The 144,179-nt window shown below is 34.6% G+C and overlaps 12 protein-coding genes across 18 annotated transcripts in view; 8 read left to right on the top strand and 4 right to left on the bottom strand.

Annotated features, from left to right (window-relative positions):
• Positions 1–35,227, top strand: part of LOC115444146 (acetylcholine receptor subunit beta-like 2) — a 39,675-nt gene extending 4,448 nt beyond the window's left edge. The window contains exons 6-11 of one of the 2 annotated variants that reach the window (XM_030169804.2): positions 1–89; positions 1,713–1,888; positions 10,329–10,481; positions 16,429–16,556; positions 17,213–17,325; positions 34,881–35,227. The exon at positions 1–89 is cut by the window's left edge and continues 39 nt beyond it. In XM_030169804.2, the coding sequence (XP_030025664.1) occupies positions 1–89; positions 1,713–1,888; positions 10,329–10,481; positions 16,429–16,556; positions 17,213–17,325; positions 34,881–35,099 (878 nt within the window). In that variant the 3' untranslated portion in view covers positions 35,100–35,227. The remainder of the gene's footprint in view (positions 90–1,712; positions 1,889–10,328; positions 10,482–16,428; positions 16,557–17,212; positions 17,326–34,880) is intronic. The other variant, XM_030169806.2, reaches the window with a different exon arrangement.
• A 976-nt stretch (positions 35,228–36,203) lies between these two features.
• On the bottom strand, positions 36,204–43,955 carry LOC115444147. 2 transcript variants are annotated; one of them, XM_037436501.1, is made up of 6 exons: positions 43,658–43,955; positions 39,687–39,762; positions 38,827–38,958; positions 37,729–37,802; positions 37,268–37,375; positions 36,204–36,382 (listed from the first exon to the last, which is right to left on the bottom strand). In XM_037436501.1, the coding sequence occupies exons 2-6, from the start codon at positions 39,729–39,731 to the stop codon at positions 36,235–36,237; spliced, it is 507 nt and encodes a 168-aa protein (XP_037292398.1). In that variant the 5' UTR covers positions 39,732–39,762; positions 43,658–43,955; the 3' UTR covers positions 36,204–36,234. The 2 variants fall into 2 exon arrangements, with proteins under 2 accessions (XP_037292398.1, XP_030025668.1); XM_030169808.2 differs by lacking the exon at positions 43,658–43,955 and adding an exon at positions 40,924–42,471.
• Positions 43,956–45,174: 1,219 nt separating this feature from the next.
• On the bottom strand, positions 45,175–50,079 carry LOC115444154. Its single transcript, XM_030169823.2, has 6 exons — positions 49,999–50,079; positions 48,785–48,878; positions 48,365–48,490; positions 47,527–47,633; positions 46,827–46,928; positions 45,175–46,419 (listed from the first exon to the last, which is right to left on the bottom strand). The coding sequence occupies exons 1-6, from the start codon at positions 50,073–50,075 to the stop codon at positions 46,269–46,271; spliced, it is 657 nt and encodes a 218-aa protein (XP_030025683.2). The 5' UTR covers positions 50,076–50,079; the 3' UTR covers positions 45,175–46,268.
• A 5,078-nt stretch (positions 50,080–55,157) lies between these two features.
• Positions 55,158–59,582, top strand: LOC115444156. The gene is made up of 4 exons (XM_030169825.1): positions 55,158–55,302; positions 56,878–57,362; positions 58,669–58,779; positions 59,086–59,582. Exons 1-4 carry the CDS (start codon positions 55,204–55,206, stop codon positions 59,264–59,266), a joined length of 876 nt encoding a protein of 291 aa, XP_030025685.1. The 5' UTR covers positions 55,158–55,203; the 3' UTR covers positions 59,267–59,582.
• A 3,038-nt stretch (positions 59,583–62,620) lies between these two features.
• Positions 62,621–71,019, bottom strand: LOC115444152. Its single transcript, XM_030169820.2, has 4 exons — positions 70,870–71,019; positions 68,300–68,544; positions 64,908–65,024; positions 62,621–63,188 (listed from the first exon to the last, which is right to left on the bottom strand). The coding sequence occupies exons 1-4, from the start codon at positions 71,011–71,013 to the stop codon at positions 63,026–63,028; spliced, it is 669 nt and encodes a 222-aa protein (XP_030025680.1). The 5' UTR covers positions 71,014–71,019; the 3' UTR covers positions 62,621–63,025.
• A 3,064-nt stretch (positions 71,020–74,083) lies between these two features.
• LOC115444153 lies at positions 74,084–79,692 on the top strand. The gene is made up of 5 exons (XM_030169821.2): positions 74,084–74,246; positions 75,771–75,927; positions 76,687–76,907; positions 77,654–77,761; positions 79,265–79,692. Exons 1-5 carry the CDS (start codon positions 74,242–74,244, stop codon positions 79,440–79,442), a joined length of 669 nt encoding a protein of 222 aa, XP_030025681.1. The 5' UTR covers positions 74,084–74,241; the 3' UTR covers positions 79,443–79,692.
• A 6,606-nt stretch (positions 79,693–86,298) lies between these two features.
• LOC115444150 lies at positions 86,299–90,743 on the bottom strand. Of its 5 annotated transcripts, none has more exons than XM_030169813.1 (5): positions 90,666–90,743; positions 88,886–89,052; positions 87,727–87,887; positions 86,706–86,807; positions 86,299–86,440 (listed from the first exon to the last, which is right to left on the bottom strand). In XM_030169813.1, the coding sequence occupies exons 2-5, from the start codon at positions 89,021–89,023 to the stop codon at positions 86,323–86,325; spliced, it is 519 nt and encodes a 172-aa protein (XP_030025673.1). In that variant the 5' UTR covers positions 89,024–89,052; positions 90,666–90,743; the 3' UTR covers positions 86,299–86,322. The 5 variants fall into 5 exon arrangements, with proteins under 5 accessions (XP_030025673.1, XP_030025674.1, XP_030025675.1 ...); XM_030169814.1 differs by having other exon boundaries at positions 88,886–89,133; positions 90,666–90,728; XM_030169815.1 differs by having other exon boundaries at positions 90,657–90,725.
• A 1,711-nt stretch (positions 90,744–92,454) lies between these two features.
• LOC115444168 lies at positions 92,455–100,148 on the top strand. Its single transcript, XM_030169839.2, has 5 exons — positions 92,455–92,656; positions 93,587–93,791; positions 94,002–94,217; positions 94,781–94,891; positions 97,708–100,148. The coding sequence occupies exons 1-5, from the start codon at positions 92,485–92,487 to the stop codon at positions 97,841–97,843; spliced, it is 840 nt and encodes a 279-aa protein (XP_030025699.2). The 5' UTR covers positions 92,455–92,484; the 3' UTR covers positions 97,844–100,148.
• A 250-nt stretch (positions 100,149–100,398) lies between these two features.
• On the top strand, positions 100,399–106,042 carry LOC119188620. The gene is made up of 3 exons (XM_037436353.1): positions 100,399–100,643; positions 104,513–104,720; positions 105,073–106,042. The coding sequence occupies exons 1-3, from the start codon at positions 100,487–100,489 to the stop codon at positions 105,290–105,292; spliced, it is 585 nt and encodes a 194-aa protein (XP_037292250.1). The 5' UTR covers positions 100,399–100,486; the 3' UTR covers positions 105,293–106,042.
• Positions 106,043–109,312: 3,270 nt separating this feature from the next.
• LOC115444163 lies at positions 109,313–115,748 on the top strand. The gene is made up of 5 exons (XM_030169833.2): positions 109,313–109,547; positions 110,131–110,347; positions 111,776–111,976; positions 113,450–113,557; positions 115,597–115,748. The coding sequence occupies exons 1-5, from the start codon at positions 109,367–109,369 to the stop codon at positions 115,730–115,732; spliced, it is 843 nt and encodes a 280-aa protein (XP_030025693.1). The 5' UTR covers positions 109,313–109,366; the 3' UTR covers positions 115,733–115,748.
• A 3,447-nt stretch (positions 115,749–119,195) lies between these two features.
• LOC115444167 lies at positions 119,196–122,820 on the top strand. The gene is made up of 4 exons (XM_030169838.2): positions 119,196–119,360; positions 120,388–120,569; positions 121,676–121,786; positions 122,676–122,820. The coding sequence occupies exons 1-4, from the start codon at positions 119,202–119,204 to the stop codon at positions 122,818–122,820; spliced, it is 597 nt and encodes a 198-aa protein (XP_030025698.2). The 5' UTR covers positions 119,196–119,201.
• An 8,216-nt stretch (positions 122,821–131,036) lies between these two features.
• Positions 131,037–139,956, top strand: LOC115444162. Its single transcript, XM_030169831.1, has 4 exons — positions 131,037–131,329; positions 132,418–132,602; positions 133,579–133,689; positions 139,733–139,956. Exons 1-4 carry the CDS (start codon positions 131,171–131,173, stop codon positions 139,875–139,877), a joined length of 600 nt encoding a protein of 199 aa, XP_030025691.1. The 5' UTR covers positions 131,037–131,170; the 3' UTR covers positions 139,878–139,956.
• Positions 139,957–144,179: the final 4,223 nt, after the last annotated feature.

Below are 144,179 nucleotides of genomic sequence, written 5' to 3'. Positions count from 1 at the left end.
TCTACACGGTAAATCTGATCATACCGTGTGTGGGATTAACCTTTCTGACAGTTTTAGTGTTCTATCTACCCTCCGACTCCGGCGAGAAGGTAAGTCTGAACATATTCGGATCATGAGTGAGGAGTGTCTAGCATATCAACATTCTGTCGTTACGGCTCATTTGGATCAACAAAATGAAGTCCTTACATTGAATCTTTATTTTTAATTAGAGGGTTATTATCACGAAGACATTTACTTATAGGGAATATTAATATTGAAAATATTATGTTCATAAATTAATTTGGACATTTGCATATCGCGTGCGGTTTACTAAAACAATTATAATTTTAAGTTGAAAACTCAAAAATGTCTCATACAAAATGCCAAGGTATAATGTGAGATAATTTCTGCACGTTCGACATTTTATTCTGAGATAATGTATTTCATATAAATCGCCTCCGTGATAATTATCCCTGGTGATGTTTTAAATCTCGATTCAGTTTAAACTCTTAATTTTATTGGTGGAAGTGGCTTTAGAGTGTTTAATTTCTAAAGTTATCCTTTCTTTCTTATTCATTGAGTTAAATCCAACTTATCTTGTATCTCTGAGGAACTTTAGATTTGTGTCCGATTTAAGAGAAATTTTAGTTGATGATTTTACAGAAAACGTATTTTTATTAATATTCAATGATAATAACATTATCGGTTAAATTAATCACAATAACATATAATATGTAGCATATTAAGGATTTAAATTCATAGCTAAAACTGTAAAGAGATTATTAAATTTTAAATTAAACTATTAATAAGTTAACATTAATTACGTATTAATGAATCAAAAACGATTTTAGAAGAGTAAGTTGTTGTAAGTGTGAAAAAAGACACAAAATGACACAATGTTGATACCGATATCGAATCGCTTTCGATGTTTTTCCATGAATGGGATGTCTAGGGCATGTTTTCATTAGCAGTCACCAGGCCTTACTTCCACAATCCATACCTTCGCTCATCCATTATACTATTAGTCTTTTTTGACTCATTAGCTAGCCGTGTGAGTGTGATAGTGGCATCAAAATTTATATACTTTCATATCTATTTGTCTTTCCACTGAAATGTGAAAATAAATCTGTTTCGCTACAGGTTTGTTAGTGAATGGGAAATTCCCATTAACTACGAATTCCTATTATGGGAATGGTATATAAACAGATTTATTTAGTTTTCTGGAGGTAAGTATCGTCACATTTTTATCAACATTGGAATGAAAATTTAACCAAACTACCCCAAAATTGCATTCAAAATTTACATCTCATTACTGTGTATATTTACATCTGTAAATAGTTTGCATGACGCATTCCTTCGAATTGGCTCTAACCCCATTATTTTAAATAATTGGATTTTAAAATTTATAATATAAATTAATTTATTATATGATTTGAAAATTATCAGTGGAAAGACAATTTTAATGAATTTATAATTAGCCAGATTTTCAGTGCACTAAATGCTCTTGACCTAGACAATTTTGGTTTGTAGGAAGTCAAACTGGAATCACACCCAAGCAAAAACTGGAGCGTAACTTTTATACCTACACGAATATTTTTATTTACATAAGTTTTGTATTATGTGTATGTATCTAACATTTGGTTTGGTGTCCCCTTTACAGCAACAGGTTTAGTGCACATGAAAACAGGCAATCGATAAAAGTATGAAACTCAAAAGAGACTTCTCTTCCCTAGATATCGCTCTGCATCTCCATCCTGGTGTCCCTCACTGTGTTCTTCCTCGGTCTGGCCGAGATCATCCCGCCAACATCCCTGGCGATCCCATTGCTTGGGAAATATCTTCTATTCACCATGATACTAGTGTCCCTCAGCGTTTGGGTCACTGTTTGCATACTTAACGTGCATTTCAGGTAAATATGTGTGTTCTCTCGTAGATATCATTAAGCATCTCGATCCTGGTGTCCCTGACGGTATTTTTCCTGCTACTCGCCGAGATAATACCTCCCACGTCGCTGGCGATACCACTTTTAGGGAAGTACTTGCTGTTCACCATGATTTTGGTGTCTTTGAGTGTTTGGATGACGGTGTGCGTTCTCAACGTACATTTTAGGTAAGTTGTGTGCGTGAGGCTGGTCTTCTGCTGTGGTTTCTTGGTGCCGGGTTAGATGGTGAACTTTGATGTTTTTAGGATAGGGTTTTAAATCAGAGAATTTATATAACATATTCCACAAATAAAGTTGATTTTAGTACTTCGTATAAATAAACAAAAACAGTTTTTTTTAATAGAACAAAAAAAGACTCACTGACTTACCACTATACGCAGTTAAAGCCGATGGTTCTGTAAACATACAATTTTGCTTTACTTTACGTGATGTAAAACACGTGGCTACGCAAAAATACTCAAATATATAAGTAATAAATATAAAATAACTTTTGGGTTTTTCTGATCAGTATCAGCCCGAAGTCTGGAATTTGTGCCAGATATGGCGAGAGGCTCACCCCCTATCACATCATGGGACGTAACACACTCGGCGATAAGTGGGTGCCCTGGTTGCGCTTCTGCATACCCCTCCGGGGATAAATTCGTGATCTTGTGTGGGTGTGTGTAAATATAAAGCTAAAACAATAGAACATCATTACGATTAATATAAATCAAATACAAAAAACATACATAAACTTCCCTTTAAACACGAACTAACAATTTAAATCCAAAACCCAACAGGATGCGTGAATACCCATTGTTGCAACTAGCTTTCATGAATCATCCACACAATGAAGAAGATTGCGTTACAAACCCAATTTGCCTCGCAAATTGTTATGGTAATTACAATGATTTTAATTTTGATATGCGTGTTGCATTCGTTCCCATTGATCACGCTTGGATTGTTCTGAATTGACCTATTATGAGAAATGTGCTGTAAGGTTGCGTATTGCTGTTTTGTGTTGGCTTGTGTTGTTTTTTTCATCATTATTATATTTACATTGAAGGACTTTTTCACATCGGAAGCCCTTGACATTATATTGTGTATATCGAAAGTAGAAAAGGATAGAAATATTAATTGTATACGATACGAAAGGGACGGCTTGACTAATATAGTTAATAATTGTACTATGTTGACGTTGGTATAGTTGTATTGCGTGTGCGGTATGACTATCGCGTCGAGGTCTCGGGTTCCTTCAGACAAAGTGAAATTGGATTATTCTGATTTTTTATGTTTACAAGAATGTTAGACATTACATAAAACTATTTTACGGATATAATCGCGGTTTTTATATCATAATTTACTCCTGTCGTTTCGAAGACTTTGCAGCCTTCGTGGTCACGGGGTGGACTCTTTTTGGACGAAGGATTTTTTGCTCAATATCTCCCCGGACTTTGGAAGTGTGCCGCGTATCGGCATTAGGTCGGCCTGCATTATTGGGACCTAACATAACTGCCGAAATGTGGCCGAAATATTACACCTTTGTCTTGGCGACAAAAATGAAAAAACGCGTGATCTACTTGTATATTTATGACCTTCGGTATGCATGTTCAAATGCTTCATTATCTATTGTTGTGAAGAAGTAGCACCGAAGACAAAAAAATCTCAGCTCTACTCGCAAGCTGTGACTATACGGCTCAAGTACGGGAAGACGAGCACACAAACACTACCTTACCAGGGTCAAGTGTAAATATAATAAACAAGCCGGTATATCACGCACGAACACGCCAACATAACTTCACCCACAAAAATGATTTAAACTGCACAAATATTTAAAGCGCTGCAGCGGATCCATAACTCGCGTCCATTGTAACGTTGTCACCCCGATAAGGATACAATGTGGGAAATATGGCGCACCGGTCTAAACTGCGGAATGCTCTCAGCCAATGAACGTTGGGGTTATGCAAAAAATGCGCTACCATCATACGCTTTTAACGACTTTTTATTTCTTTTGACTGCCTCGGTGGCATAGTTGTACAGCTTGCGCGGTATGGCAGCCCTCTGAGGTCCTGGGTTTTTCTGCTCAGTAGTAACCCGAAGTCTGGAATATGTGCTCGATATGGCGATAGGCCTCCTATCACATTATGGGATGAAACTCACTTGGCGAAAAGAATACTCCTTCGGCGATAAATGCGTGATGTGTGTGCATTTCTTTTGTCTGAATGAGATTGCCTCGTTGGCGTAATTGTATTGCGCAGTACAACATCTCTGCGGTTCCGGGTTCGGATCCCAAGTCGAGAAGTGATGGGTTTTTCTGTTCAGTATCAGCCCAGAGTCTGGGAATTGTGTCCAATATGACTATAACCTAGTGTTGCCCAAATGCAAGAACAAGACGAGACTTAGCCAGTCTTGGTCTTGGTCTTGCGCCAATACACCTGATCTTGGTCTTGGTCTTGGTCTTGCGCTCCCAGTCTTGGTCTTGGTCTTGGTCTTGCAGCAAGAGTCTTGCAAGTCTTGCAATTACCTATTAGTCTATTACTATTTATTAAAGTTTACTTTAAATCTTAGAAAAACGTATTAGAATTGGAACATTGTGAGCTTGAATTAACATAGCCATAGTAAAGATCAAGCAGATTAATAAATAACTGAAGATTTGATAAGAAATTCGAAAAATCAACTGACCTATATGTCGTTTTCCATGGAAGTAACTGTTTCTTAATAAACATTTATGATTTATAAGCTTACATTTGCTAAAACATGTAAAAAAAACAAATTAATTACAATAACTTGACTGTATTTTAAAGAACAATACTTATCTGTCTAGAAAGAGATTGAACCTTCAACTTATAAGAAATTTAATAAAAGAGTTTTACGATTTATCATTGTATCCCAAAGTAAAAATGAAAAATTATTATTAATATTTCCCAATTGGGACCCGAGTGGGGCCAAAGTGGGAAAATCCCAAAGTAAAAATGAAAAATTATTGTTAACATTTCCTAATTGGGGCTTGAGTGGGATTTAAGTGGGAAATCCCAACGTTGAAATAGTAAATTATTGCTAATAGTTCCGCTTGAATAAATCTAACTAAGATAAACGAAAAAACAGAAACAAATATTAAACATTTAACCGCAATATTAGTAATATCATCTAGTTGATTCGATGTACTACATCAAATAAAGCGACGAATGTAATATTCCCGCTTGGACCAGTGGTAACGTGAACGACTGATGATCAAGAGGACCCGAGTTCGAGCCCAACTGACGACAAGGATGCATTCAACCAATAGTTCACTTTCTAATCGAAATATAAAGTTATAGTACCATCAGAGTCCGTAATTCAAAATTATTTTTGATTTTTTGAAATTTTAGATTTTTTATAAATTTAGATTGGGATCTGATGGGGATTTCCCAATTGGGCCCCATTTGGGATTTCCCAATGGGGGCCCATTTGGGATTCCCCAATGGGGGCCCATTTGGGATTTCCCAATGGGGGCCCAAGAGGGCTTTGCGTGACATCCCAAAGTGGGCCCCAAGAGGGAAGCCCAAGAGGGGCCCCATTGGTCGCACTTTTAAATTTCTAGTCGGGCTATCCTTACCATTTTATCTCAATCATAATACTACTTGCGTGATCAGTATAATGTATTCATTTTCATTCTAAGCACTCTGAAACTTATTTATTCTTTGGAACACCTGTAGGTACTCTTAAAATTCGAAATTATTTTGCATGAGTATACCTAGGCCCTATGGCGGCAATCAAATAGTGTCAAATGTTATGATTTCGGCGTGGCGGCAACGATTGTTTTAGATTTCAAAAGAAGCCGCCGGCGCGTGTATCATAACCATGTACTTCCGAAAAGCGGCAAATTTCTTTGAGAAGTAAGTACAAAACCTTTGATGCCGCATTATCAAAAGTGCCGATGGTTAAAACATAGCTATGCATGCACTCAGTTTGATTTTAATAGATATTTTTTATTCGCTATGTTTATGGTATTAGTCGTAATGCGCATAGGTCCAGTTTTTCATATTCTTTGATACAGATTTTTGCGTCTCATAGAATTCCTAAGCGTACCTACCTATACACCGAACTGTTACACCTAACTACTCAGTGAAATAGCGCTAAGTCCTAGCTGCAAGACGCAAGAGTCTTGCAGGCTATGTCTTGTTCTTGCTCAAGTCTTGCACGGTCAGTCTTGGTCTTGGTCTTGCTAAAAATACGCGGTCTTGTTCTTGGTCTTGGTCTTGCAAAAACGCAAGAACAAGACCAAGACTGCAAGACCAAGACTGAATTTGGGCAACACTACTATAACCTCGACTCATATGATAGGATGAAAATCATTTGGCGATAACTAGGTTTCCTGGTTATCGCCAAATGATTGAACCTTTGCCACTCCTGGGATATAGGACTATGTTCTTCTTCTTAATGAGACGATCAAGTCTCTCGCTTGATAACGACTGCCCATGAATAGTATAGTATGGTAGTAATATAACTTTGAATTATAAGCACAGGGATTCAACTGCTCTTCTCATTCTGAGATGATATGTTAAGTCTCACAATGGCCAGTAACAATAGTTTTATCGACGTTTATATAGCACAGTAAAGACAACAACGTATACTGTGCTGGTATTCCTTTTACCACACATCATGCTACAAATCCGTTGTATGCCTTATATTGTTAACTGTGTGTGTATGTTTTTTTCTTTTTACACTTTTCTTGTTTTTATGTGTGTGTAGAAAAATAAATCGTTTAAATGGTTTTAAATAGGTGATGATTGATAGCTGTCAAGTAATTTTCACTCTATCTAAACTTACCTACCTATTTATCTTTCGTGCTGGAAGGCAAGAGGCCGCCTCGGACGAAACTGTCTTTTTTTTTTCATAATATTTCTCTGTTATGTTTTGGTGATTCGCGCGTGTTGCGTAAATTGTGTTTCGTAAATAGATGAGGGTGGGGGGACGAAACTGTTGAAATCGGGAACTTTTTGTCTGGGTCTCGCGTTTGTGGTCAGTGGTTACCTGCATAGTAAACTTTTAGAGATTAGGAAAGGAAGGGTGTTTAGACTCTGGAATGTCCTCTGGACCTCTGGAAATAGAAAATATATATATTTGGCGTTTCCTCTAAAGTATAGCAATACTTGTATAAAGGAACACTGCCCTTTCAGGTTTATTGTGAATTATTAATTAAAACTTAGGCAGTACTGAAATAAATCAATATAGACATTTGAGTAAACGTATATGTCGGAGTGAAACTGTTTACTTGGTTATTTTTTTACATGACCGGTAAAGTTTCACCGGTCTATATTTATTTTCCAGACAGTTATTCAATTATTGAAACACTTATTTACTTCAATAACAATTGACTGCATAGTAACACTAGCGGAATACACAATGTGCTCGGTTCGAGCGTCCAAACAAGACTACTGAAGACTACTACTAGAGTCGTACAAGACTCCAACCAGACTCAACCAACACTCGTACGAGACTGCTACAAGGCTGGTACAAGACTGAGCTCTCGTCGTTCGGCCGGTCCTTATATTGACAACAGTCGACCTCCCTCCTTTTCTAATACTTCCTCGATGTAATAATAGATGGCGCCACTATCGCTCCGGAAATTCACCAGTGCTGCGGCGACATATATATAATTACATATTGTACTATATATATACACGTAAATAATTACTCATACATAGTATAAAATGGATACCTGCAAAGAGAATACAGGACAGGGAGAGAGAGTGAAGGAGACCATGCTCGTGGACATAGAAAATAGCTACACTACAGACCTCCAGAAAAAAGGTTGGCTGCACATTCGCTTCGTCTAATTAAAAAAAACGCTGTCAGATTTCGCATGCCGATAAAATTTATCTATCATACGATTGTAACGCACGTCAAAAGTCACAACAGCATCCATTTTAATTACCCACAGACAATACTGCACAGATAAAAACCTATTAGCGAGTGAATAAACGCAACAGCCTGTATAAAGCGCTGTAATTAACTCGTAACTGGAATTGTAAAGGAAGTTATTGCGTGAAAATGAATAATTTTCGAATGGTTACATTATGTTTTATTAGTTCCATTATTGCTGTTATAATTATGCGGGCTTTGTGTGTGTTGTACTTTGTGAAATTAAGTGCACGTTGGTTGTGTCAAAAAAATAACCTTTTGGGAACCCTATATAGCTTCTCAAGTATTATTTGAGAAGATAAGGGAACGAAGCTATCCTTTTTAGTTTTTTATTGTAATTAAAATATACTAATCTAATCTAATAATATATAAAGCTGAAGCGTTTGTTTAAACGTGATAATCTCAGAAACTACTGAACCGATTTTTTTTCACATTTCATTATTGTTGAGTGTTATCTAGACTACTTGTTGTCCTGGGAAAATATTTATTCTGGACAAACTCTATCACGCACGGAGGGCAAAATCAAATCTAAAGATAGAGAAGAATTGAAAAGATTTCGTAACATGATGTTATAATGATTTTTATCGTTCGTTCTATTCGTTCACGCGAATGTTAGACATTGAAATAAATCAAATTTTGGGATTTTGTCGCGGTTTTTATATTTTCTCCCGATGTTTGGAAATCTTTGGAACCTTCATGGTGACGGGAAGGACTGAGGTGTTGGTCGTCTGAAAAGTGTGATAGTTAAGTGTACGACACATGGAGCTGTGGGACATACACACATACATAGTACAGTGCGAAGGAGTGGTAAATTTTATAGATGATATTGTTGTCTATGGGTTCGATGAAAAAGAGCATAATGCTAGGCTCCAACACGTCCTTAAAGTTCTCAAAGACAACGACCTCTTATTGAACATAAAAAGTGCGTTTTCAATACAAAGTCTATCCAGTTTTTGGGCCATAATCTTTTGTCAGCAGCTGTTAAATCACTTGATAAATATATCAAATACACCTCGTACAAACATGGAGTCTTATGAAACATATTCTAATCTGAGCAAAAATTTGACCTTCATACATTTCGTTATATATCTCTAAAATATTATTAGACATTCACCATTTCCCTGGCACATAGACCACGGCAGAAGGCAGCCGCGAATTACTATTGATTGCTTAGCTTCTTACAATTTTACAAAGCGTGGAGAACCAAGCTATATTAAAATCGATAGATTTGTCATTAAACTGTGGCGAAGGGTCCATATAAGCGGATTCCTATCGGCTTCCCATTTTTTAAATATTAAAAGAAACTATTAAAATGACTGATATCATTTATAACAATAATAATAATATCAGCCCTGTATTATATACTTGCCCACTGCTGAGCACGGGCCTCCTCTACTACTGAGAGGGATTAGGCCTTAGTCCACCACGCTGGCCTAGTTCGGATTGGTAGACTTCACACACCTTCGAAATTCCCATAGAGAACTTCTCAGATGTGCAGGTTTCCTCACGATGTTTTCCTTCACCGTTAAAGCGACCGATAAATTCACAAAGAATACACACATGATTTTAGAAAAGTCAGAGGTGTGTGCCGTTGGGATTTGAACCTGCGGTCATTCGTCTTGGCAGTCCGTTCCGCACCCAACTAGGCTATCGCTGCTTTTAATGATGTCATTTGCTAATAAATAATTAATATTTACAGCATAGTGTTCTATAATTTAATCATATTATTAGTATGGACTGCCTCGGTGGCGTAGTTGTATTGCATGTCCGGTACAATAGCGCTCTCAGGTCCTGGGTTCGAATCCCGGGTCGGGCAAAGTGATATTTGGGTTTTTCTGCTCAGTATCAGCCCGGAGTCTGGAATTTGTGCCCGATATGGCGATAGGCTCGCCCCCTATCACATCATGGGACGGAACATACTTGGCGAAAAGTGGGTGCCCTAGTTGCGCCTCTGCATACCCCTTCGGGGATAAAATGCGTGATGTTATGTATGTATGTATGTAATTATTAGTATTAGTACCTACATTTTTTTCGGAAAATTTTACCCTTCGCCACTGCAAACTACACTCTACTTTAAAAAATCAAACCAATTTTCTCCACTCAGGGGTTTGAGTTATTATAGCTTAAGTGTATTGCGTTTATGAAGCTTAATAAATATTTAATGAAGTTTTATTTGCTCTCATGTTAACGCACTTATCGGAAAATTTATTAGGCGAACGAGAACGGGATTTAGAATTTACAGGGGGTAATATTCAATGATTTATACTTTAAATATAATATTATCTCCTTTGATACGCAATATGTTGATATAATTGCAATTTACTCATTTCCAATTACTAACATAATATATAAAATGGTACATGTACCAACAATAGTTTGATTTTAAATTATTCAAAATTTAAAAGATATTCATCTATTATATTGTAATTGTTATTAAGAGTGAAATTTTTATCTTCGGGCCCTCTTTTTATCAAATAATATTAATTCCTAAAAAGCCGGAGGTCAATTGACAGTTTTATCCTAGGTCTCCGTCGACCCACACCATGTCCCCCTGGATGAAGAAGCTGTTCCTCCAACTGATGCCGAAACTCCTCATGATGAGAAGAACCAAGTACTCTCTGCCGGACTACGATGATACCTTCGTCTCTAATGGATACACCAACGAATTGGAAATGAGGTTGGTATATTATCTATTCTGTCTCTTTCTTCTATGCCTTTCCGCTTCTCTCTTACCCTAACCTGAAAAAGTTTTATATTGAACTGTAAGTTAGTTGGAATGTTATGATTATTTTTGGCTGAACAATAAACCTAGGATAATAACTTTTGGATTTTAATAGCGATATTTAAATTTTTTAATTATTTTATTAAATATTTCTCTGGGGTATAAAAATTTCAAGTATATCGTAGTGGAAAATGATTAAAGCCAAAACTAAACTCGAGTTAGTGGCATCCCGCCAATTTCTGCATAACGGCAACCGCGCGACGGCGTATGTATAATGAATGGTTGTTATTGGTTAAACAAGACAATTGCGCTGGCTTGCGTGCATGTGTTACTCCTATAACCACGACTTCTAATTGTGGTAAATTACAATATTCTCGCGAACTTCATCGCATTAAAATGCCAAATGGAATTAAAGATGAACTGACTTAGCAGCCAGTGTAACTACTGGACATAATGATACTTAACATTGCCGGATTGCGAGCGCAGTGGAATACCAAACAATACTTTCTAATTCAAGGTGTTGGATGGTGTTTCTACTGTTTATGGGCGGTCGTATCGCTTAACATCAGGCGAACAGCAAGCTCGTCTCGTCATTCATAGCAATAAAAAAATTATGCACATGTTACACCCACCTGTTGTTTTGGTATTGTAACTTCCTTTGTAGATTGAATTGATTGATTAAACAAGCAAGAATACGTCACTAATTAACCTGTCGAATCAATGCGGCAATATGATCTGAACTTCTTTCACTGATTCAAATTTTGTTATAAAGTCAACAACTCAAAATCAAGGCAATATTAACTTATTTAACAAAATTCAAAATTTGTGGTATCAAATATTCTATTTGTTCTCAATGGAATATCCTTTAGTCCTTTATAGATAAATAAAATATATTTTACACAACTAAATCAATTATTGAAACATTCAATGAATATCAGAGCAGTAGTTGTCCTGAATAGTTCAAATACTTAGCATTAGATATTCAAATACGACTCAATGAAACCGAATTAGGGTTACGAAAATCTTTCTTAGTATTATAGTTATAGTGTTCATTTTTATTGTTATAGCTCTGGGAAAATAAAAAGATATAGAAAGTGATTCAGATATCAATCAATAAATTGGATTGGCAGATTTTAAAAAAGGAAATTATGGCGCAATTCTAAAATTTCTTTTACTAACAGAAATTGTTATTTTATTTTAATAATTTAGTATATATTTTATATTAATTTAATTACTTTTATTCTACAAAGCTTGTCACATATATATTTAATTACTCTTTTTCTATAAAAAGCTTGCTGTAACATGCGAACAAAATCTATATCCTGCAGTAATTGTCTCCCATTTTTTTATCGTAATCCGGCCCTGTATCCAATTAACATAAACAGGCATACAAGTGTAGGAGAGCGACAAGTTTTTAAGAACTACCCTCTTCACATACAAAGTTGCTTTAATACGTATTTTCATAATTAAAGATGTCATCATTATATGTAAGTAAGGGGGAAGTAGTGAAGAGATACAAGTTCGAATCAAGGGGCATACATATGTAGGTAGATGTTTTTTTCTTCTGCCTTGAAGACTCTTTGCGTTAGAGTGGCAGTTATCATAAGAAAAGTATAAATTACTAGTGATATTTAAGGTTTATGAAAACGTTTTGATATTGATAAAGAAATATATGATAGAATTAATATTGTTAGGATGAAAATATTTTTGTGAGGGTATTTGTAACATCTTTTACAATAAATATACAGGGCCCTTATTCTGTATGGTAGGGTAAACGCGTAACGCGGCCGTGTCATGTTATCTTCGAGAAATGTGCGTGGAATGGTATTCTGTAAGCCAAATTTCTATAGTCCTAAACATGGTGCGTTGTGTTACGTGCTTGTTACGCACGGTTAAAATGACGTGCGGGATAGAGAATAAGGTCCCTGAGCGTTTGATAGACCGAGGTGGTCATTGACAAGTCGAATGAGTCGGTTGCTTGGTGAAATATTAATGAAAGTATTTCTGTAGTCAGTGATAGTTCTTTATTTTTTAATATTCAGTTCCTGATTATATATTTTTTTATTCCGTCCAAGATAGGGAACAACGGCTCTAACGCATTCAAAAGCAATTGTCAACCTTTGTCAGAAACGTGAATATTCAGCATTTCCAACCACATCGGCTCACAAATTACCAAACAAAAGCAAGTACGTGCCTTACACAATTCCGGGTAATCCGGTTAAATCCCGATAATACCGGCAAGGCTATTAATTCCACCGCATCATATCGATATCGGGAAATACCGGAGAGCGCGCCTCCGAGATCTTGTTTCGAAATTTAAAATTTACCAATAAATCTCGATTACCGGCACCCAATTAAAACGGGTGACGGTAAAGGTAATTTTATAAGCATTTAAACGTGTTGGTTTTTGGTTTGTCCATTTATTATGGTAAATTAATTTTATCGATAATAGTTGGGGTCATCTCTTGATACCGGCAAATTTGTATTGTTGTTACTTAATTGGTGTTAAGACCACAAATCATGGTTTTAGGAGAATCATTAATGATTTTAGGTTATCACGTAGGTACAGTAAGCCACAAAGGAGCTGAACAAATTCAAAATTTCAAATTGTCTTTAAACTTTTGTGTCCATATCAAAAATCGTTGCTTCTTTACTAATTTAAACTACTAAGGGTTTACTTTATTTTATATAAAGAAAAAGAATATTGCGATTGATAGCTTCAATGATTAGAAGAAGAAGAAGAATTTCAAGTTTGGAACTTTTGTGGCTGACTGTACTATACTATTTAAATCCTGGGTTCCTAACCTGGGGGTAATTACCCCCGCGGGGGTAAATCAACAATTTCACGGGGATAACAAAGGGAGCCTACTTATAAAGATGTTCGTTTTTAATAACATTTTGACGTCGGGGTAAAATTTATTTTCCACATCACAGGGGTAACAAACAATATTGAAAAGTTTAGGAACCATTAGTTTAAATGAATAGGTTGCATAATTTCAGGTATTACTTTCATTTAGTTAGAGTAAAGATCGTCAACAATATAATTTATCAATTCTTTAATTTTTTCTTACTTTTAATTTTGGTATCGATTTTCAGATATTATTTAATTATTTTAAGCAGTAATATTTGAAGTATAATTTTCGGATTACCTAGTTTCTAACTGATGGTATTTAATAAATAAACTAGAAAAGCAGTTTTAAGTAGTTGATTATATAGCAGTATTTGCTTATGGCTCTCCGTTTATATTCAAATAACATTTCATCCATACGTCAAATTTCTTTCAAATAAAGCGCTTTATGATTTTCTAATAAATATCTTCACAAACTTTTGCATTTATTATTAATACTTTTAAAATTATTATTATATCCATACTTTATTGCTTATTTATATTTTATTTCTTATAAATGCAAAAATAGCTTTATTACGTTTTCTCGGCTAAACTACTGCACCGATTCCGATGAAATTTGTTATGGAGATAGTTTGAGACCTTGGGCTTGACATAATCTACTTTTGACCCCGGAAAGTACACGTTAATAGTTTTGTCTTGGACAAATTAAGTATTATACGGGTGCGGAGTCATAAGCGAAATAAACTTTAAAAATATTAAACTGAGCCGAGAGAAGTTGACGGCGCTAACTATCTAGCCATAAAACCGGGACCCGCAATATTTGATTCATATGGGGAGATTACGTTGAAAGGTAACTTTATTGACTTCTAAACTAAATAATGGTAAGATTCTACGATTAGAGGCATTTTTACAGGATAATTAAAACCGATCTTAACTCAACTGAATAAAAGCTTCTTTAGTTAATTATTAGTAACTGCAACAAGAATAGTAATTTAGTATTAAATTATGTTTACGTATAGTAATAAATACAATTTTAATATTTCTGAACGAATTATAATTTATTGTGTACCAAAAATGTAACTTTTATTTACTCAAACATAAAACTCAACTTCAAATTGAAACATGTTATCATAAATAAATTAAATCTCATAATACCATCTGTCAGTGGTTCTCTCTTCAATGTAAAAATTGACCTTTACATGACGGCAAACGAATAACACACATAAAATGTAGATAGAATAACTAGCAGCTATTTCATGAACCTATCCTGACTTAAAATATCATTCAAAGTCAAAAGCCAACAGTATGTCGTACTAAGCCGCTCGTGTAATTACTGAAACTTCTGATTGTTGCTGAACGTGATTATTACACTGGGGGTGATTTAATATGCAATTTTATATAATGAGGGATGGAAGTTCACTGCAACCGGTTGTTAATGTATTAAATTGTGCCGTGCCCGCTCTCCAGTGGATGCGATGTTGCTGTACTTTCATGATTAGTTTTCATTAAATTAACATTGTGTAACTTTGATTAAAATCGTGTTTAGTAAGGTTGGAATTCGTCGCGTATTTTTTGATTTTCGATCGTTATTTTATGCCGATTTGTCATCTATATGTCACAGCAATGACGCGGCGTGTACACTTACCTATTTTTTTATGTTTATTTTAAACTATTCGAAGTATTAGTACGTCGTATATATTGGAAGCTATGACAAATAAGTATGTTTTCTCTTTTCTTTCTTTCTATTTTAGGTTAGGGTCGTTCAGTCTCGGCCTTTTAAAAAAATATCATGCGTAGACCAGACGCTATCATGTATTGCACTAGACATGATGATGATGATATCTAATGGTGGGTAAATTTAACCATTACAATAAGCACCTGTAATTTTTGACATGGATTATTGACATCTCGATGCTTTGCATCGAATATAAATTATTGGTATCTTGATGTTATTTCATGTCGTATGTGCGCTGTATATTAACAGCGTCCGCAGTATAACCGCCGGCGCATATATTGCGGAGCGCAGAGCAGTTGTGTTAATAGATTTTGAACATTATTTCGATGTAGATAATGTCAATAATATTTTAACAGTAAAAAATTATCTACGCTGCGTTTCGCCATATTTGCGCCGGCCCTAAGACATACTTTCTGTAGTCTATATTTATACCTTTAATAGTCACGTAATCCCAATATCTCACATAACGCGGTACATGCACAGCTTTACGCCTGTATATCGCTCTACCGTAATCTGTAATCAAAACTGAAACACGTGGCGCCGCGGTTTCCGCTGTTGACTGCGTTCAACTGCGTTGGTATAATATCCCATTATCCGTGCCAACATTTGGGCCAATTACCGTGGAGGTTGGTTCACACAGGCCGTGAAATGGAGAGATATATTTGCATTTTTGGTTTTTCAGTAGAATCGCTTTTGGTCAATTGACATGTACACTGAGAGGTTTTGGGTTGGGTAAGGTTAGGCAAGAGTTTGCGTCGCCCCCCACAAAGGTTGGGTGGTAGTCATAAGGCACTTTCTCCGAGAAAACAAAATAAAAGGAATTTGCGTGGGTTAAGTAACATGATTTGTTAAGGATTAGATTCTTTGGGTTGACTTCAGATAGTGAGCAATAAAATTTACTTTCCGTATAACGCCTCGATACTACATTGCGCTATGATAAGGGTAGGTGCAAGAATAATACAATAGAGTACATGAAGATAATGAGTCATGTGTATGTACATAGATTGTATTTTTTTTATTGCTTTGAATTACGAGACGAGCTTACCGTTCGCTGATGGTAAGCGATACGACCGCCCATAAACAGCAGAAACACCATTCAACACCTTGAATCACAAAGTATTGTTTGGTATTCCACTGCGCTCGCCATTCTGAAATGTAAGATGTTAAGTCTCGTTATGTCTAGTAGTTACACTGGTATCTGTGTCGTGGGACAGAGACATGGCTTCACTTTATACTTGCCAGAATACCCTGGAATATTACTCTTAATTTAATACAAGACTCTACGTGTTTTTTGTGATATTTTTACTCATTAATCGCAGTTTTATGTGCAGCCGTGACAGCCTGACGGACGCGTTCGGGGACCCCAAGAGCGACAACGGGGACTATCGCAAGTCTCCGGCGCCAGAAGACGATCTACTCGGAGCTGGAGCCCACCAGAGACCCTCAGGTAATGTTTAAAAATAATGTATCGTATTCATCAACATTTATCATTTTTGTATGTCTAAATTATCGATTTTTGTTCTTCTACTTATATATAAAGATAAAGAAGCTATAATAGCGAATAGTACATAATAAAACAATATATTGTTTTTAGTATAACATACATACATAATATCACTCCTCTATCGGCGTAGGCAGAGACTATGGATTGCCAGTATTGACAGTAAGAAGACAAGTAACATAATTAGTGTAATATTTTTTCAACGTCAATACATGTTGGCATTATTATTCTATTTCGTTTGAATTAATGTAACAAAACCTGTGACAATAAATCGCGTTAGGTCCTGTACCGACGTCAGAAATATTTTGTTTGCATGCACGACAAAGTGACCCTAACGCACCTGATGGTAAGTTGAGTGGTCCATAGAATGTCGACTGACGACATATGATTACCCCTTGATAATCGACACAACTATGCCGATCCTATTGATAACGAATATACACAGGTTAATCCCAGAACGATACACGTACGTGGGCCACTATGGCGGGTTTTAACACCTTGTGTACGGTGGTGGCTATCAGGGCGGATATAAAATATATCCTACCACCAGCATCATCCTGTATATTAGACCTCAGCGTCCAGTATATGAATATTTGTTGCAGTGACGGAGTCAGAGAACATGTTGCCGCGTCACCTGTCGCCTGAAGTCGCGGCCGCGCTGAAGAGCGTGCGGTTCATAGCGCAACACATCAAGGACGCTGACAAAGACAATGAGGTCAGTCGTGTATCTTGGTTTAAGAAAACTTAATTATAATAATAATAATAAAATCCTTTATTTGGCACAACAGTAAACGATAACATAAATTCACATGCTAAAATTGTTTGTGCTTATACAGAATTTTTAAACACATTAATTAACAGGGGCCCCAAACTAGGCGATGCCTGTATCTTGGAGACCAGAACAAAATTATTGGGGCGGCAAATCCATAAACTCGATTTTGATACTCGCTCTCTCCGCGTTTACATTGCGCTCCTAAGATTTTTTTTTTATACCTGAACTGCATAATATCTCATTATATCTGATAGTAAGCGATGTGGGGTCCATATAGTGTCGACTGATGGCAGAAGGATAAACTTCGCCAGTCGAAACATTTATGCCGGCTTACTTAATGCCGTAATTCGACTAGCGGATAGCTAAGTTAACACTAACAGATGAATCCAAAAGCTAAAACATTCCAAACATTAGGTAAATTTAAAGAACGTAAATTGTAAATGCCTGTTTTAAGTTATCGCAAATGGCTTAAATCTTAAATGCTATAGTCTTAATTGTGTTAATGGCTTAGTGAGTGTTAGACAATCGACGAGCGAAATATTTAACGGCTTCTCTGCTAAACCCATTGAATATTTAAATTGGCTGTATCGCTGTAAGGCAATTTCGGAAATTACATTTATAACGTTTGTTGATCGTTACTTTGTATTGGAAATATTTGGATAGCTATGAAAAGCCTTGCTGTAGACATAATTGTGTACAGAATAAATAAATTCAACCGGAATAGTTTTACTGGTGGAAAGATATAATATCTGCCTGGATAGCGATCACCGTAAACAAGGTGTTAAAACCCACCATAGTCACATAAGTGTGTCGAGTTTTGGGACCAGCTTATGTATATCCTGTTCTAAAAAGTCGGCATATTTGTATCTACTCATCTCTCGTCAGTCCACATTCTGTTGGACTCCATTCCACTTACCATCTGATACAGTGGGGTCATTTGCTGTTATCATATAAAAAAAACTATGCCATAGAAAACCAAGCGACAGTTTACTGTTGAATTTGTATCTAGATACTCAAATAAGTGGTACAAAAAGACCGCCTTATTGCGTATTTTTTAAAATCTTTACCCATATTACATAGTTTTCTATTACATTCTAACCAATTCAAGTTACAAATATCCAGTCAACATTTTCGAGTACACCGATTTATCCCGGCGTCTGGGCTGCAGATTCGAATCTACGGCCATCCATTCGGAACGCGCTCGGCAGCTCATTTCACGGCGCATTTCCCGGAATTTGTTAGTTTTCCGTAGTTTTACACGTGGCTGTTTGTTCGTGTATATTTACCGCGTGAGGTAATAATGTACAGGGTACGTGGTGTATGCTTCTTAACCATGTAATTGTGTTAGAGTGGACGCGGCTTGTATTTTTGTGTCTTGGACCGAGAATTATGATAGGAATTGTAGTATGTGTGTACAAGGCTTCAATAGTTATAATTGAATAGTTTATTTCTACATAAATACATCCCGCACCTGTCCCGCGCGTAACATGGCATATCACCTTACTTTTTACTTTCAAACATCCGCCATTATTATAACAAAACGTAAACTCAGTGAGTCGACGTGGAAATTCGCCGGTCACCTCCCTATTATTCCCTCAGACATTATCTGGGACACCGGGACATGAATATTTAAAAGACAAGTCGTTAATACAAATGTTTTTTTTTGTACTTTAATGATAAGGGAGTCGAGGCTGAGATGTTATGTTGTTCTTTTTTTAAATTAAAGTACTTTTTCTATACTAGTATTACAAAGAAGTAAAGGTTGTAAATTCGTAGCGGCTAATATCTGAAACTACTGAACTGATTTTGAAAATTTTTTCACCAATAGGAAGCTACATTATTCCTGAATGCTATAGGTTGTTATATTTTTATTTATAAATGGATAGAAGTTGCAAAAGAGAGTGAAATTGTGGCAATTGCTTGGGACCTTTACCCGAAATAAGGCTCCGTGACTTTATTTAAAAAAAAAACTAGCTGTTGCAAAAACATAATACTAAAATGTCAAAAACAATTGCATTGCATTCAACAAGTCTACAAAATATTACTATACAAAAACTTGAAATAATAGACAAATGTATCAGAAGTGACAAGTCAGTTGCGAATGATCTCTAGAGACGGAGAGGAATGTGATAAATGGTTTGATTTCGGATGATAATTGATATATTTATCACTTTCAATTATCAAGTAAGATGAATTATTAATAATGTTAAAGTTTGTGACAGTGGAAAGTTTGCTACAAGTAAAAGTCGCTGAACGGATGTCGATTAAATTACCGATCAAATAGATTATAATCTGAATAAATTATAAGCTACTTTTTGACCGACTTAAATAAATCTATAGAAAAAATATCAATTTTTATTTAACCCAAGGCAAAAATATTGCCTTCTGAAATCCTTACAATTGTTTCATTTTCTCCGTAACATTATTTCAGATCATAAATAACGAAAGAACCGCAGAACAAAATAACATTATTCCACGAGTTCGAACAAATTCATAATATTTAAATTAGGACAAAAATGCGGTGTTTTTTAAAAATGTTAATAAGACATCAACAGGGGAGTCGACCCACGATGTTACAATCCCACTTAATTAGTTTTTAAGACAATTTTGTTGTAAATTGTACTTAATGGTGACGTCGGTTATCAATATTTCTTCTCGAAGGGTGGATAATGACTGATAATTGAATGTAAAGTATGGACGTTACTCGTTTCAATAAAGGTACTAGCTGACGCGACAGACGTTGTCCCGTCTTAACTGTAAATTTGCAGCGCGCATTCTGTCAATCGCTGACAGTTATATAAAATTTGTATTTTCGTAAACTTTTCTTAAATTTTCTAATTTTCCGCAAATTTTTTTGGATTTTTTATTTTATAAGAACCTTCTCCGGACGATAACAAAGACAACCAAAAAAAAATAATTGTGAAATCAATCCAGCCGTTCACGCGTGATGCGATGACCAAGGGAAATAGAGATTCATTTATATATATATATCGCCAGGAGTAATGGAGTAACCCACTCTTAAAAATTTTCAAGGAAGGAATTTGTACCGAGAATTTCTTTAATTCCAACTCAAGTATTATATAACAAATTCGTTTTTTTTAAAGCGCTATCAAAGAGAAATATTGTACTATATAATATTATATTAATTATACTAAGAATGTTAAATAATGTAAGATCTCTGTCCACGTCAGAGACTTTATAATATGTATAATAAAAAAAAACATACGTTCTCTAAGGTATTTCTATTTCTGAATTGTTTACGGACAAACAGTTGTAATTGCATTAAACTTTACAAACTTCTAAATATATTTGGCATTACCGTTAGTTGCCACGGCATCCATTGAAATTTTGGAAAAACAGTTATTAAAATGAGTGATAATATTAACAATTTTAAAACTATAATATAAAAATTACGTTATGTAAATTAGAAAATAATTATTTTACTATGCGTTTATGTTGAACAGGAGTAGAATAAATAGGCTTTAGCTTCATCAACTCTTCCCATCAATTAAGAATATATTCATACACCTTGCCTATTCGATAACACTACCCGAAACAAAATTGATCAAAAAAATACACGTTAATCTTTCCCGTTGCGTGAATCGTACCTAATTCGGTGATCATTAAATAGATTAATACCAGTAATGGAGTCGGGGCGTGTGTCGCCGAAAGAATCGTCCCGCGGGGAATCAGATGAGCGAGTGTGGATTACCAAATGATTTCGGAGGTGCCGATCTGATAATGGCAAATGTTGAGTTGGTGAAGAAATAATTTCTTTTTGTCCGTATTTCGGTGCTTTCTTTCTTAGTTTATTAGAAGGTAATATGATTGTGATCTTTAATAAACTTGAATGCGTTTTGATAATTAGCATTATTTAAGCTTTAGATTATTGACGGTTTTGATTTTTCCTGATTGTTTCTTACAATGTTGAGAACCATTAATAAGATTAGGTACACAATATTACACGCCACACTTTTTATCTTCCTATCGTTGTTTGAAGAAAAGAATGAGTATCCAAAATACGTACATTGATTAGTATTCTTTTTCATGCCTTTGAAAGCAGACGAACCAGAGCCCACTAATAAGTATTTACCCAAGCTGTTGTCCACCGCGAAATACATAACCAGGAAACACTAAGTTTTTCCATTTTAAAAATTATTCAGTTACAGCTCGGAGTCAGGGAGTTGGTGGTGTGATACCCCCGTGCGTCGAAAACAATGTAAATGCGTTGATCTCTCTTCGGTCACATTGGATTGTGGTCGAACTATGAGAGTGAAGGAACAGAGAGTGCACCTGTGTATTGCGCAATCACTCATGTACTTGTTGAGATTTGCCTTCGTGTGTAAAATTTGGTTAGGAAGGAAAAATCACAATCAATACGGAAACAACGTTATACAAATCTTTCAAGATTTGAACATCTGCTAGTCTGATGTCTTCCCAATCACGTACCGCATTAACAATTTAAATCGTAATCGATTATCGTAATGGCTCTGATCCGTTGGAACTTGTTTCTGTAAATGTCGTTTTGCACGGATTATCCGCTGCGGCGGGGATAAATCTAATTACGTTTCATTACGCGTTACGATCGAAGAAATCAGCACATTTAAATTGTTATCGATTTTAGTCCTAAGGGTATTGTCTTCGGATTGAGTTTCTTTTGTTTTGTTTACTTTTAGTCATATATTGTTTATTTTTCTCATATTCCCGATTTTTATGTGTACTGTCTAAAATGTTATTAAAAGTTATTTTTTTAAAGCCATGTTATGAAAGGTATGGAAGCACTTACTGCTACTTTCTTCTTTGTATATGTTTTGGTTTTAGTGAAATATCAGTTTATAAATAAATTTATTCAAGTGTATAAACTTGAATATTATTTTACGTTTTCTCGAATTTTATGAAAGGATCTAGAGTAAATAGATTTGGGATCCAAACCTTACATTTGCTCGTTGATGCTTAAATAGGACACATTTTTTACATTTATTTATCTTAAGGTAGAAACTAAGTTAGAATTTTTGTTTTAACTTTGCAGTTTGCACTAAGATTTGTTGATCAAGTTTATTGGTAAAGTAGCAAACCCAGATTCATTTTCCTCTTGTTTCCAAATATTGACTACTCACGTACTACCACAAAAGCTGAACTATATCTCTAATACAATACCGTACTTACTGTACTATCTCCCTTTGCCATTCCATCTTAACTACCTTTTCCATTCGTCTAGTTGCCGTGGTGCCTGTCTCTGAGGAGTTACCGCAATCTCCAATACGTCCCTCGGGATGAACTCTAAACGAAGTAGCTTCTGTGCCCGCAATGAATTCCAAACGATTTAACAAACTTAGATACTGCATTTGGACTGCATTTTACTATCCCAGTGGTGTCTTATCCGAGCTATCGTAGTTACGTATACCTTTATGATTTACCTTCGATGCTTGCTGATTAGATTTGTATGTACTAGCTTTCGCTCGCAGTAGCACTTGCGTGAAAAAGGTTTTCCGGGAAAATTCTATTTTACCGGGATTTGATGGAGTTTATATTTCAAGATTAACCCCTCGATAGATAAATTCATATTCGTTAAAATTTAATTCAACTCCATGAAGTAGTTTTAGCGTGATGCGTCTACAAACATACAAATAGACAAGAATAATAAAAAAAATATGTTTTGGCTTCTGTTGCTCTAAGAAAGACTCTGATATTAGTTTTTCTCTATTACCACGTTTTAATTCTTCATCAAATGTTTTCTATCGCTATCAGTTAGTGGTAGCAGTTGGAAGGTCGAGGTTTTAATTTGGGTTGGATTTGTAAATACAAAAAAATTTAAGAATTGCATGGCGTTCTATCGTCCAGTGGAATGTTTAGTTAGGCAGACGGTCGAATGTATAGACGAAGCTAACTCATATTTATAGCAAGCATGAAAAAGAGTTGCGCTGAAACTAATTTGTAGTGGGATCAAAACAGTTGTAAACACAAAACAAATCCTAAAAACAACCATTTTTCTAAAAGATGAAAGCGAGCACATATCAAAATAAACCCGTAAAGAATCAAACTCGGACAGAATCCGACGTCTTGTTAGCAGCCGAGGCGTGTATTCTAAAACATTCGTACCCCCACTGACAACGGCCAATTGTTATTCCAAACACGTTTCTACGTCTCCAAGATAACCGAACTTCATTTTTGTAACGACCATATAAATAGCGCCCCTAGGCCGAATAAATTTTACAACCATCTCGGCGGATTGCGGCCTCCGATCCATTTTTGTTCTAAGATTAATCTTATTTCTGCGATAGGTATTGTTAATGTTTCTCATGTGGGATAGTTGGCAACTTTTACCTTCAATGAAGTTTGAATCTTTTCGAAGGAGGGGTAATTGTTACGAGTAAGAATCTTTAATGAAGTATGAATCTTTTCGAATGATGAGTTAAGATAGATATAACATACGAGTTAAGATAGTTAAGTTGTAGTAATTAAACAAGTAGCTTCACAAGAAACATAGGTGCAAGTTAATTCAAGCAAACTATTGGTATTTTAATATAGAATTGTCTTAATACTGCTGTTTCCTAACGTGAGTTATTGGCCTTTCGTTCCCTATTCTGGTCAGCTGGCGTCGATCGCCGGTGACGGCGATTTCTTATTCCTACTATTTACTCCATAAAGGAGTGTTCTCCATATGGAGGGTGTCTCTTCTTTCTTTCGCCGTTAAACAATCGATGGTAGTAGTAGTAAAATAATTTAAACGTGGCTTCGGATACTCATAGATGCCTTGCTACAACAGCCGAGACCTTAGTTTCGGTAGTTTGTTCCATTCCCGCAAGTCCATCGTTGTTGCTGTTTCTAGAAATTATTATAATTCTATCCAGATATTATTTAAATTTTAATAACAAAATACTCAACATTTTATCGTTAATTAGCTTAAAACGTTAGTAATTTCACAAAATCTACGCAAATTACACCCAAGTATCTTTAAGCTAAATTTTCTAAGATAAAACCAAACTTAATTGGTAAATTTGCTTCATATTCTTACTAAAATATTAAATGGATAAACAGCTACACGTAAATAATTACCTAAGGTTGAATTTATCTAATTATCATGCTCCTTATTTCTAGAACTTGATAAATGGACGCCCCTAATTTATTTGGGAGAATTGTTGTTTAGCTTTCGCTTAATGTTATTTGAACTATTTGCTCATAATGTCATTATGAGGTTATTATAATTGATTGTTGATTGGTTGAGTTAGTTAATCAGACAGTAATTCTGTCTGGATTCTCCGGGATTTTGAAACAAGATTTTCTCATAAGTGGTTTTGATGTGAATTCGAATGAGATATTTTGGTTATGACATGGAGTTGGTTATGCGTTAAAAAAATAAGATTTCCTGGATAACAGCCATCTTAAGATTGATCTCAGATGACAAATAATACAATTTTACCATTTTTTATATGAATCTATTAGCACACACAATCTGTAAATCAACAATTATTATATTTGGGACGATTAAATTTACTAAATGTAAATGAAAAAAACTGCCTGTCTTCTTTGTTCTTTCTGGTTTAAACACGTCATCTCTTTCACATGACATGTCAGTGTCACGTCACATATGTATGTGTACGTCCAGAACACTTTCTCAGCCTTTATTCGTTAGATATGTCAGACTATGTCAAATCTACACTCTTGAATATCATTGGCAAATTGTCTGTTTATTATTCACTGGCGTTGCTAGCGTAAAATGTTTCTTCACTGCGTTTGGCGTGCCATCTGGACGCTCGCATTTACCGCCTGCCTCTGCCACGTGCATACCAACTGAATGTTAAGTGAAACGGCTTTTTTATTTAAGGTATGTTAACGTCCATTAATAAAGTTTAGTATTACTACTTTTTAGTTCTCAAGTTTAATGAGGTATTTATGGTTTAATGAGGGGTTTTCAATTTATTAATTTATGTTTAAATAACTGTAATGTTAGGATACAATATTCCAAAATAATTAGAATTAGTTGAATAATTCGATTACTTTTGAAAACACGGCATCCTTCTGACTTTTATAGGATATTGATATTGTATTTATTATTATAATTTGCAAACTGATTGTGCCTTCTTTGTCTGATGATTCTATAATGTTTAATCTTCGTTTTCATTTATTTACCTCAATTTTCCTGGACTTAGAATCTGTTTTAGATATTAATGTGTGGCGGTACAATCGATGCATACACCGCCATCTTGTCAACATCGCCGGAACTGCAAGAGGATCGATGCAGTGACGCAACTACAGTGATATCACACAGCAATCACGATAGATGGCGACGTCGATCCTGAATCACGCTTGCACAATTTGAGCGACGCGTTGCATATATACCATCTCCGAATAGGAACCGTCGGAGGGGCCGCGGCCGGTCAGGCGCAACATCTGCCTGACTGGAAATCTTTCCCTTCCATAGAGGAACGCAACCATCTGTTCCTCTACAGCGGTGTCTACCTTTACGCCGCTACAAATGCATTACTTTAATGTAATAGAAATTATCAACAACGCCACACTCACGCTTACTTCGCGAATATTCATTTAAAATTCTAAATAAACATTTTGAGAAGTACTTTCGTCACTCGAGTCCTGTGCCTATTTGTTTGATTTCACGTTTGACGTGTGAATAAATAACATATATACTTCAATTTGAAGCCGTTTGAGGCATTATCCGTCATTCCATTCAGAGCACGTCGCCCTTAACCCTCGCTATAGAAATCAAACGGACGTAAAAACCCGTTTAACTTCAGCAAACTGACTTTTAAAAGACATTCCCGGCTTTTAACATACGCTGAGTACTTCGCAAACACCTTGAATTGAATAAGATGAATGTGTCATTAAACGACACTTTATAAAGTTAAAATTGTATTAATTCGATATAAACGTGTAGAGGTTGTTAGGTCGTGTTCCTTATTCAGTTGGGCACTTCGTGATGTTTTTATTAGAATATGATACGAGGGAGTTTGATGTATTGATGTTCTGAAATATTAAGTTATGTGGATAGATTTTACTTATGCTGTGTCTAGGGACCTTACGTATTTTTATTGATGTTTTAAAGAATATAATTGCTATGTTCTTAGTACTTAAACACCGTACATAAAAACTTACTATTATAGGAAATAAGAAGAGTCGATATCAGCGCGTGAGGTTACTCAATAGCTGGTAATAATAACGTGATGTGTTTTGAAATCTTTTTAATAATCTGTTTTATATTGCAACACATACATGTTTATTTGCGGACAATGATAAACGATAGTCATGTCGTCAAACATACTTTGCAACGTAGACCGTTGTACTGGTTATTGCATTTTATCGTTAAATTTACAGTCAATATTTCAAAGCATTGTGGGAGCATATCCCGTGAGGTTGAATGTAAACAGGTTTCCTATCCTTGAACCCCTGGGTACACAACGTTAGGTTTGTGGGCGGTCTTTTGTTGACCATGTCCATGGTAATTTGTAGGTACGAGAAATTGACGTATGAAATTGGCTTATTAAAACCTGTTAAGCTGAGGCTTAATGGTTTCTTATGTTTACGCGAACGTTCGAAATTTAAATAAAACTATTTTATGGATGCAACTGTTAGATAAAACTATTTACGGATATTATCGCGGTTATTTATATTATTGTTTTCTTCTGATGTTTCGTAGACTGTAGCCCACTTAAAGCATCTGAATGTTTGCCGGCAAACATGACAGCTACATTGACATTACGCGTGTCACAGAAAAATAACCTTATTGTGTAGTATATAAGGTTATATTCCCGTGACACACGTAAATGTCAATGTATCTGTCATGTTTGCCGGCAAACATTGAGATGCTTCAAGGGTGTAGCCTTTATGGTCACGGGGGGGACCGATGTGTTGGTCGTTCGAAAAGTCAAAGTTTTCTACCTACATTTTACAATTATATAATCCGTAATACAGTTTTATTTTAATGAGTCTTTTTAGGAAGGGAATGGTCTCTGTTTCATTTCACTAGGACGACTTAATCGCATATGCCACAAAGGCCATTAAACCAGAATAAAAAAGGAAGGTAATTTTAGCGACAGCAGAGATGACACATCTTTCGTTGGCGTTTGATTTGCTATGTACAACTAGGTATATGTTTTTTTTGCATTTGTATCAACATTTACTTACAGTATATTCTTTTATTTAACTAAACATGGTACTATAACAGACATTGCAATTGTACAGAATAAATCAATTCAAGTTTTTTGATATACTTATTTGTTTCATACATTTAATATAGTCTACTTTAAAGATTATACTATTCCTTGTACGTATCACATTTGGAATTTATCGTGTTATAATAAAAATGCACAGTAATTTACCAGACAATATCTCACCTATTTTTTATTATTCAACGTTATATCAACCCAAAAATAATATCAGATCAATGACACAAATTTCAAAAACAACGTATGAAAATTCCAAGAACGAAATTCTGTAAACAAATTTTTCTACCGCGCCTTACGAACATTCTCAAGACTACGAAATTGTTTGAACAATGGAAACGTGCAGTTCCATACACATTGCGAGTTTATGTTGTCACGTGAGGCATGGCCGACGAGATAAGTAAGCAAGCTATGTAACATCGGTAAAAATGTCGCGTCGTGCGAGTGGAATTTGAAATTGTTCGTCTGGGTACACGGGCGTGGGTTGTTACGTAGATTTGTTTGTCTTGCCTGTTTTTAAATGTTTTCTGTATTTTTGTTTCATTGAAGATTTCCCATTACAAATAATTATAATTCGACAATCACTGATGGTGGTTGTTATAATAATGCATTAGAACTCTATGGTAATTTATATAACATATTTTCTTAGACGTCTGTCAATAAAGACAATTAATAAAAACCGTGATCCAAAATAGCTGTATTAATTAATTACATGCAAGATATAACATTTGGCGACGAGGGCGAAACGAACTGCAATAAAAGAATAAAGAGAGTTATTATTATAATAATAATATTTAAATAAAAATAGTTGCCATTACTATAGTGATCCATGTGCCATTACATGAATGGATTGTATTCACGATTTAATTAAAAAAGGAAAAAATGATGGATACAAGAGAAAACTAAAGAAGAACTTATAATAATTGCTAACAATTTAACAAAGAAACCTTTATTTTCGGACAAGCATTCCATCCAAGACATTAGAAAATACTTACGTGAATATATTGACAAAATTTATTCAGAAAGCTGTTCGTCAAGTATAAACATGAATTTTATCACAAGTTTAGAGATATTTACTGGTGAAAATTGGAATGCATATCAACAACAATTTGAATGTTTCCTTCTATTAAACGATATAACGAAAGAAAAAAGAGTGCCATTACTTATAACAAAATTAAGCACGAAAGTTTATGATTTGTTAATAACGTTGTGCACGCCGACATCACCAGTAAATGAAACATATGAAAATATATGTGAAAAACTGAAAACATATTATCATCCTGTAAAAAACTATGCCCTGCATCAAGCAGAATTTCGAAAACGATGTCAAAAACCTAATGAAACAATTGAACAATATATAACAGAACTAAAAAGTTGTCGAAAAACTGTAATTTTAAGATTTTAGATGATGAAATAAAAAGAAAAGACTTACTAAATGGTGCATATTATGATTCAGTAAAATTTGAATTATTGAAGCAAGCCGACCAATCCTTGGTCAGCCTGACTACCATTGGAAAAACAGCAGAGACAGCTTATAAACTAGCCTTCAACCAGGATAAAGAAAAGGAAGAAACACAAATGTTTCAATTGCAAGGAAAAAACTTCAATAGGAACAGGAACACTACCTATCGTTCAAGTATAACACCAATGAATAAACAAAGTTTGTCATGTTTCTGCTGTGGGAAAAATGGACACATAAAAGCACAATGTTCACTCCGGGAAAAATTTTGTAGTGAATGCGGTATTAGAGGACATATTTTCAAAGTATGTAATAAAAATAAGAAATTTAAAGTAAAGAATGTTAATGTAGTAGAAAGAACAAGTTCAGAGGACGACATTAATGAAAAGGTAGAATCAGAACCAGAAATATTTGATATTTTTTATTTTAGTGATAAAGAAAAAATTCCACCTGCCTTATTGCAAATTAGTGTAAATGGGAAAATCATTGAGTTTGAGGTTGACACAGGAGCAGACGTAAGCACTATTACTTTAGCTGATAAACATAAATATTTTCCGGATTTCGAAATCAAACATCGTAATGTAATATTCACTAATTTTGATCAGTCTGCTTCAACTCCATTGGGGGTGCTTGAAAACTTAAACTTAAAGTATAAATCTGTCAAAGTGAATAATCAAAGATTGTTTGTGGTAAAGGATGGCTTGCCCAAAATAATAGGCAAAGATTGGCTTTCCTTATTACAATTATGGCCACCAAGATTTGAGCAAAAAGTTTTTAATGAGATTTCTAAAAGTGAGTTAATTAAGGATTTAAAAAGTGAGTATTCTACTTTATCTGAACAAGGTTTGGGTAATTTTAAGGGGGACCCAATACACTTATCTATAGCACCGAATGTAAAACCAATATTTGTGCCTGTCAGAACTGTTCCATTTACATTAAAAGGTAAAGTCAAGGATGAAATCAATAGATTGGTTGTGAATAAACGTATTGAACCAGTGGAGTACGCGGAATGGGGTACTCCAGTTGTACCAGTTCTAAAACCAGATGGTACAGTTCGCTTGTGTGGTGATTTTAGAATAACAATAAATAAGTATTTGCAGCAGATTGATCACTATCCATTACCAACAATTAATAATATATTAATGAAAATGCAAGGTAACAAATACTTTTGTGAATTAGATCTCCAAGAGGCTTATTTACAAGCTCCATTGGATAAAAAATCTCAAAAGCTTGTCACAATAGTTACAGAAGAGGGTGTATACAAATACTTATTCTTACCTTTTGGTGTAAGTACCGGTCCTGGCTCCTTCCAAAGATTAACAACACAAAAGTTCAATGGTTTAGACATCATAGTGTATATAGATAAAACAAAAAATGGTAATGTTTATCTACAAAATCATAGAAACCCAGAAAAAACAAAGTTAACAGTTTGGACCCAGCCACCAGGAGTATGGCATAGGTTACATGCTGATTTTTTGGGCCCTTTGTATTCAAAAATATCTTTGGTAGTAACTGATGCCTATTCTAAGAGGCCAGAGGCCGTTCTTATGAGTAATATTACTGCACAAAAAACTATTGAAGTATTTAAAAACATTTTTGTTCATTATGGGTACCCTTTACATCTGGTCACAGACAATGGTCCTACGTGGACTAGTGAAGAATTTCGATCTTTTTGTAAAATAGTGGGAGTCAAACTGATTTTCACCTCAATGTGTACTACCCGGCCACAAATGGATTGGCAGAACGATTTGTAGAATCCTTTAAGTCACATGTTATAAAAATTGTAGAAAGTGAGAAAAAACTAGAATTTGTTTGTAATTTGTTTCTTTTTGATTATAGAAGTACAGTTTACAAAACCACAGGCCAAAGCCCAGCAAAATTAATGTTAGGAAGAGAGTTGAGATGTCGCTTTTCACTGCTAAGACCTAATCCAGTAAATGACAAAATTTACTGCGAACAAATTATATCAATAATAAATAGTAAAGATAATTTTAAAGTTTTTCAGTTGGAAAGAAAGTAATGGTAAAATATTTTAGAAAAAAATAAAAAGAAATGGTCGTTAGGTAAAATTTGTCAGATTTTAGTACCAGGTGTAACTTAAATTGTAGAAGTGGATGGGTTGCAATGGAAACGACATGCCAACCAACTTCTTGAATGAGGTCAAGATTTAGAATAAGAATATCTACTGATTTATTATATAATATTTTAGTTTATTTATTTCAAGTTTTTGTTTTTTTTAAAAGCAGGAGAGAGTTAAATAATTTGTTAATTTTGTTGATTAGTTAGAAGATGTTTCTTTTATGTATTTGTTTTCATTTAAAGTGTGGGAGAGTGTTATAATAATGCATTAGAACTCTATGGTAATTTATATAACATATTTTCTTAGACGGCTGTCAATAAAGACAATTAATAAAAACCGTGATCCAAAATAGCTGTATTAATTAATTACATGCAAGATATAACAGTGGTTATGGTATATATTTTGACTAGCAATATTTATAGCGTGCTGTTATAATCGCGGGACATTTTTACTTACCCCAAGATAACGGGTATGTCGCCTACCTAAGGATTTTAATTACCTATAAACTTCTAGAAACATCGAGTGTAACAGTATCTTAAAAAACTTTTATTTGAAATATGAATCTCCGTAATTCCAAATTCAAATTCTTACCGTTTCTTTTCATGCAAAATCTTGATTCGCGTCACTTTAATTTTATCTTTACGAGTTTCATCCGCGCATTCACATACGATTGGCCTAATGAAAAAACCGAGTTTGGAATTGAGGAAAACAGTATAAAAAAGTGTCAGTATTAGGTCGACGGGTGCGGAGGACCGATCCTCTCCGAAGCGATAACACTCCTTCTCCATTCACGCCAGGATTATCTATCAATCCCAAAAAATGAGTAACATAAACACGATTCCGTACCAAATTGAAGTGAATACTGGGACGAAATCTTTTAGGGTACCGTGTGTGATGCATTTGAGTTTTAAATGATTGTAATATTTAAAATTAGGGTTAGTGGGAATGGAAGGGATGAGGGGAATAAAACTGTTGCACTTGTGTTATAATTTATTCACGAGCATTTATATCAAATTATCGCTTATTTTAACGGTGAAGGAAAATATTATGATGAAATGCCCACGTAGTTCAGAAAATTAGGAGATATGCGAAGACTACCAATGCGTATTTGGTCTTATTAACTATTTTATTAATTAGCTTAACCATATATATCGTATTGCTTTTACTCTTCCTTCTTAAGAGTACTGATGTATCATCTTTATAGTAATATTGCCACGCAATTTTTTTATTACCTAAGTATTATCAAAAAAAAAAATTAATACTAATAGCTATACTATATAAGGAATTAAAATTCAATCCTCAAATATTCAATAACTTCTATATTCGTACAGTTGACGTACTCAATATCAAATCGAACGCGGTGTAAAATTCGCCACTTGGATACCCCTGACGGATTACATATCACCAAAGCATTCTTACAGAACCGTTCTGCGCAGGCCTTACTAGTTTTTTTCTACCAAATCCGCAGTAACTGCACTTCTAGCCATTTGAACTGCACTCGTGGAGGCATGGTTGGTTTTAAATTGAATTTCGATGCACGTTGCGGCCCGAATAGGGTGAAAAATATACCGACGTGTGGAATATTCAGCGGGTCTGTTCGTGCGAAAGATTAAGTTGTTGATGAGAGCGAGCGTGCTGTGAGTTAAGTGCTGGATTATTGTTAATATATTCAATATATTTAAGTTCTTATTGTATGTAAATTTAGTATTATGTAGTTTGTAGAGTGATATGTTCAGAAACATAGTTAAGGAACACGTGTTGCTGCTAGTTATAGAATTTTAAAACTCATTGGATATGTTGAGTTTTTTTTTATTGTCTTAGTAGGCAAATGAGCAAGCGGTCTGCCAGATAGTAAGCAGCATCCGTTGACCATGGACTTTGCAATGCAAAAGGCACAGCCAAGCCTTTGCCTACCTACGAGTTACGATCTAAATTTCATTTCTAGATTTTGGAGTAACATATACCAAAAAAAAAATCAATAGGCCAGTAACATAAAGTTATTAAATATAACAGGGGTCCCTTATTCTTTATGCAACACGTTATTTTGGCGGCACATCGATCACAATTCTAATCGTAGGTACGTTTTGTTTTTTAAACAAAATTGGCTGAACAGGATCTGAAACACTGACAAGCAGCATCGAATAGCCTTTTCAATAAAAATCGCAATCTCAACCTTCAATCCGTTTCCGAGACCAATCAAAATAACTTATTTCTAAGCATGTCAAGATTGTTCTGATGGGTCCATTTTTGAGATAGTACGAAATAAACGTTTGAGATTTTTAGGCCGCTAATTGCTGACACTATTGCTCCTGCTGTCGTGATGGGCTACTGCAAATCCGTCCGTTAAATTAAAAACCTATTAACACTCTTATTGGATATATATTTCCTTTCCATTGCTCTTTCTAATATAAACCTTATTTATTTAACATTAGACCTCGTTTTTGTAAATGGAGAATTAAATATGCCATTATAAATTCTTCAGACACCCACCTCAGAAACATTGTTCTATTTTCAGCCGGAAATTCCACAGCTGTATGTAATGAATGATTTAAAGCCTTATACTTGACATATTACGGAGCGTTTAATCTCAAAAGGGAAATTGTCCCTTGATACACTTTGCGCATTATTCCTTCTACAGACCTCTTAGACGTGGAAAGTAATAGAATAAAAAGACAACGCTGTGTTTTGTGATGGTTAGGTCCTGAATATGATACTATAAGAATTAATTTAGAATATAATATACTATTATACTATATAAAACAAAGTCAAAAAGATAAAATAAAAAAATACAGAATGGATGTCGATGAGATTTGGTATGGAGATAGTTTTGAGACCTTAAGCGGGACATGGGCTACTTTTTGTACCAGAAAAGCGAAACTCTTATCCGAGAAAAACTATCACGCGAAACCGCGAGTAAATTCAATCATATTATAAAAAGATATTGCTTTAATATTATGATAGACATTAAATTATTTATTTGTATTGTACGTTTCATTTTCTCTTTGATGTATTAGATCCTTCAGAATATATTGAGATCAGGCACATAATCGTTTTAAAAACAGCTACTACATTTGCCATTTCTTTTACGATTTATGCTAACCTTAGAAGTGAAGAACCGACTGACATTTTTTATTAAAATATACTACACATAGAAAATCAAACTCCGCACACCGAACCATAAAAATGCGCTCGCAAACTTTTATGGCACTCACAAGGGGTTCAATTAAACTGAGCCTCTTTTGAAAATAAGCCAACGACATTTGTTGTTATAAAATTGCCTCTTTAGTATAACTTGACGCGATTTACTTTGTGAAACTTTTAAATTATAATTGGAAGACGAGATTCGAGGGGGAGTGCCTAATTGGAAATGAGTTCGCTTCGTATTACTTATTTGTTTTCAATGGATATGGCTGTTTAACTTTCAAGTAAGGTTACATTGAGAAGACGTGATGGATTAGCCAAAGATAACTATTTGGAAATTGGAAATAGACTTTGATGTGTATACGTTTATTCTTCTGTAACAGGGGGAAAGTCACACATAACGACCCGAACTACTACGGCCTAAGTGCGAAAAAGGACTCCTTCAGCAGGGGGAAAGTAGAGTTTTGGTTATGGATATTTTATGCAATTTATGGGGTATCTAAATATTATACAAAACCGAAGTTTGTTTGTTTCAATGCACTAATCTCAGGAACTGCTAAACTTTGTAGGTAGTATGCACACACTATGTATGTGCTTATTTATTATTTTCTATATTTAAACCATTGTTCTTTGTCCCCAGGTCGTTGAAGACTGGAAGTTCATGTCTATGGTACTGGACCGTTTCTTCCTCTGGTTGTTTACTATCGCCTGCTTCGTGGGAACATTTGGGATCATCTTCCAGTCTCCGTCCCTCTACGACACCAGGGTGCCTGTAGATCAGCAGATATCATCCATTCCAATGAAGAAGAACAACTTCTTCTACCCGAAAGACATTGAAACTATTGGTATTATTAGTTAAATATTTATGATGATCATTTCGATTGAAGATTTATACAGATTTTGTTAAATGGGCTTCCTAATTTAAATTTAATGTTTGAATGTATGAGTTTAAAATTATATGAAATTGTTTTATTTGTTCATTTTGTTGTAGATAAATAATGTATAATTAAGAATATAAAGTAGAACTTTTAAACATATTTGTAACGAATTTTATGGCATGGCTACAATTAATTTAGAAATAATCTAATTATAATAAATATAATCAAACGCAGTTACAAAATATTGCACAAATTGTAGATTTAATGAACTTATAATTAGTGCCAAGAATTATTTGAACGCTGTATTTTAAAATAAGTCTTAGTAGAAATTTCATGTTACGGCTGTGAAGTTTAAGTTTTAAACGGATTTTATAATATTGTATTAATGTAGGTTGAAATTTTCAAATAAAATATTGCAATTTATCGTTTTGTTTCAATGAAAACTTAAAAAAATTGAGTAACAAAATAAATAATCTGTAAGTTATAATCTAGTTATAATTATAATAACAAAAATTATCACAATTTCATTTGTTTTGATACATTTGTTTTAGCTATTTCGGTTTAAAAACCAAACTATGAGAGCAATCTGGAAGAATATTTTTTAAAATAACAAAAAATCTTTCAAATCGGCTAATAATTGACTTAGTTCTGAGGTAACAAATATAAAAAATACGTCCCAACGTGGGGCACACGCCCCACAGTGGGGCAATTCGATAGTTAAAGGGGGCAATTTAAACAAAATATTTGGTTTTGAAATTTTACTTACGATGTTTTGATAGCAATTTCATAGTGATTTCTTCCTAAAATTTATCATTTATATTTTTTAAGGGAACAGAAAGTTTTTAAAGGTTAAAAATTATGTATGAGGTCATAAAAAATTTAGAAATGTTAAGATGGGGCATGGCTTAAAAAAGGTTGGGAAACACTGGCCTAAACCCTCTCAGTAACAGATCAGATCCTGGCCCAACTGGGCTAGTATATACAGGCCTGGCATTATAATATTACGAGTATCTGTGTTAACCAAAATATGAAAATAATGGGAATAGGCCAGGCGGAAGTGCTTCCTGGATCAATAAAAAGTCTTATGTCATTAAAGTCGTATATTTGCAATCGTCATTAATGCCGTATCTCGACAAGTCTAGTGATGATGTCGAACAGGCTGAAGGGGCAGTCGTCTAGGTATTTGTCGCAGTCTCCCTTCTGCCCGTCAGCTTCGGCCTCGTAGTAGTCGTCGTCCAGGCCCTCCTCGCGGGATGCTGAGGGACTGAAAGGAAGACCACACGGTATACCCTTGCCTCTTTATTCATAGACGTTATTTATCTAAGGACGGAGCATTGCTGTGATAACAAGTCTGTTTCTCAGTGCTGACGGCATGGCAGCCTTTGTAGTGCGTAGACATAGAGCCGTTGTGATTGGCTAATATTGAAATACAACTTTAATCTAGTTGGCTGTCAGATAAACGAACCTGAAAAACAGACTTGTTATCACAGCAATGTGTCCGTCCTTAGATTACACACGTCTATGAATAAGGGGGTAGGTCTAAATAACTTAGATAAATAACGACTATTAATAAGGGGGTTAGACTATGTAAAAACATGTATACTATCTATTTATACTAGGTGTAAAACCCGCCTCAGTGATACACGTTAGTGTGTTGCGTTCTGGGATCACCCTGTGCATATCCGCATATATATAATTCTGCCAACTTGCGAGGGCCAATTATCTCTCATCAATCGATACTTTATCGGATGCCATTTGATTTACAGTGGTTTTTTTTTATTGAAACGCCATGTCAAAATTACCCTGTATGTTGTTAAAAGTACACTGATTTGTAATTTAAAGTTTTGGATGATGTTGCTACTTGCTACTGATTAATAGCGATTGTGGCACTTTTTATTTTTGCCATCGTTATAAGTAATATTTTTTTTAGTTTTTCCACTTCAAGTTTACCAAATTTTCTATATATCTACATGACCTAATCAGGATGACTGGTAAAGAATCCCTATAGCATTAAGTCCGCTTGCAAACCAAATGTAAAGTGTAGAAATAACATTTATTTTTTCACAATACTGAGCTGAAAATTGGCCAGGATTCTAGAAGCTTCTTTAAATTCCTTATCCAAGCCCTTAGTGTCATAAGTCATACATACGTGAACACGACATGCATTATGTGTCCCAGGAGGCCGTTGTGGTGTAGAGGGGTCTCGGCTGCCTCGCAAATGTTTCGTAGCATGCACTCCCGTCCGTTCATACCATGCCTGAAATATTCAATGAAGTTTGGGTGAGTTATGTATTAGAGAAGATATATGTATTTATTTATTCTTCTTTATTATTTACAATTTGGTTTTTCCATAAACATCTCACACTAAGCTAAGCCTGTATCGTAGCCAGTATTGTTTAAACTATATTTTGAAGTTGAAAAAAACTAAATTTAAATGATTATAGAAAGTTTCAATAGCTAAAAATGATGGTTCGATGAACAAAAACAATTTTTGTGTTAAACAATACGTATTAAAAATTACGAATTAACTTTGAATATTTGAAGTATTTGCGCGATTGCATTGTGTTTATTTGTGATAGTAATTCTTAAAAGTAATTTTAAATCACTTACTCTTTAAATCTCGTTTCAAGAACGGTGTAGGCAAGTTCTCTTGTGATACTCCGAGTTTGGCGGGAACTAATCATCTGAAAATTCAATAAAGCTTTTATTTAAATTCGCTTAAAATAACATCCAAAAATGTAACATATCCATAATATCACAATCATACCACACAATTAACAAGGTAATAATAGAATATAATTAAATGCCAACCAATTCAATATGTTTTTTCATAAATGTCATATTTGGGGATGTGGTTTAGCCCGTATGGACGCAGTCTGTCTGGCCACGGTTTTGGCTGCGGTCGAACAGAATTAACCGGTTGTCATATAGCCCGGTGAACCGCATAAGCCTGATGTTGATACTAACAGACTGGTTCGGGAGGGTTTTTCATGATATGCCGAGATAGGCAATTTGGACTTCTGGTAAACACCAATTAGAAAGTACATACTCACGCTTTTTATCCTCAAGAGAGGCAGAAGCGCAACTGGCGCATATATTTTGGGAGTGAATTCCGTCGCATGATGGGGGAATTACAATGTACGGATTTAATAAGTTGTTAAAAGTAAACATAAATCTGTTCTTTAATGTACTAAATATATAAATCGTTTTAAAGAGATCTGGTTTATTTTATATAAAAACCTTTGGAGAAGTAACATATATACATTATTTTCCTTAGTAATATCTATAGATCATTTAATATGTTGCGTTATGGTTTGCAGACAAATTTTTCTTAGTTTTATTTGCATATCACTTAGGCTACTGGCTAAATATAATAGAGAAAAAATAGAGTGTATTGTCAATAGAAACCTGGACTAATATTTATATATTAGTCTATACATAATATAAAACAAAGTCCCCTTTTCTGCCTGTCTTATATTATCGATTTTCTCAAAATCTAATGAACAGACTTTTATGAAATTTAGTATGGAGATAGTTTAAGACCTTGGGGAGGTTATAAGCTATTTTCTATCCTGGGAAAATACATAGCTGGACTTTTATCCCGGAAAACTCCATCACGTGGGTGAAGCAGCGAGAAAAAGCTAATAATACAATGAGATGCTTAAACAGACTGCTACAAATGATAAATCTAGTATATTTGGTACTCACCGGCAGATTGGGGAAGATGACCTCGTCGATCTCTGTAATGTTAGTAAGCACGCTGTAGTTCGACTCGAAGTTGTACGAGACGAACACGTTTTTGTCCGGGATATCAATAGGCACAGCTATCGCCAAGAATGTCTGGAAAATTTATTATTCATAGTTTCAAGAGTTCGCTATTGAATCTCAAGGATACACACGGTATTTATTACTGTGGAATCTGTATTGGGTTCGGCTGAAAATCTGCGAGTCAGTTCACGCTGTAGCATTAAGCTTAGCTGGATCTTGGTTTTGGTTTGTTTTTATTTTGTTATTTCTATTGTATTACTGAAGTTTTAATTTCATTCTTATTTAATTATTTGTTTTGTTTTTTTATATAATGTTATTAAAATAAAATTAAATATTTCTTTCTTTCTATATTTATTTATGCCAATTGGTGTTCAATCAAGAGTTCGCTATTGATTCGTCGGGTCACCACACATATACTTATTTGTGCGAATTAGGGACTGAGACTATTTGATCTTAAGTTTGGTGTTGTGTCTTAACCTTAATGCTTAAATTCGAGGTACATTGCATTTAAATCAATATACTAAGATTTCATTTTTGAAACAACAGTTCATACAATCTTTTTAACACAGTTTACATACAATTCAAGATGCTAGACGGAATACAGACACCATCCTTGTGTCGATTGAAGAGAGGTAACCATCTCACATCAGTCAAAACTATCAAGACCCTTATCACCAGGAGCAGAAGGGTCACTTTACCTTGCTCGTATTGTAAAAATTAACACCCATCAAAATTGCATGATGCCAAATGTCAAAGCCGTTGTTTGTAGCGGTCTCCTTAATTATTACGAGAGTACTTACGCCGTAAAGACTTGTCGGTGGGAATATTAGCGCTCGTTTCTGCATGGAACTTGCTGAGGAATGCGCGAACACGCTTCTGTAAGCAATTGGACGTAAATACAATTAAACGAATGAAAGAATTTATTGATTACATAACAGATAATAAAGTGTTTGTTCACGTCTCAAGTGCTGTGCAGATTTCGATATAGGTATTTTTTATGGCTTTAAATGGCAAGACGAACTTGTAGTTCGCCTGATGATAAGCGATACGACTGTCCTTAATAAAACATTATCCAACACCTTGAAGAACAAAGTATTCTTTGGTATGTTACTGCGCTCGGAGATATGAGATGTTAAGTCTTATTATGTCCAGTAGTTACACTGACTACAAACGTAACTAGTAACGGTACCTAAATAATATTGAGATACCAAATAAAAGTTATTACTCAGCGTTTTAACTAATTACTATTTTGTTAAGGTTGTGAATGAAACCGAATTAATTTTACAAAATAGCCTTTACAAGATAGCGGTAGTGTTAAAAAAGAATGGAAGCGAGACTTTGCAAACTAGATAGGTAACATACATACTTCAGTTAGTTAATCAACTTAACACAAGTGGCTAACTGATAATAACTCTATATTTCTTAAAGCGACGGTAAAGGGAAACAATAAGTCTTTGAGTACGTGTATCCTGTAAAGGCAAACAACACTTCTTTGAAAACGTGTATTCTTCTTTATTATAGTGGTCAAATAAAATGCATTATAATCAATGTTAAAAACTGAAATATTGTAAGTAAAATCCATTCTTTACTCATCATTTCTTTCTATTATTATTTGTCCCATTTTCACTTATTAAGACTCACGGTTTAATGCACTTAAGTACTGCTATAACTGTGATTATCTCATGCAATTAAGTTTATTTATAACCGACTTCAAAAAACAAAGGAGGATATCAATTCGACGTGAATGTTTTTTTTTATGTTTGTAACCTCAGAACTCACTCATTTATGAACCGATTTGGAAATTTCTTTATTTATTCGAAAGAATATACCTCCAGATTGGTCCCAAAGAATCCCGTATACTTGTTCATATATTTATCTAGTTTAACTACAAATTTTAATTAGGCACCGACTCCAAAATTGGTATCCAGTATATACCTGTTATGTGAAATAATTTTTTGGTTTTGAATGGTTTTTTAAGGCGGTTTTAATTTTTTACCTCCATGATTAGCTTAATATATAAGTGGTAATAGTACTTACAAGGCAAATATAATTAAACACTTCATTTTTTCACAGAACATAAAAGAACATTAGAACACTCGGACGCTATAGCACTGTCACAACTTTTTTGAATAGACTACGCACGGCGACAACTGCTCTCTATTTCGCGGCATTCCGAAATAAATTATCGTGCGTACGCTAAACAACTGCGCACCGCTTATTGGACATGGTAGAAAATGGTAGAAATTTGGATATGTACAAAAGTATTACGATTGTACATCATCAATTACATTTAGCGGAATTGTTCAGTTTGGTCCAGAGTTTAGTTAGTTTTGACTGGTGTTAAGTAATTGATTGCGAGTAATACTTTGACATTAATCAAAATGGGGGAATGGGGGTTTATGGGATATAGAAGTATACGGTTAGATTTTTTTTCAAAAGAAAAGTACCCAGTAACGTTTTTCACAAAATCCTGGTTATAAAAAATTGCGCTGTACCAAAACTAATTAAATCAAATTTGCCCTTTTTTGTGTGAAGATATGATTATTTTTTAACTTTTCGAAATTTTGGTTTCTTATAAAATTCTGCTGTTAGTACATTTATGTAAATTTATTACTTTGGACAAGATAAATACGCGTAGATATAGGATGTATACATAAGTAAAAAGAACACCCAGATCTAAGCCTTTTTATTGTTTATTTTAATACTTTTCATTGAGATAATTTTATTAATGTAGTTAAAAAATAATAATAAAGCATGTATGTAATTTATTTAAAATTTAAAAGACTTAACCACATGTTTGTTATAATCAACAGATGTACTGGAAAATAGGAAACTGTTAAATGATTCCGAACTTAGTAAAAATATTTCAAATTACCTAAAATTTTCTCATTCAACAATGGTATAAGTTCCTACTATTTTTTTTTTCTTCTAAAAGAGGGCCCATAAACAGTCGAACGAGCAACACTAGAAGTCCCGCTAAGTGTCAACAGATGAGCCAGCAGCGAAATGAACCACTTGAGGTGATAATTGTCCCAGAACACATTGAAAGTGACCTCGTATTTCGTCAGAATAACTTTTAGAAAATTTATTTAGCGACCATCAAAATAATGAAAGTCACGAGTATAGAACATTTATTAGCAAGTACCGATAATGGTTTAGTTTAAGATAATTATTACAGTTTGTGGTGAAAATGTAAGTGAATCGATGTTTGATGGTAGTTACCGACTTAATATTGTCAATGGGCTTGCGAAGTCAGAGCCAAAATTTAGAATGGAATATACTACATATAAACGAACAGTTCTGCCTTTGTCGTAGTGAAATATGGTAGAGATAAAATATGGGTAAACATTATTAAATTTTTCTTCCCTAAAATTGATTTCAATAGTATACTCATAGCGGCGATAGACTATTTGGTAGTGGAACGGATTGTCAAGACGAATGTCCGCAGGTTCAAATCCAAAGTTACGCACCTCTAATTTTTCTAAAGTTATGTATTCTTTGTGAATTAACGGTGAAGTAAAACGTCCTGAGTAAACCTGTAAGTATGTTAAAGGACTTATCTATAAGAATTTTTAGAGTATGTGAAGTCTGCCAATCCGCACTATCCCTCTCAGAAAGAAATAAAGCCCATGCCCAGTAATGGGCCAGTATATAATATAAGACTAATATTATTATTAATACTCTATATAAGCCAATCCGCGTATTAATCATTTCATGTGCTTTATATCGCGTTACTTGCATTAATTATGCCGAAATGTATGATCTTTAATGAATAAAAATGAACGGCAATTCCGTACGAAATCATTTTAAAACCCAATTACCACTTGAAAATCCTTTTCCAACGTCCACAACTAGAATGACACCAATACATCTATTTTTGAAAACTAATTCTGTTCTTGCATTCCGTGGTCCGGTCCAACAAAGCTGAAATTAAAATTTAACTGACGTAAAACTGAGCGCAACCGAATTAATTTAATTAAAAGTTTCCACGTCCATTTTCATTATTTATTTTTATATTAGGACAAGGGCCGTGCGATACGTAATTGTGAATGCTGTTGACCACGGTACTGCGTGTGTTAGAGCTCATTATTTTAAGTACTGCCTCTTTTGGAATTATAAGTGCATGGTTTTACTCATCTACACCGTAATTTTATTCACTGCACCTGATGGTAATTGGAGTGGAGTCCTATAGAATGTTGACTGACGAGAGATGATTACCCCTGGGTTGTATTATTGTGTCAACTGGCGACCCACCTGGATCTCACTTCATTTGATTTATTCACCTAAAAGACGTACTTTGGGCTCATTTTGCCGCGCTTATATAACAAAAAAGAAATTCATTGGTGGATGACAATTTAATATTCTTTTAGTACACTTATATCTTCTGTATGCGACAGTCTATCTGGTTTCGTAAATTCAATGAAGCACATGGCTAGAACACACTAGGTACGTAAATATCGAAAAATAACAAAAATGTTTTTGATATTTGCATATACATTATGCAACATTCTGAATGATCATTCCTGACTTGTTCTGAATTGTTTCACTTGTATTTATTGTTTATATACTTTATTTTTATTTGTGTAATACACCTATTTAGTGTCCGTACGTCACCCGGGGCGCCTCATTGAAAATCAGCGCTGCGGTATCAGACTGGTACTGCAGCAAGAAGTTGAATGAGAGTTCCCATTGTTGGCATAATAGGTATCATTTATTTTTCTAATTTTATGTTTTTGTTCTCTTTTTGTTACTACGTGCACGTTATACTTACTGTTTGTGTGCAATAATAAAGTCTTTCTTTCTTTCTTCTATTTACTGAACAATCCAACTGTGAAATAATTTGCCACAACACTAACCAAGACCAAGCACCTTCCCCGTGACGTAAGTATCACAGATTATACACATGTGCAGCATAATCTAGAAAATTCCAATTATGCAAAACGCCTAAAACATTTCCACTGGAGAAATTTATCTTGCGAAGCCTCACAAATTGGCTTTATGTCGCCTTGACAGATGTAATCGCCGAATTTACGTGACAAAAGCCTCTCCGACTTATTGAGGAGTATTTACATGTGTTGACGCACTAATGGAGATTATTTTGCCGTGTGTGTTATTACGTATATGTGTCTGATTATGTATGTGTGTGTTCAGGGGTAGAGAGGTGTGTGTGTGCTATTTGTTTTAGCATATGTTTTAATGCGGGGATTTGTTGGTTTAATATTGTCTTTATGTTGTTTTATTATGATTAATCATTCTGTATCTTATATAATGAATTGGTTTAAATTTGTGACATAGTAGGAATTTGTCGTTCACCCATGTGAAAAATCCTTATCGCTTCAAAAGTACCCAATCACTATAGCACCATTTATATGACGCTAGAGTTATTTACTTAAAAACATTGTAAATAAAAAGTAAGGCACTAATCCAGGACATGGTTTATCCATGCGCCAAATTTCACCTCAATCCGTTCAACTGTTTTTGCGTTTTTTTAAAAAAAATAACAAATGTTTTCGCAAACGCATTTATAATGTTATGAACTAAAACTTTTTTGTTTTTTTTCGTGGTTTTTTATATTATTATTTTCTCCCGACATTTTGAAGACTGCAGCCTTCACGGTAAACAGGGGACTGAGAACTTTATAATATAAGTAAGAAAAGAAGTATGATTTTCGTTGATCAGAAATAGATATAACTGATTATGTACAACATTTTTTAGAAACACGATCGTGAGTTTGTCCTAAACTGGAAATATCGAACTTTTTTATTTTTCTTTACATCATAAACATTGTAAACGGTCCACAGACCATCTCTAACATCGTAAATAAGCGAGCTACTTATCTATTCGTGACGTAACGTCAGAAGCACGCGGGACCGCGGCCGGCGTCGTGTGATTTTTGTAAACCATGCAATCATAAAATGAATTTTTGGATGTATTTCCCGCGGGAAGCGAGTGGCTTCGTATGGGTATTCGCCTTTTGGTGTAGATTAAAGGATGTTAAGCACTTTTCTCATAAAATATTGTGGTTATATTTTTATGATACGTTTTTAGAATGCATTTCAAAAAGAAATTGTTAGAAAATTGTATATGGTAGATACTTATCTTAAATGGCTACTTTTTACATTATGCTAAGAAAATTAAATTACAAATAGGAGACAAGTATCATTCGAAGGGGGAACGGAATAAGATTTATTTTTTTTCTATTAATTTAAAGGTTTTTATTTTCAAAATTGCAAAGTTACGCCCATAATTGCATATAAGATTAACAGTAAAAATTAACAAAATTTTTTAATAAACAACATAATCAAATAATATTTAAACGATAAAATAGTAAAATCAAGAAAACATTTGCCAAGGCAGAGACCTCGCAAATATTGAATGCTGATCGTACTATTGACGATTGGCGTTTAAAATACTGCATCGGATTGTTGACATTACAAATCTGCGGCCGAATATTTTACGGTTGTCAATTGGAACTGGGTCTGCGAAATTTCACTCGAGCTTTCGAATATCAGCCATATTTTGGTTTGTTCAAATTGTTTTGTTTACATTGTTCATGATGCTTTTTGGGAAAATAATAATCCGAGTTTTACCAAGCGCAGTGTATAAGTAATTATACTTAAGATAAAAAAAGCAAAATAAACAACTAAACATGTAATTAATAGTCTTACGCTTTGTATTCCGTGCAAAATTTCAGTGCTCCGTGTTTCTCACCTAAAATGGTATTAACTGAAAATGTACTTTAGTGTGTGCAACTTTGCCAAATATTAGCGGCACGTGATGTGCTTTTTTTATTTAAGATATAAAATAAATATAACTTTAGAATTGAAATTAATTTATTAGCCTTGTTGGTCGTGGAACGATCTGCCAAGTCGAATGTCTGCAGGTTTAAAGTCCAAGCGGACACACATCCGACTTTTCTAAAATCGTGTGTATATTCTTTGTAATTTACAATCGCTTGGTTTAAGGAGGAAGCAAAACATCATGAGAAAAACTGCATAACTTAGAAGTTCTCTGTATGAATTTTGAGAGTGTATGAAGTCTAGCAATACAATTAACATGATTTTTATTGTAGTGGTTACATTCTAGTATATGTTAATTTTCGCTTGCTTTAACGGTGAAAGAAATCATCGTGATGAAACCTGCATACCTTAGAAGTTCTTTATAAGAATTTTTAGAGTATGTGAAGTCCACCAATTCCCAATAGGCCAGCGTGGTGGTCTAAGGCCCAATCCTTTTCAGTAATAAAGTAGGCCCATGACGAGCAGTGAGACAGTACCTATATAATACAGGGCTGATATTATCATCATTGTCAACTGAAAAAGTAAAACCGTACCGAACTTATAGTACATTACAGTTTCCTTATACTTATTAACACATTCAGATCACACAAAGCCGTCAATGTACGTTGATATGGCGTCCAAAGGATTTGTTTTACAATATTCTGCATATTCTTCGCACTGGTTGTCCATTCCATATAACTCTGCTTCGTAGAATTCGTCCTCTATATTCTCTTCGGACATCGATGTGGAGGGGCTGTAAGAAACATTGTGAACTATAAAAATTTACTCTTTAGGTTCTAAAATTTTTGAAAATGAAAATGTCTCGAATGGAGATTAAAAACGATAAAAATTCTTAAAGATTTTCATTCCTTGACGATTGAAAGAAATAAAACTACAGTTTTGTGGAAAAAAACCAAGTAAACTTCTTTTGGAATGACTTTGATCAAAACAAGTCTGTCAATTATAACAAATACAATAGAAATATACAAAATGTTAGTTTATATCCGATTTCATTTAGCTTTTCTGTGTCTGAATATGTTATAAAAGAAATTATAATCGGTATATTTTCATGCAATTCTTCCAATTATTTCCACTCTGCTTACATTAGCAATCTAAATAATCACCCATCTCACTATGCCTATCATATATAAAATCACTCACGTCAGTATAAGATATAGCAGGTCGCCCAACAACCCATTATGCTCCACACTAGCATGCTCGCAAATCGCTCTGAGTAAGCACTCGCGTCCGGGTAACCCGTGTCTGGAACAAATCACCTCGTTTTAAAACTGGTATGTAGAAGGAGAATATTGAAGATTGGCTGATTCATACAGATTATAAGAAAAAAGAAATTGACTGCTTTGGTGGTGGATATAAAAGAGTATACGTAAATTTCAATTTATTGCACTCCACAATTATTTAGACAAAGTCGCATATTAATAGAATAGTCAAGTACATAATCGTTGAGCCTGTGCGCCGCTAAATAACGAGAGAAGTAGAAACTATATTTTATTATGATACGTATTTTTTGAATCACTAAGTACTAATAGTATATTTATTTTCGGTACTTATGTTAATACTACTATATCTACCGTGCATGACTAGAAAGCAGACCAATATAAGCATCATTGCAACGTTTCTTGTTGGTTCAGATTACTGACTAAACTGTCTACCACCAGGGGTGCTCTTCTTAATAGAACTTAACGTTCGTAAAACTCTAGCTATTCAATTATACCAAAAGTAATGGTCAACATTTAGACCCAATTTACAGTAATATTGCAACCGCAAGACTACGATCGTTAATTTATGTCGACTAAGTATATTCTTAGTTGAAAACAACAGAATAACTAAAAGTACAAACTTCTCTAAGAATCCCTCAATCAGAGTGTATAGCTTCTGCCGCGAGAAATCATTTGGATTGAAAGCATTTTTGTTTTGAACGTCTCGATCTTCACGGCCTCTTGATACCTGTAATTTTATTTAAAAAATTATGGACGAAAGAAATATATTTCCACCTCCATATATTTGAGGCAAAAGGCTGACTGGTTACTGTCCCAGTTGAGCTTGTAAAAACCAAACGTGTTACCCAATTTGGAAATCAGATCCAGGATTTATTGGAAAGCTTGGAGTGGGTTGGAGATATGTGTAGTGAATTAGTAGCGGAATTTCGAAATCAATGTTAATATCCGTTTAAACGTCAGAACTAGAGTCAATGTCGATAACCAAGTCGACGTCGGTGAGTCGGAGCTTAAAATAGTATCAGTGTTCATACTTAAGGCTAGCTCAATATCTGTCAGCCTCAGGATCAGTATCTTTACATCATCTGTATACTTTTACAATCTACATTTCTTCTGTATTTTCTCGGGTTGGACCGAAAATGATTGTGACTAGGTTTTCCATTTTAAAAAGGCACAGCTCAGAATCAGGAAGTTGGCGGTGAGATATCCCCGACCTTTGGAAAGCACGAAAAGCTGTTGGTCCTGTCCTTGATCACACTCCGGTCATATCGGATTGCCGTCTCACCGGACTGTGAGAGTGAAGGAACTGAGGGTGCACCTGCGTATTGCGCACACACTTGTGCACTATAATATCTGCTGCGTACTTAGTTGATCTTAATTCAGATTGGCCGCCATTGCGGAAATTCAGCTAGGGGAGATTCATGCATACTTCTACAGTGTTAGTGTGGGTGGGTTACCTACTTCAATGTCGCCGAGCAAAGGATCGAAGTACGTGGAATTATCTACGTTGTAGTAGTTAGCTTCGAAGAACCAAGCGACGCTCACGTACGTATCTGGGTGGAGTGGTATGGAGACAGTCACAAACACCTGAAATATTATAATCAATAAAAAAAAATAGTTTTGATGTACAAAATTCTTTTTTTATAGAATTAATATCATGGAGTGCTTTATTACATGATGTTGCTTCTATAGGGAAGACGTAACGTTTCACGGAACAATGCTCTGGGTGAGTCATCTACTATGAATCGTCTCATGATTTATCAATCAACTGTAAAAACTTATATACGAAAGTGTTTTTTTAATAAGATATTAATTCATTACTCTGCTATTGTATATACGTATTAGATTAGAACTGTTTCTGAACATAAAGAGTCCACTTACCCCCCATTGTGTGTCTTTTGTGAACAATAAGTATCTTCTCTGCCGTTTGTGAGTCGCCATTTCTGTATTCAGCAGTTTGAATGCTACGATCACTCTGAAATATTGATTATTATAGATAAGGGCGTGGATGATGTCAACAAACAGCGATATCAAACGATTATAATAAAAACATAGGTAAGATAATAAGTTGTTTATGAATGCTATTTTAATATAAAGCTCACGTTTGTAATTTCGTAGAGGTAAGCAGAGGTCTAACTAGTGCATCAATAAATCATGAGCCTTAATCGCTAATAGGTTTTATATGAAGGTTAGAAAGGTTTTAATTCTTTTTTATCATACAGGTACGGAAATTGGATCCCACTTCATCTGATGGTAAGTGGAGTGGGGTCCAATAGGATGTCGTCTGACGACAGATGATTACCCCTCAACAGTCGACACAATTATGCCGGCCTGTTCGGACCGGATATACACAGACTGATCCCGGAACGCGATACACTTACGTTTGCCAATATGTTGGGTTTTAACACCTTGTGTAGGTACGGTGTTTGCTATCCAAGCGGATATAAAATATATCCTACCAGTAGCAATTTATTGCCATAATTACATATCAAATATACAAAATAGGAAACAATTGTATAATATGAACAGCATTTAAAATATTAGATATTAATAGCTCTAATAAAACAGGATCTACAAACGATACGTTTTTCGAGAATTTTTATAATTAAATTAATGATGCCACCATATTAGTAACAGTAGCATGATTGAAAACTAAAACAAACATTCATTAAAAATAACGTAATTTTATGCTGAAGAGAATGTTAGATATCATAATTTTAATTAGGAGTAATTAGGTAGTAGGGTGAGGTTTCAAGATCTTAAGAATGATGCTAATGTATTTGAAATAGGGGATTTTAGCAGCCATGAAGGTCTGACATGTTAGAAGAGAAAAATGTATGATCTAGCTTAGAGTATGCCTTGAAAGTCTTGGGTTTTGTTATGCGCTGTTTTATTTCGAATGTAGAACTAAATTACAACTGACATGCGTTAAAAGTATAAATAAAGATTTACTAAACAGATAGCAAGTGCACATATAAATCCTCGCGTATTAGAAATCGACCAGATATGAAAGATTGCATAGGTGCAATAAAAGCATCTGTTGATTACGGATTTAACACAAATTTACTCTGACAAACCAAATAAAAACTACTTACAGAAGTGTGTTAAAATTAAATACCATATTGAACACGGAACTAATCCAAACGGCTTTAACTGAACATATGCCAGACATACGGTAAGTCCAGAACGTTATATTTATTCAAAATATTAGTTCAATCCGTTCGCACTCCGCTGAACAGCTTTTAAATACATGTGTTTGTGATTATCGAGGATTTGTACGGTTATTGCATAGTATGATGGATTTACTGCGAAAGTAGATTTAGATGTTTCTAAATTATTAGGATCTAAACTGGAGTATTATATTAGTATTTGGGATTACATAATACCTATGTATACGTGATGCTATCATCACGCTTTTTTCCCTTTTCAAAGGTAGGTAGAGGTGTAATACACCTACATTTTGCCAGTTATGTTAAGTTCCATGTAATAGGGGGCAGATCTATTGCCTTTTACGGGCACTAACTTAGAGTCGGACACAATTCCACACCCCGGGATAATATTAGAACATAGCCATATTCTAGGGTCGGCCGGGCAGCTCATCCAGCCAGATAAAACAATCTAGAGACTTTTAAGAAAGGAACCTGATGATTTTTCTGGGTTTGATTTGTGCGCAACGATGTCTGACCTACCTTAATTCGCCTTCAAAAACCAATAAAATCAGAAAATAATTTAATGTTACCTATATACTGATTAGCAATTTCGGAATCGATGCCTAATTAAAATTAAACATCCTTTTATATTTTTGTTCTAACTAAAAAAAGGGCGAATTGAACATCTTGTAAAAACGAGCTGATGCGAAGGGTGCTTCAACTTTTGAGTGCCAAGATTGCCATCTAGTTGAGTTTAAAATAAATATTGAACCTGCTCTTCCTAGCAATGAGCTATTGCATGTTTCAATTATTATTTACCCTATTAACTAAATGATACCATTATCGTAAGATGTTGAAACTTCGGTGTTTACCATTAAACCAATAATAATTTTATACGAGAGTCCGGTGTTTTATTTTTGCAAAACTTTGCTCTCACACAACTTTTGTCGAAGTGTTTTAAGAACATTTTTATAGCGAAAGCCGGTGAATGGCCAAGTGTTTCTTATAGTTGAGTGATTAACACACTGACTTGAGTAGTGGTGAATGTTCCTGACCCTGAAGTAAAGTATTGGGGGATATTTTGTTGAATGTTTTTTTCATAGTCAATCCCGGGGGAAACCGGCGAAGGGGAAATTGGAATCCCCGGGTTAGGGACTGCAGGGCCCTGGTGGAAAGTTGGGAGGGGATATCTGGGGAAGGAAGTGTGGAGGAAGGAGAAGGATTAGGATGGGAGTAGGGGAGATGGCTAGGAAATGTTCACGAGCCCTCATAGGCCTCACTGTGAATTGGAAACCATGAGGGATACACATTAACTGTATGCCAAGGCGGCACATGCCTCCCTGTGCATAGAAGTGCATTCGGTGTGGAAACCGAGCCCTTGATAACTGCCTCGGGGGGAAATGAGTAGTTGCACTAATACCGTAAAACGCAATACCAAAGCCGGTACTTGACATGAGTTCTTTGCATATATACATTTCACCAAGCATAAATAGGTCTCATAATGTGATATGACTGCCTCAGTGGCGTAGTTGTATTGGGAGCGCGATATAACCACCGCCTCGAAGTCGCGGTTCGAATTTCGGGTTATTGAGTCTTTCAGTTCGGAAACTGGAATTTGTGCCCGATATGGCCATATGCTCACCCCCTGTCAATATCATGGGACGGAACACACATTTCAAAAAGTGGCAGCGTTATTAGCACCCTTGACTGATACGTCGGGGATAAATTGAAAGTGTTAGCTTTTTTAATTTATTTTTGTTTACGATTTCATATAAGGCGAGTTTGTTGCCAATTACAAATTTTATTCTCGGCTAATTTAGATGAGGTTTTTCAAATTTAATCGGTCTAGGAATTGAACGAGAACCACATGATTCAAAACCCAGGCATGCCGCCACTAAACTAAGACTACGATACAATAAATAATAGAAATATACAATGAAACAAACTATTCATCTGAAAATTATGAAGAAGGCATCTAAGATAATTCTCAGACAAAGAACAAATATTAATAAAGAAAAGTGCCAAATAATTTTGTAGACTTGGCAAAATTCTCATTAAGTTATTAAAATACAATAGGTATCTTAATTAAAGTGGATTGTTTCGCAAATGGCGATCCACTTCTGAAATTTCTAATTGGCTTTGTGGTGTAACAAGAAAAATTACGAGAGGTTTTATTAATTACAGATGAAGCTCAATTAGAGTTCATTAATGAAATTGTTTGCCGGATTAAACGAAATAATCAATACAGGCAAAGTTATATTGAATTTGCATTTCAGTATTTGACGTATGAAACTAAGACCGGTAAATGATAAATAGGTTCCTATTATTATATGACTGGTGAAATGTCGCTCTGTCTACCCTTGAAAAGAGAAATAGGGCGTAATCATGTATGTACTTCATTATAAAGTTACATTTTATAACAAACTAATCATAGCAAAAAATAACACTTTTGCTGGTATTACTATATACTGGATACTGGATAGCCACAACCATACACAAGATGTTAAAACTCGCCGTAGTGGCTCACATAAGTATGTCGCATTCTGGGATCAATATGTGTATACTGCTGTGCTAAGCTCAAAAGCGGTATCTCAAAAAAATCAAAATCTTGATTTTTATGCCGTCAGATAGCTTAAAGAAATACCTATCCAATGAACTTATCTAAATAAAGGTATCATGTTTAGAATTTTTTAAAAAAACCCTTACAAGAGTGTCTTTATCTCAGTTTTACATAAAAACTATAAAACTGTATTTACAAAACTGCGATGATCTCAAAATAAGGTTTCCCTGACATACCGCTTTTGCGCTTATCACGGCAGTATATCCGGTTCCAACAGGCCGGCATAATTGTGTCGACTGCCGTCAAACTCTTGTTAGTCGACATTTCGACACTCCACTTAATCAGGTCCAGTGAGGTAACTTTGCGGTGCAAGTATAAAACACTTGTTTGAGGCACATTATAGCTTGAAAATAAACAAAGCAGGCTCCCAACGTCCAATGCATTTTCCTTTGCAAACATTTTCGCGTGTACACACCGCATCAAAGCGGACTGCGTTTATCCAGAAATATATTGGAATGAAGGGTTTAAATGGGATTTTGCGGTCACACGAGTGTTGTTAACAAGTGCTACTCTCTTATTTATGTATGAAATTATGTTTTTTTGTAGTGGGTTGAGATTATAGAATTGTTAAGTGTTATTATGGAAATTTTTCTAACAGATAGGTTTAGGTTTAAAGCAAGAATTTTTTATAGTCTTCGTGCAAAATTATAAAGCTATATCTAAATCTATATATACATACAACAAAGTCCTCAAAAACTGTCTGTTTGTATGTGATAATTTTTCTCAAAATCTATTAAATGGATTTTTATGAAATTTGGTATGGAGATAGTTCAAGACCTTGGGAAGTTTATAGGCTACTTTCTTTCCCGGGAAAATATATAGCGGGACTTTTATCCCGAAAAAAATTCAGGCGGTCGAAGCTGCGAGCCAAAGTCAGTTTAAAATAAAATTAAAATTGAAATAAATCTATTGTGCGCATTTTATTGCATATCATTCTGTGTAGATGTGACTGTCAACGGCAAAATTAAAAAAAACAAGTATAATTGTATAATGTAGGTAGATATTGTAGCTTTGATTTTCGGACGACCAACACCTAAGTCCACCTCGTGACTACGAAGGTTGACGTCTGAAACGTCTGGAGAAAATTTTAATATAAAAACCGCGATAAAATCCGAAAAATAGTTTCATTTCAATGTCTAATAATCGTGTAAACATAAAACATTATAATAATTACCAATCAATGTTCCATCTCTTTCACTTACAAATTATTTGACATAGGGATGAAAGTGACAAACGCTGATTAATAAATAACAGGGTTTGTTAAACTTAATTAACTAATCTATCATAATTAAATAATTTAGACTACCTTGAGTTTGTTAATTTTAAATAACTAAGTCGATATTAGTAACGGTATAAATAATTGAATTAAGGTTACTTTGTTATAGCGGGCGACCTAAATTAAGGCCAGTCTCTAAGCGGTAATACGGGGCTAGGGAGCCTATTCGGAAAAACGAAACTAAACCTGTTAGAAAGCGACGAGAATAGGATAAAGTTGGAAATAATAAAATACTTTATTTATCACGCAGGCGAACAAAGTTGCACTTATCGTCAAAACAATTTATAAGAATAATAATATTTTTTCCAAAATAATTAAAATTAAGCATTTAAAGAAATAAGATAATACAGTGTTGCTATGGACCGCGTAAAAACTCTATTTTACCGCCAGGAACATCTTTGGCCTTCTGGTCAATTTATGTATGTATAATATTCTACATAACAATAGTAAAACTTTATTTAATTTTATACTTTATTTATTCTTAAAAATTTCAATGCATGAAAATATAAAGGAAATGAATTATCCTCCGATGGCGAGACTCAAGACCCAAGCCACCGGTAGTAAGGGATTCAAAGTGAATGTAGTCACAATGCGTATTATTATTATATTTAAAATAATAGTATTACTATTGTAACTTTTATTATCGGCATGGCATTTGACGTCAGACAGATTACACATAGACATTAATGATAACCAAGCCAAATTCCTTTTACCCACTTAAAAAAAATTGGGCCGACGCCACATTCAAGTAGGATAGGAGAAAAGGAATGTTAGTTATTTCATACTTATTTACTTTAAATAATCCTTCGGTAGACGCACAGTTTCGCTTCTCAGCATAGATACCATGACCCAAAATATTTGCGATAATTTTTTTCCATTTTCGGCATTAGTAATACCTGGGGATTTTATTACTTAGTAACAGTTGGTATTACAATGAACATCAAACCCAACTAACATAATAGGATAGACATTTTAAAATCAATAAAAGTAGACCAAAACCTTCCTAATAGAAACTTATATTTAGCAAAACCAATTAAATCATTTTTAAATACATAGTCCAACCTATACATCTCACTACACAAAGAATTATTCAGTAAAACTACAATAAAATAAATTTTGTCACGAAAAAATACAAATTCGAACGAGGCCGCTCTCAAATCACTGGGAAAATATAACGGTTCATTAGCCAGCGAGCGTGGGCTCTACAAACACACATTTCTTACATGGTATTTGCGCGCCGGCCGTGACAGTCACCATGTTCCTGCCGGCAATTTTCCTGCTACTAGCGACCAGTGAAGCGAGTAGACACAGAAGGTACCTAGTGTACCCCGACGGAGGCCCCGCAAGAGCTCAGGTATTTTTATCGAGTAGGATTTCTCTAACGTTGATTTAACTTAAGCAAATGGTGTTGCCTTTGCACAACGGATAGGGCTTAACGAAGCAGTGTTTTTTGTTCTTGAATTTAAATGCAATTAGTTTCTGTCTTCCGAAGCGTGTTATGACTTGGGTTTTTTCTTTTTGTTTGATAATGTTATTTTGTTCATCTGATTTCTTTTTGGAATGTAGTTTAAAGTTTGTGGGCTTGGAATGAATACGATTTCTGTTATTTACTTTTGGAATTGTACATTAATTCTAGTATGGCAATTTTCGCTTGTTTTAACGGTTAGGGACATCGTGATGAAACCTGTATATCTGAGAAGTTCTCTATAGGAACTTTGATGGTGTGTTAAGTCCACCATTCCGCACTTTGCCAGCGTGGTGGACAAAGGACTAATCCCTCTCAGTAGTAGAAGAGGCCCGTGCCTAGCAATGGGACAGTATATAAAATAGGGCTGATAATATTATTATATTACTGTGTAAATTTTAATATAGTTGGGATGGTGGACAGTTTATCCGGACATTATTAAATTGTTTTACGATAAAGTAAAATCCATAGCTGCCTTATCTACAATGTATATTCTATAGGATAGACAGACATTTACATACCTACGGACGCTTCCATATAAGTATTATAATAAGGTCTTATATTAAATAAACAATATACGGCCGAAAAAATATCTCTCATTACTTTATTATTCTTAACATTTTCCTCTCCTTATTGAAACATAATACATTATACTTATACCTTTATAAATTTATTAAAAACAAAGTCGACATTCTTAATACCTCGAACGGTTTTTCACGGTACATATTTTCTGTATTAGGGTTGTGTGAAAAAGGAAAGTGAACACATGTTAGATGTAGGTCAACGTCATACATGAGTTACCTTTTAAAATAAACTACCTTTTAATAAACATTTACAATATTTATCTAATTAGTTTTGTATCTTTGACTCTTAATTTATTTGGAAATTAGGAACATTAAGGCAAACATTATTTGTTTAAGAGCTCGAATTTATGTGAAATATTTAAATAAAAAAAATAATATTGAAATATCCACATCTTGTTATCTCTTTAGTAACGGAGCTTTTTAGAATTTTTATAAGTATTAGATTGTTTCGGTGGCGTAGTTGTCTTACGTGTGCGAGTGCAGTGCTTAAGTCGTCGATTTTCGGGTCGGGCAAAGTGATAGTTGGTTTTTTTATTTAGTGTCAGCCCAGAGTCTGGAAATTTGTGCCTGATATAGCGATAGGCTCGCTTCCTATCACATCATGGGACCGATATACACGGCAAAATATGGGTGCACCAGTTATGCAGTTATGTTAGGCAAAGCCTTCCCTGTCGGGGATAAAAGGCGCCAGTGTGTCGGTGTGTGTGTGTATTATTAGTACTACCTAGTATATTATCTGTGCTAGTACCTATTTAGGAAGTTAGCTGATATTAGATGAGATTACCTTTGAATACTACAAAGTCAAGGTTATCTAATAGTGCATTATAATAGGTATGTAATATTTACAGATAAAAATAAACTTTATTTCTTCTGATTTCAGTTCATTATTGGTCTTGGTGTTCCCGTAGATCTAAAGGAGCAATCTGTAACAGTCGGAACAGTTATAAAATTCCAATATGATTTGCCAACGAACAGTACAGAATACACGAGCAGAATTTATGGCTTCGTCAACACAGTTTCTAGGGACATGGACGGGAACCTTCCAAACGAAGACGTAGAAACAAATGAGATAGCCGATGATTCTAGAAATTTTGACGAAGCAGGAGATATTGAACACAATGAGACGGAAAGAGACAACGATACTTTAGTCGATATCACTTTTGATGAGAACAGACGTAAAAGATCTCTAGTTTATACAGAAGGTGGAATTATTGATGGTGTTAATGTCGAAGGTAGAACGGAGCTGCCTTTAGAAGAAGCCATCAGACGTCAAGAATTGATAGATCAAAATAATTTGGAGGTAGAAGAACCGCAGAGAATGAATAGATGGGATTTCTATAAGATATTGGAACACATGGTAGAAAGGTAACAAATAATAATACAATTGCATGTAAATGTTTGAACTTTATGTATGCGCATTTTAATAACATTTTTGAGAAATGCTCTCTGGAAATCCTTGACGACGGACTTGAAGCAAACTTAATAATTTTGTAAAATAGAATTAACACTTTACTGCAAACAAAAATTAAAAACTTGAATTCAGAAATGCTTCTCGCTCATAACTTTGCATTTATACTACTAAATAAAGAACTAAGATATTTTTCACGAGCATTCCAAATAAAAACGCTTTCGAAGCAAGTAATTTGCATTCGTAATGTATGTAAGGTAACAATTGCGCGGATACTAACAAATAATTTTGCAGAAATGCATAAAAATGTGGTATTTTAGATTTTAATTAAAGCGAAATAGCGTAAGCTGTTCGTTTAGTATGAAGATTACATTCAGTTTTGCATTGAATGCTATCCACAATTTAACCGCAAAAGACTTTACAGTAACATTGTTTTTGTGGAAACTTCAGTGAAATTTTATCGTCTGCTTTGATTGTTCTTTAAAATACCAGTTTGGTTGAAGATGCAGAATAATTTTAGAGACTTAATAAAATTATAAAAACTCGTTCACAGACGCATAGCTTAAACCGGTTGCTTAAGAGGCGTGAAATTTTGCACACGTGTTCCTCATGTGATGTAACTGAGCAGCAGCAGTAAGAAAGGATTTTTGGAAATTAAATTCGTTACTGAAATTGAAGTTAATTAACTCAGTATTAGGTGCTGTTTCACGAAGTCTGAGTAAAGGCTACTCGTCACATAAATACATAAGATGACCAAATACTATTATACCAATTTTCTTTTAAATATATAACTGTTTTCCCTAATAAACAAAAAAGTCACACTTTAATCTATGCTCCCAAATAAATGGTATTAAAATAAGTATTATCGGTTTAATTCGGTAACTTTCAAATAAAATTGCAATAAAACTCAAGGAATTAAGTCGGACAAATTGATTCGACATGAAATCTCTGATTAATTCTTGACAATTACTTTACGAAATTTATACTGCAAACCATTTGCATGCTATTAATAATACACCCTTACAAAATCTTTTCATCATAAAATCCCTAATAGAAATTAAGTATAATACACCATTCTCTGCAATTAAAACGGACATTACAAAATCCGCATTCATGAAACAACACATTTGTATGCAAACTAATTGCATTAAAAAAATCAAAAAGGTTTTAAATTCCGCCGGCGCTCGCGAATTCCTGTAAAGAGCTCCCGACAAAATTCGCTTTTAGAATATTTTATTGAGATGTGCATTGAAAATTCCGCAGGTACGGTTACACAGGGCGGCCCTGCCTGCTTCGAACAATCTGCGAAGCGGCCGTGGTTCCTTTCACACACGAAAACGGTTTGCTTGGAGAAATTGGACATATACTATTCACGTAAGTATATCCACAATGGCATGAAAGGACTAAGAGCTTATTTCTTTTATATTTGGTAATTCTTTATGTTCTTTAGAACTGGCTTTTACTTCAACCTCTTTGGGTTGTTGCTGGTGTAGAATTTTAAGTAAGATGTTTAGTGGTTTTGCTAGTTTCAAAAGAAGTCTAAAAATGGATTGATTTAATGAAGGAATGAACTAAAGTTACTTTATTTGACCGACGTAATTCGCAACTAAATAATTCGTACTGCTTTTATCAGTCAAGTTTCAGAGGAACTAATGATGGTAAAATATATTTTATTTTCAGACCATCGTCAACTAAAGATACACTGTCCCATCATACGGATAATGAGTACCACGCAGCAGAAAGGCTTGGGAGGGAGGCTGGAGTGGACTGCGAGAGCCTCTTCCCAGAATGCGAAGGTTCTGTTCTCGAGACCTTTACTACGATAGGAGAGCAGACGTTGCAGAAATTTGGATACATCTAATTGATAGAATTATTGTTGATTTAACTCTTGCTTCTACCATTTTTATTTTCATTCGTAATACGTTTTATTATTTCTAATATCTTAATATTGTGTTTTTTATTTTTGAAATTGTTTGATGTGGAGCAAAGAGTGACAATATAATAAAGAGATTTATAAGCAAGAGGTTACTTTCGGATGTGTAATCAGTTTGGTAAAAATTAATAGTATTCCCAGAAGTATCGGTTTTAGAGGTGATAAAGTAATTCTGGATGTCGACCGTTTAAAATGCTTGACATGCAGAATACTAGCGTGTTTGATTTTTAATAATAAAATTAATTTATATTTGTAAGTGTATTTTATTTTTTAACCAATAATAAACAAGTATAAATAGATTTCATAAAATTGAAAATCTTTTTGAACTAGGTTTTCTTGTTTTATATATAACTATTGAGAATATTTTTATATCCAACAAACGTCATATTACTAAAGAAAACAGACTTTAATCCCGTTGATTTAAAAACCATATATTTCACTAAATTTCACTATAATATCGAATGTTCACTCAATAGACAGGAAAAAGTAAAAAAATCAAAATGTTGAAGGAAGCTATCAAAGCTTTGACGTTAACGCTAGTTGCGATCAAATAACTAATAAAAGTTAAACACACTATCGAAGCACTGAAATTGAATAAAGCAGAAAAGCTAAACACCATTGATAAAATTCCTTTTAAGGGTGGAAATCTACAAACGCCTGCGAGATTGAAATAGCAAACTGAGGTAACTGTGTACGGAGCACACATTGCTCTTTCTTTTTTATACGTTTCTTAAGGTAAATGAATCGGAAGAAATGTATTATGGCCCTTTAGAGTAAATAAAGCAATTTAGCACGTGTGATTTACGATTTCAGCCAGTTGGGAGTTAATGGTTATCGCTTTTTGATACTAGTAAATTACGTTTGATTTTAAACTCAATTATGTGTTTGCTAGGTTTGGCTTGCATGAAAGTTTGAATTCCGCAGGAAATAAGTAATAATTATTTCCATTGTAGGTAATTTTATAGGATCAAAGCTTATCACGGTACCAACCTCTTATCATTTCGGGGTTGAATAGCCTCCTTCGTAAAATAAGTTCTGTTAAAATAAAATATTGATTTAAGCAATATAAAAATATTTGAATAAGTATTCGAAAATTAAATAATTAAGGTCAGTCGGGGGAAGTGCGCCATAAAATTTTCATAGCTGGATTCAAGGTAAAATAATTTCTTTTTGTGCTGACTTAAGAATGTAATTTTATTAATTTAAGAATATTTGGTATTTTGTGATAACAACCTATAGCCATTCAAGGAAATCGGACCATAAATTAATAATATTTTGCTCAAAGTAAAAAAAAATGGTAGTAGGCGCACTTGCCTCTGGAAATGGGGTAAGTGCGCCTGTGTAAAAAAAACGCCAATATGGAACATTATAAAGAAAACACTCATTTTAGTCCATAGAGAAATAAGTTTTACTCACATTGCTCTTGGATAATTTTTAATCACTCAATATTATAACAAACTATGGCTGTCAAATCAAATTCGGGGTAAGTGCGCCATATGTTTGTAAATCAGGGCTTCAAAACATTTTAGATTTTTTTTTTGCTATATTTAGGTATTAATATTATAGTTTTGTGTGCGGATATGTTGGAATAAAAAAATGGTAGCCCTAATACAAAATCCATTTTATTTCTAAAAACTAAAAAAAAAAACATACAAAAATGTAGGAATTAACAATTTTGAATGCCTTATAACTCAATTACTTAGAATTTGGCCTTATGACATTTCATATCTTTTAGCTGCATTATACCCAGATAACGTGCCTGATCGAACAGTTGCAACCTCGTCACGTAAAATTGCTCTAGACCAAGGTATTTCATTTTTTCTTTTGTAAAAACGAATTAACTAATACGCCCTTTTATTTAAGTCGGCTCAAAACAATATACAATATAAAATTTTAATAATAATAATTCATATTAGTAAAACATATTTTCAAAAAAGGTTGGTAATAAATGGTTCAGGGGCAAGTGCGCCATACGACTAGTAACTGTGGCGCACTTGCCCTACTCGACAATTTTGAGGTACATTTTTTCGCATTGCTAAAAAATCCTTTATTTTAGTATATATAAATAAAATTCAGGCAGGAAGTTAAAATAAAAGGTTTAAACTATGTACTCACCTTGCTGGTTTACAGAAATATGTTAAATATCTTAAAATATTTGATGTTATCTTTCACGGGGTCATCTCTGTTTACAGGTCTAAATGACACTTAAAATAAAATGGCGAATAAATCGTATACTGTATTTCAGTTAGTAGCATAGATATAAGATTGCGGTAATTGTATAACATCAATAGTTTTCGATTTTTTTAGGGCAGGTGCACTTACCCCGTGGCACGAACGATTAAAAATAAAGACGAGGTAAATTACATGAGAAATAGGCAACAATCAGCTCGCACCAGTAGTCAGGGGACACGAAACAGAAAGTTGTTAAACCAGAAATTGAATTAGTAGTTAAAACGTGTTAAAATGAATTTTGAAATTTAGAATTCAGCGAACACCATAAAACCTGAACTTTAATTATTTTGTCTTTAACAAGCTTAAATATTTATTATATATTTATATATTTTCCCTGTGTTATAGTTTTTTACAGTCAAACATAAAAATCTATTGAGATTTTTACATAGAAAGCGCATTCAAAATATTTATATTCTTTTAAAAAAATAAGAATAAGAATTAATATATATATATATTAATGCCTTTAGTTATATTATTTTTTAAAACAGAATTTTTAAACAGATTTTTTATCGAAAAAGGTAAACAATATTATGTTTCATATTACTAGGTAAACGATATCTACAATAAAACAAAGGCTGTTATGGTACTACAAATTTAGTTACAGTGTTATCGCTTTAGTTAATTTCATTATCTCATTTCTATCAGTAAAAGTAAACTTGAAACCTGAGGTCAAGTTATTCTATTTTTAAGTTTAATATTTATAATAGGACAACATATTAGACCCATTAGACGAGAGCTTTTTGGTGAAGTTTACAATCATTTGAATCGTATGAGCGTATAATTAAGACTCGCATTAGAGTGATAATTTTAAGTTGTTACCGGGTAGGATAATTTTCTATCCGCCCGGATAGCGACCACCGTACACAGGGTGTTAAAACCCGCCATAGTGGCTTAGGTAAGTGTGTCGCGTTCCGGGATCAGCCTGTGTATACCCGGTTCCAACAGGCCGGCATAATTGTGTCGACTGCCGAGGGGTAATCATCTCTCGTCAGTCGACATTCTATTTGACTCCAATCCACTTACCATCAGGTGCGGTGGGGTCACAATCGTGCACGTATAAAAAAAATTAAATAAAGTATGTTGAGTTATACTCATAGAGATCATATTATTCTATACACATTGTTGTGGTGAACACTCTGATATTTAACAGCACGTTGTAATATTGAAATAAAAACATACACATATAAAAACCTATCATCTTAAAAGGGTCTGAACCTTACAAACAATAAATGCATTCAACCACCGCGCAGTTACAAGTGAAACGAGACACAACAAAATAGTTGCAACGGGACATTGATTTATATGATCAACTTAGTAATTTAGTTAAATCCATTTTTAATTCAATAACCGAATTAAATTGAAATAGATATTGATAGTGGCCGCTATATTGTCATGTTTCGTGGCCTTGATAACGTCTGCGCGGTGCCTTATTAAGGTTAATGATATATCAATAGATTATGAAACTTCATGCAGTTTAGTAAAAATATCGATAAGTGACATAGAGCATTTATGGTAGAGTTTGGAGCAGTTTTGTGCTTTCTGTCCTTTGGTATAAGCATCTATATACGAGCGGCTTTCTCTTCGATGCGATGGGTGGTCGATGACGTCATTCGTTGGGCTGAAAAATACAAATATTGGTAAAAGAAATATGTCTTGTAGTAGCAAAAGATAAAATTTTTAGAAAGGGAATCCGACCCAACGTAGGTATGTACCTGCTAATGTGCATAAAAGCTGTCTGCAAATCGTATTAATAATTATTTGATTTTAGATGTTACAAAAGAGAAGCCGGCAGGAATTGGGTTATATGGACTCTTGAACACTGGTATGTTGTGTGAGATTGTTACTCCATTAGTGGAATTATTAAAATCAATACTTAATACGAGATTTTACTAGTACACTTATATATAAAGCAGTAGACATATTAGTTTTAATTGTAAAAGGGTCGGTGGTAGATTATAGTAACAACAATAACAAGGATATTCGTTACATTAATAAAAAAAACCAATAGAGGATAGATAACATTTTAAAAGTTTTAAGATTCTATACTTTATCATATTTTGTATATTAGATACTGTTTTACTTGGCTCTGTGTAGAGAATCCTTAAATGTTTGTTCTCTAAGGAATGAACTCAAAACCTACACCATGGCCAAAATAAACTATCACTATACCAATCAGTAAACAACCGCAAGCATTTCATCATTAGCACCACAAAACAACCGGTTTCCGGTAACAAAATGATTTAGTGAAGTTTTGTAACACTTTTAACAAGTGCCATATTTTTTGTACGCCGCCTCGGCACTTACGCGAGGCAATAAAAAGTTGTGTGTACGCCTAGGTTTTATCAGATTGCCACTGAGGCGGAGTTAGTGATGCCCTTTTTTAGAATATCAGAGTATTACGGGATAATTCTACTTGGATTCTACCTTATCATGTCATGATGAAGAATTTGACTTAGGTTTTACCAGTCTATTAAAACTGACACAAAGTGTTGCCTAAACTGGAGCTTAGACACAGTATGTTTTGGACTCGAGCAGTTGCATATTGTCTCACTGACGGGTCTAGAATCAATTCGTATTATCGTAAGCGTATACTTTTCTGTAGTTCTATAAATTATTTTATATTATGACTACAAGATTCAAGTAGGTATATTTGTATTTATAATGCATGTATGCTCGCTGCCATTCATTAATAAATTATCTTTTAATCAAGTTTATTGAACTTGCCATTTAATTGTAGTCGTAATATACATACATATTACATTCCTCAACATAAAATTCCATGCTCCACACGAACGTTCCCCAATTTAAATTCAAGCATCATATTTTTTGTTCACACTCCCAAGTCCTTACCTCGCTTTTCTCGTATCTGGTTTTAGCATGAAAAAATATGTCAGGCGCTACACCGCCTTCAGCGTTGTCCCAGTTGCCCGGTGTCGGTGTAAGGGCGTTTTCAAACGTTATACTATCATTATAGACGTGGACAGACAGTTGGCGAGATGTGAAATCACACACTTGGATACTGTATGCATTTTTGGTCTAAACATCGCTTAGATGGACCCTTGAAAGGGATTGTGCGCTTACATTTAAAGAGTTAATTTGAATATTTACACAAAATATTTATTTTCTTCTAATGCATTCAGTATATGATGAAGCGAAATAGCTTTAAACGCGATGACCTAATTATCTTTTTTTAACAAAGATTAGGATATCGAAGAAATGCAACTCTACGAGTATGTGTATGTAAAAGCATTTCGTCTTTAATAAATCCGGCATTTGACACTGTTAAGTTTATAAAATGTTGTCGCTCAAGTATTGCAACTAGTGTGTGCATACTTACTTCAAAACAAAACTAGCTAGTTCATGCAGAAGATCTTCTTCATCGTTCGAGTGTAAAGGTTCAGCTGCCAATTGACAAAGAACTCGTCTCACACACGATTCTCCGTGGTACCCGAAACTGGAAAGATATGAGAAATTGATTTTAATAAAACTAATATGGGAAAGATTTAAAATTAAAGTTTGCTAAAATCTTATGACTTTTTATTAAATGTAGATAATCTCATTGAGCACACGGTAATAAACAATAAAACTTATATAGAAAAGATTAAAAATTTAAATTTGATGAAAATTATAACATTTTAGGGCACAAAACCTTACTAAGCATACGGTAACAAACGTTACTGGATATTGCTCTAGATGTTGTTATTGTTCATGGGCGGTCATGTCGCTTACCATCTTTTAAGTGGATAGCTCACCTTGTCAATTAATTAGATATTGATGGCTAAAAGGACAATTGAATAAAGCGCAATCTTTTTTCGAAAAATTTGAACTAATTTTAGAAGGAATAGACATGGATTCCAAATATTCGTATGTAACCTTAAAGTTGAAAAAAATCACTTAACTAAATTGATTTTTCAACTGACGATGTAAAAAATGTTACCACGTCAATTCAAGCAGTGGTAAACCCCAGTCGTCATGGAGACTAAGCCAGCGTTATTTCCACACAAAATTACATTCCGATCAAACGACAAGTTATTGTAACAGTTGATTTATTGACGACAAGCTGATACTTTTCGGAAGTGATACCCATGGAAATTGGAATCGTCAAATCCAATATCCCAAATGTCAAAGACTTATTTATATGTTTACAGAATGGGAATGCAGTAAACACCGCAAACGAATAAGCTGACATAACTTATCGATAACCTAAATTATTTCTTGAAAAAACTCAAGCTAGGTGAAAGTACATGAAAACTTAGACTAAATTTGGACTAAATGTTTATAGTTCAGAAGGTTAAAAATTAAACAACATTAACGCCAGTGGGGAAAGGTGAATTTTCCGTAAGGGATCCCGACACAACATATAGGTACTAATATGCATAAAAACGATGTAACTCGTTCTGATGATGATTAGATCCTACAGGAATTCTAAATAAAGGGAAGCCGACAGGAATCGGGTTAGTCTTCGCCACTGATTGACGCTATACTATAAGGTAAAGTAACATTTGTAGAAAGGCTTCATAGATAGGCAGGATTTAGATTGGGAAGTCAATTAGTCATGACATAAATTCTAGAACACACAGTTTTAATACCGCTAAATTATTCAACTAGTAAGTTGTCAGTTCCTGCGAATGAAGCTGTTGAAAGTTCCACAGATCTCAGGTCAACTAAATGCTAAAACCCATAGGTAATAATAATTCCTAATCGAACATAACACCTCTTTTTGAGATCTCATCCAGATCAACATAGCAACGCAGTTAGCAGATAATATGTGCCATGTAAACAGAAAATCGAGATGTGTTATCTACCGTTGGCGTTTTAGCAGAATTAGCCGCTGCGTTCAATGACCCGGGGCAGCGATCTAGCTTCGTGTTTTTCACGGCTTACGTTGGGCAGATTTAAACGGGAAATAGTAAGTCAAAATGTTTTATTGGTGATTTAATTCGCTTCTGTATTCCGGATCGTTTGGAATTGGAATTCTCTGTTAAGATAATATAATTCTAATGTAGTCGATTGGTATAACTAAACAAACATATCTATACTTATAATAAATCTGTAGAGACGTCAATTCTGTACATGAAATATATTTCCAAAATAACTATCAGGGGGTGATTAGGGATCGATACTGATGCCAAAAATGCAATTAGTAAAATTTTTGTCTGTCTGTCTGTCTGTCTGTATAACCGTTATAGAAAAAAAACTACTCGACGGATTTTAACGAAACTTGGTACAATTATTTGTCGTACTCCTGTGTTGGTTATAGTATACTTTTAATCACGCTACAATTAATAGGAGCAGAGCAGTGAAGGGAAATGTTGGGAAAACGGGAGAAGTTACTCCATTTTTTAAGCTTCCGTCGCGTGTGCAACCTTAATGGTTAAAGCTACACAGAAATCATGTATGACGGAAATGTTCTCCCTTAAAATTATGTAAAAAATATCCCACGACAGCATATGTCTATCTTTTATGGTTGACTCACAATAACACGTGTAACTCCCGATAGCTTAGCAGTTCGAAGCTTTCTCATTATATTTGTCTACTCTTACGTTTATAACACTCTCAGTCATCCCTAATTAAAAAAGTTAACATTATTAAATATTCCATAAAAAAGAATCATAGAAATCGGTATAGAAACACCAAAGTTATATATGAAATGCGCTTATAATAAGCCATCACACGTGAATACTGAATCATGCTATAAGGATTACTTTTGTATATATATAAGGTCGCGAACGCACAGGCAGGCGGCTTGCTTGGCACCTAGAGGCTAGCGAATCACCTAGCGAGTAACTTCGTAAAACGAACATTCTCGGCTCCATTTTTGAAGTCCGAAATCCACGCGGGCGAAGCTGCGAGCGGAAGCTAGTACTAAATAAAAATATAAATCATTTGCCTTTGAACGGGTCGACTAATTTGGGAGATTTTTTTGTGTTCGTATTTAGTTGGACAAGGTTTGTTAAAAAACATTGAAAAAGTTGAAAAACTATGAAGCTAATTTTGATAAGAACCTTTTTTCGTACACGCTGATCTACAAAAACGGTTAAACGATTTCATTGAAATTTTGTGATTTTTATGATTAGTTGCATTTTAAAAGATAAGATTATTTTGAACTTCCTATGTTGTCGAGAGTTAAAAAGATAATTTACATAAAATGAGGCCTACGTAGAAGGCTGCTCAGATGGGACAACGTCTATCGGCGCTTTAGTTTAAATAATTATAGTTTTAGTAAGTTGTCGTTTTCGAAAAAAAAAAGGATTATTCAATTTGTCTTATTTTTTTAAAGCAAGAATTCTTATTTTTATTTTTTTCAATGATTTTATTCTTCTTCGAACTGTCCTTATCTGATTAATTTGGTAGCAGTACAACAGTTTTGATTGCCTCGGTGGCATAGTTGTACTGCATACGCGGTACGGCAGCGCTCTGAGGTCCTAGGTTCTAATGCCAGGTCGGGCAAAGTGATATTTGGGCTTTTTTGCTCAGTGTCAGCCCGGAGTCTGGAATTTGTGCTCGATATGGTGCTAGGCGTCTCCTATCACATCGTGGGACGGAACACACTTGGCGAAAGTGGGTGCCGTGCATACCGCTTCGGGGATAAATGCGTGATGTGTATTTGTTTTGTTTTAGTACAACATTTTTTTACGCATGTTCCATAAACAATTTGGTTTAGGTCTTACGATCATATCAACCTTCTCTATGGTACCTACTGAATTCTATAGGATAATACCAACTTACCCATTCAAAACATCCTCCACGTACTTGTAGAAGTGATACAGCCTTGCATCGTTTTCATAGCCTCCTGTCTCTCTCCCTTCATTTGCTTCCCTTTTCTTTCTTGTTGTTCCATCGTATCCAGAATTAGCTACCAAAATATCAGTAGGGATTTGCGTTCGGTTCCATGGTAACTGGAAATTTGCTTGAAACGCGAAGTTAAAATTGATGTTTTTGGCTGGACTCGGTGCTGAGATACCTGCGTTGAACTAAACAATGAAGATGATTTAATTATGTTTCTTATTGCAGAAGAAATGAGCTGATTATTGATCGAATTGTTATTCATCATTGATTCACTCAAAGCCCGGCGTCAGCGGAGTTGACATCGTAGTATTTTAATGCTCTTTGGTTGGCATAGAGTCATATAGTTACTAAGAAACGTTTCGGTGACAGTGTCTACGCGACGTCTTAATAATTATAATATCGATAGAACTGGAAAATGAACTGTTTACTGGTGGTAGATCTCTCTTATGTGGGAGTCCGCTATTTCTGCCGCCAAGCAGCAGTGTGTACTCACAGTTGTGTTCCGGTTTGAATGACATTGTAGCTAATGTAACTACTAGACATAATAAGACGTAACATCTCATTTCTAAGGATGGCGAGCGCATTGAAATACCAAACAATACTTTGTAATTCAAGGTGTTGGATGGTGCTTCTACCGTTTATGGGCGGTTGTATCGCTTGCCATCAGGTGAACGGCAAACTCGTCGCGTCATTTAAAGCAATGACAAAAATAAGAATTATAGCCTAAAACTATTAACAAAAAGAGGAGCTAATGGAAGAGAGGGATTTTGGCAATAGAACAAAATATAACAACAGCATAGTTTGGCCGATTCCTTAAATTCAATAGTAGGTATACTTGTAAACGTAGCATATCTATAGTATAGCCTAGTGTCGCTCCACCACCTATAAATCTTTAGATAATCCAATAACATAAAAAAGGACACATAAACATTAACAAGTGCGTTTAAGTTAAACACGTAACAAAAATAGTTCTAACAGAGTACAGTTAGACTGACTTCCAGAAGTTCATGTTTCCAGTTAACTTAAACGCGATGTTTCACGTTAAAAACTCACGAGGCAGATCATTATTGAGAGCCGAGAAGGCACGTAAGATTGATGAGTGTGAGTTCAGGTTTAACGTTTCCAATACGTTTTGAGTTGTTTGCTTTCAGTCACTAGGTGGCGTTGGTTGTGAGTTCGTCTTATCGATATAGTAGTTCTGGTTTTTTTTGTTTTTTTTTATTTGTGTTTTCTAATGTTGTTATGATGTTCCGAATTAGTTGTGATTGTGGTTGACACTGGGTGTGGTGGGGACGAGCAGGGTAGTTCTGGGTTCGAATCTCAGGTCGGATAACCTGTTGTATAGTTTAAAAATTATCGGGGACTAGGTCCTCTGGAGAAGTTAAAACCGCATCGATGTATACTTGAAATCAAAACTATTATTCTTTTCTACTTTACCGTAGTGGAAAAAAAATGTGCTGACCTCATATTGACGCGGGATAGCGGTAAATGGATAACATGATATCATATTTACTATTATATTTATCTATGGGTGGAATTAACTTTGAATGCAAAATATCCACCCGTTTCTTTGAATAATTGGTTCCACACCATTGTACTTGAATACATGGTATACACAAATCGAAAGTTCGGGCTTGAAGTTAAAAGGCATCAGTCCCAAAAGTTTTGTAATAACAGCACAGGTAACACTTGTATCAGCTCTGTTTTGGGATCAAAGACCCTTCCTAATGAACAAGGAAGCTGTTAAATTAACGAGCGAAATGTATATTTATGAATATTGTTGAGTAGGTGTTGCGCGTGGCTTCGCTCGCGTGAAAAGCCCTATCTCTACGAGAGTTTCAAAACAATTAAATGTCGTCGTCATTTAAAGAATCATATTAAAGAATTCAATTATTTCCTGTGGGAGCAAATTACTGGGATAAAAACAAACCTATGTGTTAATCTAGGATATTGTCATCTCGTGTGCCAAATTTCATCCAAATCCGTTGAACAGTTTCTGCATTTACTTCTTACAAACATCCAAACATTATCACAAACTGGCATTTATAATATTAGTAAGATAAGAAGTAAGATTAAGGAAGGCAGTGGTACTGTTCGAAGGTTATTTTAATTCGTTCGGGCAGCAACCACCACACACAGGGGGCCATAGCCAAGTCCTTCCACAAACGTTAATACTTATAGGAAGATTATGACATAATAAATTTTAATATCAGCCTATCAGCACAAGGCTCCTCTACTATCGAGGAGGAATAAGCCTTAGTCGACTACTCTAACCTTATGCTGCACATTTCACATACACTCGTGAAAATGTATTTTAATCTCTTCCAAAAAGGATCTCTATCATAAGCGAGAGCATGCCTCTATAAGTCCCACGCTGAGTCTATTTGAATGAAAAACCAAAATAATTTCGATATAGAGATAGTTTAAAACACTGGGAAGGATATAGGCCGCTTTTGATCATGAAAAACTTCATGAAGGCGCATCAAAATTTATTCATATAAAAAACTTACTTGTAGCACAGTAGAGTTCGGCCATAAGAGAACTTGTCGCTTGCTCCTGTCCAATGGGTTAGTGTACAATGTCTCGCTCACACCCAACGTCCAGGGTAAAAAGAAACTCGCAAAGACAAATATCAACGGACTTACAGAGAACATCGTGTTATAACCTGTAACTTAAAAATGAGTTAGTTGGAGCACTTCAAACTGATAACATTACGTATGGGTATAGCAATGGTTAGTGTGTTCGATGGACATTGATAGAGTTTAGTCGCTATGTGAGAAAACTTTATTCGTTTATGGCATTTTTAGTGTCACTTTCCAATAAATTAACATATAAATGACTGCATTTGAGAAATTTAATTTGATTTGGTTATGGAATTTTTAGTATCGTTTTCTACGATATCAATTTTTAAATTATCACATTTGAAAAATCACTTTTTACAGAAATATAACTCATACAAATTCCGCGATATTTAAATGTCTTTACAAATTATTTCCCATTTTTAATATGAGATAAAACTGAATCACTCGACACACTTCACTGAGTTCCACTTGCTATCTAATATCCGCTAAGATACGTAATAGTTCAGTTTTAACGTGTAGTGACTCGCCTGTTGTTGGATAAACATATTAGTGCTGTACCTTAACGTGACCGTTGAGATTTACTGAGATTGACGCGCGTTCACACTACACTTTACAGCAAATAGATTACGAGGATTCTTGGTTAAGTAAGTGAGTTTTTCTTTTAAAACAAGGATGTCTAAAATGAGGGAAATAGTTCTCGAAGGGGTATAACTAAATTTAAAACCAAATTATTATTATTTATTCACTCTTTATTGTACAAAACACAGAAAAACGAGACAAAGAAGAAAAAGAGAGACAAAAGGCACATGTACAAATGGCGGTCTTATCGCTCTAGGCAATATCTTCGGGGCAACCATAGGATGGATACAAAAACGAGAAATAGAGATATTATTACATAGAATCTAACTTTTTTTAAACGAGCCAGGCAAAATGATTCCGCTGCACCTGGCAAGTTGAGTGGGGTCGAATACTAAATTACTAAACAATATTTTCGAGAATCAGATTAAAGGTATTCTTTCATCAAAGTAAAATGAGTGAGTAACAATTGCTACACGATGATACGCATGACGCTTAAAACTGACGCCTTGCCTGGAATAATGTGCGTGTTTCTTTAATTCAGGGGTGTGAAAGGATTTGTTTAGTCTTTAGGAATTCTTTCCTGTCTCGACTTAATTTAGTTTTTTTCGAGAATTCACGAGAAGAAATCCTAATTTAGATATATTTAAATTTAAAGAAAACCGAAGAAAATGTTGTAGTTGCTTAAATTGAAAGCATTTTTAATCATTTAATGACAAATTATTTTGGTAGTAACATTAATATTTCTTCGATAATTTTCATAGCATTTTATTTTGGTAGTTACACTGTTATTCTCCTATATGTCTTATGTAGATACTATATAAAGTGTATATATGTACTGAGAGTGACTGGCATTTTTCATTACTCATAACAGTTATCCCGGATCTGACATAGTGCTAAAGAACTTAAATTGTGTTTAAATTTGGTATCATATTTATTCCACTATCTCCTGATTGAATTAACCTTATCATGCTAAAATGTCATTGTGTGCATTTATAATCTAAATTCTTTAATGTTAGGGTTCTGTACCTCAAGAGAAAGAATTATATGATCACTTACCGTCCATCGGTCTGTTTGTCAAGACCTTTTTTTCAAAAACGCGTAGCGATACCAAGTAAATTTATATAACTTTGAATAAATAAAACTTGTAAGTCAACGCCACCATAGGATACGACCGTTTATGTCGCTTATTTTGCAATTTCACGGAATCAAATACTAATCAGATACTTCCCGCTGACCTAGAATCATAAAGTTTGGTAAGAAACAATGTCTTATAGAACATGTAAACGAAAAAATCAAAAAACCGTTAATATTTACTTCAATAAAAAAAGTGAACTTACTATTACGAACTTATTTGCTGTACATACATACATACATACATAACATCACGCATCTATCCCCGAAGGGGTATGCAGAGGCACAACTAGGGCACCCACTTTTCGCCAAGTATGTTCCGTCCCATGATGTGATAGGGGGCGAGCCTATCGCCATATCGGGCACAAATTCCAGACTCCGGGCTGATACTGAGCAGAAAAACCCAAATATCACTTTGCCCGACCCGGGATTCGAACCCAGGACCTCAGAGTGCTACTGTACCGGACATGCAATACAACTACGCCACCGAGGCAGTCATTATTTGCTGTAAAGTGAAGTTTTTCATGTTTAAAATAATATAATTAGAAACCTTACTACAAGTTTGTGCGGAACCCCTGGTGCACGAGTCCAACTCGTTTTTGTCCAGTTTTTTCTATTGAGCGCGTATTTTTAGTCGTATGAATTTTGAATTTGTTGATTGTATTGTAATATATTAATAAGAGGTAATATGCAGGGTTTTTTATGTAGGGGTACGTGTGTAAAAAAAAGGGTACGCGTGTGCACGCAGTGCCCACAAAGGAAATATCGAAAATATCGAAAACATTGCCATTAAAAAGGAAAGGAAAAGAGAGGGTACAAAAATTATGGACTTAAAATTTTCGAGAATAAGCGTGCCCCCTAAAAAGACGTAACAAAAAGGCCTGGTAATATGTAACGTAAATTGTTCAGCCACCAACTCTTTAAATAAAGAAAGATTGTTTCGCATTTAACGTCGACTTGTTTCTATCAATCTTATATTGTTTTCGGATATTCTCGGCGTATTTTCTAAATCCTTTATTTCCCATAGCCGCGTGATTGTTAGTGAGGTGGTAATATTGGTTAGGGACTTGGTCCGGCGGCCGGATGGTTCCATCTTTTCTCTGACGGTTCAAGGCTAGGTTGTAAGGCACGGTGACTCCAATATAATCGCTCAATCACCCCCAATGAAGGCTGGGCGGTAGTAATAAGGACCTTTCTGCGCGAAACCAAAAAATAAGTTTGAAGTGTTATGTGCAAAGGGCGACTCCATTGATATATACTGAAATAAAAATAATCAACCTGGGCATAGAACCCCACACAACTACGCCACTGAAATAGCCCATCGAGTCAAGTAAAAATTACAGTACATATTAATATAAAACAAGAATAAAAAACACTGTCAGATAACGTGATGTAACAATACAATCCGACGAAATTGAAAATTGTTATCAGTGTACACAAGGCTTTATAAAATTATCAGAAAGCAGAGCGGCGAGTGCATTGACGTGTGTGTAGCTTACGGCGCGGCAGCCTGACGGAGCTTTCGTTTGAAATGAGAACAGGAAGCGTACAGCTTTGTTAAGAAAACAGCAATCTGGAGTTGTTTGGAAAATGAGGTAATTATTTTTGGATATTAATAATTTTATTGAAAAAATACTCTTTAAATACTGAATTATATTAATTCTATATTTATTTATTATAATTATGAACTACTGTATTTAGAAATATGGAAATTAAAATAGATTGGAATTAACATGTATTCGAAGAAGTCTAATAATATATTTAAGTATTATGGTTACATTGGGGATGCGATATTAAATTTTACGATTTATTAAAAAGGCGCGTTTATAAAACATAGTTTCAATACATAACACAGTAGTAGAGGTTTTCCCTTCAAAGTGTTAAATAATTTAAGACCAAAAAAATTTATAGGTTTTATAAAGCTATAAAAGTAGCCGAATAATATATATTTTAAACAGCATACGCCGTACACTTCACTGTTAACTGATAAGCGGTTGTTCGCAGCCATTTTAATGCAACTTTAATGTGCATGAAATTGGGACTATATTTGGTAACCAATTTTTGATAGCTGGATAATACATGATTTTATTACAGTATATCCACATTAATACTATATAATACACATTATATATTATATATAGTATTATGCATTTTTTGATTGGGTTTTTTCCATCTTAAAAATTGCTCAATCGCAACTCGGAGTCAGGAAGTTGGTGGTGTGATACCCCCGTGCCTCGGAAAGCACGTAAAGCCGTTGCTCCTGCGCCTGATCTCTCTCCGGTCATGTCGGATCGCCGTCTCACCGGACTATGAGAGTGAAGGAACAGAGAGTGCACCTGTGTATTGCGCACACACTTGTGCACTATAATATATCCTGCGTACCTTACCGATCTTCGTTGAGATTGGCCGCCGTGGCCGAAATTCGGCTAGGAGGGATTAATTCTTGCCTCTTTTGGTTTTTGGTCTATCCTGGGATTTGAACCCGAGGCCTGAGTTTTGTCGTGACAATATATTATGTTCTAGACTATATGATGATAATTACACTCTTTATTGAAAAACCTTTTTTATAAGTTTTAAGCCCGCTATCACTACTTATAGTATAGCTTTTTAACTAAGTTTTAAACTGTCGATAATAAATTTTATTGCTCTCATATTGTTCGGTATGAGTTCAGGAGGCTCTTGTTATTTTCATATACTGTTGACCTGAAGTTGGTTCACTTTATTTTTTAACTGACTTCAAAAAGGTCTCTCAATTCGTCGTAGTATTTCACAAATATTTTTATGAATTATTTTGCCCGCGGCTCCGTAACCGTGAAAGTTGCTACGGGATCAATATTTTTCCGGATTTAAAAGTAGCCTATAGCATTCAGGAGTAATATAGCTTCGTAAAGTGAAAAAAAATCAAAATCGGTTTAGTAGTTCCTGAGATTATCGCATTTAAATATAAAAACTCTTCACCCTTATATATTAGTATATAACGATAAATATAAATTCAATGATATATATATACTTATTGCTTCCGTTAATGCGAATGTTAGACTTGAAATAAAACTATTTACGGATTTCATGCGTTTATTTATAAAATTGTAAAGTTAAAGTTATTTATTAAATTCTTTTAGGTTCCAAAGCGCGTCTCAAATAGTTCTCTTGATGTTTTTGATGTCATGGTTTTCATGCATCGGATCTAGTACATTCGACACAGCGGAGGACCAGCTCCGAACTAAGAGACAGATTAACAGTTTACCTCTGGTTTATCCATATGGAGGGACTTACAAAGTAAGTTGTTCAGTCATGCATATTGTTCTTACTTATAATGTTTAATCTCTTATTTATAGCCTGACCGGGAAAATAAAAATCCTGGCCATGTTGTTAAAATATGGAATTATTGTCTTATATTCTTATAAAAAGAAAAGGCAAAGTTGATCCCACAAATCCAGGTTTTAAATTTCCTAGTCATAATCAGTAACTTTTTCCTTCGGAGTTTAATCATTTTAATGATTTTAAATACAGACTAAAAGTATCTTTTCCTGGCAACAATCGGTTGGAAGTATCATTGCTATTTCAAATGTTAGAGGTCTAATTAATATTTTCAAGAACCCATGTTAACCTCCCTTGGATCCAGTACAACTGTCCAATATAGATCACATCAGCAAGAGCTTTATTCATGATGATACCAGCAATCAGAAAACAAAATAGTATTTTTCTTAGACAGAAGACTAATACTATAGAAATAAAACTAGTTGGTCTCGGACCCAAACATCCCCTAAAACTCGTACCTCAGAATAAAAGTTGTAGATTCGTCGTCTATCCAACGGCCCATTGATCCCGTGTTTGGATTAAAAAAATATATAAAATTCTATAATGTAGATAGATATTGTAACGAAACTTCTCAGATGACACCTCAGTCTGCCCCTTGACCATGATGGCTGCAAAGTCTTCGAAACGTTGGGAGTAAAACTTAAATACAAAAATCCGAAAACTAGTTTTATTTCGATAACCAATTAGCACTATTAAATAAAAATAAATATTTTCCAGTTGCTGGTCGGCATGTCAATACCAATCCAGAATAATGACAATGTGGCGTTGTCCTTCGCTGCTAACTTTCAATATCAGTACGTCGAGTTTCAGAACATATCTGAACTATCTCAGTATTACTTTATCAAGCAAGTGTCAAGAGAGCAGAGGGAAGCTGATATACTGTCGAGAAGGGATGAAAGACTTATTTTCTATAAGTCTATAGCTGAAATGTTGACTTCGTAAGTGGTTTAATGGATTTGCTTGACTTCTTGAATGCAAAATGGTCATCTGATGGCTACAAATCACTATTTACCATTCATCGAAATCATCTACAAGATTTGTGGAATGTTGCTTTGGATTCTTGAGTAGGTAATTATTAACCATCTGATATAAGATTCTTAAAGAATTTCCTTCATATATTTTTGACGGCCGATCAGTGCGTAACAGAGCTAAAGTTATGAAGTTCTTATAATATTACAGAGTGTAATTGGGCATGTTAAGTAATAATATCACTTAGCCAGTTCTGATAAATTTCTTTGATAACAACACACATCAAAAAGGTATTTCGAAGAATTTTTGTCAAAAGAAAAGTACCCTGCTAAATAAACTCCAATAAATTATAATAGGATATGACTGAGTTCCGTTTTCAATTGACGTTTTATTACTAGTCTAGATGTAAAGAAAATTAGAATAATTATTGCCATTAGAGCAACTGTAACAATTACCAAACAAACTTTGCTAATCATTATAACCATTTAAAACCTGCAGCATATACAAGAGCCCCATGTAATTCTTTTGAAATACAAGAAGGTTCCTTATAGATTATTATCCACACAGATGCGCTTCTAACATCTTTCATAAACTATTTAGCGACTTATAAACTATTAAGACTGTGAAACATTAGTCAGTTTCATTTGTACTTTAAAGGTTGAAGTTGTGGAAGATATTCTGATATTGTGCGGGTAAAGTATGTTGTTTTTTACAGTAAGGGCATGAACGGTGTCGATTGCGTGTTGAGAGCTATTTGCGAAGCCGCACAGTATCCAGTCGAGGAGGAAGGTTTTGTTGGCGAGATTCTGCATATATTACTCACGTAAGTACTACGATGTATAAATAGTATCGATATATCTTTTAAGTTGTGTGTTGAAGAGCCAAAAATTGCGGATTTGATAGTTTTAACTTCCATTAAGTGGCAGTGTGTATAATGGATTTGTGGACGGTGTCCTAGGTTGCCATTCCCGGTCTATTGGGACTTCCTAATAAGATTCAGCTAAAACTGGTTCCTCCAGTAGCTTAGTAACATGCTTGAATGTGTTGCGTCCTCCCCACATTGGTGTAGGAAAAGGTCAGATGGAGTAATGGAAGTTAAGAAGGAATGGTGGTAAAAAATAATTACAACTAAGAGTGAAATCAATGGAGAACATTCGAAAAATTAAGCCATTTTTTCTTCTGTCAAGACGTAGTTTGCGCTTCACTCTAGTAATAATTTTCTATTAAAATTTTGCCAGATTTATAACATTCAAATCTTCATGTGATCAGCTCATGATACTACCAAGTTTTCGCTAACTCTCCAAAATGAAATACTTAAAAGTCGCTAATGTACAAGAATGGATAAATTAAATTAATAAAGATACTAAGTGACTACGTGATGCCGTGGTAACGAAATTAACATACCTGAAGTTCAATGGATTTGAAATCAGCAAGTCATGTAAACATCCGGTCAGATGCTGTCATTGAGTCTAATATAGAAAGTGATAAAAAATAATTTGGTTATTAGAAAGAGTTAGTAATAAATTGCTAAAATGATCGGTGATAGAGAAACATGTCAAGGAATAATATTCTGTATTCTGCGGTCAAAGGTCGCATTATTCAAAAACTTTTACAATCTATAAACTTAGTATATTTGAGTTACATCGTATCAATGATCAAAATATTTTTAGTCTCTCACTTTTTATTTTATAGACGCCATTTTGAAAAATGTATTACGTCGAGAATACAATTAATACAATTCTAAAGTAACATATTTTCATATTATTAAAATATTAGTCATTTGGTTAGGTTCTTTGGTGAACTTAATCGTACTTAACTAAATATAATGTATCAGGAAAAAATATATTAATTAACTTCGTGGCATAGTTGTACTGCGTGTGCGGTACGACAAAGCTTTGGGATCTGAACCCTGGGATTTAAATCCCGGGTTGGGCAAGGTGATATTTGATTTTTGTTCCCTATATCAGGCCAGAGTCTGGAATTTGTGCCCGATTTGGCCATCACATCATGGAACGGAACACAGTAGGCGAAAAGTGGGTGTACTGGTTACAAATCTGCCTACCCTTTAGGGAATAAAGGTGTGATGTGTGTTTGTTTGTATTTTTTTTAACTTCATTATACACCATAAATATTAAAAAATTGTAGAAATATTTCAAACATCGGTGTTACAAATGGCGATCTTATCGCTCGAGGCGATATACCAGATATACCAGACAACTATAAGATAGAGATACCAAAAATAGTGGAAAGGGCAGTTTAGGTTTTACTAGATGATATTATATATTACACAAATAAATTACTAAAGCACTACATTACAAAATTCCAGGCCAGACTACGGTAAATCACCATTCGATGACGTTGATCCAGAGTGGGAAGAGCTGATGTCGCCATACAAGGACGCGGCGACGGCCGGTCGACAGATGTTCGACTGCGTGTCGATATACAGCGCGTGTCCCGAGGGACAAGGAGTTCTGGAGTTCATCACCACGCTTCGGGATGAGTGAAAGTTATGGAAAGTTAACAACTTGTTAATAGTTTCGTGTGAACTAAATATAGGGGAAAAAAGACTGATTTTCGTTGACGAGTAGAATTAGATTCTATATTGGTTATAATTTTAAACTTTTAGATATAATATTGAATATATACACTAATAGATTGGATTGTAAGAGCTTCAGAGTGTAATTGAAAATAAATTGGACACGCCATGCAACCTTTTAGATGTGAAATTCAATAAACTTAACATTCGCAATTTGATTTTAGTACCTAATTGTCATGATGTAACAAAAAACCCATAAAATGTGTCAGAGTAAGATGGGGCGAGCGTCACGTCTTCAACAATTAAATGAGACTCATACACAGTGCGGGTCACGTGTGCACTATCTCCCCTCGGCTTATTTACATTGACTTTAGTGGCTACTGTTGTTTCTCGACTTGGTATAAGAATCTTTTCACTGGAATATAATTCCACACAGCGTGCCACTATTAATTCTGAAAAAGATAAATGGTTTATTTTTTTCTATGTTGATGTTAGAATACAAGTGTTTGCTCTTGATTGTTAAAATATGAGGATTTTATTAGCTTAACACGCTATAAGATGGTTTTATTTAGCCTAATGTTATATCATAGGAACATACTTTTAATAAATGGTGATTTAATAATTTTAAGATAATTAATAATAAGCAAAGAAAATTACTTCCATAGTATAAAGATTTCGATAGAAAACTAATAACACATAATTAAAAACGACATTTATCATTAACATTATGGGTTAAGCTTAGAATCCGAAAACTTCATACCAAAGAAGACCGTTTTCGCAATTATCCTATAAAACAAATATACCATATACCATATGAAAACCATAGACAAAGCAAAAAATCTCTTAACTTTTTTCTCATTAACACGATCGAGAATCGACGGTAGCACTCCCAGCGGCCAATCAGTCCGCCAGTAGTCGATTTAGTCGCCTCTTGAATTTATTGAGCCGTATCCACTAACTGGATTTATTTTGTGCTTACATCGCGCTGAGATTTCACTGCAACCCCGTGGGAGAAGGATGGAGATAGTAAATTAATGAGCGTGTGAAAGAGAGGATAATGTTAATGTTGATATGCCCCTTGATACGAGTGTTGGGTGGAATTTGATAAATTAAATTTATTCTTCACAGCGAATTATCGGATCGTACTTTGTGAAAACGTTTAGTGTTAACTGTTACGATTAAGTACTTTATGAGTCAAATGAATATAAAACTTCCTGAATTTATTACTAGGTGAGGGTTTGAATCATAGACATTCTCTACCAGTCAACCTTAGGTCAGTCAGTAAATCTGTCCTATATTATATAATGATGAGCATTTGATTGTGCTTATTAAAAAGTCATCGCTTTAGCCAGCCATGTAAGCCTAAAATGGTTGACGTACCTAAAATCGTGATAACTCGCATATGCAGGTACCGATTCCTTCACTAGTAAAGCAACCGAAAACAATAACAGGCAACTTCAAAGGGGCGCTCCAGGTGAAATCGTACCAGTATTTCAATAGTATCTTTAGCATTTTTTTTATCGTGAAATTCAAAGAACGTGACGCCTGGCAAAAGATACAAGCCTCCCAGATGGTCGACACAGTCATGCCGGCCTGCATAATAGCTTATTCATGCTCCGCTTGAAGGACCTCAAGTTATAGGAAGAGGGGACACATATACTGGCAAACCTAGCGCGGCCTAGTGCGGCACAGATATGAGTTTCCAAACCTTTTGGTTCGCACGCAGATGGAAGACACCAACAAGCTGTGGTTCCGCAAACCAGCACGTATGGTTCTGGAAAGGGAAGGTGAGGATTGGATAAGATCTAATAATTCTTTAGAGCATTCACCATCATACGGACTAATAGCATTGTGACATACTACGAAAATAACTTAAAAAAATTAAATACATTCCCATATTTTCCATTAAGCTACATATGCAAGTGACCCAGAAAAATCCAACTTTAATTACATCCCAAGTTTGCGTGCCGCCTTGTTAGTGTGCAAATTGTGCGCGACATCATTATGAATGACGGCTTGACGTGTAACGTTTGGCGCTGTCTTAAATCTTGTATGTTTTTATGAGCCTTCAGTTAATCTGCCATCTTAAATCTTACGAGTTTTAAGATCGTATTAATAGATAAGATCGGGAAGTCCTATTCCGTCCACGAGGGTATATCCGTCTTTTTGCATTTACGGGCGATCTAATCGAAAGACAGCTTTGATAGCCGTATAAATAGGGGATATTTTACTTTGTTACCGAAACGGCTATCAAGGTTTTCTTTTGAACAAAATGCCCGTAATTGCTAAAAGACGGATTTGCCTCTATAGACGAAATAGGGCTTCCTGCCCTTACAACTCAGTTTCGCTCAGAAATGTGATATCATGAGATGGTGTCTAGGATCGTTGCTATTTAATAAATAGATATCAACATCACAAATTATATTTTAACTAAAATAAGACGGATTTTGACACCTGAGTTCTGAAGTAAACTATTTTGCGGATTTTATCGGGGTTTTTGTATTATAACTTTCTCCAGACGGTTCGAAGACTTCGCAGCCTTCATGGTCACGGGGCGGTCTGACGTGTTGATCCGATAGTCAAAGTTACAATATCTAGCTACATTTCACAATTATACATTTATATATATTTTTTTGCTCTTGGCGGTCCGATATACGCAGATCCAGCTCACAGTGTCTTGAAGTCTGGCAGCACTGAGTCACCTGAGTTTCATTAAAAAGTGTAATTACCTTAAACGCTTATTTAAGACCTTACTCAAATGTGAGGTTGATTTATTAATATCGCCCTTACTTATAAACCTTATATGCGTTATAAGACCACATGTTCAAATAAGGGGTATGGACTGGTATTTAAAGTAAAGTTTGCAAATACAGTATTATGTACCTATAGTTCTTTGTCATTTAAAGTTTTTAGTGATGTTTCTAATTTTTCGGATGAAATTAATAACCATTTACCATTTCTAAATCTATGTCCATTGGTCGAACAATCTATAAATCAATCAATATAAGTGAAACAGGCGTTGCGATCAATCTGCATTCTGATTGGTCCACATCGATCGATCCAGCTGTGTCAATCAAGATAGTTTTATTAACCGACTTCAAAAGAAGGAGGAGGTTATCAATTCGACGTGATTTTTTTGTTGTTGTTGTTTGTTACCTCGGATCTCGCTCATTTATGGACCGTTTTCAAAAATTCTTTTTTTATTCGAAAGAATATCTCTCCAGATTGGTCCCATAATTTTTTTTTCAACATCGCTTTAGTAGTTTGTTTTTAAAACTAGAATAATTATGTCGTCCAAGAAAATGAAATCGCGAATTTAGCTTTCTTGCGACGTTTTTAGCTATGTTTTTGCATTCAGTTTGGTTGAGTGTACTTCTCACATACTTATATATATAGCATAACATCTTTTCCCCGTGTCAAGGGTAGGCAGAGGCGTAACATTTCAGCGCGATTGTCGTACTGTGTGTGAAACATATCAGTTGTATTTTTGGGTTGGGTTTAGTTGACTCTACTCCTTACATACATGCATATATATAGCATCACACCTTTTCCCCTTTTCAGTGGTACTCAGAGATGTAACTCCTCAGCGCGTTAATCGTATCGTGAGCGAAACACAACTACGCCATCGAGACGGTCTATTTTTTAACTAACACAAAAAAGCCAAAAATAAAAATAATTTTAACAAATAATTAAACCGCCTTCAAAAACTACTGAAAACCAAAAAATAATTTCACATAACAAGTATATATTGGACACCAATTTTGGAGTCGGTGCCTAATTAACATTGCTAGTTAAGCTAGATAGATATATTTAAATTTGTGAACTGTACACTACCCAAATTCTTCCCCTGTTACATATAGCTGGTCAAATGTAGATGTATTACACTCCCTGCCCTGCTCCGAAAAAAGAGGAAAGAAAAAGATGAAACACCATACATGTGCTTGGTATTACACCTTTCACTGTGTATGTTTGTTAGTAGTAAACGCAAACCTACTCCTTTCAATTGATTTGAAAGAAATTTAGCTCATAGATGGACTATGCAACAAATATAGCTTAACTAGCAATTTTAATTAGGCACCGACTCCAAAATTGGTATCCATTATATACCTGTTATATGAAATTATTTTGGCGATTAGCGTAGTAGAATAAATATTATCAACATTCTCGTCTCATTATTTAAGTTGTATATCATTAATTTCCTCAGGGATGTCTACCATTTTAAGCGAAAATTAGATAGCTCCCCTTTCGTTAACAAAAAGAATTTTATATTCTTTTATTACAAAGCTACGGCAAAAAAATTGCGCGGTTTCTTTTTTGGCGAGCGACCGGTTTGCGCTCTTATGTCCTATGGCTGCGCCTAAGTGCCACGCAGCCCTTGCACCCCCGCTCCTATGGGTAAAGACAGTCCTAGACCTATTTATGGAATCGTTAAGTTCTCATTTTTTATTAGTCAATTTTATACATCAAATAAATTATAAACTAAATAGAGAAGTTCAACTTTCGTTTTCTATGTTGCACTTTACGGTATAAAAATCTTTAATCTGATTAAAATCAGTTGCATAAAATCATTCATCTTCAGTATCATTAAGGTAACTAATTATGGAACAAGACTTATTACGTTTCCGATGCAGTTCCCGATGTAATTCGTATCGCACTCTGTGTTATCAATCAATGTGTCACTCGTAAGCTGCGCGAGAACTCCACAAATTAAAATAACTCAGTGCAATAAGTTTCCCGCTTAAAATCTTTATATATATTTATTGGATACTATTTTTGTACTAATGCAGTAGAGTAACAGTTAATTATGGTATAAAAATAAGTCGTTAATTTGAAACATTAGGTTTTAAGAATCCTATTGTCTAAAGTAATAAAGGGAGATCCTAGGCCGTGGCTAACGATGATGAATTCATTCGTCTAGTACCTGGGTTCCTAATCTGGGGGTAAATCAGCTATTATACGGGGGTATCAAAGAACCTAATTATAGGATCGTGAAATAAAAAAAAGTAAGAGCTGATGTTAAAATTGTAAGGCTGTTGTGCAATATATGATTAATAAAGATAATAAGTATCGCTTATATTGTGTGTTTGAAAACATTTTGAAAGCGGGGAACAATTAGTTTTCTACATAGATCACAGGGGTATCAATGTTGAAAAGGTTAGGAACCACAGTAACTTTGTATTAACCAATTTTAGAGCCCTGTAAGTCTACATTTCAGAAAAAATTATGGTTTTTGTTTTTGAAGTTTAAACAGTATACAGATAGATCGAGAAATAAAAAGATTATTTAGGCTATAATTTACACGCATGAATGTAGATTAAACACTGACAACAGACAATTAAACTTCTAAATGTGAATTGTAAGCGGCTGTCGCCACTGCCTAGTTGCTTGTGGAATGGACTACTGAGGCGAATGTCCATAGGTTCAAAACCCAAGGGCACACACTTCTGACGCACATAGTCCGCACTAGGCCAGCGTGGTGGACTAAGGACTAATCCCTCTTAGTAGTAGAGGAGGCCCGTGCCCAGCAATGGGACCGTATATAACACAATTATCATATGTGAATTTTAGTTGCGATCAGGCCTTGGGCTTGAGGCTTCAGTATGCATAGCTCAAGGAGCAAAGCGCTAATAATTCTGATAGTACCTGATATGTGATTCATATAAACCCCTTATCTACTTCAAGGGTAAATGTGTTGCCAGAAGGTTAAATTTCTTACATTTTTCGTTACTTTTGACCCCCTCGCGTAACATGTAAGTAATTTTTATATTTAAGCCAATTTTCGTAACTTTTGAGAACAACGAGATTTGTAATACAATTTTTTATTGTAAACAGTTTACGAACGCATTTCTATTCAACGCATCCAAATTGAACGCACCTAAAACTGGCGGGTCTAAAAAGTATTTCATTCCATATCACACTTAGAGGTGGCTCGCCATGACAAAATGAAACGTATCTTGCATATATTAAAACTTGATTTTGCTTGAGTGTGCGCGCGCACATTTCCTACTTCGCGCGTTCCCGCGGTTTCGTAGCTACAGAAATGGTAGCCCAAAAACGCATAAATAAAAAAAAAAAAAACAATAATGTAACTCTTGCAGCAAAAATGTAACATTTTAGGAAACGAAATGTAACTTACGACTCAAGGGCCCTGGCAACACTGCGGGTTATATAGGTATTTAGACGAACGAGTAACCATGACGCAGGTCTATCGTTTGCTCCTGTAATATAAGTAGGCGTTTCTGCTAAAACATACATCAATTGCCTGTACACACTGCTATGATCTATGTACTGTTTCCATACTTTATTCTCTATGAATAATAATAAGGGAAAATAGAGGATAGGGATAATGTAATCGTTTCTTCGTGGTTTGTATTTTATATAATCTTGATGTTCATTCTCTTAGAATTGGAAGCTCGCATTTTTTTAATACTTTTATCTTAGATCCTAACATTTACATACAAAAATTTGGCAGAGAAAATGTTTTCTAAATTCACATAAAAATTAATGAATGTAATTCTTTGAAATGTGGTGCTTTGAAGGAATAGCACCCAAACCGAACAGAGTTGCATGTAGAAAATAGTGACATCATCGGCCATAATGATTTGGGTGTAAGACAGAGATAGCAAGACGTTCCTACATTTTTCAGTTCAATATAATCATCACCATCATCAGTCTCAGGATGTTCACAGTTAAAAACGGCCATTCCCAAAGATTTTCAGATCGATCGATCAGAGATTCAATCTGTTACATAATAAATATACAAAATCAAATGTTGAAAACCACCTATTAAGTATATTATATTTTTTTAAATAAAGAAAATGAAACATTTTTATGAGTTTTTATTTATATTATATGATATCTGTGTATTGAGCGACTTCCAACAGCGAGAAGGGACATGATGATACCGACACTGAGCAGTCTTTGTCTGTTTTGTTGTGCCACTTGTCTGTTGCTGATGATTGTTGTCTGCAAAAAGCAAATTGTGACGTCAAACGTAATAGAAATAACGCTCGTAGCAACGGCAAACATTTTTTTTTACTAAAGTAGGTTCTTGTTTTGAATACTCTGCTCCAGAAAAATATCAAGCATATTAATAAATAAGAGAAAGATAAAAGATCTCATATTTCACAACTAATAAAAACACCAAAATGGCATCTTCTTGGCAAAACCAGGACTGTCAAAGTGCTCATTACGAGCAAAGTCGATGCACCAGCTAGTTAAAATACATTACCTGAAAACCATTTTTAAAATTTTGTGGTAAATCTCTGCCGACTCGCTGGTTTCCATTTCACAAATAGCTCGCCTCACGCAATGGAAGCCATTCAGCCCGTTCCTGAAAGCAGCGAGTTTTTTTTACCGTACATATTCGTTTTTAATTAATTTATTAGTTTTTTAAACGATGCTACCTTTTATGTGGCAAATTTATGCTCGTGATTGGGAGTTATGTTTTTGGTAAAGTTGTAATGCTGAATATGTTGTAATAAATGCTTTATATCAGCTCATTGCTAGGTACGAGTCTTTGACGAGTCGTTCGACGAAAACTTGTGGGCTAAGGTAACATTGGATTGGTCGTGATGGCAAACTGAACATGTCTTCGATATTCTTACGTATAAATCTTAGGTTTGTAGGTTTTCCTTTATTACATCAGTTACAATTGCTAGATTTAACTTCGAAATGTGATAAGTATACTGTGTGCCTAAGGTTTCGAACCCGCAAACCATCGTCTTGACTTTTTTTATACGGGCACGAACAACCGAACCCACTGCACGTGATGGTAAGTACAGTGGGTTTCAATGAAATGTCGACCAACGAGAGATGATTACCCCTCGGCAGCCAGCACAATTATGCCGGCCTGTTAGAACTGAATATACACAGGTAGATCCCAGAACGCGACATACTTACGCAGGCCACTGTGGAGGGTTTTAATTCCTTGTGTACGGTGGTCGCTATTCGGGCGGATATAAAATATATCCTACCTCCAACATGTTTTTTTATTTGATTTTTTTTAAAGCGAATGCCTCATAGTCAAGAAGGCCTTGTGTAATCCAGTGTTAACTTAATGCAAAAAAAACTAGCTTTTGCTCGCTGTCACAAGTGAAAGTAGCAAAAAATATCACTTTTATTTCGTAGTAAACTTTTTCTGAGCTAGAAAGTGGCATTAATATCAATTCTGGATACTCTGCGAGAATGAAGCGTGAGTATATTATGTGTTGAGTATCTTAACAAACTTTCTTTATGATTATTGAGATTACCTGTCCAGAACTATTTCCAAGTTTTTATAAACATCCCTCCTATAGAGGTGATGGTACGGGTGGAAGGAATCCGGCGGGTCGTCCCAATTAATACGGAACCCTAACGCCTGCGCGAATATCTGGTTCCATGGGACCATGTTCGCTTTGAAGTTCACTCGAAGCTGAAGGAGAGAGCAGTTATACTATTAAAAATAGATTAGCTTAGGTTTGGAGGAAATTTTTAATAGGATCTTGTGAGGGCTGGTTTTGGATAATTTGAGAGATGTTTACGATCCTTAATAGTAAGCTAAAGTAAGTAGTAAAGAAAATAAGTAAATCAAGTATACATTAACAGTCTTACTTATAAACTTGTTTTAGCCTTAAGAGGCGGTTAAGAATTGCTTAAATAGCTGTCAAAAACATCACCGGTTTCCTAGTTTAAATCTTATTAAGAGGTAAGATGGCGGGTTTTGACTTACAGTTGATCGAGTGAATTTGTGTTTAACTAAGCATAGCTTTGCGAAATTTTTATAAGTAAGACTGTCTTTTATTTATAAAAAAAATCTGTGATATTATGTCTATTGTCTTATAGAAAACCAACATGAAGAGACAGCTTTCCGTTGCCTTTTGTGTCGTGAGTAAGATTTACGGAGGCCCAAGACCCTAATCCATTTTCTTCCCCTATAACGTCACTAGCGTATGCATGATCTTTAGATATTTGTTTTTTTTATGGACAACGGAAATCACTTATCGTTTTTGCTAATTAATATATAATAATAATAATAATATCAGCCCTGTATTGTATACTTGCCCACTGCTGAGCACGGGCCTCCTCTACTATTGAGAGGGATTAGGACTTAGTCCACCGCGCTGGCCTAGTGCGGATTGGTAGACTTCACACACCTTCGAAATTCCTATAGAGAACTTCTCAGATGTGCAGGTTTCCTCACGATGTTTTCCTTCACCGTTAAAGCGAACGATAATATTATATCACATAATAATATTATATCACATATATATATATATTCACAAAGAATACACACATGATTTTTTAGAAAAGTCAAAGGTGTGTGCCCTTGGGATTTGAACCTGCGGACATTTGTCTCGGCAGTCCGTTCCACACCCAACTAGGCTATCGCCTCTTTTTATAATTAATATATAAAAAGGTTAAAATACTCACAAAGAAGCGTGTGATGTTATTAAAACTGAGAAATCTCTTCGGCCTATGAAGAACTTTGTCATTGGCACCAACATCGATCAATAAAAACGCTATCAGGCCAATATAACACAAAGTTACCACTTGGTAAAATTTGTTCATAATACGATTTTTTTGTCACACTACTCTTTCTGAGAAAGTCGGTTAAAGTGAAATCGGGTGTATGATTCAAGTTTTCGTTTAAACAAGGTGCTAATGTGTTAATAAAAAAGCTTCCAAAACAAATGTATATAACATAAGTTTGTTTGCTAATTCGAACTAAGTTTTATGTTGTTTTTATATTTTAGTATATACTTCATAAATGTGAGCTGACTATTATTATTTGCGTTTATAAATCCTTCCCTATCTACATTTTATGTGTTTACTAAAGTTTTGTTTTAATAAAACTGGTAGTCTATTCAACAGTTTTTACGTAATACGCGAGTAAATTAGCAAATTATTTAAGTACCAATATTATCATATCCACCCAGACAGTCGGCAGTATCTACCTACTGTTTCTTTTTAGGAGGTATAGCGAAGACGCCTTTCTACAATTCTTTACGCTCGTAAACAAACAAATATGAGAATGATATATCCTATAAATAAGTCGGTTGTTGGGGTATACAAAGTTTTGTTTTCTTTTAGCTTAAACCAGCGTTTCCTTAGCTGTGGGTTGCAACACACTGGTGAGTCGCAAAGGTGGGCCCTGATAAATAAAATATTATATAAATAAATATATAAAAGTATGATAACTGATGAACGAGAAAAGTAACTGAAATTGATACAAAAACAGCACTCCTTGTATATAAAAGTGACTTGGTGACAGCCTAGAAGGGAGTACAGAGATTGGAAATTTTTTAGATGGGTCGCGATTCATCAACTTTGGGAACCACTGGCTTAATGATTGTAGCGAGGCGTCTTGGCTACCAGTGGCAAAGGGCCATACAACCCAATTCCTGCCGGCTTCTCTTTCGTAATTTATATAATATATATATAATTATCATTAGAAAGATTTCAGGCAGCATTTATGTATAGTATTAGTACTTATATGTTGTATTGGGTTTCCTTTCGGAAAATTTCACCCTTTATCACTGTTGGCTACAGACCCTGATCTTATCAATGTCGACTTCTTATAATCGTATTTGAATTTTATTAACCGCTATGACTTGCTCACTTATTTCATTGCTTGTTTTTTATCAACAAATATCATTAACATATTTTTTATTCACGTTTTGCCTAGAATTGATTCCTTATTAGTACTTATATAAAGAATGCAAGAAAGAATCTATTTTCGAATGGGAACAATAAATTCAGTGTATTGAAGACGGAGACAGCAATCTTCGTATCACAAACATGTATAAATTTTCCACCTACTTTTTGTTTTGTTTACACTGTGAACGTAACTTTGCTGTTATGAATAAAATCGATAAATGCAAATTAGTATTTGAAGGTATCTTTTCGTTTTTGGGAATATTTTGACGCTTTTTAAGTTATTCACATAGAATTCTAGGCTTTGAATATAATTGTATTCATTTCTATTGTTAATGTTTGTATTAATCAAACCTTCAAACTAATTTTTAATAAAATTACAGATGTAAACGTATATATTACCCAGTCTTAAATTAAAGAAAATCTATTTTAGAAAATTAATGAACTAATTGATTTGATATTAATTAAAAACACATTTTAATGTTAAAAAAGGACTTGTATCGCGGTTATTTTAAACTTCTATAACTTAACGACAGCTAATTAATACCACACGCACGTTGTACGCGAATTCGCTGTAACTGCGTAGCACAATTTTTTACACACAACACTAAGGAAGTATGACACTCAATGCCTTAAAAATGTAGAAAGTGATAAGAGCCAGAACAGTTTATTTTAGTGGAAAGTAGGCGATGTTTGTGGTTCTGGTTACCAGTAGTTATATTGTGACCTAAACTACATTGTGATTTGGTGTGTGGTTTACGGGGTGATGTTTTTAGAGGGATTATTTTGTAAAGAGATTTGATTGAACAATTTTTTATGGTATAGGAAGCCAAATAATTATGAGCCATCAGATGTAAATTTGAAATAGATTTTGAATAATAAAATTGTTAGTTTTTTATCAATGTAGCAATTTACGAAATTGCATTTTTACGGTTTTGAATGACGAGTCGAGCTTGTCGTTCGCCCGATGGTAAACGATACGATCGCCCATAAACAGTAGAAACACCACGCAACACCTTGAATTACAAAGTTTTGTTTGGTATTCTACTGCGCTCGCCATCATGAGACATGAGATGTTAAGTCGTAAGTCCAATAGTTACACTGGCTACAATGTCCTTAAACCGGAACGCAAGAGTGACTACATACTGTTGCTTGGCAGCAGAAATATACATTGCGGTGATACCTACCCACGTGACCTATCACATATGAGAGACCTACCACCAGTAAAAGTGTGCAGTGCTTTGACTCTAGTAACTAATTTTTAACAATAGTATATGTTTTAGCACTATATCAGTATATATATGATAGATTGCACATTACGTCAAATCTAAATTCTATGACCAAAATTTGACATTATACGAGTATGACAAAAATTTTCAAATATTCACATTATTTGTTCTAACTCTTTCATATCGTGTAGAGGCATTCGTTTATTTACGACTCCATCACGCCAGAACGGTTATTCCCATCCGCTTGTGTACTTTATATCATAGATTAATAGAAGGGTTATTGTCCGGTTTCGAATATTGACCATGTTTGTTATTTATGACCAAAACCTGAACGATGGACGAGATTAAATTGGTTTTTTGACAATAACTTAAATTTTACCGTTATTGGTACGCTTGTTTCTCTATAAGGATAGGCAGAAGTACTGCTGTTAACAATATTTTAAATGTACCACTGCCTACTGTGATACAGGTCTTCTCTAAAATGTCAACAAAGTATTTCTTGAAAAGTACTTACCTTTAGACTGTCTCGGCGGCGTTTGTATTAGGGTACGACTGCAGTGGTGAGTCTGAGTGGTCTTGAGTTCGATTCACGGGTCGGGAAAAGTGATATTTTGTTTTTAAATGTTAATCCGGAGTCTGGAATTTGTGCCCGATATGGAGAGAGGCTTGCCACCTCGTGGCACGGAGTACGGAAGTTACATCTCTGTCTAGCTCTTCGAGGATAAAAGGCGTAAGTCTCTGTGCGTGTGAGTATGCGTATATCTTTAGTTCATACACTATTGCAGAAGAGAAGAAAACAGGCAAGCGGCTCATTTGGTGCTTAGTGGTCGGTTTCATATAAACGACTACTGCACTATTAGAACTATTGATGCTTTGCCGACCCTTAAATATAAGTACACACTCATTTTCTTTATGCATTGCGCTCCCTTTAAGATAAAGAAACCTCAATTTTTTTAGTTCAGCAGAAATCATTCTTACTTTATTACCTATGCTTATAATACCGATAGATATATGCTTATAATACTATAGCAAACACCCTTTATCTATCACGTAGCGGTATCCGTAGCGTTATTGGCAGGTCATGATTAACGGTACATCCCTAGAGAGATTATCTCCCATCTAGAGATCAGACATCCAGAGAAAAATATGCAACAAAACATGACAATGCACCAGATATTTTTTGTGATGCTTTTGTGTATGGCATTGTCTGAAGGGAGTCGCGATGTCAATGGGACTGAGGTTTTGGAGGGAAAAAGTGAGGTGTTATCGCGAAGGAAGAGGTTTATTATATTTCCTGAAGGCAGTTCGTTTCAGTTGGGTAAGTGGAAGTTTTTATAGTTCTTATATATTCTGGTCGAACTTTTTCAATAGTTTGGTCTAGGATTTGGTATTTAAGTGGCGTCATAAAAAGGTATTAATTTGAAATTTTGAAATTTTTTATCAAATTTATAATGAGCTTTGCAATTTTTAGCTAGATTGGCCCTTTACACTAAGAGAATACCGTTATTGTTAACAGTGTTTTTATGTTTAAAAGGGTATTGGAGTCGTCTTTTTACAAAATGTACGGAGAAAGTTTTGCAATTTATGATCTTAAAAGTACTCAAATCTCTAATGACTCCATTGTCTTTTGATACTTATAGGAACAATATCGATTGACATAAAAAAGTTATTAGTAAATAGGTCATTATCTTGTTGACTGTACATTTATATCAAAATATGTGAATGCAGTTCTTAATATCTTTAAAAATACTTACTGGTAGGTCTCTCATATGTGAGAGTCCGCCTGGGCAGGTTCCACCGCAATGTCTAAATCTGCCGTCAAGTAGCAGTGTGTAGTCACTGTTGTGTTCCGGTTTGAAGGACATTGTAGCCAGTGTAACTACTGGCCTTAAGATCTCATCTCATGTCTCAGGATGGCGGGCGTAGGCGTTAAGCGAGGAATCCCAAATAATGCTTTGTAATTTAAATTGTTGGACAGCATTTCTACTATTTATTGGCGGTCGTATCGCTTACCATCAGGAAAACCGCAAGCTTGCCTTTTCATTAACGCCAAAAAAACATGATAATGGACGGGCTTCTAAGAAAGTTTTCTTGTAACAGCGTTTAAGTTAGCTGCTTTACATGCCCTATCCTATAAATCCACCCTGGATAAAATATGACTTAACTAGCATATATCCTATATACGCGAGCTGATCAGACCGTAACTTGTAAAGAATCACTTTGATGTTTCCTGATCATTTTCTTCTAGTATTCTGCACAACGTATCCGATGTTAACTATGATTGGTGACATATTCCTCTACGGGAACACTGCTGCTCTGGCCTGGGAACTCCCACAAGACCCTTATTCCCCCTTCAACCACCGCGCCGATCCCTTACATCGTAGGGTCGACTCCAAAGTCATCTACTACACCAATGATGATGGAAGAATTTTGTACAAGCGACCTTATAAAAGGTATCATTAATGATATTTATTGGATTTTTTGTTACGTACCAGATCACGCTCATTTTAGAACAAAAGTGCCTGAAGTAAATGAAGTGTTATTAACATTTAAAATGTCATAATAACACCCAACTTACAACTACTATGCCTTGATGGATAAACATAAGGAATTATTTCCACATTCGAAAACTAACACCGAGTAACACGCAAATAAACTTTCAGGAAACCCATAGTGAATCCAGCGTTCGCCAAACGCAGCGTGGACTCTGCAAACACCGACCAAATCGTAAAAAGTGTAGAAAATTTTAAAATAGACAGGAAACAGATGCATGGCTCGAAAAATAACCGCTGGTTTTTGAATAGCTCGGGACCGAGCGACCGACTGCACAGGAGTAGTAGGCTTTCGTTATACCAGAAAATCGAAACCATGCTACGAGGGTGTGTAAATGATTTAATTTTTTGTAAATTTTGAATTTGGAATGTTTGTCACGTTGAATTTGATTTTGCACCTGATTTTGATACTTGCTGAGTACAGACGAATAGTCACGAATACGAGTGTAAATAGCTTATTCGAGTTTATTCGTTTCCGTAGTTCATCGTCATATTCAATTCACCAAGTTATTCATCGATAGTCTATGAGGCGTTACGGATGATTGGCTTTGATGGTAGTTAACTGTTGAGAATTTATTAATTTATTCTAATAACTTTAATATGTTATTATTTACTGGCCTGAAATTTGTCCAAGTTTTTAAAACCAGCCAGGAGTCGTAATAAGACTAGAAAAAAAAATAGCAAACATTTAATGCTAATTCACATGTATTTATGTTTCTTTTTATTAGTGCATTCATTTTTTAACATTTTGTTCCATAGTAAATTAATTTTAGGGACTAAAAGATAAAATTGAAAACACTAAAGTTGAATGGATGCTGTTCATAAGTAAATATGATAAGACCGATTTCTAATTTGGTGATTTCCGTTTTATTGCTGAACTTTTTTTACAGCCTAGGCACGGATGGAAAGCAGTGCCTGTTAAAAACTTTATGCGTGATTGGCAAGACGAACAATGATCCCCAGGGAACATTTCTACAGGAGATATTGAGAGCTGTCTTCTCGTGAGTTATTTATTTAGTGCACTCCCTTTTCCCTCCTTTCATTTATCCCCAGAGGTGGGCTTAACCGCTAGTAAGGTTTCGATCTAAAATTTTAATGGAATTTGTATAGTTTTACAAACGCCTCTATAAGTCATAGATTCCATTCCACAAACGAAGGATATATTTTATATCCGTCCGGATAGCGACCGCCGCACACAAGGTGTTAAAACTTGCCATAATGGCTCACGTAAGTGTGTCGCGCTCCGGGATTAGCCTGTTTATAACCGGTTCCAACAGACATAATTGTGTCAACTGCCAAAGGCTAATCATCTCTCGCCAGTCGTCATTCTATTGAACTCCATTCCACTTACCATCAGGCGCAGTGCGGACTTTTTACCGAATACGAAAAAAAATATTTATGATGCTTAATCTGTAAGTATTAATATATAGTTAACGAGTTAATTTTTTCTTTGAACAGAATTTTCTCATTTCTATAAATTCTCTCAATGTATACCTACTATACACCTTACTGAACAAAACGAGCTAAACCCCAAACATTTTTTAAAATATTTATTTCGTGTCCGGTTGTTGGCCAAGTACCTTAGTCCCTGATAATACTAGTATCTATGGGTCGGGAGTATGTGTGACGTAAATACTTCATTATTAATTTATGTAAACTGCTACGTCATAGATCCTAATTTGGAAGCTTGCGTTAATTGGAAATATAATGGATATAGTATAATCATTATGTAACCACTGTATTTGAATCACAGGCCGTATTACCCGCCGTGTTTAAACGCAACGAAAACGCATAGTAAACGCGGCATCGTTGGAAACTCTACTTTAACATACATACCTAATATGTGGGTATGTATGTAAAGGTATATGCATGTGGTTTTGTCTGCATCAAATTCCTCTAATGGACTAAAAGAATCATTTTTGAAGAAAGTTGTCGTTTATTATGACAAATTAATGTTTTCTTTCTTCCATTCTTTTCTTCGCTTTATATTGATGCAAATTTTGTTTTCTCTAATGTCTAAATTATAATAAGCCATACATCTTCACATACTTTAACATTTATAATATGAATCTAGGAATATTTATTCTTTATTAAATACTTCTATATTTTAAATACTTGAACAGGCCTAACACTGAATTTTTCAATAGTCTTTGTTTTAATATTTTTATCAATGCCAAAAATATTTTCCTCAAATTATTTCTACATCTGTTAGAAATCTGGAATACTTTCCATAGTGTATTTCGCTTCGCACGCGGTCAATTTATGCGCATAGAAATTTATAAAAATGTAGAACTTCATTTTATACTTGACAAATACACGATTCTCAAACGTCAGTTGTTGCTTTCAATATGTTATGTTGATTTTGAATTTGTTTATTGTATATTAATATATGTTTGATATTCGTTTTTTAATCACAATATCAATAGCAACAACCCAAAACAGTGTATTACAACGCACTGCACTTCGCACTTCATCCTCATGTTAATTCTTATAACGTCCAGCAATTGTTTTGGGTAAATTTCCTTCAAACCGAACACATTAATGCTTACACCTTGAAGCTTTGCGTTAGAAATAAACTAAGGCAGACTCTTGCATACGAGAGTAGACACATCTAGTAAAGTATTCTATTAAAAGTTCTACAAACCTTAGATCTGGGTTTTTGTTAAATTATTTCTTATTGGACCTTCAGTTTAAGGGCTTATGAACCATATTTCGTAAGCATAGGGGTAGTTTATGCTGGCTTTGGAAACTTTTAGGTTTGACTAATATTTACTGAGGGTTTTATAACTTGCATTCTGGTGCGTTTGTAGCAAAATTTCATTTTGCAACATGTGTAAAGTTACAATACACCAACTATTTGTGTTTATCGCCCGCGTTGTCTCCAACTTTGTTAATACTGCAGGTAACTTATTGTAATGTAAATCCTTTACAAACTTAACACTTGCATAATACTGGCTACGTATCCCTTTATTAACAACTATGTTGCAGTTGTATTAATAGGATTTTGTCAAATCCTTAACTATTTTCTTCTACCATTATGCACCTTTTAATCATGTCATATTTTAATGTTTACTGACATTATGACTATTAAAACGAACTTGTGATTTTTCTTTTAATTCCAAAGTATTTTTTATTTTGCTATGCATAATACCTTGTAATAATGTATTATTACATCTCGCCATCCCACATCATGATCACTCTTTCAAACAAAATTTCTTGATAGCTAAATTCTAAATATTCATACACACATTCATGCCTTTTATCCACATAGAGGTAGGCAGAAGCGTACCTGGCGCACCCACTTTCCACCGTGTGTATTCCATCCCATGACGTGGTAGGGGGCGTGCTTGTCGCTATATCCGACACAAATACTAGACTCGGGGCTGATACTGAGTACAAAAATCCAATATCACTTGCTGACCCAGGAATCGAACCTAAGTGTTCAGCACTGCAGTCGTACCGTAATACAACTATGCCACTGAGACAGACGTAATTCCAAATATGCTAGTTATGGGACCTATCGCATGCAGGAGTTCATGTGATCAGTATTCAAGTAATAGTTTCCAAATATTATTTTGTATCGGCCCTACATGAATTCACTCAGCTTAATACTTTTACGTGACGAGCGTATTACAATGCCATATCAAACTTTATATTTTATACTAGTATGGTTTCTATAATTCCGAGTTCATCACGTCATTTTGTTGATCAAACACAGTCTAAATAAAATCAAATTAACTTGCGCAGATATTTCCAAAATTATATATCTAATTCCAAATTCAATCAGCAAAGTCGTACATCACAAATTCCATTTCAGACTGCCCAAAGGAGCCACCGAGGAGGTATACAGGGAATACGAAGCAGCCCATTATGCATCAGAGTCCTGCGATGCTCTATTTCCTGAATGCAACGAGGCTCCGCTTGAGTCAAATTCGCCTATTTTAAGCTACTAGTTATTTATGGCTTCACATGAGTTACCAGTGACGGGTTTGTTTATTGTAGTTAAGTGTGAACAGTGTAATGTAATGCAAAATATAATTTTCTTATTTAAATCCTATGCAAGGTATGCTAAGTGCTAAGTATAGAGTGCAAGCTCTGAAGTATTTTATGAAATGTTCACGTAATGATTTAATGGAGTGATTTCGTCGATATTACATTATAGATGCAATAAATGTATTACGCACTTTCTGCGCATGACCTTATCCAGATAAGTATATAATATTGACAAAATCACTGCATTGAATAATTAGATCAACTTTTTAAAAGATTGCTCAGAACTTGCATGCGGGCTGTATAATGCGTCTAAAAGGACCGGGCTGTATTAGACGTAGAAAATTTCGCGATATTTCTTTTCGCGCAAATTTATTATTTCTTTATTTATAATAAAGTAATTAGCCGATGTCTGTACATTAACGATATTGAAGTAAAACATGGGGGTTTTTATTAGAGAGTTTTTTGTATTTTTGTCTGTTTGGATGTTTCTACATGCATCACGCAAAACTAATTCATGTATTTGAGTGCACTTTTCACCGATGTATTGCTAGAAGTCTAAATTAAAATATAGGGTTAATTTTATCTCAAGAAAATATAAAGCGGGACTTTGATACTGGCAAAACTTATTTACGGAGGCGGAGCTGCTAGCAAAAGCTGGTTTGCATATAATATGTAGTATGTACACAACGGATTTTCGATCTTAGAGAACGGAATAAATACTGCCGTGTCTTTAGCATTTTACAATATTTGGCTGACGTTTTCTTTTTTCACCGTCGTTCGCAGTAAACGTTTGAAATTGCATGTTTTAAATAATATATACGATTAAATACTATTATTGATCAACAGTGTAATAGATATTACTGATCATATTTTGATATTGTTACCGTTTTTACAGGAATTTATCATATTTTGCTCCTTTACAAAGAGATATACAGAATAATCTATAGGATTTAATTTTCATAAGGTCTCACAGTACACAGATTGTTACCATTGACGGGTTAAAATAATTCATACCTCCTAGTTTGTAACAGAATTGAATTTTAATATGATGTTTTTGAATGATAGAATATTGCCATTACTTTTGTTGATAGAATTCGATTTATTTATTCGTAATATACTATATTAGGAACATAAATTGCTAGGGCTTGCATCGTTAATATACTATTCATGTATTTCATAAGCTTGCTTAAGTTATGGGCTACACTGCACTTTGATAAATATCGCGAATTATTTTTGATCATTTAAATGACAATGCAACCACCGCCATTTTTAATTATAAAAATGGCGGCTATGTATCAAAATCGCTCGATTTTATCGCAGTGTACGGTCTCCCTAATCTACGTATATTTGATGCCATCGCGAAGGAAAGAACCGCAATCGATCGGTTAGATTACCATAAACTGATTTGGAAAATTACGTTTGCGATGACGTCTCATATCCAAAACAAGATTTAAAGACGCCTTGACTTTACTTGAGGAGTTTTTATCTTGTTATATTATTATTATATTTTACTTTTTTTTCCTATAACAAGTTATATAGATTGAAATAAAACTATTTACGGATTGTGTCCGTGTCGCGGCCGATGAACGCTGCAGTCTTCGAAACATCGGAAGAAAATAATAATCTATACCGCGATAAAATCCGTAAATAGTTTAATTCCAATGTCTAACATTCGCGTAAACATAAGAAATCGTAATAAAGATGAATTTATACCTCTGATTTTACCTCATCTGAATTACCACCAAGTAGCTTACAAGCATTTTTTTGTATCCAATACTAAGTATTCAATAAAAAGGCAGTGATAGAAGAAACAATTGAAAGTAGAGATTTAATTGTACAATTTTGTTGGTTATAATGTGATTTTTTTTTAATAATGTATGTTTAAAAGCTACAATGTATACAATACAAAAATATTATATTTTAATAATTATAATATTATAATAATATATGATTACTGTTCTTTCAAAGGAAAATCAGTGTTAATTTTCGTTATCAAAAAATTGAGTTATACGATTTATCTTCAACCGACGATCGATGTTTGCCCCTGGGTTAAAGTGAATGTAGAGGGGCGGACAAATCACCGCGAACAAAGTGACATAACTCAAGCTTTTATGTTTTACATTTTTTCATATGAAACAAACGCATTTTATTTTTTTACATTATCATTAGTTTAAATGATTGCAATTATTAGAGAACTACAGTAAGATTTGTCTGCTAGGGGATTAGAAAATAAAAGCCCTATTAAAAATAACATATTGTCACAAATCATTGTTTCATTTTTATTTCAAACTAACAATGTTATCTTTGATCGCTTCTCCCGCTTAATCCGTCAAACACGTGCCAAAATCATGATTTCCCAATTTCCTTTTTTGTTTTTATCGAGAACATTAAACATTTGGTCGCACGAAATAACAGTAACTCAGTTGACACTGGCCATGTTAATTGGTGTTTCATTTTTACACTTTACAAGTCCACAATGAGTTAAAGTATGGAACAGTGCGTTATAAGTTTTGTACGGGGCAACGTTACCTTCTGTTTTTGAAATTTCTTTTTTTTCCAAGTGGCCAGTGTTGGATTTAAAAAGTTCCATTTCGAATTTGGAAATGAAACCTCTGTTTTTGTTAGTATTGTCGCTGCACGTCGTGGTTAGTGTAAGAGACAACAGCACAAATGAATTCTCAGTGGAAAACGAAGATTCAAGAGTGTTGTCGAGACGGAAGAGGTTCTTAACATTTCCCGACGGTAGTTCTTTACAACTGGGTAGGTAGCTTTAAAGTTTTTAGTACGCCGTTAATTACACCGCTATGTTTGTTTTTCAAAGGTCTTTACTTGACAGATCTTGTATATAGATCACTTTGCATATTTGCCTGGTTATTGATGTTGTGCACACATGCCTACAAACATACAAACACGAATAGATTTGTGTAAGGTTTGCCGCGTGCTGTGCGTAAATATTGACGGAGGCAGCCATATCTAAATATTCTTGTAAGTAGGCTGTATAATTGTCTATAGATTGTAACTATTATTGCGAAAGGAAGCCTTTTGAACCATAGAGTTTGGAGATGAAAATAGAGTATTATTAATTATTATGACGTCTCTGAAAATGTGATCTTGGTATTTCTTGAGTTTATCGTGTTCACACAGTCAAACGCGGCAGGGGGACTTCTCTTTATAGGTAAGGATGAACGGAAGGATGGATTTTGTGTTCGCCTGGACAGCGATTATTTATTTATTTATTTATTAATACTTAATTATGGTTAATATTTGTCTTAAAACTCATTCCGACAATTCGTGGAGGCAGTCTACATCCGTAGCTCTAAAGAGGACAGGCTCCTATCTTACGATGAAGTAACAAGCTCGATATGGAGTTTTAGGTATACCGACGTGAGGTAACCATCTTATTGATAGTATGAGAGCTCGTAAAAATCACTTAACATTCATCCTTTCTAAGAGAGATCAGCCCCCGATTATTGATTAAGATTGATTAAGTTGACTGTTGATATCTTCATATATAGGGGACTGACTGCCTCGATAGCGCAGTTGTAATTGTTCACGGTACAAGTACCGCGCTGAGGTCCTGGGTTCGAATCCCGGGTCAGGCCAAAATAATTGTGACTGGGTTTTTCCATCTTAAAAAATTACTCAGTAGCAGCTCGGAGTCAGGAAGTTGGCGGTGTGATACCCCCGTGCATTGAAAAGCACGTAAAGGCATTGGTGCTGTGCCTGATCTCTCTTCGGTCCTGTCTGATTGTCGTCTCACCGGATTATGAGAATGAAGGAACACAGAGTGTACCTGTGTATTGCGCACACACTTGTGCACTATAATATCTCCTGAGTACTTGGCTGATCTCCGTTGAGATTGGACGCTATGACTAAAATTCGGTTAGATAGGACTTACTTATTGGGGACTACATGGCGGAAATATTACAGATTGTTAGAGCCTAATTAATCTCCCAAGTAGAATCACCAACGCTCGCGACGACAATCGCTTAGTAAAAAAATCAGCTACAAAAATGGCATAGAACTTATAATCATAAATTATTTAATTTCTAAATCACCTTCATCTTCTGAATTAATTCTTCTTCTACTAGTCCACGTTAAATTGTGGGGTCGGCACAACAAATTCTCCATGCAAAAAGTATTTTCTAAGCTTTTTTTTATGTTTAGGCGAATGTTAGACATTAAAATTAAACAATTTTTCGATTCGATTTTCCGATATTTCAAAGATTTTTCAGCCTTCGTGGGCACAAGGCGGTGGTGGTCGAGGTGGAGAAAACTAAAATTGTTAAAACCGCGATAAAATCCGAAAAATAGTTTAATTTTAATATTTTCTAAGTTAACTTTATCTTGTGCCTTGCTCACGAGTAAACATTAGCTAATAACTAAATTGCTTTTGTGACCAGGTGTAAATTTGCAGAATTAGTCTCAGTAATCTCTTAGACTAGACTAGCAAAATGGTCGCATTTAGTGCTTAAGTTATTGAGATATTTGCACGATTCCTTCTGTCTGTTGAAATAAGGATAAGTTTTGCTGTTGTATTAATATAATTTAAATTGAGTGCATTTAGCTTTATAATTTGCTTTTACCGCGTAAAAGTGGGATAAATTGGTGGAAGGTCTATAATGTGTGAGAGTCCGCCTGGTTTGGTTATTTGTCTATTTCTGCCGCGAAGCAGCAGTGTGTCATACGCTGTGGAATACCGAACAATATTTTGTAACTTAAGGTGTTGCATGGCTTTCTACTGTTTATGGGCGATCGCATATATCGACGTCTTAATTTATTGAATGCTGTATAAAAATCGTCGCGCGGAAATTAATTCATGCATATTGGGTGTGCATTCTTTGCCGTAATATAAATCTAGGCGTGATTGCCGATTAATGGCGAAGGGTCCATATAACACGATTTCTGTCGGCTTTATTTGGAATTTCTGTAAAAACTAATTATCATCAGAACGATTTACAGACCGCTTTTATGCATATTAGTACCAATATATTGCATCCCTTTCGGAAAATTTCACCTTTCGCCACTGCTGGCGATGTTTTAACCGTCCGTGCGCGCATTCCCTAAATGTATTGTTATGGTGTTATGACGCCATCAAAAGATCAAGGACTCGTTTGATTATATATTTAACACGATTTTATTATTTATTTAGTAAATCATGTAAGAGTAAAGTGATCTTATTTGCGTCAAATGCTTTAGTATTCTGTTCATAGGATTTATTGGGTTTGTTATTAGAAATTGGAGTGTTGGATTGGATGAACTGAGTCTGTTGGACAATACATACAGGATTGAAGTCAACTAATTGTTTTAATTTGATTTTGTTTTGTTTAATATTTTACGCTTCGTAAGTAATTACTCCTTTAATGGTACTAAGTATAATGTCAATGGTTTTTGTTGTTGAGAAATTATTCCGCATGCTAAGATACCATTATTAAATTCAAAAATGTAGTGCAAATAAAATGTCGCACAAGGTGACATTGAATTTCTCGATAGACCTTCATACAGTTATTATGCCTGTTTTTCTTACTGGAAGTATATCTGAGCGAATTAACTGTGCACCACACCATTTATTGAAAAAGCTAATTTCGTGAATTTATTTTTACGTTTTTTTTTTGCATTTATAATTACATGCGACGAGCATGCCGCTGGCCTGATGGTAAGTGACATATACAAGCGACTGAAACAGGAGAGAAGTCGCGTAAAACATTCTGGCAAAGTGCTCATTTAAGTCGCACGGGTTGCATATCAGCTGATCAAGGAATGCAACTCGTAACAAATCAATATACACACACGCACGCCTTTTATGTCCGAAGGGGTAGGCAGAGGCGCAACTGGTGTTTCCACTTTTCGCCCTGTGAGTTCCGTCTTGTGATGTGATAAGGGGCGAGCCTATCGCCATATCGGGCACAAAATCCAGACTCCGCGCTAATATTGATTAGACACACAATATCACATTGTCCGGCCTGGGGATGGAACCCAAGATCACAGTATAGCAGTCGTATCGTAGTACAACTTCTCTACCGAGGCAGTTAAAGCAACTCTATATGTTCAATTTATTATGCTAACTCGATACCAAATAAGTTTTTAAGAACTTACACACGACGTTTTAATGAGGTGACGCCGCGCCGCACCGTTTTTATTATGCGTAGTACGTAGTGCGCGTCAGTTTGGAAAAAATGTATACCATTACCCATAAGTATATAAAGCTGAAGAGTTTCATTGTTTGTTTGAACACCTAGGGAAAGACATCGGCTATTTTCTAACCCAGGGAAATATATAGCGGAATTTTTACCTCGCCAAACTTTATCCCAGAATAACTTGTTACGCAGATGAAGCCGCGAGCAAAATCTAGTACAATATAGTATAGAGTCATATAATACTAATCTATAATACAGTATAGAGCTATTATACAAAGCTGAAGAGTTTGTTTTTTGAACGCACTAGTCTCTTAACCTACTAAACCGTTTTGATTTTTTTTTCACAAATAGGTAGACATTACTTCAGAGTGCTAAAGGCTACTTTTACGGAGATCACTTGTACTAAAAACGCCTCTTCCACTATCAACATATGCTTATTGATAAGGGATTAATCAATATAAAATAGTTGAACTAAATCAAAATTGGTTTTAGTATTCTGCGTGCAAACTTCAGCGCTCATTCCTATTGGCGATATCTTCTTGTACGGAAGTACGGCGGCGCTCGCGTGGACTCTCCCTGCCGACCCTACGTTCACCGAATTCTTCACTGGCAAAGATAAAGCACAGAGGAGAGAAGACGTCAGGAATATCAACTATGTCGACGAACGCGGAAGAGTTATTGCACGGGTTCCTTATAAAAGGTATGGTAGATATATATTTTGATAGTTCTTTGAAAAAGACGTCTCTGGAACTTGGTATTTTAAAATATAAATAATTTAAGATTAATTTTATTATTGAATTATGGTACTTTGTAATGTATAGATAGGTTATCTAAATTATAGTTAATTTATACGTAAAACATTAGAAATTATTATGATTCGCACATCATAATGACTCCGTTTATCAAAAAACTGCAAATGATTTATTCGCACAGGAAATTACTACAATAATGTGTTAAATATGTTGGACATAACAAAAATTTAATGACCCTGTTTTTTCATTATTATTTATAAATTAAAAAATGTTTTATCCCGGTTAATCATGTGCTCTTAGGAGACCAATAGTCAACCCAGCATTTGCTAAACGGAGTGTGGACGAACCCCAGACATTCAAAGAGAAGTTAAAGATGAAAATAGACAGAATGAAGATGCACGAAATGCAAACAAATAGAGAATATCTGAAGAAGGAACACTTGGATGAGAAAAGCATAGAGTTTCACAGAAGTAACAGGTTAGAATTGTTACAGAGGATTGAGAGATTGCTAACTGCGTAAGTAAATTGCGTTCTATGTTTTACGTTTATTAGTCATACATTTAAAAAGTTGATATATAAATCGTTCAGAATGTCACTTCCACGACAAACAGATTACGTGGTCATTTTCTCTAGGCAATAGTTTCTTTTGTTATTGTCAATTAATGCCATCAAGTAGCAATGTATAGGACTTATAATTTGGTTTCACCAGCGAATTATGTAGAAAGAACAGCCCAAGTCTTAGAATAGAAAGAATAAAGTATTTTATTTTTAGTTCTGGTTAGATTTTTTTTTATTGATGCGAATTATTTTATGATGTTTATCGTATACATTTTGCTCATAGTCTTACATTGCTTTAAGCAGGTAGATAGACTATTCTACATAATTTGCTGTATTCATAGGTGTACGCTCTTTGACCCCACTTACCTCTTTGTTTACATTGAATGCGATCAATGGGTGTGAGCAAAGCGATCTAGGGCCCCTTTGGTGATTGATCGGGCATAATAATAACGAACAGCTCGTCGGAGAGTGTGATGGGCTATCTATTGTAAACTGGTCTATTTACAAGTTATTGATGAGTGAAACTTTAATTGTTTATTACTTCATCTATTTTTATGGTACATCAGCAAATTACATTTTAAACATACATTAAATAAGAGGTAATAATATAATGGTACAAACATGCAAGTCAATAACAGTTATACACAGCATTGAAAATATATTATACTGCGTTATTATTATTACAACATTCAATCAAACAGATAATATATACGTCTATTAGTTAGTTCGTGTATTTTTTTTACTATTAGAGTTGGCTGCGGCTGCGATTTGATTAGCTGTCTTGCTCATATCTTTAACTTTTTAATTTAACGTTGAAAAGTTTCATATTGCGCTGCGGAATATTCACCAAATTGTAATGTAATGTTAGTTGCTTACATGCTGCTTGGAGGCAAAATACTGAGTTTCTTCCTTTTTTTTCGTTTCTTGTTATCCTTTTCAGAGGCCTACAAATAGATAAAGTTATCAGAATGAAATAAATAAATTACAAAATCCCATATTTTTGCATTAAAATAAACTGATACTATAATAATTTCGGACAGTGCCTCAACTCAAACAACGAACAATGTCGTAAGTCGCCACATAATTCCTTTCAGGCTGGGAGGGGACGGTCGCCAGTGCGTACTTTTCAAACTATGCGAAGCAGCGAAGCACACGCCCGTTCAAGGCACATTCCTCCAGGAGTTCCTGAGGGTTATATTTACGTGAGTATTTATGCTTCGCGTTTTATGGCTGGGAATATCTCTCATCAGTTATTTTACGATGAAATTTTAGTTTACCTATGGAATTTTTTTAAGAATTTTCATGTTTAGCTGATGCAGTTTTTTTATTGTTTTTGGGGTGACGATAGTGGAATATGGATTAAATTGATCATTCCATAAACTATTAGAACCTTTTTTGATATTTTTGCGTAGATTCGACTCATTGTGTCCAAACTACTTAAACTCATATTTACCTATCTCTCTATACGACATTATATTAAAAACTACGAATATTAATAAAATAGAAAAGCATTTTTCACCTGCAATAAACGTTACGAAAAATGGAGCTCTCATCAAAAACACTAATGTTTTCAGACTTCCAAAGGGCAAGGAATTTGAGGATACAGATGACCAGGAATATGATGCAGCACATACAAAGGAAGGAGAGTGTTCCGCGCGGTACCCTGGATGCGAACATTTTGAACCACAAATATGAATCTGTAATGAATATACAACTTTGATGAATATTTTGTTTCATTTCGTTTCTTACCTTCTGTCTGGAAAAAAATAGTACCTAACTGTCATTCTAGAAAAAAATTCGGAATTAGAATACTTTTTGACATTATTATATATTATGTCTCTTTGTCTTTAAAGTTCCTTTTTTACATTTCTATACGTATCTTAAAATATCAATGCATATAAAAAATGAATCCACTTCCGACAGGGAAGCTCAAGTTGCAAACCTTAAGTGAAGAATCTCCTCACAATGCATGCCGTGTCCAATAATACCACTTTTCGCATCTGGCCTCTGACCCAACGGCCAATTGAAAGCTTCTGTAGATATTGGTCAAGGCTCTTTGGTACCAAACTATGCGCGGAAACGACAATCGGGACAATAATTGTAGAGTCCAAATTATTTCATTTGTTATTATTCTTATTTGTTTAGAGATATATTTAGCACGAGCCTAGACTAAGTGCGATTTGAAGTTATGAAATAGTTATTATAATAATTTATTATTGAAGTTAATTAATTTTCTGCGTCTGCTTTAAAATAGATAATTGTTATGGGATGCAAGTCACATATAATAACTATATGAAGCCTTTTTAATTAAAATAATACTTTGTAAGCTTCTAAGTTTAATAGATCCATAATATAAATGAATCATGAATTCAAAAAATATATTTAATAAACCTAAATAAATACATTTTCTTAGTAATGATTACGCGAATATTGGATGTTGAAATTTTACGGATTTTATCGTTTTTTTTATGTAATTATTACTTCCGACGATTCAGATACTCTGCAGCCTTTCTGGTCACAGGCGTACTACCTCGTAACATGAAGGTTGCAAAATTCCGTAAAGTAGTTTTTAAAAACCAAAACAAAATGTTTTATAGGTTTGTCGTTTGTTTTATTTACAAATTTTAAATTACATTAAATTATACTGGTATTTGTATAGGTTTGTCATTTGTTTTATTTACAAATTATTAATTCCATTAAATTATGCTGATATTCTTGGTATTCTTATATTATTATAGTATATTCAGGTCATTGCCCAGTTTATTTCCGTACAGGCCGGCTATAATTATGATACATCCGCGAACAAAAGAGGCCTGACAGTTCGCTATCGCGGAATAGTCTAGGAGTTTTAAAAGTTTAACTAAACAATATATGACATATTAAATCACATTTGACACTTAATCTATTCTCAACCATACATAGGCTATTGCGAAGCACATGGTGATAACAAATGTAAGCCTTGATTCTTAATAATAAAATTTAAATTGTGCACTGGCATAAGGAAGTTTATTTATATAAGGACAAAGGAACACGGCTTCAGAAAATAGTATTAATAAACGTGAAAGTATTTTTTCTATCTATTAGGGTTTCACGGCTAAGTTATTAAACCAAATTTTAATAAAATTTGACACATAGTAAGCTATAAAGGACGTATGCTACTTTTATCTTAGAAAATACTTACCTAGTAGGACATTTATCCCGATTTTTTCACGCGTGCGAAGTCGCGAGCAATACCTATCAGATTACAGACGACACAATAGCAATAATCTTAATGATATTAAATCTTATTTTATTTTACCATAATATTATAAATGTAAAAACTTATGACAATGTTTAAGTATTTGGACTTTTGCGATTAGAAAACGCTGTCATCGTTGAAAGCAGTTGGAGAAAATTTGGCGGACGGATAGATCATGTCCTGGATTAATATCCAAATATAGATCAAATGCCAATTATGGATTAGGAAAAGAATCGAAAAAAGGGGTGTGGAATTATATTACATGATAAACAAGCAAGCTCTCACTCGTTTTTATTATGAGGAATTGGTGCCCTGGTTATTCATTCTTCATATCACAGCATGGTTACAAGCTCACTAAATAAAGTCTATATTTTCTCCATTCCGCAGCCGTGGCATTCCCTGTCTCCCATTCATTAGCACGTCTCAGAAAACAACGGAGTTAAGTCGAACGCCTTAATGACATGTCAATATGTTTGGACTTAATTTGTGTAGTTTCACAAGTGAGCTAAATATTCATGTCTTGGAACAGAAACGGATAGGACATAGCTTTGTTTGCATCGACGAATTCCGGTTCGTTTGTGTGTTGTTCTTTACTATAGAAGAGGATTTAGAAACAGAATGTGTGGATAGCAAGTTGTAGGAACGTGAAGTCTTGTTAGAGTTTAGTAAAATGTGCAGTTAATTAGTTTATGAATAGTTACTTTCTCATTTTTTTTAACTTTGCAGTTACAAATGATTTATCTCATGCAGTAATTTTATTTTTATTATCCATCACAGTATTAAAAGCAGACAAAGAAAATGGCCTCACATATATATTTATATTTAACTATGATGCTATGTGGAATGTGTGTGATGTGTGCTTCTGAAAACGATAGCCAAGCAGTTGAAGATTTCAATTCAGATGTAAATACTACTACAAGAGTATTGTCAAGAAGGAAAAGATATCTAGTATTTCCTGATGGCAGTTCGTTTCAGTTGGGTAATCATTTTTTTATCACTATTTTTCTTACATACAAATGACGAGACAAACAAGCCACTTATAAGTAGACTCATAAACAGTTGTAACAAAAACTGTCAATATAGGTGTTAAATCTCATAATGCCCAGTAAAAACATTGGCTACAATACCTTTTAAACCTAAAGTGCAGGTTTTAGCAAGAAAATTAAATAAAATTCCATTGTAATTTTACCAGTCCTAATTCTCTACCGACTTTTTAGTTGACACATTCTACTTTGTGGTTCTGATGTGTCTATCACCTATACATTTATTATAACTGAAATTATTTCCTCACGTATAATTATTGTAAATTATTCTCTTATTATTGGCAGAACTATTGCATCAGATTCAAATTCATTTACAGCCGTTTTCAATAAATGATCTCTATCTCAATCTTCAATGACGCGAATGAACCAATCACAACGTCATTCGTAAGCATGTCAAAAAAACTTTGTTCTGATTGATCTAATTTTTAAATAGAATAAAAAAAGCGATCGTGTTCCTTTTTTGAAAATGGCGGTTTCTGAATCATCTTTCTATTTACCTTAATATCGTGTTTTTTGCAGTTTTCTGCACCCAAACTCACGGATATCTCCAAGTAGGTGACATTATCTGGTTTGGAAGTACAGCGGCTTTGGCGTGGGAGTTGCCTTCTGATCCTAACCTGTTTAGCTTCTTCAAAGAAACCAAGGATTATAAAGGCCTCAGAAGGAGCGATGCTTCTAAACATATCTACTACTTAGATGAGAACGGAAAGGTGATTAGCAAAGTCCCTTATCATAGGTAAGATTTTTGTTTAACTCCTTTAAATTATTAATAAGAGAAGTTACAAAGTTTTATAAAATAATTTAAATTTCAGAAAATATCATCAGGAGTATTTTTAAATTATGAAATGTTCACATTAACATCACTTTCGTGTAGGTTTTTGTTTAGCGGTACCCTGATAATTATAATTAATTTTCACAAATTATAATCCTAATTGTAACAGAGCGTATCATCGACTTTAACTATTTCATCAACCTTTTCAATATCACTTTATTAATCTTTCTTTCAGCGTATTAATCTCTAAAGATGATGCCTCCAGTGATGCTTTCTATAAATCCTGGGTTTACATAAAATACTTACAAACGTTTATTCTAGTATAATATTATATAGTATCATTCCGCGGTTGGAATTCAAATCATTTTATAAGTCGATAATTAGCTATGTGCATTTATGTATTCATGATATATTTTAAATGTAACGTGTGCTTACATTAAACCCAGGCGTGCGTTCATAACGTCTCTAGGATCGATAATAATTAAATTTTTAGAACTTAATTAATACTTCATCTTAAATATTTGGCTTAAGTTTACCTAAAAATTTAATATTTCACAAGGTTGTTACATCAAAACCAGTTTTAATCTAATTTGTATTTGAATTTCTTTTTATAAATTAATCTACAAAGAATTTTAAGATTATATAGAGTATACATTGGGCAGATAGTAATGCAAAAAATTTTGCTCACATGTAATGGTTACTCTATCTACCGTGAAATAGCAAAACATCAATGTAAAATACTTCAAATTTCTTCCATATCGTGATTTGCATGTTTTTAATACGCATTTAAGCATATTTTCAGTACATATTTTATTTTTGTATTAATATTCAAAGACGCTGTGACCAGCTTGTTGCATTTCAAATAAGACAAATACTTATTAGCAATTGTTAATAACTTTTAGAGCACAAATTTCGCCCTGATGTCTGCTGGTCTATTACCAACTATACTGTTTAATTTCTTTGTTAATCAATATTCCTCAGTTATTCGCGGTTAAGCTAAGTATGCAATTTTCTCAAGCAATGTTGTGTACATCTTTAATTGGTACATGTATTAGTTATTATGCCTGTGTAAAGTGTATTAGACTGTTGAATATATGTACTGTTGATGTTCCTATTATAGTAAATAAATAAATAAATAAATATTTGGACCTAAGAATTATAAACAAGACTACAAGCAGGCGCGGTCCGAAGGGGGGTCACAGGGGACATGACCCTCACCCCCCAAATCGTAAACGTGAAATTGGAAAAATCTTCTAAAAATTTATAAAACACAAAAATACCATCCGTGCTTGATAATGGAAAATTAAAAAAAAATACATAATGACCCCCTTCAGGCTGCGACCGCGCCTGACTACAAGTTCTATTGAAATGATTAATATTCGATTGTTTCAGACGGCCTATAGTAAACCCAGCGTTCGCAAAACGCAGCGTGGACAGTATTATGGAAAACAAAACCATAAATTTGTCCATAAAAGATATGCATGATAGGAGCAAGAAAATGAATTATTTGGATAATTTGCATGAGAGCAGCATCGATTTCCACAGGGAAGGAAGGAAAAGTCTTTATGGTAAATTGGAGAAGTTCTTTCAAGGGTAAGTGATGAAATTTTCAGGGTGTAGTGACGTGGGATATTTGATTTTGAAATCTGATATAAAAACAAACAAACTTTAACACCTTTATCCCCGCCAGTATAATTCGTCCTATGATGTGATAGGTGGCGAGTCTATTGCTATATCGGGCACAAATTCCAAATACTGAGTACGGGATTGATACTGAATAGAAAACCTACTAAAATTTTGGCTGACCCGGATTTCGAACCCTGGACCTTAGGGCGGTAGACATTATAATTTTATCTGATTATGTAATGCTAAGATTTTTTAATACATAACTTCATTTAAGCAAAGTAATGTAAAGTTTGAAGTAATTTCATAACAAAAACCTATATGTTGAAGAAGGTGTGGATTAAAAATTGAATTTTTTTTTATGTTTTTAAAATATTTTCTCTACGTATTCAGTTTTGAAGCTACATAGATTAATGTAACATGCAGTTAAATACATTAAAATCGTTTCAGATAGTCAAGTTTAAATTTGCGCTTTACCGGGTTTGACTAATAAACTTCTCCACACGGATGAAGCCGCAGGCAACAGCTAGTTAAACAATATTCTAATGCTACGGCGTAAACTTTGTCATACGTCAATTTGATGAAAATTTATATTGTTATTTGCATATTCAGAAATTGCGTTCTTAAAAGTTCTTTATATTTGCATATTTAAATAGATTCCAGTAATTCAGAATTATTATGTATGTTATAATACGCGTATAAGCAGTTTTAAAATATATTTAGGCTTAATAAACTTTATTTCCTTTTGCTAAATATATGTTTTTAATATATTGCTTGAAGCGGCGATAGCCTAGTTGGGTGTGAAACGGACTGCCGAGACGAATGTCCGCAGGTTCAAATCCCAAGGGCACACACCTCTGACTTTTCTAAAAAATCATGTGTGTATTCTTTGTGAATTTATCGTTCGCTTTAACGGTGAAGGAAAACATCGTGAGGAAACCTGCACATCTGAGAAGTTCTCTATAGAAATTTCGAAGGTGTGTGAAGTCTACCAATCCGCACTAGGCCAGCGAGGTGGACTAAGGCCTAATCCCTCTCAGTAGTAGAGGAGGCCCGTGCTCAGCAGTGGGCAAGTATATAATACAGGGCTGATATTATTATTATTATTATAATATATTGCTAACAGAAATACCTCTAAAAGAAGAACTTTATATTTATAATAATGAAATCCATCTCCTCAATTGTTATGAAACTAAAATTAAATAGAGTTACAAAAACTTGTCTAATCGAGAGTGCACTTAATGTAATAGAGACAAAGCATATAATTGAATCAAAACTGATCACTGTAATATTAACACTGGCACAAAATAAGATGTGAAATATTTAAATGAATAACAAAATAATTAGCACATTCGAAATTCAAACTTGCATATGTCGAAAAGAAAGCTTGTTTATACAAACTCTAATTAAAACAGTGTTTTAATTATCCATTGTTTCATACAGGTTGGGTTGGGACGGCAAAGAATGCGTTCTTAAAATGTTGTGCGAGAGTGGCAAAGTTAAAAGGAAACAAGGAACTTTCCTGGAAGAAATCATTCGAGCAACGTTCACGTGAGTATTGTTTTCTAAGATTTGTTTTTTTACAGAAAAATGGGAATGTGGAAACGTTGGTTCAAAGGAACTGAATATGATGGCGGGACGACTGAGATATGTATGTGTACTGTTTGGTGGTATGATTCGTTCTTCATTATTTGTCTTATAGGGAACAATATTGAATACGTTGAAACATAACATAACCATACAGTTTATATTAAAAATAACTTGTACACTTTTAAAGAACATAACTTTTGCCCGCGGCTTCGCTCACGTAAAAAGTTTTCCAGGATAAATGTTTTCCCAGGACAAATCTATAACACTCAGTGAAAGAATTTTAAAAATCGTTACTGTAGTTTTAGAGGTTATCCCCTACAAACTTTTCCTTTTTATAGTATTAGTATAGATATGAATTAGTGAATACCTCCTAGCCAAATTTCGACCACGGCGGCCAATCTCAACGGAGATCAGCCAGATAGCAGGAGATATTGTAGTGCACAAGTGTGCGTTCAAAAAGGTGCCTTCTCTGTACCTCGTCCGGTGAGACGGCAATCCGACATGACTGGAGAGTGATCAGGCACAGTATTGCTATACGCGCTCTCCGAGTCACCGGGTATCACACCGCCAACTTCTTAACTCCGGCCTGCGACTTAGTAATTTTTAAAATAGAAAAACCCAGTTTTAATTATTTTTAAACCGACCTGGGAATCGAACTCAGGACCCTTAGCTCTGTAATTGTACTCGTACCGCGTATGCGTTACAACTACTTACGTCTCCGAGGCAGTAACTTACGTCAGTGTATATATTGTAATCCACAATATATTTTATTAGTTTGTTTAGCACGTAGGTTTAATTGTATTTTTCTTTTTATAGTTAGCTTGTCACGTTGTTAATTATTTGTCTTTTAATAAATTGTATATTATGAATAACATCTCCTAAAGATATTTTAGATATACACATGTATGTAACTTTATCTAGATTATCTACCTATACTGACAGTAGATAATAAAGTAAAAAATATCACAATATGTCATCCTTTAAACGTTTAAATACGAATTATTAAAACGATGTCAGAGTTTAACTTATGCACGACGTTAATGCCAAAATAATTAAAGTAAGTGAATACAGTAATTAACTGTGTCAAAAGTAAATGATGGACACATTATTAAAAGTAATTTACACTTGCGGTAACAAAGAGATTAAACTCATTTATTTTAATATTTCGTTGAATATAAAACGTTGTTTTTATGTTTGATCACATTTTGTTCGAAAGCGGCGATAGCCTACTTGGGTGTGGAACGAACTGTCGAGACGAATGTTCGCAGACTAAAACTCCAAGGGCACACGTGTTTGACTTCTAACAAAATATGTGTGTATTGTTTGTGATTGTAAATACCTCGACTTATCATAAGTGCAACTATGTTCGCCTACGTGATGAATAAAGCATTTTATTTATTTATTTTATTTATAATGATCGCTTGCTTTTACGGTGAACGAAAACATCGCGAGGAAACCTACAAACTAAGAAGTTCTTTATAGGAATTTTGAGGGTGTGTGAAGTCTACCAATCCGCACTAGGCCAGCGTGGTGGACTAAGGCCTAATCCCTCTCAATAGTAGAGGAGGCCCGTGTCCAATAATGGGACAGTATATGTCGTAGTCATTAATGTTGTTTAATATCATATCAGTATTAGCCATGCAGTTTTGTTTTGCATTAAGTATCATTTTAAGTTTTTTTTTTCACATAGTTTAATTTACTTAAACATAAAATGTTAATTGTTACTTGGAAGGCCAACGCATACACTTTCTGCATAACATCCTAGGAAGCTAGGAGAGGCTGAAAACCAGCGCTGCTCGGAACTACTGTCCCGGTCCGCACAAGCTAAGCCGCTTTTTTGTCTTTACTATAGTATGAGTATAAGAATCTGTACGTTATCATTTGTTTAATAAGACAATAAACTGATTTATTATTATTATTTGAGAGAAAGCGGGACAACATTGTTTCATCATGACAGACGAATATAAATTTTATTTGCAACGTATACGTTATAATTTCAGATTGCCTCACGGTCGCAGGTTCAATTCCGAGCATCACAAGAAGTACGACGACGCCCACGGGGCCTCTGGCGATTGTTCCGAGCTCTACCCACGATGCGAGTACACACGCGGATCGCCGTTGTTTGATAAGCAATAAAATATATTGAATCGTATTGGTTTTTCTTTCCAAACAAATCTTATATTACTGTGCTGTTGTACGCAGTTGGAAAAATGAAAATTTTGAGAGTATTTCTAGATCTCAAAAATTAAATAACTCTGCTACAAATAGGTCGTAAAAAGTAAAAAAAATGTTTTAGTTTTGGCCCCTTAATTTATTATATGTAGCTGATAATATTTTGAACCGCGCGCAGTCATGTCGCCAGACCCCCGACTGGGACGATGAAAATAATTCTTTAGCAGTCTTCTCTTCGTCTAACACTCCTTCCTAGCGTCGTTGTATAAAGTAGCAACTATAATCTCTAATTCTGTAATTTAGAAAGCCATTATCTCTAAACGTAATAAGCTGTTTGTTGTAAGTAATTGATATATATGTTCTGAGTTATTTATAAAATTAAGTAAAAAATATGTGTTATTGACACGAGTGTTTATTTCAGAGTAAGTATGTAACTAAGCAAATAACAAAACAAAAACATTCAAATATTTATAAAAATAGAACACATAAAAAATATTGGTCACAACAAAGGTTACATTCTACAACACTGTTTTTAATCAGACATGCAGCAGTTTTAAATATACGATCCCAATCTTAATCTTCAATCCGTATCCGAGAATGAACCAATCAAAATAACTCATTGTAAGCATGTCAAAAATATCTTTGTTCTAATTGGTCGATCTTTGAGATAGATCGTAAAAGCGATTAGGATCGGTTAATGCAAATGGAGGTTTTCAAGGGCAAAACCATTACATATCTAAAACTCCGCGATGGACTTCTTTGGTGCATTAGGGACGTCTACGGGCTTCCTCTGATGGAAGTGTCTAAGCCGTCGTCCGTAGTCGCTCCTTCGAGGTGCCGATTGGTGCGGCCCGTCTCCTATGGCGGGGAGAGGGAGCTCAGAAGACCCTGAGCAACCGAAAGACGCTCTCGGCCCCAACGGCAGCATGACGCTCACCTTCTATGCTGCAGTTCATGTCGGAGGTCACCAAAACAATAACATATCTGACTGTTTTAATGTCGTTTTAATATGTCAAAACACACTTGTTGATTTCATAGCTTCTATAAGAAAGTTCTTCAAGCTTGCCAATACAAACATTGATATCGAAGGAATAAAACGTTTGTTTATTTTCGTATTCATTCGTATCTTCCATTTTGTTTCCACTCGATGTAAAATTAATTTAAAATAGCTAAACAATTGTAATATACATAGATTTGATTGATTAGTTTTAGGTATTTTCTAGATACAATTATAATGTAGTCTTGATTAGGTTTATTTATTTAATTACACACTTTCTAAGCATAAGTGTATTAAGGCGGACTTAATTTCGAAAGCATTTTTAACCAGTCAACCTTTGGGCAATGAAGAAATGAAACAATATAGGTAGGTGTGAAAAATTATATTATTATATGGAAAGAAAAATAAATATGTTTAATCAGTTCTTTTTTTATTTAAAGACATTCAAGCTGTTTGATTGGAATTAGCCCAATTTGGGTATAGGCTCGACCCCTATCATATTATGAGACAATTAAAGGTTCTTTAATTTTTTTTTAAAAGATGGTCTTCTACCATACCATTTTTTTATATGGGCATAGAAAATATTATATAACCCCCTGTACCTGATGGTAAGTGGAATATAATGATGACAAAAGTTGATAACCCCTCGACAGTCGACACAATTATGCCGGCCTGTTGGAACCGGATATACACAGGCTGACATCGGAACGCGACACACTTATATGGGCCAACGGCGGGTTTTAACACCTTGTGTACAGTGGTCGCTATTTAGGCGTATGTAAAATATATCCTACCACCAGTAAAAATATAATACAGTTCAATAACCCTATTATGATAATTACCATTTAAATTTATTCAAACAAGAAAGAAACACTTGGAAATATGAATTGTTGGAATTGGACTTGTTCTGAGTGTAATTCAGCAAAGTGTGGATACGTCTAGACGAAATTCTGTTATTGCAAGCGTTTGTACAGACGTACTGACAATTTGTTCAAATATTGAACAGCGTTCCGGTTGGAGCTTGTTTTGTTTCATAAAGAATTGTGAGACTGTTGTATTACATATAAGCTGACGAATTAAAAAAAAATCTAAAATGGCAGCTTATACTTACGTTGACAGATAGTACAGTTAGCATGTAAGATGCAGGTCAAGGATTTTTAACTTAATAATATTTAGTATTGAAGAAATGATTATTAATAAATATTACTATTATCTAATTTAATCATACAGCTAATGAGACGGTCATTCATCGGTCGGTCTGACTCAGTGGGATTAGGTCTTAGTCCACCACGCTGGCCTAGTGCGGACTGGTAGACTTTACACAGTCTCAAAATTCCTATAGAGAACTTCTCATTTATGCAGGTTCCATCACGATGTTTTCCTTCACCGTTAAAGCAAGCGATAATTCACAAGGAATACACATATAATTTTAAAAAAGTTAGAAGTGTGAGCCCTGGGGATTCTAATCTGCAACAGTCTCAGCAGTCCGTTTCACACCCAACTAGGCTATCGACGCTTAATGAAATGCTAGATGTTAATTCTCATATTTAATTTCTAAGCACTGCTACGTGGAGCTGATAGAACCAAACGTCTTTATAACATCAACTGCTTCTGAAGACTTTAATCTCGAACATATCAAAATTCATATCCATACACAGCCTGGGCATCCAGGATCACAAGTGACAGTGTTTTTCGAATACATGGCGGTATAATAATGTATACTCATATGCTAAACTTCATCTGGGGAGTGAAAATTCATCTATATAGAATTCTTTAGCCATGGAATGCGATTTATCACTCATTTTAATTATTTTTTTTGATGGGATCAAACATAGGATCATCCCTTTTCACTTTTTAGTGGTGGGTAAGCCTAGATGGCGTTTCTACGTGGTTTTTTAATTATCCTGTCAGCCAAACATATTTAAATATATAAAAAGGTAATGGTAGGAATTATTTGGACAAACTCAAGATTATTTTGAAGTAAATTATATTAAAACAGTATAAACTTTGTTTACCGAAACAGATTGAGTAAATTAAAAAAACACGTATATTTTTTGAAAGTCGCTCGACAAAGCAACAAATATGAACGGTGTTAATTCAGTGCACAAATTCAAAACGAGTGCGTGGTCTAGACTGTTCATTGAGAGTGAACATAGTCGCAAATGATTTTTGAAATATCACACATAATCCGATGAACTAACAATTTTAAATAGAACTGTATGTTTAGTCACAACAGAATAGCTGAAATTCGGTTCTTCTAGAACAAAACTAGGTCCGTTACTCAGTCACATGACTTTTGCGTCAACTTCGCGGCAAACAAACATTGTTTTAATTTGACAAGCACTTGTGAACTGATCTTTGTTAAGCCGGTTGTACTAAGCGGCGACTCTTCTTTATCCATCAGTATTGTGGTTTATGATTTAAGTAAAGTCTTAAATGGAGTTGAAAGTTGATGTGTTGCTTTTAGTTTTGTTAGTGATGGTGTGTTGTGAGTCAATGAATTTGACTGGCAGCGAGTGTCCGAATGTGAAGGCTTGTTTGTCTTGTATCAGGAAGAGGCGACATCTGACGTTTCCTGATAAAAGTAATGTTGTTGTAAGTAATATGTGATCATAGATATGTTCATTTTGTTTTATATTGAAACATGTATCAAGTAATCCGTTCGTCTGATGGTGAGAGATACGAATGCCCGTAAACAATAGCGTCATCATCGATAGGTTTTAATTATAAAAAACCCTGATGCCCTGTACTACACTCCTCATTTTGAGACATAAAATGTTAACGCAGATGATGCTTAGTATAAATTGGACACAATTTAAGACGAAAACAAAGTAGTTTTGAATGCTGCGGTAGAAATAGACATTGCGATGGTATCTAGGCATGTAGGCTTTTAGAGACGAGACTTACCTGGTACTACAAGTTTACCTTTATTATAGCTCGTATATTATGTCAGTAACTGATTCATAAATATTATAATTAAGGGACATCAGTTTCAATTCGCAATGCGAGCTGCATATTTAAGTTTCGTAAAAACGATTTATATGTTGAGGAGTAAGTAATTATAGAGACTTTGATTGCGCCTAAAGGCGCCTTCGACCTCAGGGCTGCAGCATGGCGAGTTGGTCACTGGGTAAATCTATATTAAAAAAGTCCAGCGCTGCAGTTGAACGTGCTTTTAGGTCTTTTACTTTAATGTCGTTTGTGTTGTGGCAATTCTTATGGATTTATCTTGTTGCGCAACCGTAGCGATGTTGTCGCGCAGGAGTCCGAGGGTAATTTGAAGGTGCCTTTACTGCTGAGATCCGGCTTCGATCCCCGGGTCATAATTTGTGTTAGTTAAATCAAGAAATACGCACGAAATTGCTGGGACTGCAAGAATTCGTGATGGACTCATTCCTATCAAAATAAATATGAAAATAACCTAGGCAAACTATGGTTTTCTATCAAGTAAATCGTATTAAAAACACCCTCACAAAACCCTCGGTCTGGAAACCGAACCTACTAGCTATTTCATACACGTTATCATTTAACGAATCCTTATAATTTAAAAAAAATCTTTTTGTTACTGTTCATATTTTCCTTCAATATATAGTATTCAAATATCCTAATTGTCTCTTTCCAGCTAACAATATCGCTAGTTAAAGCCTTTATGACGCACGCACCGTCAGGCTGGAACATTGCTTTGGAGATAGACGTCTTGTTTCCCCTACCAGACTCCAAGTTCACCAATTCTCACTTCAGAAAGAAAATTCACAATCGTCAGAAACGACAGTTTTGGAAAAGAATGGAAAGGGCTATTGATTTGTAAGTAGTCTATCATTAATATATAATCGACTGCTTCGGTGGCGTAGTTGTAATTGTATATGGAATGAGTGCGACTACCGCGATGAGGTCCTGGTTTCGAATCCCGGGTCGGGCCGAAATAATTGGAACTAGGAATTTCCATCTTAAAAATTACTCAGTTTCAGCTCAGAGTCAGTTGGCGGTGTGATACCCCGTGAATACCCCTCGGAAAGCGCGTAAGTCATTGGTCCTGCGCCTGGTCTCTCTCCGGTCATGTCGGATTACTGTCACACCGAACTATGAGAGTGAAAGAATAGAGAGTGCATCTATGTATTGCGCACACACTTGTGCACTATAATATTTCCTTCGTACCTGGCTGATATTTGTTGAGATTGGCCGGCGTGGCCGAAATTCGGTTTGGAAGGAAATTAAAAAATCTATCAATACTTACAGATAAATTATACAGCTATATATATTACGTGGGTACTTGGGATAAAACGAAGTCCATAACTCGCAGAAATAATAGAGGTTTGCATTAGTAAAAGATTTTTTGAAGCGGTACAGTAGTTACAGCGATTTTCGCGTTTAAACAAAAAGACGCTCTCATTAGCTTTCTATAAAACTAGTTTTAGCTCACGACTTCACCCGTTTAAAATAGTTTTTCTGGTATAACAGTCCTAATGTTTTCTTTTACGGGAATAAAAGTAACCGATGTCCGTCCCAGGGACGCCATCAACTTCCATACAAAATTTCGTCGAAATTGGTTTAGCGATTTAAGTGTGAAAAGGTTATAGACAGATAGACAAAAAGACATAGTTATTTTGTATAAACAATATTATAGTGTATGGATTATAATTAATATGGATGTAATTAGTTGATTTATTTTAGTTGTGAATAGCCTACATTTAATATATTTTAAAAAATAAGAGCCAAGTGATTTTTTTAAACGCCCCAGTTTATCCATTTTGAGTAATATTTGATAAAGAATACTTACGTAACTTTGCGGAATCCGAGGCGTCTGCCGTAGATTTGGAACCAGCGGGCTTTCGTCTTGCTAATCCATTACCAACTAGGCTATCGCCATTTTTTTAAGATCATACCTTTATTTCGCTGCTGATCTGTTCCAGCCACAATTTAAATGGCCGTTCCTGCGTTTTGAGGAGTATCTGTGAAGCACAGAAGTCGCTGGCACCGCCTGGAAGTTCCTTAGTTCATGATATACTAAGGGCTATATTCACGTAAGTACCTTCTGTAGACTTCTTTAAATACGACTAGGTGACGTATCAATTTTGTAAGATACATATGTATATGGTCATTTGTAAATGCAGCTGGGGTGAATCTAGTTGACTTGTGGATTGCCAAGCCAAGTCCGAATTTAAGCGTAGTATATCAGTAATATTGCGCAGGGCAAATGGCTCGCAGAACAGATGGCTGATACGGAGCGAAGGTTCTGGTGTGGAGGCCACGAACTAGCAAACGCTGTGGCGGGAGCGTCAGCGTTTTGGCAGAGTCCCATGTTTAGCAGTAAATATCCTGCGGCTGATGATGATGATGATAATATCAGTAATGCTATATCAAGCTTAAATTCTGGCCGGAAACTACTCATTTCACGAGATTGTAGCATTTATTGATAATTTTACTAGTCATACTTACCAAAATAGATTTCTTTCTTGTTAGTAACACCCACGCTTCTGGTCACTTGTGAGCTCTTTTTTGTTTATCTGAATCCTCTCTGTACGTTTTATATTATATCGAGAGCATATTGTACTTTACTGTGTTCTTACAGTTGCACGGGCGAGTCAGCATTTTTCGTTACCATCTCATTTTTATTATTTCAAAGTATTCTCATTAGTTCTCCTATCGTCATCGTGTAATATACATTACTTACCTTTAAATATCTTTAACAATTAATCTTTCTGAACTTAAAAAACGCAGTCGTCCTTATCTTCAACTCAAAGTCAAGAATATTAAAAGATTGTATGATACGTACCACAGATCCTTTGATGATTTAGGGAAGGGGGGGGGGGGGTTAAGGATGTCTAGGATTAACACTAGAATTATAAAAAGACCATTTAATGTACTTCATCAACAAAGCAAATGTTATAATTAGAATACAATTATTTCCAGGGTTCCAGTAAATGATGAAGAATTTAACAGCGAAATGAGAGGGCACTACGATGAACTCACAAATCCAAATTTTTGCGAAATGACAAATGACTGCCCGTTTTCATTACTCCATTTTGTTCTTTCATTAAACCAGCGCGGTTCATAACTCAAGTCTTGGTTTAAAATAAGCTCTCAACAAATTATTAGATTTTATTATAGTTTCAAATATTTTGCAGTTTCATTTGTAGTTCGTCGATCAGTATCTTCAGAAATGTGATGCAATTTGGAAACGTTAGTACATTATATATGTTTGAAAATGCCAAGTCATTCGTATAAAGGGGTGAGTTCTAATGAAGTGAAGTATTGAGTTAGATCAATTACCTTTCACTGAACTTTACGTAAATCAAACATACCCATACGGTAGTTGTAAAAACAGAATCAAGGTAGAAATGTAAAATACATTTTGGGTTCTGTAGATATAATTAACTATTTATGTGTATTCGGTGATAGTGGTAGTAGCTTTGATCTGAACTATGTAGATGTGTCTGATAGTTTAAAATATGAAATTCAAATGTTTAACGAATATGCATTGTTTGTAACAAATGCTAGGACTGCGCAGGAGTAAAGTAAGATTTACTACAGGATACAAAACTATGATTGAATATTGGACAAGTTTATTCTTTCTTCTACAAAAGAGAAAGACAACATATTTTGGCGAGAGTCAATGTAGATGTAGGGCCAAATTCGTTTGAACACATGATAGGAAGTTGTGAAATAAAAGAAGAAAATGCGTTTAGCCTACTTATAATCTAAAACTTTATAAAATAGGCTAGAAGATATATTTTTGTTCTTTAGGCCAAATTTTGAATCCTAATGAGAAAAAACGTAAATATAATATTATGTTATCTCCCAAGATCAAAAACTGTACTAATCTAAAATAATTTCAAATGTGCTGTCTCGTATCCATTGAGATGCGAAGAACGTTGTCTCGCAATCCATAGCTTGTAGCTAAGGATCTCTAGAATTTGTTCATAAATACAACATCAAACAAGCACCACAGTTGACTCCGTACAGTCGATGACAAAAGTCTTAACATATTTTACTTGAATCAAGTATGAGCGCTTTGTTGGGTATAGTTAGAAAATCATTGAAAATTTTTTAGGTATTGGTGTGTAATTATTAAATGCGAGTATAGATTAATAAATTAATTGATTGACTAATTAATAAGACGGGACTAATGAATTTGTTAGGATATGAGAATAGGAAGTACAGGCCGGTGTTATTATGTCACTGTCGATGAATAATTGTCATTTATCTGTCATCAATCCGTACTGCGTAGGGACGATACTCAACTTACCATTAGCTGCACCCTTAAAGAATTAATTCACATTCTCTAATGCTGCAAAGGGTCATAGTATATTTGTTCCAAAGACGTCATGACATATGGATCAACGAATCCATTTTTGTCCCTACCTGTACTATAGAGATGACATTCCTACGAGGTGTGAATCGTGACTGAGGTAATGAGCGGAGGCGGCGCTGCCGTTCTAATTCTTTGATTCAACAAGCCGGGTCAGTGAACACGCGATTCCGGCTCGCACGATAGATTTATATGGATTGAAATATTTTATTTTTTTGTGACGTCAATTGGAAGGAGTTAGTTCGAGCAGTTGACGAGAGATGACACTAAATGATATTATACTTTGAAAAACGTATTATTTTTATATGGTATTGATTCATCTTGTGATCATTTGATGTTCTTTTTTATTTATTTCTTATTGTGCACATTTACGTAATAAAGAAAAACCATTTTTTGGTCTGTGATTAACTCATAAATCTTTTGAATTGTATACATTCCATGGTCCAAAGAAAGGAAAATCATGGCGAAATTATTTTATTCGTTAATTATTTCTGTCAACGTTTTGCTTAAAAATATTATATTGTTATATTTTTTTACGGTATAGGAATATATTTTACAAATGATAAACAGGGGAAAAATCAAAGGGAATCATAATTTAAATTCTGGTTATATTGCAAGCAACGTGATAGATTTTTTTTATATTAAAAAAATATATATTAATCCTTCATTCCACATTAATCCTTCATTTCACAATAAATGAAAAAACCCAAATGTTGTATTGGGCTTCGTTTACGAGCCAGTGCTTGAGTGACGTCACGTCCCTGAAAGCAGTAAATTCGTAAAGATCGTATTATCATTGATGTAATTATATTATTCATTTGAAATCTAACGTGTTACAGTCAATTTTGTAATGTAGTAAAAGGAAATTATTTTTAAATAATTTGAATGCTGCTTTAACTATTCGTATAATATTTGAATGCGTTATAAAATGTATTAACACTTGACTATGATAACATGGCAACACTGATTTACTTTTTCGTTCACAGCATTTTTGTATTGCCATCACAAGAAAAGAGTAATGCTGCTAAATGCTAAGGTCTTTGATCTCATTATAATTAGGTAGTTTTTTCATCACAATAAAATAAATTTTCAGATTTCAGTCCGCTAATAGCAGACAGCGCGATGGCACGTAGTTACAATTATACGTATTTGAAAAACCCGGATCATGGAATTACCCCATTGCCATATTGGTTGGCGTCAATTTATTTCAATAAATCGTATGGTACGTAATTTTTTTATTGAACCTATTAGTGGTTTCGTTGCGTATCGGATCTTGCAGTCTACACCGGGGAAAACCTACAAATGGGTTACTGGAATCCCCCAGCTTAGCGCCTGCAGAGGGTTGGAGGAAAATTGGGAGGGATATCTGGGGCAGATAAGTATAGGGGGATGTAAAGAACTGTCTTAAAGTCGGTGAAGGGGAGAAGGAGAAGAAATGCGAGCCCTCATAGGCCTTAATGTCTATTGACAACCAACAGGTATACACGCTGAACTGTGTGCCTAGGACGTGGCAAATGTCCCCCCGTGCATGAGCGTGCATTCGTTGTGGCGATGTGCGCTCGGCACAAGAATTGTCGATGGGAGGTGGGACATATGAATGTGTAGTACAGAAAAGCTGCTAAAGGTATCCGCGCCGCGCCGTCTGCTTTTTTGTTTGTACGTCTGTGTGTAATAGGCAGCGGAAAGAGAGAGAGCAGAGAGTTAATATTCATACAAAATAATACGTTTTATTAGGGCGGAATTTTAAACAATTAGTAAAAAATAAACAGTTGAGATAATGAAGTCCCTTGAGTTACACTAAGTTTGTTCTTAACAACTCACTTAATTTGTTACAATACCATTTAATCACCTAATTTAATTACAAATAAAATGGCGATAGAATCAAACTGTCTTATCTATATAGCATGAATGGGCCAGCTTGACCGAAGGAGTACCACTGTCTCGCAAAAAATAAACAGACCTGCCTCTTACGAATGTTCCAAAAAACGCGACTCGTAAGTCGATGTCGTTTAGTTTTGATGTTTGTGGTTGAGAGACCGATGCATGTCACGTGTTAGTTTCTCAACCAACCACAATAAAACACGGATTTGTGTCGTATTTTTTTGCCCTAGTCTAAGTTGGTAACAACATTAAGCCGAGGTACCTGTCTCTGACCAGTTTTGCATACGAAAAGTTTACCAAGTGAGGTAGACAGACGCTATAAATTTGTTGTTGCAATTTAATTTTATTCAATTCAATGTTTTTATTTAGCAATAACTTGAAACAACTGTTACAGTAATAGTGTGAATAGCAGGAAGTCAGAACTTACTGAGTAAGTAATGTCCTCAAGAAATTAACTACTGCAGAAAAAATTATAACAATAGATAAGTAATCTGTTCAAGGTTTCCTTACTGTCATATTTATGTGGGATATAAATAAAAATATAATTATTTCTGCTCCTTTTATACTATTTCGTCTTTCACCTTAGTTACATAGTTCTTTTTTCAGTATTTTCTTTCACACTTCTTCTTCTTTTATCTCTACCCAAGCTCTCAAGACTGCTTAAACAGAACGTTATGAATAAGTGACTTTCATCTCTCTGTTTAATTTAAATCTGTTCCTTCTCGCTCGCTCATTACACGCTCCGTTTCACGTCCAACTTACGTTCCGTTCATCCCATATTTACGAGTTAAGTATGGACACTTGTAATGTCATTTGACTGTTACTATTAGTGGGGAATTTCAATAAAGAATATTAATTACAAATCGATCTAAAAAACAAACCAATCAATTAGCTAAAGGTCCATTCGTTGAAATTGGTAATATCTTAGAATAACAAAATGTAAAGCTCAAGTTATCTATAGTTACCATGATATCAATCTCCAAGGAAGTAAAATCACAAATACTGGAAAGTTTCATTAACTTTTTCTACGATAGAGATCATTTATAAGTTACAACGTTACGCTAATTTGTGTGTTCAGCGGTGCTGCAAACTGGTTTCACACAACAGAATGATACTCATTTGTTTACACTGCTCGGGTTTTCCGATTTCTTGGTATTGTCGTTATTCGTCATATTAAAGATAATGTTAAATTCTTTTACAAATTGAAATTGGAACAACTGTTAGTACGTCATGGCCACCGCCCACAAATATTCATAATATTAGGAAATGACGATATTTTGGGAGCGGTGAAACTGATTGAAGAATTATGCTTGGTATTGCATTCGACTGTAGAAGAAATGAATACTACAATGCTTTAGGGTATGTTATTCCTTAACGAAGATTTGATCTTTTTAGTACCTAACATAATATTTGTAAGTCCAGTTTTATGGTGTACAACTATCGAAGAAAGTCTATAATTGATCCTGAATCGTGGTTACATAAAAAGTAATGATGAATCAGTTGACAGATTATGTCGCGCCTGCGCTGGCACATTAGCCACCTGGCTGAAGATCTTTGGTAAGAGAAACAGTAACCTACCCTTTATTAGATATGTTTCTTATGGACACAAAAGCAGAGTAAAAATAATGATATTTAAACATTATTTATCCTATTACAGGACACTGCAATTGGTATTGAAACGGGCATGATAGCCTAATAGGGCGGAAAACGGACTGCCGTGACGAAGGACCACAGATTCAAAATCCTAAACACAACCCTATAACTTTTTGAAGTTATGTATGTATTGTTTAACAATTATCGTTCGCTTTAACGGTAAAGAAAAACATTACCTACAAACCTGAGAATTCTCCATAAGAATTTTGAAGGTATGTAAAGTCTGTCAACCCGCTCTATGGTTGGTTGACTGAGGTCTAAACCTTCTCAATAGTAGAAGAAACCCGGGCCCAACAGTATATAATATAGGGCTAGTTTTATTATTATATCATAATAGGTGGTACAAACCCTGTCGTGTACTATAAACGCATCTTTAACGTCGAACTGACTACGGAATTCGAAGTAATATTCACAAGAAATGCGGATTTATATGAGTGGAAAGACGAGTTTGATTATAAAGTAGGGAATAGAAAAATGAGTGGCATAATGTTTTATAAATTGAAGGTATCCCCTGTAGACAGGATAAGAACAGATAAGTTTTACTGAAGTGGTATATTGACGCTGTTGATATTGGCCTACAGAATCAATATACCGCATAAGTATAGTGCCACAAGAAAAAGCACGACACTTGATAGTTTCATAGCACTTTATTATCATCATCTTCGTTTTTGTAAGTACAATGCTGAACACCTTTCCTTAAGAATTTCAGAATAACTTGATGGAAACGACCTGCATCCAGTGAGTTGCTACAATCTTTACCGGGTCATCAAAGTACTTATTTTTGAAAATCTGAATTAACATACAAGAATTTAAGCTATAAGCGTATGGTAACATGAATATTAATGATATGTAAAAATGCACTTAAAATTAATTATGAAGTAAGACATATTGACTTTTTTATCTGCAAAAAAATATACCAATACATAAGCGATATCTTGGAAGTAATATAGCACATTAAAAAAAAAGTATTAACTGCGAAATGCTGATGCTATCACTAAACTTTGACATGCTCAAAACAAGTCCAAAACGTATCGCATTTTGATACGATTAATGCTAACTATATTTGCTCCTAAACGAGGTTTTAGGCATTCAGAATGCGGCCATTTTCGATTCTCGTCGAGTTAGCAAACTGCCTATACTCCGACTCAATTCAAACACTCGCCCGAACTAGTTCCGGTTAATATTTCATCACTACAAATTTTATAACAATTACTTGACCCCTGATGATTGTAGTGTGATTTTACATAGTCTATAATTTTCCCCAGTAAATGGGCTGTAATATGCAAAAAAGAAATCCCGGGTACTCCCTGTGATTAACGCGTCCAATCAAACAAACAATAATTTCCTCAGGTTTATAAGTTTAAGGGTCTGTTTCACAAGTTTTAAGCAAATTTTATTTGACAATTATCGTATTGAAGAGCTAATCTAGGTACTCATTTCATTACCATTGTTTGGAAGCATATTATATCCGAGTGGGACATAAAATAGTGGGCGGATTATAATGGGTTATAGAAGTTTTTTTTAATTGCTTTGAATGATGAGATAGCTTGCCGTTCACCTGATGGTAAACGACAAAACCACCCATAAACAGTAGAAACACCATTCAACACCTTGAATTATAAAGTATTGTTTGGTATTCCACTGCGCTCGCCATCCTGAGACATGAGATGTTAAGTGTTATCATGTCCAGTAGTTGCACTGGCTACAATGTTCTTCAAACCGGAACACAACAGTGATTACATACTTACGGCTGCTTGGTAGCAGAAATAGACATTGCGGTGGTACCTACCCAGGCGGACTGTCACATATGAGAGACATACCATCAGTAATATATGAGTAATAGATGTATGTATATGACGAGTAGCATTTATTCAGAAGTTTCAAATAGAGCCTTTATAGCCACTCTGTTTATAGGAAGCATATCCAAACAAGACCTAAGCGATGCTTACTACGTCGTGGCGGACCAATAATCATATTGTCTAGTTACCAAAGAAAAGGTTTTTCAAATCTAAGAATAGGATTCCAAACTTATAGGAAATCATAAGAAATGAATGAAAAATGGCGAACCTTTGACCAAGTTGTGATAATATATCAAGGCTGGAAAATGATGTATAAACAAGCGTAGGCATGGAATTGATTGATTCGATTTCATTAATTTTACGTTGTTGGTATATTATTGCTACTTTCTTTAAAAATTGTAGACTACTACTTTTATAAGTACAGACCAGTTCACCATTTAATGGCAATTATAGCATTAAAGCGACAACTTCCTATTATAAGAAAACACGCCCAGTTATAATACCCAATTGAAAATGCCACATTCGTTGAGCGGTAAAAGTAATTTTTACTTAAATTATTAAGTCACTAGCTGACCCGACAGACGTTGTCCGTATTAACTATGAATTTGCAGCGCGCATTCTGTCAATCGCTGACAGTTATTTCAAACAATTGACAGTTATATAAAATTAATATTTTCGTTAAGTTTTCTTAAATTTTCTAATTTTCCGCTCAATTTTTTCTTTTTTTTCTTTTATAAGATCCTTCTCCTGACAATAACAAACACAAAAAAAAAATAGTGAAATCGGTCCAGCCGTTCACGCGTGGGGGTAGGGATTAATTTTTATATATATAGATGTGGAAGCACACTTATCAAGTATAGTCAATAGGACGGATGGACCGGGCTGTTCGGGATACTTATTACTGTCAGGTCAGAGTAGCTTTACTGTTGAATTTCCTCCGACAAACCTTTCAAAACCACAGTAATGTTATCGACAATTATATCGAATAGGTTCATTCCATAAAAACAAAGTCATGAAAATTCAATTCAAATCAATTTAAATTCCTTCCAAAAAATTTATTCAAATTACAGTAACTTTCATTAATTCTTATGATTAAATAATATTAATAACAAATATTCATTATTTGCCGCTATACCAATATATAAGTAAATTTGCATGCTGTGATCTCCTATAATTGTAGCACGTCACACAGTTAATTGTGAAAATGCTACACCATTGTTTTTATTATATGTCGTGTATTCTTCGTTGAAGGTCCTTAAATAAATAAATAAATAAATAATGAATTTAGAATGATTCTTAAATTATGGATAGTGATTATCTCTGCCATAAACACTCGTGAATTCGTTGTTAACAAACAATTTGATCGTATATTATAATTCAATGTTTTGATTAGGTACATATGGATTTTAATTATGGGTTTAAAAAAATAGTAATTGACTCTAGTATTTTATTTATTTCTTAGATAATGTATAAAAATGAAGCAAAATAATCACTTACATACTTAATCAAGAATTTCAAAATATAAATCACGGAACGCATGAATTACGACCGCCCAATTCTACTACATTATTATGTCTACATTTCGAGTTCCCGTTCCAAATTCATAAAAACTTCCGTCCACACAAATCCAATACGATAGCGTCTCCCATACAATCAACTCGTGATACATGCTGACAAACAACGTGTACACTGATTTCATACATCATTACACTCCGTCGATGATTCGGGAGTCAGTTGCGTGTGTTATTCCGACGAGATAAATTATGTCATCGAAGAAATTATCATTGGTGTCAATACTTGTGTTTTTGGCCATGGTGGAGCGAGGATGGGCCAATTTTGACCAGTGTCCTAATGTTAAAAAACCTTTGAGTCATGTGCGGAAACGGCGGCATTTGACCTTCCCGGACGGGACCACAGTTTCCGTGAGTGATTTTGAATTTGTTTTTTTTTTTTTAATAATTTTAATGTGATTGATCCTCATCCATTTTGGTTATTTAAAAAAATAATTGAATCCATGCACAGAGTATTTACTTTTATTTATGCACGGATATTCTTAATTCAAATAGGAATTTAATATTCATATTTTAAAAAATAACATTATATTTTAAACCGTGTGATAATTTTTGAGGGTTTTAGGCAATTTGTAATTTATAAATATTTTTATATGAGTTTTAAAAATTAATTGCAAAATTAATAGAGCCAGTAGCAAGTAATAAAAGGATATAAATCAAATAAAACGCATGAAATGTCTTATCGCCAACGATGTCTTCCAGACAACCTTTGGACGGACGAGACCATATTTTATAACAAAAATAAAATTATCGGAGTTATAAATGAGAATTGCATTAAGTTATTCCCCTTTATCAGTTTATTTTGTTAGAGATATAAAGAGATAATAACACATTAAGGATTAAATGTGGTTGTATTTTGAATTATAGATTATTTAGGCTAAGTTTTCTGTGAGCTAACTATTATTTTCAACCAAATTTTTTTTTACCACGTGTTAACTTTAAAAATTAAAATAATTATAATTCATATTTTACAAATCATGATTGTAAATTTATATATTTAACGCCTTTATTAAATACACGGCATTATTATAAATCATTATATTTTTGTGTAATGTCGATTACATTAGCCTAACTTTGTGAAAAAATCAGGTCTTTGTCTTTTTTCCGACTAACTATAAAATCTTACTATCCTTCTAACCCTGTTATGAATAGAAAATAATAGCATTAGAAGGCTAGTAGGATACAAAAAATGCTTGTATAAAAAGCTTCGAAATATCTTCACAAACTGACCGGTTCCGCAAAATAAACCTACTCCACCTCATGGTAAGTGGAGTGGAGTCCAAAGATAGACTGACGAGAGATGGTTACCTCTTTCCAGTGGCCTGTTGAAACCGGATATACACAGGCCGATCATTTCAAAAGGCATTACTTACTTACTGGTTAATTTACTTCAGAAGGCTCTAACAAAGTATTCGCGTGTGTAATTTTGAATATTCTAGATGACAACGTCAGTAGTAAAGACGTTCATGACGCATGTGCCTTCTGGCTGGTATCTGGTCATTGAAGCCAGCCTGGTGTACCACCTGCCCGACACGAAGACTCAGATCAGCGCACACCGACGGAAGAAACTCCACCACCGGCAGAAGAGAGAGTTCTGGGATACGCTGCGAGAGGCTTTGGATATGTAAGTTGGATATCTAGGTTTTATGTGTATCTTTGTCTTCTTTAGATCCGTGGGGTTCTGAGTTCAATTTATTATTCTGATGAAACTGTTTTTGTAATACTTTCATGGAATTGTATGTCTTAGAAAGGTTGACGTGATGCGACTGGCCGAAAAAAATAATAAAAAAAGGCCGTTAAAAAGTATCTTGAACTGATTTTCGGCCTTTAAAATTTAATATGACGAAATTTTAAAGGCCGAAATATCCATGATTATTAATTATTTTTACGTTTTTCTTTCAACTGCGAGAACTAATCACTAACTAGACGTGAATTTAAATTCTTTACTTGCCAATACTTGTTTAGTTACCCAGATTAAAGGTGAAACAAAATGTATGAAAATGGACCTTGAGGTATCGCCTTAAAGAAGATCTTCAATGACATTGTCTTATGACCCAGGAAGATGAAAAAAAATGACTATTTATCAATGTTTTTTGTATATGTTTAATAAGGGCGCGGCAAAGTGGCTTCATTACATCTGATGGTAAGTAGAGTGTGGTCCAATACAATGTCGACTGACGAGAGATGATTACTCATCGCAGTTGTCGCAATTATGCCGGCCTGTTGGAACCAGATATAAACAGGCTGGTCTCAGAACGCGACACACTTACGTGGGCCAATATGGCGGGTGTTAACACCTTGTGTACGGTGGTCGCTATCCGGGCGGACGTAAAATATATTCTACCACAACAGCAGCATAGCAGTAGCTTATAGTATGTCTCTCATCATCAATCTATCATCTCTCATAAGCCTATGACTACTACTTTGACTGACTACTAGTCATCTGCTTGCTGTCAAGCAACTTCTGGAGGTTACACCCCAAAAAAAAATTTAATCTCCTAGAAATTCTTCCCACATGGGATTGAAACCTTTCAATCCACGGCGTATATTAAAACTAGAATAAGTAAACGATAACTATGCTAAAGGAGTTTATTTTACAGTCGGAATATCAATGGAGAATCGTGTGTCATAAGAAGTATATGCGAAGCGAAGACTCATCTCGCGCCTCCTGGGAAGTCATTAGTCCACGATATACTAAGAGCTATATTTACGTGAGTATAATAGTATTTTATAGCAATTGTAATCTATACATTAATATACAAAGCTAAAGACTTTGTTTGTTTGAACGCGTTAATCTCAGGAACTACTAAACCGATTTTGATAATTTTTCACTACTAGAAGCTACATTACTCAAAAATTTTATTTATTCAAAAAACTAATCTTAATTTAATGTATAGTTTCCCGCTTCGAACATTTTGGAAGAATGTTAAATTCTAAATTATTTTATTATTTACGTGTTAAAAGGTACATGTACTAGCTTCTCTCATACAATATAATTCCATCGGATTAGCAAGCTGTTAAGTTATGGTATAATTAATATCTAATATTAAAGTGATGAGCGAGTGGAGTTTCATCCTATATTAGTTATTATTTTGAAACGTCACTAAAGTAAATCATAAACTAGAGTTTACTTCAGTTCTATTTATTAAGTATTGCTATCAAAATTAACAATATTACATTTCAATACAAAGTGATGAAAAAATACTAGACATTTTGCAATTAGTCAGACAGGCAACCACAACATGCACTAAGTAAAAAACAATTTAACATTTTATTTAAGAAAAAATATTCTAACATTCTGGTATCTAGTTTAAAAACGTAAACGTAACGAATACGTAAACGACTGTTTGCCCAATGTAAAAAGAACTCTGAGCCTCTTGAATTAGAGTATTGATCGTGATGAAGACGATGAGAATAAATGTGTTAAACAGACATAATAGGTTTCGCCCTGATAGATAATAACGACTTAAAGATAACCGAATGGATAGACCATAGTTGATTTGTTAGGCAGTATTGAAAATTATACTAAAGATCTACAGCTTAGTTTGTATGGAAAAGGCACAATAGAATTAAGACGGTGAATATCTATACACGGATAAAAACATCAAAGTATCCTCAGGCATTTCCAGATGCTGTCAACTTGTTACAGAGATACAGTACGCTATTAAAAAGTTGACACAAGCTTCATGAACTTATGTCAATTTGAGTTTAATAGTAGTACTAGACTATAAGTCATGCTTTATTTTTACCGGGATAAAATTGACCCTATATTTTAAGTTATGCCTCTAGCAAAATATCTATGAAAAATGAATAAAATTCCATGCAGTCGCTTTTCCGTGATTCATTGTACAAACAGACAAATAAAAATTCTAAAAACTTGGCTTTTGTTGTTCTAAAAAAGACCCCTATATTCATTTTTCTTCACTATCTATTATGGACATATATCGGATTATTATTATTTTATGATACATTCTTCGCGGCTTCGGCCGCGTGAATCGGGATAGAAAGTAGCTTATGTCCTTCCCAGGGTTTTAAACTATTTCCATACCTAACTTCATCGAAATCCTTTAAGTCGTTTTTGAAGTTTTTCGCGAACGGTCAGAGAGTCTAAACAACATTAAAATAATATTTCAATTTGAACTAATAGTTCCAGAGATTAGTGCGTTCAAAAAAAAACTCTAGCTTTATATATAACTAGCTGACCCGACAGACGTTGTCCTGTCAACTGTGGATTTGCAGCGCGCATTCAGTTAATAGCTAAAATTAACTTTTCTTAAATTTTTTAACGTTCCGCTCAACTTCCTTAATTTTTTCTTTCATAAGAACCTTATCTTGACAATAACAAACACAAACAAAAATTGTTAAATCGGTCCAGCCGTTCACGCGTGATGGCGTGACCAAGGGTAATAGGGATTCATTTATGTATATATATATATATATATATATATATATATATATATATATATATATATATATATATATATATATATATATATATAGATAGATTATAGATTTGAGTCAATAACTTTATTGTCAAGAAACACTACACTACCGACGCTGGTACTATAGTAGCTGTTTCATAGTAGCAGTATGCAGTATTACGAAGCAACAATGGCCAAGGGTGCATACATCCCGAAACCTGTCGTCTTCCTTTTCGTAATGAATGTTAAATCTAATTATCATCAAAACAAATTCCAGACAGCATTCATGGATAATAATATTACCTGTAAGTTTTGGCGGGTTCCCTTTTGAAAAAAATTCCCTCATCGCCGCTGCTAAGCAAGTAGTTCAATAAATAAATGATTAAAATACTTTATTCATCATCTAGGCGAACATAGTTGCACTTATGATAAGTCAAGGTACATGAGAATATTTAAATTTTACGCAAATTAAGACGCTTATATAACTACAGACATTTTATATTGGACATGAAATAAATGAAAGACTACAAAGTAAATAAAAAGGCCAACTCGGATTGGTAGTGAAGAAAACATAACATCAAACTCACTAAAGTAAGAGTTGCGACAACTATACCAGGAAACACTACTTTCTAATAAAACTGACCATTGCTCAACCTCGTAATAAGTGTATTTGTGAATGTTGGTACATCTTTATTTGGTAAGCACATAAGAACAATACTATACTAAGAAAACTGAACTAATATTAATTGTATGTGTAAACTGTTGATGTTCCTGTGTATAATAAATAAATAAATAAACCTCAGTAACTTTACCAGCCGTGTGACACAAAGTTGTCTAAAATGTCTCGACAAGTTAACATCAACTACTTCTACAGATTTTGGCAATCTGAACCACTGAATCCTCCACTGTCACCCGTCCGCGGCAGCTCGCTAATTGCATTATAATCCACGTACGTGACGGCTGTACGGGATTCAATTAATTCATAACGTCTTTACTTGTAATGCTATGTTTCTTGTCGGATGTGCTTTTAACGGGAATTCTATTAATTTTATATGAGCTGTGTATTTTACGATTTCAAGTTCCCAACGCTGGCAATTAAAAAATAATATGAATTAAGTATGGAGACGATTTTTAGACTTTTTTATTGATTTGAATGATGAGACGAGTTTGCCGTTCGCCTGATGGTAAGCGATACGACCGCCCATAAACGGCTGAAAAACCACGTGTATTTATAACTAAAAAATCGCTTGAAGAGGCGTCATCGTTTGGTAAAAAGGCGTCTCCTATTGAGCTCTTCCACTAAAACCCGCAATATTAGGAGATATTAATAATGGTTTCTTATGTTTATGCGAATGTTAGACATTAAAATTAAACTATTTTTAGGATTTTATCGCGTTTTTTATATTTCAATTTGCTCCCGACGTTTCGAAGATAATAGTTTTCTCAACATACTGACTTCAAGTGAGCATGCTGCTGCTGTGAGCATGCGTAGATCGGACCACCAACAGCTAAAATTAAAAAAAATTACAATTGTAAAATGTAGGTAGATATTGTAACTGACTTTTCGCATGACCACCTTAGTCCACACCGTGACCACGAAGGCTGCAAAGTCTTCGAAACGTCGGGAGAAAATTATAATATAAAAATCGCAATAAAATCCGTAAAATAGTTTTATTTCTAACATTCGCGTAAACATAAGAAATCATTAGACGTAAAATTTCAAAGTAGGAAACTAATTTGAACATAAATGTACATTTGGGTCGATATTGCTGGAACCGCGAGTCGTTCATCACGCAAACGCTCACCCGGGGCGACCAGGTGTCGTGCCCCGGGCCGAGGGATATTTATTGAATTTTTATTATTTTCTTTGTCTTTGAGGTTGTGGAATTGCGTATGTAACTTCTTTTCATGGTTGTTTTTCTATGTAAGTTTAGATTTCATATCTTTTCAATGTTCTGTTAAGAATGTTTTTGAACTAAGGCGACAAGCGGAATACGGAAACATAATATACTTACACCATTATTTTGCAACATTTGTCTAGCTTGAATGATATTGGTTATAAAAGTGCGTTTAGAAACTATAAGTAATTGTAATTATAGGTACTCAATACCCTTAATTTTATTTTATCCGATTTTTCCACAATTTTTTTCAAAGCGTGCCGCCATTTTCCTTAAAACGCATACAATGCTAGAGGAGCCTCTTGCCTAGCAGTCCAAAAATATTTCACACAGAGCTGATATTATTATATGTTAGTACGCAGTAGATTCCAATTATTCTACACAAGCTTTTCCTCGCAGCTCTGCATGCGTGTAAATGTTTACCCGGGATAAAAAGTAACCTATAACACTCAGGAATAACGTAGCTCACTATTAGTCTAAGAATTTTTAAATTCGTTTCAGTAGTTCAGAGATTAGCTCCTCGCAAACTTCTCATTATAATATTTACATTGATAATACATTTTTATCAAAGCTGAAGCACATAAGCCTTTACCCAAATATTTCCATAGATCCATACTTCTATTCCTACGTATATTGGTTTAAAAACACCTTCAACCACACGACTAACTGACCGCCATCTGGGCAGCCCATTTACTATAACATAAAACGCCCTGAGGGACACTCACAGCGATTTATGCGAGAAACGAAATCCTCAGATAAAATATAGGAGTCCTAAGCATCATAATGTGGAGGAAGTAACAGTAAACCTTGGAAATACTTATATTGGACGTGTATTACCGGTTAGTAAGGTTAGTATGTGTTTTACAGCGCACCGGTAAGCGTGTTCTGGTTATGTTATTTTTAGTACCGTTCAGAGTAGTTTCATTGATAAGATCAAGACCTTCGCCATCCGATGGCCCAGGGGGGGCGGGGGGTGAAATTGATATGGAGAATGAGAAAAGTATGAATTGTAGGTAAAGTCGAGAGGACATGTTCCTCCCTCACTCTTCCTCTCTCAGTTTAACGATAACATAGAGCAGAGCGTAATTGAGCGTACGGAATATTAGGAATGGAATAGGTGAATTCATTTGAGTTTTAGAACCTCTAGAGGGGGGCAGATGCCACTCCCTGACTCTCCTTGGTGACGCTCTTGGATAAGATCACGAGCAGAACAAAGTTTCCGATTCCGTACATTTCATAATAAATACATTTTTATTTTAATGGTGTAATTTTAGTTTCAAAACCTATGAATCAAACTCTGAACTACACTGTCCAAGTATTCCAGTAAACATTGTACATGCATTTTTCTTTGGTCTTCACTTCTCTTAACATCAAGTGCAGTGAAGCCATTTTATATATAATGCAATAAAAAAACAGATGCTATATAGGGGCTCTCGGATAGATAAAAACTGTCCTGGTGGGCGCGTTACAGGTAATTTCTTTATATAACAGCACTTTAATGGTTATTGGTTAGCCATCCCCGGTCTAGGCCAATGAGGTAGTCTCGATAATAGTATTTAAAATTTAAAAGGATTCCAAAATTTAAAGAAATTACGAAGTACGCAACAAAAGTATATCAAATTCTATTGAAGTTAAAACTTTAAGATGAAAATGGTGATTGTTGATGATATATTATTGCTGTACAAAGTTAGCTGCAGGCTTTGCCAACTTGTCTTTGCATTGAAGTATTATTGGAAAATGAATTTTGTCTTTCTCGAAATAGAACTCATATGTATTGAAGTAGTGTGAATGATATTCAATTTATTTTATTAAATCTGATCATAGATTGAATGAAGACAAAGTAATTCAAATTAGATATTTATTTTGTAACTTAATGCAGAGACGACTGGTCTCTTTAATTAGAATGTAATAAATAGACGAGTATGGCGCGCGCGTGATGGTAAGCGATACGACCGCTCATAAACAGTGCCAAAACCAACCAGAAAAATAAAATGTTACGTTAAAGGGTTTGCTGGCGGTAGAATATATTATTTTATATCCGCCCGGGTAGCGACCACCGTACACAAGGTGTTAAAACCCGCCATAGTGGCCCACGTAAGCGTGTCATATTCCAGGATCAGCCTTGGTACAGTTCCAACAGGCCGGCATAATTGTGTCGACTATCGATGGGTAATCACCTCTCGTCAGTCGATATTCTATTGTACTCCATTACATTTACCATTAGGTGCAGTGAGGTCACTTTGCGGAGGATGTATAATTTTTTTTTCCAAAATTACGCTGGCTACTATGTTCTTCAACCTGAACACAGCAATGCATGCCTAGTGCTACGAATTCCAATAAATAGAAACATAACAAAAAGTAGCACTGAGGTCGCCACTGTCCAATACTTTAAATTCGGCGGAGTGCAGCAAACTAATTATATTTAATTGTTTCAGAGCACCGCTTCATGAAGAAGAATTTAATGAAGAAATAGGACGGAATTACAGGCGACTTCTGGAGCCGGATGTTTGTGAAAAAGAGAACGATTGCCCGTTTTCTATTCTTAATTTTATTTTTCAATTAAATAATCAAAATTATTGATTTTATATTAACTTCACGGACACCTAATTTTAATGTTCTAATGTTCCTATATATAGTAATAAACGTTGTGTCCTATGTATTTCTTTCCTTGTTATTTTGCGTCCAAAAAGAAAATATCGCATATCGCATCAGGGGATATCATTTAACATTTAATGCAGCTATATTTTAATTAAAATGCAATGAGAACCAAAATATCTAGAACAAATTACTTTTTAATTAAACATAAATGTTGTAAAAAATTTGAACTGTAATGTTTAAAAAAACTATATCAAATTTTAAAACCCACCAACCCAGTGATCTTAAAACCCATGAACAGTTTTTTACTGCAAAGTAAAAGTTCACAAGTAAGCCCAAAGAAAGAAGTTTATAACTCTCCAAGAACTTGAAATAGAAGCGATTAAACTCGCAAAGATATTGCACACTGCCGCTCAGAGTCAGGGTGTGCTCCGTGCCGCACCAGGACATTTGGAACATTTACTTTATGAACATTGAGTAAAAACATACACCAAACCAGGGGGTCCAAAAGTATTTTTTACCACGCCACCCTACTGCCTAAAATAGACCACGCCCGTCATTTCGAAGAAAGGAAGAGGGAATCAGGGAGAATACCAAGTATCCTAATATTATAAAATAGAGTTTCTTTTATTATATACACCTACATACATTACTAAATCGATCATAATAAAATTTGTATTGTACCTATGTTGATAGAGGTAAGGAAAAGGACATGGTACATTTCATTTAGAAAAACGTAGGTACAGTTCTCAAAGAATTAATTTGACAAAATCGCGATACAGGCTTGCCTGGTGTGGACTTTGGGGACCGTTGTCAATACATTTATTAATTTCGTACATTACTGAAAAATTCATACTTTGTGTATTCGTATAACAAAATAATTTGTGTTAATTTTCTAAAACCACAGCATGGACACGGACAGTAAACAGTAATATGTGACTTATTTGAGTATAAATCTTTGCCAGATCTGAACTAAGATTAGCGTAATGATTGTGTGTTGAAAACGCATTAATGCAACAGGACATTAGCAAGTTTATTCCAACGATATTATTCCATTACATCGAGTAGAAATGCGGTATTGTGCGAACGGTGCAAGGCATAAGATCCTTCTTGTGTTTCTCTCATTGCGCAGATATGGCCTGTAGAAAATGACGGCCTAGATTTGAATCCTGAAACGTAACTCTTTTTAGAATTTTTAACAACAATCCTTAGCAAACACAATATCTTCGTCCTTCTATAGACTTTTGTTATATGGACGCGGCAAAGTAAACCCGTCTGCACGTGATGGTAAGTGTAGTGGAGTCCAATAGAATGTCGATTGACGAGAGATGGTTACCCCTCAGCAGTCGACACAATTATGCCGACCTGTTGGAACCGGATATATACAGGTTAATCCCGGAACGCGACACACTAACGTAAGCCACAATGGCGGGTTTTAACAACTTGTGTACGGTGGTCGCTATCCGGGCGGATATAAATATATCCTACCACCAGAAAACCTACACAAATGTGTGCATGAATCGTAAGACCGAGGTATCTGCTTAATCCGATTTGTATTGAGAAACCCGCATTCTAAGGGATCGGCAAGCATAATTCCTTGAAGCTGACGCAAGCCAAGCTAAACAATATATCCACAGGTTTGCAATATTTATAGTTTGTTAAAAGGCAAAAGGTATTGTCAAACATGTTGCTTACGCATTAAGTTGTAGTTTCCGATCTCAAAATAGAATCCGTATCAATAATCTGATATTGAGAGGCGCTAATTAAATGTATTTGCTCCTTAAACATGATAAATTGGTGATAATTTTAATGTACACACGTTATTTGCTGAGAATAAGACTATTGGTTACAAATCATCAGAGGTGTGGTTAATTTTTAGGGAATGCGCAGATTAGATTTTTCCTGAAATACCTACATATTCGAGGGACACTGTTTATTAATCTTTTATTTATAATTATAGTGGAGTTGACAGTTGTGTTCTCGGTGATGCGAAGCAATTTTCCTTTAGCAACAAAAAATTACTAATATTCCGCATTTCCAATGTTGTGGAAAATATGTGACATAATAATTATTTTTATTTTAGTAATTGGTTTCCAATAAATCCTTGAATAATTATGAGCATGGTTAAATTATACGAACCATTTTACCACTGTTTTTTTTGCAACAAAATTCTGCGCATGCGCAGCGCTGATATATCACTCCATGTTTGTAGCATAGGCGTCAAAACACGCGATAATAGGCGTGATTCTTGTTTTGAAATGTTAGTGTTCACACCTCCATCACTAACCTCGCTGGTTCCATGACTTAGCATCTAAGATATGTGCGTGTTTATGTTCCGGTCATTGTTTACGTGAAACCCAGCACACTCTCACGTCATTAGTGATAACCAAACTTCATGTATTTATACCAATTGTCATAGAAAATGCGCGTCACTGTGCTAAGTCGGAGTATATTTGGAGGCCACTTGCTAGTTGTTTTGTCTTGTTTTTATGTCTGTGCTGACTCGGGTAGTGTGTTCTTCCTGTGTTTTTAGACCATGTACAAATTATACTCCAACTGCGAATGAAAAAAACATTTCATTTCATACGTTAGTAATAAGTATACACTAGTTGACTTATTTTTAAACTAATAAATGCATTTTATTAAACTTTCACGGCGACGGGGCGATCGACGCTCGGGCTCATTCGGGCACACTCGGGTCGTATCAATGCCAGCCGCTAGGACTGTGACTATAGTAAATATTGCGCTGTTTTTATGTGTAATTTTGTTAGTGTATGACGCGTCTATTTGTAAAACGTTATTGATACCATCCATATTTCCAATCCTCCACCTCTAATAACTTGCAACACAATGTTTCCGCTCGACATCCCGGCCATCCGAGCGATCCATTAAAATCGATCAAACGCCGTTACACGCAACACGTATTTGCATCAAATATCCATCGGTTGACTCCCGGATAAACATTATGTGAGGATACGGGATTGTTTTTTTATGTAGTTCTTCGTATTTTTCGTTTGATCTTCGAATGTGACGTTCGAAGTTTGAATGTGTTTATGTTTGTTTTATCATTGTTTATGTCAAATAAAATAGTTACGGGCTGGTATTATTATACTCTTCAGATTATTTTTGTTCTTTTTTCAAATATTTTTTTCGCATTTGTTGTTCTGCATCATAAGTCTGGCTTCATATTTTATACTCTTTTAAATATTTTTGTTTTAATTTAAAGTGCATTTCATCGTATTTGGGTTCAACCTCATTTCAATGATAAATATTTTGTATCACTATTAAAAAAAAAACAATAATAAAAAATAATCAGTATTTAATTTCACATCTTTTTTCCGTGACGTGATGCAAATGATGTATATCGAGATGCAAAAACCATTTTTGTCACGTACGAAACCTGACAACATGTAATGGGGCTGTCAAGTCCTATTGGATATCATACGTTTTCGATGGGATTCAACTTTGATTCTTGGAAAACACACATACACAAAAAACACACGATGTTTCACTGTGGTAAAACAGGACCATGTCTTACGTAGCAATTCATACGAATTGTACTACATACAATCGTTTCCCTTTGTGCCGTCAACATGAGTAAATCTAATACTATTAAACAATACTTTGTAATTCTTGGATGGTGTTTCTACTATTTATGGGCGGTCATATCGTTTACCATCAGACAAAAGGCAATCTCGTTTCGTCATTCAAAGAAATTAGAAAAAAACATTACTGTTAATGGTCAAACACTTAGACAAAGATCAGCCTACGCCCTGTTGTCCAAAACAAATCGAAAGTCAATAAATTACCCAAGTCTAGATCCATAGGTGCGAAAAGGATTTATGCGAAAAGTTTTGATACTAAAAAGCGTGAATTTGGAATAACATATAGCTTAAAAACTCGTTACCGATTTTCGACATTGCAAGAAAGCTTTTTAGTGCAAATTCTTTTAATAGTTATCGTCTCACACACGAATGAGTTTGTGCCGCTACTATTGAATTTTATATCTATGGATTTGCAAAAGTAGTCTATTATATTTTTTTTAAAACTAAACAAAGTTTTTAAAATCCATAGTATAGTATAAATATGTTAGTAATTAAAATAAAAATTAAATAATGAAAAAAAAAATAATACTACAATTTAAACAGAAACTGGGAATAACAAAATAATGTATTCCACTCATCACTCTAAGATATCTGATGTGGCCATAACACCCCGTCATTAAACTCGCCGCCATGTCCTTCACACATCAGTTAACACAATACAACGAGCATTTTTTCCTTCGAC

Source organism: Manduca sexta, chromosome 8, assembly GCF_014839805.1.
Source record: "Manduca sexta isolate Smith_Timp_Sample1 chromosome 8, JHU_Msex_v1.0, whole genome shotgun sequence".
Taxonomy (NCBI): Eukaryota; Metazoa; Arthropoda; class Insecta; order Lepidoptera; family Sphingidae; genus Manduca; species Manduca sexta.
The sequence above is the reverse complement of the archived record's forward strand: the minus strand, read 5'-3'. Positions and strand labels throughout refer to the sequence as shown.

Coding starts and splice junctions, on each gene's coding strand:
- LOC115444147 (XM_030169808.2), bottom strand. CDS start 40,964: ATGTTCTGTGAAAAAATGAAGTGTTTAATTATATTTGCCTT. Junction 39,763..40,923: donor TGTTTAATTATATTTGCCTT/GTAAGTACTATT, acceptor AATTGCTTACAG/AAGCGTGTTCGCGCATTCCT. Junction 37,376..37,728: donor CTTGAAACGAGATTTAAAGA/GTAAGTGATTTA, acceptor TGAATATTTCAG/GCATGGTATGAACGGACGGG.
- LOC115444154 (XM_030169823.2), bottom strand. CDS start 50,075: ATGTCTGGCATATGTTCAGTTAAAGCCGTTTGGATTAGTTCCGTGTTC. Junction 48,879..49,998: donor TTTAATTTTAACACACTTCT/GTAAGTAGTTTT, acceptor TCAATATTTCAG/AGTGATCGTAGCATTCAAAC. Junction 46,420..46,826: donor CTGCTATATCTTATACTGAC/GTGAGTGATTTT, acceptor TGTTTCTTACAG/CCCCTCCACATCGATGTCCG.
- LOC115444156 (XM_030169825.1), top strand. CDS start 55,204: ATGTTCCTGCCGGCAATTTTCCTGCTACTAGCGACCAGTGAAGCGAGT. Junction 55,303..56,877: donor GAGGCCCCGCAAGAGCTCAG/GTATTTTTATCG, acceptor TTCTGATTTCAG/TTCATTATTGGTCTTGGTGT. Junction 58,780..59,085: donor ATTGGACATATACTATTCAC/GTAAGTATATCC, acceptor TTTTATTTTCAG/ACCATCGTCAACTAAAGATA.
- LOC115444152 (XM_030169820.2), bottom strand. CDS start 71,013: ATGTTCTCTGTAAGTCCGTTGATATTTGTCTTTGCGAGTTTCTTTTTA. Junction 68,545..70,869: donor CGAACTCTACTGTGCTACAA/GTAAGTTTTTTA, acceptor TTCATTGTTTAG/TTCAACGCAGGTATCTCAGC. Junction 63,189..64,907: donor CTAGCTAGTTTTGTTTTGAA/GTAAGTATGCAC, acceptor TGTATTTTTCAG/CCCAACGAATGACGTCATCG.
- LOC115444153 (XM_030169821.2), top strand. Junction 75,928..76,686: donor CATATGGAGGGACTTACAAA/GTAAGTTGTTCA, acceptor AATATTTTCCAG/TTGCTGGTCGGCATGTCAAT. Junction 76,908..77,653: donor ATAGCTGAAATGTTGACTTC/GTAAGTGGTTTA, acceptor TGTTTTTTACAG/TAAGGGCATGAACGGTGTCG.
- LOC115444150 (XM_030169813.1), bottom strand. CDS start 89,023: ATGAACAAATTTTACCAAGTGGTAACTTTGTGTTATATTGGCCTGATA. Junction 86,808..87,726: donor TTGGAAATAGTTCTGGACAG/GTAATCTCAATA, acceptor CGCTGCTTTCAG/GAACGGGCTGAATGGCTTCC. Junction 86,441..86,705: donor ATTTTAAAAATGGTTTTCAG/GTAATGTATTTT, acceptor TGCTTTTTGCAG/ACAACAATCATCAGCAACAG.
- LOC115444168 (XM_030169839.2), top strand. CDS start 92,485: ATGCAACAAAACATGACAATGCACCAGATATTTTTTGTGATGCTTTTG. Junction 94,218..94,780: donor ATCGAAACCATGCTACGAGG/GTGTGTAAATGA, acceptor CTTTTTTTACAG/CCTAGGCACGGATGGAAAGC. Junction 94,892..97,707: donor ATATTGAGAGCTGTCTTCTC/GTGAGTTATTTA, acceptor ATTCCATTTCAG/ACTGCCCAAAGGAGCCACCG.
- LOC119188620 (XM_037436353.1), top strand. CDS start 100,487: ATGAAACCTCTGTTTTTGTTAGTATTGTCGCTGCACGTCGTGGTTAGT. Junction 100,644..104,512: donor CGGTAGTTCTTTACAACTGG/GTAGGTAGCTTT, acceptor AATTGGTTTTAG/TATTCTGCGTGCAAACTTCA. Junction 104,721..105,072: donor GCACGGGTTCCTTATAAAAG/GTATGGTAGATA, acceptor ATGTGCTCTTAG/GAGACCAATAGTCAACCCAG.
- LOC115444163 (XM_030169833.2), top strand. CDS start 109,367: ATGGCCTCACATATATATTTATATTTAACTATGATGCTATGTGGAATG. Junction 109,548..110,130: donor TGGCAGTTCGTTTCAGTTGG/GTAATCATTTTT, acceptor TGTTTTTTGCAG/TTTTCTGCACCCAAACTCAC. Junction 113,558..115,596: donor ATCATTCGAGCAACGTTCAC/GTGAGTATTGTT, acceptor TTATAATTTCAG/ATTGCCTCACGGTCGCAGGT.
- LOC115444167 (XM_030169838.2), top strand. CDS start 119,202: ATGGAGTTGAAAGTTGATGTGTTGCTTTTAGTTTTGTTAGTGATGGTG. Junction 119,361..120,387: donor CTGATAAAAGTAATGTTGTT/GTAAGTAATATG, acceptor GTCTCTTTCCAG/CTAACAATATCGCTAGTTAA. Junction 121,787..122,675: donor ATACTAAGGGCTATATTCAC/GTAAGTACCTTC, acceptor AATTATTTCCAG/GGTTCCAGTAAATGATGAAG.
- LOC115444162 (XM_030169831.1), top strand. CDS start 131,171: ATGTCATCGAAGAAATTATCATTGGTGTCAATACTTGTGTTTTTGGCC. Junction 131,330..132,417: donor CGGACGGGACCACAGTTTCC/GTGAGTGATTTT, acceptor TGAATATTCTAG/ATGACAACGTCAGTAGTAAA. Junction 132,603..133,578: donor CTGCGAGAGGCTTTGGATAT/GTAAGTTGGATA, acceptor TTTATTTTACAG/TCGGAATATCAATGGAGAAT.